The 108671-nt window shown below is 49.0% G+C and overlaps 1 protein-coding gene across 8 annotated transcripts; it reads left to right on the top strand.

Annotated features, from left to right (window-relative positions):
* Nucleotides 1–34201: 34201 nt before the first annotated feature.
* On the top strand, nucleotides 34202–108442 carry SH3BP4 (SH3 domain binding protein 4). 8 transcript variants are annotated; one of them, XM_075934102.2, is made up of 7 exons: nucleotides 34202–34346; nucleotides 38873–38952; nucleotides 76554–76696; nucleotides 88503–88764; nucleotides 91164–93526; nucleotides 102989–103177; nucleotides 104678–108442. In XM_075934102.2, exons 4-7 carry the CDS (start codon nucleotides 88647–88649, stop codon nucleotides 104900–104902), a joined length of 2895 nt encoding a protein of 964 aa, XP_075790217.1. In that variant the 5' UTR covers nucleotides 34202–34346; nucleotides 38873–38952; nucleotides 76554–76696; nucleotides 88503–88646; the 3' UTR covers nucleotides 104903–108442. The 8 variants fall into 8 exon arrangements, with proteins under 8 accessions (XP_075790217.1, XP_075790215.1, XP_089636105.1 ...); XM_075934100.2 differs by lacking the exon at nucleotides 76554–76696; XM_089779978.1 differs by lacking the exon at nucleotides 38873–38952 and having other exon boundaries at nucleotides 34283–34346.
* Nucleotides 108443–108671: the final 229 nt, after the last annotated feature.

Genomic DNA, 108671 nt, shown 5'->3' with positions numbered 1-108671 from the left:
AATGCCTTCTCAAGATGCCCTCAGTCTGAGGGGATGACGGTGTCCTGAGAGAAGAGCTGGTGGGCTGGGCGGAGGGACTGTTCCATTCTTCAACAGCACTTGTGCGCTTAGAGATGTCACCATCCCAAGGCCGAGAAGACGTGGCAAGAGTGAGCGGTTGTAAGTTTTTGCAGTTACTGGGCCCAACTGGGTAGCGTGGATGCGAACCACTGGCCTCTTCTGGGTGAACCGAGAACTGTTCAATTGCATGCCAAACCCTGGGCTGTCAATAGCAATTTTCCATGCAGTTCCAAGCAGCCACAGTGTGGGTTACATGCTCAGTGCCCGTGGTACATTTCTGTATCTTTATCTCATCCTTATGTAGGGGCACATTCTGCTCTGTAACCAAACTCTTTCAGCTGTCTGTGTGGATCTCTTCCCTTGCTCATGCTGGGTGATATGCCTTCAATATGCTCCTCTAAAGGTTGTATGCAAAGTTACATACAAGGCTACAGTGGACAGATCTGTTTGTGCCTTGTTAATTGAGGCATCTGGGAGACACCTGAGCTGTGCCAGGCTGATGACAAAGCAAAGGTGCTGCCCTCATGGACGGCCACACAGAACAGCCATTAAACCAAACACGACATCCTGCAGGCAGGCCTGGAATGTGCCTCTGGGAAGGAAACCTATGACAAACCCACAGCAAATCTAAGCCAGAGAGAAAATTACAAGGCACAAGATCATCCTCTGGGCCCAACTCCCATTGAACATCACAGGGCGCTGGGTGCTTGTCTCCCATTTGTGTGTTGGGAAATCTCTCCCATCCCTATGCTCCGATTTGAGCAGCGGTGCTTAATACAAGAGCGAGGGCAGGACCCTGCGCTGTCTCTCAGCTTTTATCTCCTTTGCTGTCGTGATTTATAAGAGCGATTGGCTAGCAACGGCTTTCTGCAGGCTGTTAGAGGAGCCAGCACCTGCATTATTATTTGAATAAAAATGCTAGCCTGCATCTCATTATACAGCTCTGGGGAGAGTCTGCTGTTTGTTGATCAGCAATCTTAGTGCTGCTTCCTCCTTGACAGATAAGCTTGCTAATAAAGAAGACCGATTCATCCCAGCATCTCAGAGCTCTGACAACGGGTTTCTAATTCGGGCCCTCAGAAATTGCAAGCAGCTCCTGGAAAACACGCATCATTCTCCTAAGCACTTCCCAAATGATGCCTATCTGGGGGAGGGGTCACGCTGTAATCAAAATCGGGCTTGCAGAGCTGATTGTCCATTGGTTTGCCACCCTCGGGGACGCCAGAGGAGATCAGAGCCAACTAAAGAGCATCCCAACTGCGTAGGGGCCAGGGATTAATGAGCTTTCTGATATCAGCTCCCAGCTTCAATTTCTCACATTCCACAGAACAATGGACATCTCTGGCTTTTGAGATGATGGCGGCATTGAATGTGTGTTTGCAAACTAAAGTGGACCATTAAAATGGGTTTCCCCAGCCATCTTAAGTGGGAGAAATGAAAACTGACTGTGGTCTCCGTGGAGACTGCTTGTGAAACAGAAACAGAATCAGTGGTTCCGATTCAGAGTCAGTGGCAGCGATAAGCTAACTGCTGAAAAACAGAGAATGTGCATCCATTTGTGTTGCTCGGTTTGGTAGTTAACTCAAGTCTGCTGCACAAACTGTAACAAATGCACCAGATCGGAGGTTAAAGATAACAGGTTGAAAATGAATCATGAGCGGAGGTGCCAGAAATGCAAAGGTTCAGAGGAGGTATGGCTGCTCCATGAATTGGGTTTACTGCTCTATATGGTATATTATAAACTCACATTAAAAATTGAAAAGTTTTTATCTCATTGTATTGCAAAGTTCTCTCTCTCTCTCTCTCTCTCTCTCTCTCTCACACACACACACACACAAAGTCTATATTATCACCATGTTGGCTTTGGAAATCTTCCAGCCAATTAACCCTTTCATTGTCCACCATTGCACTTTGGACTAACATTCTTCGGATCTGAATTCTGTTCCCACCTTTGCCACCAACACCTGAGCAAGTCACTAATGGCTTGTCTACAACAAGGCTAGGTTTTCTCACTTACTGACATTGATTTCAGCGGCAGTTAGGAGCCTAAATACCTTTGGACTTGGACCTAAGTGACTTGCCCAAGGTTACACGGGAAGTCAGTGGCAGGTTTCTATGTCCCATGCTGGCACTTTCACCATGGAGTCATCTTTCCTCCAGCTTTGCACTCACAGGGCAGCTAATCATCTCCAAAGCAAATTGTTGGCTTTAATTAGTCTGGAAGATTAGAATGCTTTGTAACCCTTATCTCTGTTTACCCTTCCGTGAGATACGGCTGTGCTGGTTGGGAAGCACTTCCTTCCCGCTTTGCATTCTGATCACATCCCCAGGAGCACGGCTCCTGCTAAATTAACCTCCGAGGAGTTCCTGGGGCTGGTTGGCTCATTAGGCTTAACAAGGACTCCTGTAATGGATTGCTTTGAGCTATGCAGTGTCCTCCTCTGGCAGGGAGCGGGGATGCCCTGCGTGATCTCCGCACTGGCAAAGGGGAGTCTTTCTCCAGTCTGCCTCCCCCTCGCCAGTTAGAAGGAAAGCTGGTGTGTACAGTGCACAGGAACCGGGATGTGGCACATGATGCAATGGGGAATTTTGTCAAGAGGATGCCCAGGTAGGCCCAGTCCTGCAAACCGACTCATGCAGCTTCACTGGACACAGGGGTCTCAGGATTGGGACCCAAAGCCCATGTTCCACCCAGCAGCCCAGTTCATAAAAAAGAAGTCTGCAGAATGTAGCCAATAGAAAATCCCCAGTAGCCCTGCCAGCCAGAAACCCACCTTGCGGACTCCTGGGCAGTACCAGCCCAGTGCCAGCCTCTTGGGTTGGGAGATCTAGAATCTGCAGGCCAGGAAACGCAGTCTATGGAGGCTGATTAGCCATTTAGCTATGGTCAGGCGCACTTTGGTGAGAGCAGCACACTAGCCAGGGCTTGTTCTTACCCAGAAGAGTTCTTTCCCACTGCCCCGTAGCACATGCAATGGGGCAGGGAGAGATGGCTAATGAAGGGGGCAGGGCAGGGGGGCAGTTTCTCCAGTGGGGAGAGCTGCATGGATGGAAGAGGGGATGGGGAAGCCCTAGAATGACCTGCTCCATGAGATGTAATGATGCTGACATGGCATGCAGCAGTCAGACGCTCGCAGAATGGTTTTGGTTAACCAATGGTTTGGTTATTGAGCTGCTTGTGAATGATTTGGTGACTGGCCACATTGGCCAGTCTGAGCATCACTGTGATTGGCAGTGAAAGTTACTAGATTTGTCCCTGGCAACTTGGACCCTTATTTCCTCACTAGGGAAACCAGAAAGTCACTCTGTGTAGTGACAAAGTAACTATTCGTTCCATGCATTAATTACCAAAGGTGCCTCTTCCAAAGTCTGTTAAAACACCGCCAGTGTTGTAGAGATATCACCACTTCTCATGGCTTCCGCCATTTGACACAGGGCTGGAATAGGCAGTTGCTATTGGCAGAACAAACGCTCTCAGTGATCCTGCTGTATGTTTCAAAACCGTCTTCAAGCAGCTGCTCTCTGCACTTTTCCATGCATTGTTACAATTCACTAGTCACAAATATGGACCTTCCTGTCACAAGCTGCTTTTCATTTTACCACCCAGCCTGATCACAGGTAGCTACTTACACAGGCAACATCTCACCCCGCAATCTAGAGTCATGAGCGTGATGTTCATTCCGTTTAATAATGAAGACTGCAAGTAGGATGGCCTTGGTAAAGTGAAATTAAAATGGAGAGATTAGATCTAGATGCATGAGTACTGTTGTTCCTTTCAACTGGATGGCTGGCCAGAAGTCAGGGCCTTGCAGATAATATGAGTCAAGTATTTCTTTGGCACAGTCCTGTGTGCTTACAGAAAATGTGCACAAAATCCAGTCTGCCAGAAGGCGGCAGGAACAAAGAACTGCAGATAGAACCCGTAAGCAGCCATCTCCAAGCCTGCCTCTCCAGTGAGCTCTGTGCCCAAGAAGCTCTGTCTCTCCCTTTCTGCTCAGGGTCACTCTCCTAGCTGCTTCTCTGGCTTTCTGCTTGTAACACCTACTTAGGGCAGTCGTAGAGTAAAAGGTTAGGTCAGTGAAAAATCCATGCCCCTGAGAAATGTAGTTCGTCTCATCTCACCCCCGATATAGACAGTGCTAAGTCCACAGAAGAATTCCTCCTTTGACCTAGCTTGGTTCTAGGGCTGGAATGACAGGAATACAATACTTGGAATACAATGACAGGAAAACCCCGCCTGTCGCTATAGCATGTGTCCACACTGAAGCACGTAGCCAGATGCCCAAATGCAAGCTCTTAGCCTCTGCCTTTGCAACTAGGGATACATCTGACAATCGACTTGGCTTAGTTTTAATTCAGACCTTGCCATGCTGCCCGCTTCCTTGGGTGGTGGCTTCTATGCAAGTCAGCTATCTTGCTACATGAAGGGGCTTAATTGCTCCTTCCAGTAAGTCCGAAGAAAGGGTGCTTAGCACATCCAACAGCTACAGCCAGGTCTGTGAGTTTCTTCTGATCAGGCTCATTTGATGGTATCCATTCACACCTACCAGCATAGCAGTATGAAAAGATGATGCATGGAGAGGAAACCAGCGCGCTGCTTTCTGCTCTGTAACCCGGCCTAGTGTGGCTGCAGTTATGCCTCTGCATGAGTCTCCCATTTGACTTCACAATAAAGGGGAAAGAGGCACAGTCAAGAGAGGCACCGTCCTGCCCCTTGCTTAGCTTCTCAGAAATTTGCTGCTTCTGTTTGTAAATACTCTCCAATAAAGCCACCAGCCGTAATCCTCCTTGACAGCCCTGTGTTCTGAGGGGGTTCGCGGCACGACAGGTTGCCAATGCTCATCCAGTACAGCACATCTGCTGGGCCCAATAGGACAAGACACCCAGGAGAGCCGTGATTTTACAGGCTCAGCCTCTGCAGACGGCCCTGCCTGCAGATCAAGCTACGCCCAGGGAGGCTGCAGCCCGGTGGTGCAAACCTTGGGAGTCCCATTGCAGGCTGCAGCAGATGGGTCAGCCTTGTGAGCGGAGGCGCTGGGAGAGAAAGGCAGGAAGCCTAGTGCCCTGGGGATGCGAAGTGCCCAAGAAGTAGCCAAGAAACAAGCAGCTCATTTCCATCCTTGAGCAATGGGCTCAAGCACAAAGAGCTTGTCCCTTCACGGGGCATGTGCGCTCTAATCTCTCCTCACTTTCATGTCCTTTCTGTGGGGTGGGAAAGCAGACTGTCAGTCTGATGGCCGCCTGGCAGCCTGCGGCAGCTGGCAGAAAAACACCACGGTGACGGCAGGCGAATGAGCCTCAGGTGTTACCAGTGACAGGCAGAGGACTCACTGGGGAGATACACCAGTGAACTGTTGTCATGACAGGTAGCAGCCGAGCTAATCGGGTGTGCGGCCTGGGGAAGAGCAGAAGGTCGGTGTGCCTTAAAGCACCTGCAAGGCCAGGGAGTTCGGAAGGACAAATAGCACTTGGCCTAGGTTGGGTTGCCAGAAGCCGCGCTCTAGTAAAGCGTAAGCCCCCCGCTGAGATCAGGGCCCTCTTGCATGAGGTGTTGCACACACACAGGAGACAGACCCTTCCCCAAAGCACTTGTAACTAAAGCTACAGGACAGGACATGTCCAGAGTCACACAGCTCTCCTGACGCCTGGCCTGGTGTCTGACCACTGGACCATGCTGCCTCTCCGGCAGGCCACTCCTTGTGCACTAAGGTTGGAGCACAGTCCAGGACCCTGTTCTGCACCGTGTGCCCACCTCACATTTAAATCTTGTCCTCAAGACTGTGCATGCGGCTGGCTGAACCCTGGCAGAGCTTCTGCGGCTGTGCACGTACTAGGAGAGCCGCTGAGAATCAGGAGAGCTGCTCCTCCGCCTCCCTACCACGAGAAAGTAGCCACTCGGTTGTGTCTCAGCGACTTGCTGTGTTCTCACTGCCTATTCGCTCTCTCTGGTTGGAGATGCTTAAGCCAGTGTTATGGGACCAGTGGAGAATGTTTAAGCTTATCCCAGCAACTGCAGTGAAAGGAGGAAGAATGAACTGAATTGCTCCTGACTGTGCTTCCGAGGGAACGTCATTGCCCGCGAAGCTGTCAGTCAGAGCAGTGCGAATGGAGCAGCAAATAAATTTGTTGGTGTCGGCTCGTGTGGCTGAACATCCTGGTGGACAATCGGAGGGGGAACGTGAGGAAGCCAGAGAGGAATGAATGAATACAGTGCTTACTGCTGGGGATATGAAAAATAATTTGTCCCGGGGGAGCAAATGAATGAAACCGCACTCTGGCAGCCTGCTTTAAAAACAAATAGACATTAAGAGTAAACATGCAAGATCATGGCCTCTCACAAGGGAGTCTGCAACATTAATTCCTTGCAATCCCACTTGGCCCCAAGGTTGGTTCCCATCCATCTCTGCATGGGCTGCAGGGTATGTCCCCACCCTAGCAGCCGTAGCCGGGTCCCAAACACCGCCTGAGAGGAACAGTCTTTAACAACGGCAGGGGCTGCACCAGCCTCTTCTCAGCGGGGGGAGCTGAAGTGGATTTTATTCCCCCCTCCCTTTGCCATGAAACCCTGATCCCTTGCTCCTCTTCCCTCCCAAGCCCTTCTGTAGAGTCCTAATAACACTGTCTTGATTATTTGTCCGTACGAGTCTGCGGGCAGTTCTCACCGTGTGACGACTCACTCTTAAACATTCCGCTCCCGTGGTTCCGTTTCATCTCTTTGATTTAGAGGAAGTCAGAGCTGACTTTTAATAGAGCGTTAAGATTATGTAAAAAAGGGAAACCTGCCATCAATCCATACACAAATTGGCAGGTTTCCTATTTTACAATGATCTACCGAGAGCTCCATTTATTTGACTCTGTGGATTTATAGACAACAAATTACGAATAACTCATTTGGCTTGAAAGTAAGGGGGAAAGAAGTAGCTTTTTGTACCCTTCATTATTTTTCTATAAGATTTATATTTTCCTTGCCTTTCATTATCGGGGACATGACTCTTTATTGCCTGCAAATGCTGTTTTCATCCCAAATTGAAGATAGGATTGAAATCTTTGCTGTGATAATTTATTTGCTGCTCCAGATGCCACATCAGCTTTGCTACCGACACAGCCCAGCTACCTGTCTTCAACAAATCAGTCAGTCCCACCTACAGTACTTCACTTTCCGACAAGCGGAGGTGCACTGAAATGTCAGACATAGCCCGGCTGTCTGCAGGGGAAATTGGAAGCATGAACCTTCATTTTAATTCTTGAAGGTATCTGCTGATAAATAATGAATGCATACACTTCACAGAAGTGATGTAGTGGGGGTACCTTGCTGGTTTCTATGCCGGGGCTGTGGTAACCCCCACTGGCTGCTGTCTGTACCACGGCCCAGCAGGACAGGGGATGAGTCATTATGCAAAAAGGGTCTCTCAACCTGTCTGACCAGCTACCCCCCAAGGAGAGAAACAAAGGAAGGTGGAATGCCGCCCCTGGCTGGGGGGTAGGGCTGGAAGTGAGTTAGTTAGTTTCTGTCGGGGGATCATGGAGGAAGCAGCCTAGGCAACAGGCTGGACTTTAGGGGCCCAGTCTCACCCATCTCAAGGGGGGCTGAGGCATCCTAGGCCTGCCCTGTAACCAGATTACATCTGTGCTGTGCTGTATCCTGGAGAGGCAATAAACTCCCTCTGTTCTACTGGCTGGTGGAGTCTGTTTGTGCCATTTCGGGGGTGCAGGAGACGGGAAAAACCCGACGCACTGTCACACGTGCTCACAAGCTTCTTTCTTCCAGAGTTGTAATAATCCCATGAAGCTAAACTACACAGTTTGTCTTTACACTTAAAGCCCCCCAGCAATGACACAGAAAATAGGAACTGTGCATAGACCAGGTATTGTGATATGACGGTGTGCACTTCTTGTTATTTTAAACCTATTTTTTATTCCTATGGAATTTCTAGGACTTTTGGAGTTGAGGGATTCACATGAATTTTTGGATCGGGAAAAAGGAATTTTGGCTTGTCACAAAAAAATCAGTTCAGCTCAAGATTAAACAAGGACCGCAATTTTCAGAACATGGTTTAGGCTCCTCACTCCATAGCTAGGATCCTAGAAGCAATTTAGCTGTTTAGCTGTGGATTTAGGAGCCATATGTTAGGCACGAAGATTTTGACATTTTTTATCTGGAAGGGAGTAAAACATAAGTGTCTAAGTGACTTAGGAGCCAAGTGCCATGTTTTGAAGAAGTGTAAGTAACTAACTCCTATTGATGAGGCGTTAGGCAATGCCTATGTTCACCTTTGGCCATAGGTGCCTCCATCACTTTTAACAATGGGAGAGAGACTCGTAAGGAATGTGTACACTTTCAGAAATGTCGCCCACACTGGCTCCTCCACCAGGGGCCAGCTTTTCAGTTGGCCAAGGCTGAAGGACAAAGTCCCTGTACACGTGCAGACCCTGGTTAGCCCACTTGTGACTTTATTTACTTCTCACGCCCTCCCCCCCCCGGTGGGTACAAGAGTCCAACCCGCACCAAGTCTCCTCATATCAGTCCCCTCTATTGCCTTCCGCTCAGTGGGTCAGCCTGCCCTGAATGTGCTCAGGGCTTCTCGCACCGCCTCCGACACTGGGGAGAGGGGGGTCCGGGCCCGCCCTCACTCATGGACCCCAGCCCAGGGCCCTAAGGACGTGGACCTGTTTTGGTCCAGTCCAGCTGGCGGGGATTTCTGCCGTAACGCGCCAGCTCCCGGACAATAATGCCCTGCCCTGGGCTGCTTCCTCTCCCCTCACCTGGTCCACCGACCAGTCAGTGCCGGGATGTCTCTCTCGCCTCTGTCCCTTCCACCTCTCGCCCGTGATGCCTTGGGGGTCCTTCTGGAGGTGTGACCCGGTTGTGCCTCCACCCCTCGGTTGTGCCACCCCCCTTTGCTGTGAGTGCCGGCTCCCTTTGAATCCTGGCGCCCTGGCATTGTGTCACGCCCAGGCGCCTCTCCCCCCGGCTGTCTTGCGGCATGAGAGCACACCATGCATGCTCCGTCCGCGTTCCGCTCCCTCCCCCTGCTTGGCCGGGGCTTTTAAAGGGCGGAGCAGCTGTGGCACGTCAGGCGCGGGGCGCAGGTGTGCCGCACCTACTCTTCCTGCGTCCTGCCGCGCCCCATACATGGCCGGTCCTGGGGGACGTAAAGTGCGGGGCTGCGGCGCCCCATCACAGTCCCCAAATAAAGTGCACGAAAAGGAGGAATGCGGGAAATGTGACCTGTAAGGGTGGCCTACAGAAGAGAAGGAGGCACCTGAACTACTGTTGGTCTGACCCAGTATGGCCGTTCGTATGTTCTTATTGATGCTTGCAATAAGTATGCCTACAAATCAACCATCTCAGTTGGGACACCTAGATGCTAGTGTGCTACAAATAATCGTCAGCCAGATGCACAGCACCGGCGAGCTGTCAAAGGGTTGGCTTGGTAGTGAGTCTGCGCTGAACTGAGTAGTAAATAAAAACATGTACATTTATCACACACAAGTCTGCAGCCACCCTGGCCCTGAGAATAGCCCAGGGCCACAGGAGAGCTGTTGGCTGAAGGGGAATGCTCCAGTTTATATCAAGCCATAAACAGCTCCGAATGGTTGAGTTTGGGGCCTGTTCCTGAGCTGGGGGACAGCCCACAGCATCCTATTGGTCAAGCCAGCTTGGCTCTGGTAGGGGCGTGAGATCTGGCGGGATCTGTTCAGGCCATGCGGAATAGGACCCTTATTTACTCGGCGAGCGCAGGGCATGCCTCACTTCGCACTGTGGCGGCCAGACAATTTGTGCCCTATAGAAAGCCTACTGGTTTTATTGCTTACACAGAGCACCTCTCACTGTGGGTGCGGGAGGAAAAAAGGCTACGCCTCTTCGTGCATCTGACCCTGGTCATGGAAGGAAGGGGAGAGCAAGAAAGGGTGTGGAAGACTGAGGAGCCTATGAAAAGGCTGAAGAGAAAAGGAATGGAATGCCAGGACCTTTAATCCATGGACCAGGAGTGTCTAAGTATCACAGTGTGACTTCTGACCATGTGTAAATGGGAATAGGAGTCCAGAAGCGAGGCGAGGGCTGCATCTGGGTCTCACTTTGCAGCCGTGAGCGCCAGGTATAATTCCATTGATTTCAATGGCGTGCAAATGCTCAAGGGGGATTCTAGCCGAGGCTGGGAAGCACGGAGAGCAAAACCGGGTTGTTCTTCGGAAGGCAAATCCTTCCTGTGCTGTCTGGCGCCACTTAGGGCACTAACGAGGCTCTGGCCTGGGCCGCTTTGTGCATGCCCGTGAGGTCTTGTCCCTATGGCAAGACTGTGGTTCCCTTTGGCAGGCGGCGTTCTGAGCAGGAGAACAGCTCTGGCAAACCTCGAATGAGGGACTAGAAGGAAGCACTATGAGCTCCTGGCAACACCCCGTCTTTTCCCAGCCTGAGAGCTCTGTTTAATGTTCTCTCCAGCTGTGGGAAATGCCCACCAATGAATGACTCTCTGTTTGCCTGGGTAAACACTCACCTGACTTCACTGTGGGCTGGAATACAATGCCCGCGCCTGCTCAGCTGGGAGAGACAGACAGAACAAAGCTTTCTCAGGGCGCCAAGAGACGACTGGCACCACCGCCCAATTAATCATTTGCTGGGCTCAGCTACAGACCCACGTGGCTAATGGCAACCCGGACAGGACAGATGCTTTTTGCATCTGCTGCATGAATCCACGATTCATACAATGGGCCTGACCCTCCACTCCCTGGTGCTGGGATGGCACCACTGAAGTCAGGAGGCGCAGGGGATGGGAGTGAGGCACGCAGCTGGTTTCTCAGTGGAGCCTGTCCCACACTGGCACACGCAGGAGGCGGATGACCTGGCCAAAGGGGGAAGTGCGGAAGCTCAGGTAGGACCGATAACAGGTAATGGTCTCGGCGCCTCTCAAGGGCAATATTAGCTGAACTCAATGGTCAAATGATGACAGACCCTGTGAGCCGTACCTCAGCAACCTCCACTGTGGCGAGACTGCGGGTGGGGCGCACCACAGCCACATGCCCCAGGACAGACGGGACCACAGCTGAGCCACACTGCACGTCATGCGTGTTGGGAGCAGGCCAGGCTTGGGGGTGTAATTTTGTAAAAGCAAGTGATGCTCTTTACGCCGGGCACCTTGGATGAGGCCCCTCCAAAGCCCAGAGAGTGTGACGTGTGTGTAGGGGGGTGGGCCCTTGGTTGGTGCAGGAGTCAGGCCCAGTGGTCAGAACTGGAGTCAGAAGTCAGGATCCTTCTAGCTGCTTAGGCTCTGTAGCTGCCAGGCAGCTTGCTACAGGCCTGCCGCACTGAAGAGCGGCTTTATGTGACAATTGTGGAACAAGGCAAGACAACCGTAGAGGCCCCCAGACAGTAAATTCCTTGGGGTAGGGACTGTCACTTACCTTGTGTTCGTACAGCACCTAACGCAGCGGGGCCCTGATCTCAGCTGGCGCCTCTGAGCTTTACGGGAATGTGCAGAAGTATTGCAGGAGAGAGGCCAAGGCATTGGACTGAGCTCAGTCCTGGGGCAGGGCAGGTGCAGGGCAAGGCAAAGAGAAAAGGCACCGTGGAGGGAAGTGAGAACAGAGCAAAGAGGAGGGCAGTGAATGGACAATAAAGTGGAGTACAGGTCAGAGTTAAGGGGGAAAGTCTGGACGAGCAGCACAGTAATTCTGAACCGGAGAAGAACCGAACGTGGGGGGACGGGGACGGACGTGATTCTGCCTCCTGGATTCTGAGGACCGTCTTGCTGTCACACCAGGAATCCCCTGAGGGACACAAACATTTGTAGACGTGGTCTCTAACTTGAGTGCTTCAGTTGCCGTATTAGGCCTGATTTTTACAGGTGCTGAGCTCCCCTGCCCTGTGGCTGGAGGGTCGGACGTTCAGCCCTTTGAACAGATAGAAAATCCTCAGACGTTTCAGGTTTCTTTCCACACCATAAAACAGCGAATAAAACACGAGGCCAGTTTTTGTCAAAATCCTTTGCCGCTCATCTTGCTGGACCAAGCCAAGAGGTTAGGGACGGACCACGAGGGTGTGCGTGTGAGCTAGTGATTAAGCTTTCTTCCTCTCTCCTGTTAACAAAATGGTCCCACATTTTCTCCCAGTGGCTTCAAGCCATGATCCATCAGGTCAGCTCCCGAAACGCGGGCTTTGCTGAAGTGCACGGCTAAACCAAAGGCACCGCTTGTCACTGGTTGAAAACTAAACGTTCCGCCCCACCCCCTTAGGCTTGGGAATGGAGAATCAATGCTCTCCTGTTTGTCAGAAGGAATCAGGGCAGGAGGAGAGTTGGTAACATGCCCTCAGGGAGGCGAGCACTCTTTAAAAGACAGAGCAGTCAGAAATGATTATAGCTCTGGCATTGATTTACACGGCTGGCAGGGGAAAAAGCCCAAGAGAAGGAAGATAAAAATAAATGTGTGTTGTACAGAAACAAAGCTAGCTAATGGGGAATGCCAGTCAGCTACACAGAGATCTTAGAGCCAGTTCTTTGGGGGATCCCTCATCTCAGTTTCCTCTTTGAGGTGTAATAGAGGTGTAGCCGTGTTAGTCTGGTCTTGCTGAAACAAAAGACAGGATTATGCAGCACTTTAAAGACTAACAAGATGGTTTATTAGGTGATGAGCCAGACCCATTTCCTCAGATCAAATTGTGGCAGAAATTGGCATGGTGGGCACCATCTTTTTGGTGTGTGTGTCCAGCACTTAGCACACTGGGCCTGCTCCATGAGTGGGTCCTCTAGACACTGCCGCAACACAACAGCATGCTTTGCTATTTCTTCATTTCTTTGAAAGTGTGCCTCCTGTTTGAAAAGTGACTGGAGATGGTGTGGCCGGGGGGGGGCAGGGCTAATTCTTGGGAGAGGCTTGATCAGGAAGGACATTGACGAATTGAAGAGGGCTCTGAGAAGAGCTGTGGGAATGTTAAAGAGTCAGGAGACCTGCCACAGCGCAATGGACGCATGGAGCTCAAACTCTTTAGCTTCACAAAGAGAACAATAAGGGGAGACTTGATCACAAGTCCCTACATGGGGAACAAATGTTTGACACTGTTCCTTTCAGTCTGCCAGGGGGAGACCTGACTCCATCCAGGAGCTGGAAGCTGAAGCTAGGCAAGTTTGGACTGGAAATAAGGCCTATACTTGGGACAGTCAGAGCCCTTATCCCTGGGAGCGGTGTGGGGGATTCTCAGACAGACAATGTATACATCGAGGCAGGATGTTTTTCAAAAGCTTTGCTCTAGGTCTAGGGATTATTGTGGGCTGTCCAGGGGTCAGTTTAGATGGTCACTGATGTTCCTCTGGCCTTGGAATTTACGAACTGCTGATCCCAGGCCCATGTGAGTCTGTGGAACAAATAGGGAGGGTGCCAAGAATCTGCAGACAGGGGGTTGATTTTCTTGGCCTGCCCCACTCCTGCAAATTACTCTGTTCCAAGAACCTGGCTCTGCTCTCTTGTTTCCCTGTGTTCAAAGAGAGTGGGGGTAGGGGGGCTCCAAAGTCCCTGTTGCCGGCTGTTGGTTACTCATTAAACCCGAGAGGAGAGCTGCCGATGCCTGTGGCAGGAGAGCAGCACTTCTGTTAGGCTGTGTCCAGACTCAGGGGTTTTTTCGAAAAAAGTAGCCTTTTTTTGAAAATACTTCACCTGCGTCTAGACTGCAGCCGCGTTCTTTCGAAATTAAATCGAAAGAACGCGGCTTTTCTTTCGACGGCGGTAAACCTCATTTTACGAGGAAGAACGCCTTTTTTCGAAAGTGCTCTTTCGAAAAAAGGTGTTCTTGAAAGCAAACAGGGCTTTTTAGAAAGAGAGCATCCAGACTCACTTGCTGCTTTCTTTCGAAAAAGCGGCTTGCTTTTTCAAAAGTTCCGCGTGCAGTCTAGACACTCTCTTTCGAAAGAGGCTTTTTCGAAAGTATCTTTCGAAAAAGCCTCTTTCAAAAGAGGCTTGCAGTCTAGACATAGCTTTATTGTAGGCCAGCTCTGCACTGGGAATTTGCCAGTAGGGTACCATCAGCTTTTCCTTGCTGCTCCGTGGTGGGCCAGACAGAGCCCCACGCTGGGCTACTGTGGGCGCTAGGGGCCCCTTTGGGAGGGGTCAGAATTGGAGGAAGGCTCTTAAGAGGGAGAAACCCAGCAACAGCGCTGGCAGACCAGTGAGCAGAGCCGGCCTTGAGCCTTCCGCTCCCGGGCAGGGGCTGGCTGAAGGCAAAACTCTGCTGCTGGCCCCGACAGGAAAGGAGGAGGCGGTGTGGAGCCTGTCAGGGAGCCCACGGGATGATTCACGCGGGCTTAGTCCTTTGTCAGCCCCTGGCTGAGGTGTGCTATCTAGGGCTCGGGGACAAAGTGGAGCTGCTTTGGACTGGACTGGCACAACGGCGGCCAGGGTGTGTGTGGGGCAGGGCCAGGGCCTAGCGGAGCCCTGGCCTAGAGCCGCGGGGGCCACACTTCGATGGAAGCCCAAGTGAGGTACAGTCATGCTGGTAGCAAAGCGCTTTTGCCTTGGTAGCTCGACACCCCGAGCCTGGTATAAACTGTACTGACCCTCCCTAGTGCAGCCCCAGACACCTCTGCAGCAGCCTCTGAAAGCTCACAGGAAGTCTTCCCGCAGCAAACGCTTCGAAGAATGTGTCCCCCGCTCTCTCTGGCCGGATGAGTTTTGCCAGTGACTTCAAGGGTGACATTTTCAAAAGCACCTACATGGCTGGGGGTTTGACACCCCATTTGCGAAAGGGATGTAGGCACTTCGGAAACTTTTCCCCAGCGCCCAGACAGTGGCATGACAGCGCTCCTCCTGCTGTGCCGGTGATTGCCGGATTGCCCCCCGGGGCCACTGCCTCTTCCCCGGCTTAGTTCAGTCAGTGGGACTGCTGTACACACCAGTGCAGACAGAGGCAGGCTGGTCCCCGAGGGAGCTCCGCTGACCCTGGCAGGCATGACTTTGGCCTCCCGTTACCATCATAAAGCCACCAGAAGCAATTTCCTCTGACAAGCGTCTCTATGGGGAGGGGTCACTTCCTGCCTGATGCAGACAAGTGGAGAACAAGCCGCTGAGGCAGGGGCTGGCTGGAGATGGTGAGCCTGCCCTCGGACGCACTGCTCTCTAGCTTAGACCTCTGATTCTAGTCACCTCTCGTGGCAGCCATGCAGGAGCACGGCGCGGGCACACTGCAGTCACCGAGTCATCAATGGCCCTGCTCCTCGGTGATAATGAGCTCATGGACACAGGAGACAGACCCTCTCCACTCGGATGTGCTTTCCCAAAGCATCAGAGATTGTCTCCTACCCAATCAGGTGGAGCAGGCTTTCTAAGCAAAGGCCTCCAATCATAATGCAATTCCTAGATTTGCTGGCCAGCTGTGGCCAGTGGCGCAGGTCTCTTGGCTGCGTGTGACTCTATGGAAGGGTGACTGGACGTTGACTGGGAATCTCCAGTGAATGAGCTCGTCTGTCTGGCTTTTGGCAATGATACTCAGTGTTGTTTCAGACGCGACCGAGAGAGGCTGGAGCCAGGTTCTCTCAGGTAGCCTGCTGCACATGCGGAGCCTGGCAGTAATGGAGCTACTCTTGTGCAAAACTGGTGTAAGTACGATCCACATCAGGATCCTCCCCTCTGCTTTTGAACTGCAAGTTGTTGTTGTTCTTATTCTGTGTATCAGAATAGCACTCTGAGGCCCAAACCGAGACAGGGCACCAGGGTGCACGGGGCTGCACCAACACACAGTAAGACACCTCCCCGGAAAGAAGACAAAGAGCAATACTGGAAACTAGCGAGGGGAAGCAATAAAGCAATGTAGCAGCAAAATCAGAAATAAGACCAAGCTCTCCTGACTCCCAGCTGGTGCCCCCCTGGAGGGAATGCTGCTGTCACATAACACGTTTTGCTGTGGGGTAATTCACCTGGCCTTGAAGAAAATGTGAGGGTGAAGTGGTTTATTTTTGAGCACGTGGCAATAAAAGTGAAATCTCATTATGTGGGGAGATGGTGATGAATCATTCATGAACTGGTAATGGTGTAATGGGCATCTAAGCAGGGCGGAAAGAGAGCAGTATGTTGTTGATGGGGGGCGTTGTTGCTTACAGAGATGTTTGTGCTGATGAATGTTTCCGGACGTGAATGTGCTTGCTTTAGTATATCCGATTAGAAGCGTTTTCTGATACATTATTTAAGGCCTGAAAATAAATATTGGATGCTGAGGATGTGCATGTGAAAGCTCAGATCAGCGCGTCTTCTCACTCAGTTACTGACTAGGCTTTCCACTGACTTTGAGATGCACTCAGGTGCAAGGGGGAGATTCTTGGGTTGTTCCATTGTCCATAGTCTACCACACGCCTCATCCCCACATGGATTTGGGGCTCTTAGCACAGAAGGAAGCAGAGAATTTCCTTAGGGCTTAGCCACCATCAATAACCTGTGCGCTGCAGAAGGGGTGTCTGAAAGCGCTGGCAAGGGGATGCAATAGTTTAGCTGCAGCTTTGTTTTTAATTGGCAGTGCAAACTGTTTTCCAACACAAGCACAAAGGTGCAGTGCTGGCGCTATGCCCTAGGGGAGCAGAACAGTGAAGGCATTAGAGCGTCTGGGCTAGATGACAGCACGCAGGCTGTTATTACAACAGTGATACCAGTTATTTGTTAACCAGATCATCCCACTCTGTTTACAAAGCCTGTCTCAAAGCAGCCGGTTCAGTGGTCTCGTTCTGATTCAATAAAAAGCAATTCCCAGACGCCCTCGCACAGTGGTCACCCCAGAATTCATTCAGAGCCGTTCTCTTGCCTGCCGTATACACATATGCTTAACTTGTGATGAGAGAGACGCCAGGGCTCAAACAAATTTTTTTAGTTTCTGAACTGACGCGGCCATCCCAGAAGCGCTGGGGCTATGAACTACCAAGCCTGTGGGTGGCTATAAATTAAGCTTTTTAGCCGATATCAGTTGTCTCAGGGCCACTGGAATCCATGATGCCATACTTTGTACACGGAAAGTCAAAGAATTCTCTAGGTACCTACCCTACCTAAGGGTTAGAGTCTTCATTTATCGGCTGGAATAAATGAACATACATTGTTCAGTCAGTTGCTGGCACAGCAGAGGGCCCATTTTGAAACTTTAACGTGATGGATTTCACACCCTTTCAATCGGAGTCATTTGCTGGCCAGAGACACTGTGCTAGAAAGTGGACAATGGTTAATGGGCACAAAAATCTATTGAGCAACCCGAATAATGTCTGAAAGGGGCCCCATCCAAAAGTACAGGCCCCAAATGTGTCCTTGGCTTCCCGCTGTTGTAAGCAGATTGGTAAAGTCCTTTGGATTCTACAAGTGCCATCCCAACCCTATTGAAGTTAGTAGGAGTTTTGCCACTGGCTTTACAAGAGCCAGGGTTTCCCCTATGGGCTTGATTCCGTTCTTGCGTTAGTGTCACTCTCGTGAAGTCACTAGAAATTCACCAGGATAAAATTGGTAAAGGCAGAAGTTGCTCAGTGCCCGAAGAGCTGTTCTTTCTTTTTTATTGCTCAAACTATTGTATTACCAAGAAACACACTTGTTTCCAGGAGCCAAAGTGCTTGATTTTGTGCTGCTTCCATTTTTTCCTTCTGCTGCATTTACCTATCTTTACAACTCTGGGTTAATCTCAGCTCTTGTTTACACTGCTCTAAGTCAAGAACAACTCTTTTCATTTCAGTGGAATTACATTGGAAGTAGATTAGTATGACAGCTCAGAATTTTGCCTGGCGTTATCAGATCTAAGCAGACATCACGGAAGGCAAATAATCTTGAAACCAAGGGGAGAGCTCAGTGTTTGGGATAAAATTGTGTTAGGGAGCCAACATTTTATTGTTGAGCTTCCAGGAAGGCATTCCGAAGAATGGGCAGTCCGAAATAAATCTATTGAAATAAAACCCTCTTTATCCTCTGCATAACTTGTCAATCAGAAAATAAAATCACATTTTGACTTGGCACAAGCGCACGTTGCACATATTTTCCCCATTTAGTTCCTTTCCTGAGCACCGAGCCAAAGTGCTTGATTTACTATGACCTTGAAACACAGCAGAGCACGGCAAAGCAAGCCCACGGATACAGCAAGGCAGCATGTTTCAGCATGCTAGACGAGCTCTGCCCGTCCCAGCGAGGACTAGCCAAGTGGCTATCTTGAACGGCTTAACACTCATCCACCTGGTGCTCGCTTGTACAAGGCCCCCTTTGTTGAGAAGGTCACAAAGAGCCCAATCGGTGGCAGTTGACGTGGCTGCTCTGTGGAATAGCTCCTGGGTTTACTACGGCAGCACTAGGGTCATGTCATTTCATAGCGAGATACTTGACTTCCAGGGCACTCGACTCTTCAGAGTTCGACAGTCCCTGACACAGCCGGGCTGGTGTGCTTTGGTGTCATGCTCCTGAGACGCCTGACATGCTGCTCCCTAGCATTGCAGGAGCGCTCTGCAAGCTTGCCCCGCACGGTGCTGCTCCTGTGTGGTGCCTTCTGTCTGGATGTGCACACCCGTCATGCTCTAAGGCAGGTGCTGCTCGGTGGCATCACACCACACTTCTGGGGAGGCAGAGCTGCTCACTACGCTGCAGTCCTCTTTCGAGAGAGGGATGCAAATGCAGATGAACGAAATTGCAAGTGAAGTGCGGATTTGAATTTCCCGCACTTCATTTGCATAATAGCATCCAGGCGCTATTTCAAAAAAAGAAACACTGTCTAGATGCGGTTATTTCGAAAGAAAACCCTTCTCCCAAGAATGCAGTGTAGACATACCCTCAGGCCAGACTCACCCTCTTGTGGAGCCTGCAGTGGCTGAGCACTGCCGCCTGGCCAGAAACCTTCCTGCTGCCTCACCATGTTACTTGCTCCCTTGGCTCCCAGCCTGGCCTGAGTCCTACCTCTGCCTCCTGACCTCCAGGTCTTTGGCCTGCATCTGGACTCTGGCTGCGCTCCTGACCAGGTTTGCGTATGGACTCTGAGCTTGGTTCTGACCCACAGTCTGTCCTTGGGTCCCAGTTCCAGCCCTGCCCTTGGCCTGATCCCAGTCCTATGTCCGGCTTTGCCCTGTGCTCCAACCACCAGGCCTGACTGCCTGGAGCCAGTGCCTGACCAATCTGTGCAGGACCCCACATGCTGCCCACCTGAGAAGCCCAAATTAGCTGCTGCTCTCAGGTGTTCCATGCCGAGCCTGTGGAGTCAGCTGGGCTCCTGAGGTGCGGCTGCTCCCTTGGCTGCAGGCCAGTAGACATGTAGTATACAATAAACAGGAGTCCCCTAGAGTGTGTGAGACAGCATCAGGGGCTTGGCCGGCGCGTCGGTGTGTCCAGCCTTCCGGTGGGAGCACAACAAGCTTGAAAACGGGACCGTTGCATAACTGACACAGCAATGCCTGCCTGAGTCTGCATGCGGGTTCCTGGAGCAGCCGTGACAGGCACTGAATTCAGCGGCGTAGTGGAAATGGGCCAAAGCCATCCCCCAAAACCTTACAATGATTCACTTGTTTGAAGCTGGGACAGGATCCCAGGGACCCCTGGATTTGTTTCAGCTCTGGCACATGATGAACGACTTCAGTTGCCTTTTTCCCTTTACCCTTGAAACAAGCACGAGACCCGGAGGAGTGTCTTCCCCGGAGCTTATCGGGCGAAATATCCACGGCAATGCTTCGGAATGTGCTGTGTCCTATCCTGTCAAAGCCCCAGTTCTGTTTCCATGGTGGCTGTAGGAGAGGGGCCGAAAGCTCTTCCAGAGATGCTTGACATTGGCTCCCTTGCCAGGAAGGGCTGGCTTGCACCTCTAGCAATCCAGAGCACAGGCTTGAATACTCCCGACAGACAGCTGAATGATTTGCTCTGTTGCCACTCCGAGCTCAGGGGGTGAAATCCTCTGGCCCGTGTGTGACGTAGTGGGGGTACCTGGCTGGTTTCTATGCTGCTGGCTCTGGGGTAACCCCCACTGCTGCCGTGGGTACCAGGACCCAGCAAAACAAGATGAGTCACTATGCAAACCAGTATAGCCAGACACCCCCCATGGAGAGGAACAAAGGAAGGTGGAATGCTGCCCTGGCTGGGGGGCAGGGCTGGAAGAGAGTTAGTGAGTTCCTGTCTGGAAAGCAGGGGAGAAGGAGCTGGGGAGGGGGGCTGGGACTCCCCTATCTCAAGGGGAGCACTGAGGCCTCTTAGCCCCAGTTCCTGTAACCAGATTACATCTGTGCTATGCTGTATCCTGGAGGAGCAATAAACCACCCTCAATTCCACTGGCTGGTGGAGTCTGTTTGTGCCATTTTGGGGTGCAGGAGATGGGGGACCCCCAACGCGCCGTCACACCGTGCTACACGGGAGGTTTGACTTGCAGCTAGCCAGGTAGCTTTTGACAAAATGATTTTTCATTGGACATTGACCCAGAAATGTAGCGGTTCTAACCCAGCGTCCTCTGGGAAGGTTGATCAAGTCTGTGGTGGAATTTCTGGTCCCAGAAACTCACCCCAGACTTGACAATGGGTTGAGATGTGCCAGGGAAGTGATACAGTCAGAGTCAGGTCCCTGTGCTGGCTGATTTGGATTAGGGGCTTGAACCAGGGTCTCCCAGTGAGCAGATGTAGGGTGAGGCTCTCTCTCTTTCTCAGGAACGGGCTTGAAAGGGCTCTTTCCCGCCTGGTGTTGAACGGAGACAAACACTGAAACAAAAACATTTGTCCCAGAATGGAATTCTTGTTTTCCAGCCAGACTCAGGGATCATCAGGATCCTTCCTGGCCTTAAAATATATGACCCAAATCAGCCCCAACCAAAGGAAAAGCACTTCTGTGGTATGGCTGCATTTCGGCTGACAAGCTCAGCTGGCTGCAGGGAGCTGCTGTCTGTCTGGGAAGACTGGCCCTTCATACCGACGTGCCAGGGTGCAACACTCTCTGGAACCATTCTGTGGCTGTGCGCAGCTAACATTTGTCATGCTAGCCTGCAGGCAGCAATATTAAGCTGACATGTTCTTCAATACTCACATAGCCGCCCCCGAATTAATAGGCGCTGTCAGACAGTCTTGCTCAGTTTATTAGAAGGAAATCATGACATGGTGTTTTGAACTTCAATTTTCCCATTATAGGGCCTGTTGCTGCTGGTGCTGGATGCATACTGAGCACCTTTGACTGTTTTTAGTCACTGGGAGTGGTGGGCACTCAGCATCTTGAAGGACGGGGCCCATGCAAAGCTATTGCTGGGTTTTTAAAGGTCTTGCACGTTTCAGGAGAGAGTTCAGATTGAGGCTCTGACCACATCTGCCCATGACATTTCCCCAAAGAATAGGATAGTCTTGGCTCAAATCCAACTAAGGTCATTACCTCCTGCCCACCTAGAATTCTTCCTGTGCTTCAGCTACATTGATCTGTATCTGAGAGGGGGAAACCTGCAATAACTCTGAAAGACACTATGGCAAAGCAGATGTTTCATCTAAAATTACTGTCTCTGGAGATGCCGGTTCTGTTCTCAAATGCTCTCAGATTATGGGCCTTTAGTCAGGCAGCGATTTTTGAATAGTTTAGGGTTCCCTGTAAAGGCATCTCTAACAAAGTGTATGTCCTCTCAAACTTTCACCGCTTGTTCTTCTAGTAACAGAGAGCTAGGGACTCCTTTGGCAGTAGGGTTGCCAGTTTGGGTCGTTCCCAAAAAACCTAGAAAGAGCCATTCCTTCGGCGATTGCTCATGGCTGTTCTTTGTGGATGGAACTTACAAGGTTCACTGGCATGGTAAAAACCAAGCAGCCAAAAGAAAGGACTAGCTTTTGCTAGGGTCATTGTGGCAGACTCTTAGCAGGAGCTGTGATGTCTCCTAATGGAGCTCAGAGACATCTAGTAAACCGCTCTGGAGGTGCATTTCATAATGTCCTCCCCACCACAGGCTCTGAAAGCCGCTGCCTCTCTGGGACTAAACAGCTTCTTGGCTCTCCTCAGCCCAGCCCAATCAAGACACAGGTTTTCTTTACAGCAACTAATTAGAGTTGCACTGAGCAGCATGCGGGAGCAGGTGCTGTTGCCCAGGCCTGTGTGACGCCACCACATTCTCTTTCTTACAAGCAAAGAATCAGGCAGTAAAACTAAGCCCTCGGCGTAGGGTTGAAGCCAAGAGAGCCGTGTGTTGTCCAAAAGGGAGCTGTTTCTTCAGGCTGCCAGCAGAGACGATTTGGCTGACAATGGTCTCTGAAGCTGTTCCTGGTTTCTATGAGGAGACCCAGGGTCACCATCAGAGACTTCTGCATCGCTGGCCAGAAGGGGATGAAGATGGAGGGATGTGAGTCCGCCTCTGGTACAGAAGTGCCTTCCACTGAAGGGTGTGTCTCCTCCCAGCTGGTTGCACGTGTTAATACAGTTGTGTAGGCACAGTGCTTAGACCATGCAAAAATGCTATCAAAATGCTCAGTTCTCTTGGAAAAATCAGGCCCGGGAGAGGGGCGGGGAGTGTCTCAAGCATGGAGGCACCCAAAATTAGCAGGCACATTTGCAAAGTCTGGCACTAATCTCTGTGTGCGTCAGTCCCCTGCCTGCTCCTTGGGGGCCCTACGTTCCTCTCCTCCAGGGTAGTACGTGGAAAAGTTCATTAATCCATGCCCCAGGTCCAAAGGACCTAGCTGACCTGCAGAGACTGGCTGTGCAGGCAAACCTAGTGTTGCAGGTCTGCAAGAAATGGCCCCTTTCTAGGACTGGCCACAAGTCATGAGAGAGCTTGGGACACATGGCCAGGGCTGGTTAGAAGCTCACCGCCACAGTTTGGTTCCCTCTTGACTCCTTGGATAGCAGCTCTAGAGCTGCATCTGCTGCGAGCTGAGGGTACTTCAGCTGTGTATTGTGGGAAACGGGGCTGCAGCCTCACCCAGAAACACTCACTGATGGATGTCCCAGCACATCCAAGATGGCTGCTCCCAAGGAGGATGCTGGCAAAGGAGATGCGCCAGCAGAGCTGGTCACTACATGCTGTAAACACGCATGTTACTCATGTGAGACCTTTGGGTTCACCAGGCTGGCTGCATCTCAGTTCCAGCCCATCCTCCGGCAGAGGGCTGACCCCCAAAGTCAAGCGTGAGCAGCTGTTCTCTGGTGCTTGGCCAAGAGCAGCGGAGTGGCATGAAATGCCCATCCCCTTCCAGCGCCTGCACACGTCAGCCTGCTATTGCGCCGCTTCTTGCCTGGCCCTGATGTGACCCGTCCATTTATTTTTGCCCTTGTACATGCTGAGAACGACCACGGTGGTATAACGATACCTTCCTCATGACACGTGTGGCCCCAGGGCTCAAAAGGAAGCAAAATTTCCTGGAACAGAAGCCCGCGTACTGATGCCAGTGGAGGGCATGTCTGTTTTAAGCTGCTGGTTCAAGTGTAGCAGTCGCAAAGTGAAAATAAGAGTTCTGTAAGAAAATTCCATTACAAAAACATTTTATGATTTAACATTTTTTTTGTACACATTAAATGTGATTTTTGTTTTTAAATATGTGCAATTAAACTAAATGTTGATCTCATGACCTTGTTTAGCATTTGTTTATTATGTTATCCTTACTTATTTGTGGTCTACTTTTTCAGCTCCATATATAAGACCCGAATCAGGGGTTCCACAAAATTCTTTCGAGTTTAAAAGGGTTCCATGGCCAAATAAAATTGGGAAATACTGACTTAAGCAGTAGCATAGTTAAGCCCCAGATCTCCTAATGCAGTTCAGTATCACAATATAGCATGGAGCCCAATTCATGTACATTTTGGAATGTTTCTGTTCTGATGTCTAATTTCAGAGTTAACAATAAAGTGGAGTTTCGATAGGACAGACATTGTTAAATACCAGCGATTTTCCCTTTAGCTTTCTTCCTAACGCCTATTAAATGGCGTAATCTCAGCATTTAGTTTCAGACAGAAATGTCATTGAGCCATGGCAATTTTGCAGCTTCAGTCATTCTGCTGTCAGGGGAATATCTGTCATGCACAGAACCTATTTCCATTTGTGCCACTGAGGCTTCGGGAGGAAAACCACATCTGTCTGGAAGGCAATGCCATTAACTCACATATTGCAATCATTCCCTTCCAGTCAACACGCCCAGCTGGCTAGCACGGCTGGGATTTATGATCTGATCACTGACTTCAGATCAGAAGAGGGGAAAGAAGATCTCAGATTGCTACTTAGTTCAAAGACTTCATTTAAATATTACCGTTCCACGTCAATATCATGTCCTTGTGGGCAAAGCCCCATTAGAGACCTCCAATGCCAAAGCAGAAGGCTTTCATGCACAATTTCAGAACAAAACCCTTCTCTCCACAGGCTGCTCTCGCTCTGGGCAGAGGCCAGGTGCTGGTCACATGGCTTAACGTGCAGCTCAAAAGACTCAAGCACTCTGAGGGGCTAAGGGCGATGTAAGAACAGAGCTACAACAGAACAGGGCTGGGAAGGGAGCCGTCATCTTTGCACTGCAAGGGTAAGTTACAATGTAAGCCAAGGCTATAACATCCCTGAGGGTGCCACTGTCAAGCTGGGCACGCCTCCAGCATCTCGATCCCACCCGGGACAAGCTCTCCCCGCTGGCTCCCTTGCTGGGTGAGGCAGAGAACACGTCTTCAGAGCTCCGTCTCCGGCCTCCACAGACTGCATTTCTCTGCCTGAATATTGCCTGGCTTTATGCACCTTAGTTACAATTTGGATCCATCTTTATCTGTCTCTGGGTGCATGCTTTGAGGATGATCCTACCAAGGCTGGGGTAGGCAATAAAATGGTGGCTGTTTTCCAGGATTAACCTGTAGTGGGCCGCTGCCTCTATATATACCTGCACCTCCAAGGGTACCGGCGATCGCAGCTCTGTTGGCCGGGGAGCGCTGTTCCGAGCCATGGGAGTGTCAGGGAGTGGCACGGAACAGCACGTTGCTTCCCACTGCTCCCATTAGCCAGGAACGGCAACCTGTGGCCTATGGGAGCTGTGATGGCCTGTGCCTGCCGAAGCGCAGGTAAATAAAGCGGCAAAGGCCCTCCGGGGTTACTCCTGGCAGACCGGATCTGGCCCCGGGCCAGTGCGTGTCCCCACACCTCTGTACTAATGTGAGCTTTATTATCCAGGCTCTCTGGAGCCAGTGTTCAGGGCACTCCATGTTTGCACTGAGTGTGGGGCAGTCACTGCGCTCTCGCTGATGCACTCAGCCAAAGGGGTTCAGATGCTCGCCGCTCTTCAGCTGTCCCTTGGTTCAGCACCGCGCTCAGCTAATTCATAGCCACTCCCCCACTTGCTGGGCTGTCCCAGTTGGACATGGCAGCATTGTGCTTTCAGCTTTGCCTCGAGAGGGCTTTACGTTCCTGAACTGCACCTGCCTGAAGGAGCCAGCGTAAGGGACTGGCGAGGCCAAGGGATTAGTTCTGGCCTAGGGAGCCTTTTCTCTCTGGACAGACAGCTGAAATCCAGGTCCCTAGGGATGCTCAGCCATGGACTCTCAGCAGCCTCGGGGAAAGGTGCGTGGCCGTCTCTCTCTCCAGTTGCTAGGCAAGAGGTAGGCATCTCCCGGCCACGGCAGCCAGGAGGTGGGAGGTCTGTGTGGACAGGCCACAGGTCTGGGGTGTGAATGGAGCCTATTGTAACACCTGCAATTAGCCCCCCGTGTTCTGGCGTGCAGTGGCGGCGGCGGCAGGACTGGGACTCCCCCATCATGTGGGCAGGATGAGGCAGCAGCTCGTGTGAGGTTGGAGGTCACACCCCAAACAGCACCAATGGCTTTATTACTTTATTAGAGGGAAGGCTGCAGGGCCAATCACCTCCAATCTCCCATGGTGGGAGGCTTTGTGGGATTCGAGCTGCCCAGTGCAGCTCCCTCGGTGGTGGGGCATTGCATGGAAACTCGGGGGAGGGAGCTAGGTTCTAGTCCTGGCTCTGCCACTGACCTCTTGGGTGACCTTGGGCAAATCTGATTCGTGCTTCAGTTTCCCCCATCTCTACAATGGGGCAATGATACTGCCCTCCTTCGTGCAGTGCTCTGAGGGGCACCGATGAAGAATGTTAGAGCGGAGCTAGGTCTTCTCGTCACCACTCTTCCCCTATGAAGCTGCACAGTACATGAAATCTGGAGGAGACAAGCAACAGCAGAGATTACTGGTGGGGCTTGGAGAGCTGCTATCTGCAGCCTGAGATGACCTTTCCAGCTTAAGTAGCAGGGCAGCTGACCTTCTGTAAATTCACGGACAGGCCGTAAAAAAGAGCTAAATGTACCTGCCTGTAAAATCCATTGAACCATTGAGATACCAGCCTGGCTCGGTTTGCCGGCTGGGCTGGGTTTCACAGGGGCCATGGCTGACCACTCAGCTGAGAAGCAGGAATGTTTGGATGTATGAATAAAAACACTGAATATTGTGAACTTTTGTCCTTTTCGGCCATCTCTCTCTTGTGGCAGAATGGGTCTGTAAAGAAATTTGGTTGTCTGATTTTTTTCTGTGCTGTCCATAAAAGTAATTTTCAACCATTGGCAACCCTGTTAGTCAGCCCTCATGGAGACAGATGCTCTAGGCATTTTGTTGGCTCTCGCATTAGCACAGCCATCATCAACATGCAGCAGAAGGAATGAAACCAAGTCAAGAACCCTTTCATTGGCTTTGCTGGTTTCTGCATCTATCTAAAGAAATTTGCTTTCCACATTGGTAGTGGACTGGCTCCTCCATCCTGTTGCCATTAAAAGCCCAGGGGACCTTTGCCACGGCTCTGTCCCCATGGGGTCGGTAAGGCAGCAAATTTCACCGTGTGCCACAGTGTTGAGCAGGGCAATCACTGATCCACGTGGACACGTAATGAATTTCCACGAAGAGGATTAGCCTCTTCCTCGGGGGTCACTAGGTGGATTTGCTGCACACATGAAGTCCTAGCAAAGGAGCTGTTCTAGAGAAGTGTTCAGTGTCTCTGTTTCGGAAAGCAAATTGCATGACGACTTACTGAGATTCACTGGCGTGAGACCAACATTTGAAACTGGGGCAAAACAGGCACGTACAGCACATTCCGACACACGCCAACAACCTTAAGTGAAGTCAATGGGAGTGTTCACTAATGTCAACAGGTCTCATCATAGCTATACATTTGTGACTATCGGACACCCACTGGTGTGTGTATGGTTTTCGGAACTCGGTGCCGATGATGCACAGCTGCTGAGCCATTAATGCAAACCAGGGAGCATCTTTCTGCACGCCACTGTGCAGGGTTTGGATGGAATTTTCAAAAGTGTGAGGGTGGAATTTTCAAAACCTCTTGGGTGGTATTTTCAAAAGCACTCAGCATTGGCCTAATGGGGCTGCCCTGAAATCAACGGGAACAGAGGCATGTCACCCATAGAAGCTTTTAAGTCCTGCCGTATGATGCTGTATTTATCCCTAACCAAACTTAATGTCTCTGCAGTCCTCCATTCCATTGGTCAGCAGCACCTTGAATCAGGATAACAAAGTGGGAAGTGTGCTCTTATGAATTCCAGGTGTATCTTAGTGGGCCTGGCCTCTTCCTAATTAACAATTAGGGAAAATGAAGCCAATGTAATTGATTCAGGCTGCTTTCAATTCAGTTTATTAAGTTTATTAAGAAGTTCTGTTTAAATAATTGATAGGCCCTGCAGGGAACTAGTGCTATAGAAAGTCCTGAGTGAACTTTAGCTTGGCATTCTGCTGAGCTTATTTGCTGTTCCTTATAAACACGAGCGCTTGTTAGAACATCCTGCCGGAGCCTCGTTGCTCCAAAGTATCATTTCCTGAAGTGTTCCCGACAAGGGAAATATGAATGACATGGTTCCAAAGGTGAAATGGTTCTAAAAGTGGGAGGCAGAGGACGGAAATTGAACTATTCCAGGGCGCGCTGCCTTTTGGATTCCAGAACTGAAACTCCTGTTTCCTGATGCTACTGCTCAGTCACGTGGCTACTGTTGCTCCATGCCTCCCGGGAAAGGTTAAGCACCCCTGAAACGTGGCCTCATACCGGAAGGACACAAAGTTGGAAGCCAGGCAAAGCAGACTGGCTATTGCTAGCTCACAATTCTGAGCTGGCTAACAAGGAATTGGGTGGGAAGGGCTCCACTACTGTGCCCAGGGGAATATGTGGAGCTTGGAAGGAAGGGCTCATCTGGAGTGACTGCTTTCCATGTCAGGGTAGCCCACGCTCGCAGACTGATCCAAAGCCCATTGACATCAGGGGGAGCTTCTCACTTGGCTTCAGGGGTTTGGAGCAGGCCATAAGAGAGTGTGGCTCTTTGTTCCCTCCAGTGGCTGCACCACAGAAGACAAGAGTCTACTACCGCTGTATGCGACAGGAGTTGCTTTCTTACCTCAAGCAAGTGATGCTCAAGTTAGTAGTATGAAAGGTTGCCACTTCTAACCCTTGGCCCATGCCTCAAAGCCTGGGTTTGCCAATGCTGCCCATAGGAACCGTGCTGTCCACAAGTGGTAACACATCACATCAGCCCTTCACACCCAACAGAATAACGGCTAGTGCATATTCATTCAGCATGCGCTGACAGTCCCGTGGTGATAAGGTGAGTCATGACATGGACCAGCTCCTGCCCCAGACACTGGCTCCTTGCTCAGCAGGAGGGAGGGAGATGGAATCTGCCCCTAATGGAACTTGGCCTAAGTTCCACACATCTAGCTCCAGGGCTGGGGAGGCCTTGAACAGACAGGTCTCACTAGCGCTTGCTAATTCTGGGCCTGGGGTTTTGGACCCAGAACCTTACAGAACCAGAACTTACAACCTGAGGAAGTTGGTACCTGAAGTTCAACGGTATTGAGGCCCTACCTGGAAAATCTGGGTCAAGGTGGAGTCTCGTGTCACGTACAAAGTTAGGATCTGATCAAACATCTACTGGAGCCAATGAGAATTTTTCCACTGACTTCAGTGGCTTTGAATCAGCTCCAGGTGAATGCTTTTGGCCCGGGTACACACCTTGGCATGTGGCTGTATCCACTATATCACAGAATCTTAGAAGATAGGGCTGGAAGAGACCTCAAGAGGCCATCTAGTCCTATCCTCTGCTCGAAGCATGACCAGATCCAACTAAATCATCCCCAAAACAACAAATAGTCTGATAGCTCTGTAAAGACGAACAAACATATGGATGGGATCATGAGCTTTCGTGGGCACAGCCCACTTCTTCAGATGACCTTTTAAACTTAAAACTTTTTAAAGTTTTTCCTGTTACAGACTAACTTGGCTACCCCTCTGAAACGTTTAAATCATCCCAGCCAGGGCTTTGTCAAGCCAGGACTTAAAAACCTCTAAGGATGGAGATTCCACCCCCTCCCTAGGGAAATAGTTTTTCCTAATATCCAACCTAGAACCCCTCTCCCACTGTAACTTGAGACCATTGCTCCTTGTTCTGTCATCTGCCCCCACTGAGAACAGCCTCTCTCCATCCTCTTTGGAACCCTCCTTCAGGGAATTGAAGGCTGCAATCAAATCCCCCCTCGCTCTTCTCTCCTGCAGACTAAATAAGCCCAAATCCCTCAGCCTCTCCTCATAAGTCATGCGCCCCAGCATCTTAATCATTTTGGTTTCCCTCCACAGGAAAGAAGCATTCTTTTAGTAGAGTAAGGCAAACAACCCTGAATCTCTCCCATTTGACAGGGTCCTATTTCTTCCCCAACAGAGCTGTGATTTCCTACCTCAGTAGCAACCTTTGGGAGTCATGGTTGACATCTCCGAAGCTACAGCTGGTCTGGAGCTTGTCTTTGCAATTCTCATTTCTGTCCTTTGGGCAGCACCTTCCTGCTCCTGTTGACAGAGTTTGCTTATTTATTTTTCTATTTCTAGGATCCTTCTGTTTTTCTTTTCCTAAGTATCCTCTGTCTTTTTGGTATGCAAGCTTCTCCCTCGTATTCATCATCATGGTGTTGTATATTTTGGTGACAGATCCATTGCACCAGAAAGAAGGCTTTCATGAGCTTGGACATACTGTTTCTTTTAGCTCTTCTGCCATACAGGGGTAGCTAATTTGGAGCAGTTAATTACAGCCTAGGTAGCTCTATTTGGTTCTCAGCCTCAGCCAAGCATGGTTACATTTTCCATGCTGCCTTCATGGGTCTATACATTTCTAATTTGCTCTTAGTCATTAGCTGAATTGAAGCCTCTTGAAGGAACCAAAATCATCTCGGCATTGTATAAAACATGTCTAGTATCTAATTTTCATTTGCCTTTGTAGTTTTAACTATGGGAGAGATTTTTCTCTCAGCTACCTACTAAAACGCTTCTAGGATAGGATCTTGCAAAGTACTGAGCATTTTGGCCCTGATCCTGTAGAGCACCGAGGATCATGCTTTAGAGTATAAGTACACGACTAGTCCTGGTGACTTTACAAGTTCTTAAAGTTAAGCATGGGCTTAAAGGCTTTGCTGGGTCATGGCCAAAGGACTCAAGAGCAAACTTTTGCTCCCCAATGATAGTTTATTCTAGAAAAGTTTCAAGGAACGGCAGGTACTTTGAAGGCAATCTGCAATAGAAAAGGGAGACTTATGCCCACATTTCATTAGGAAGGATAAAGACACGATTGTGTGTGTTTATCACGGTGCCTATGAGCCCAACCACGGACCCAGACCCCATGGTGCCAGTGCAGTACTAGCACAGCGCAGAAAGACAGTCTCTGCCCTAAGGAACTTACCATCTAAGTATAAGAGAAGAGACTCCAGACAGATACAACTGGATGGGGGAGAACAAGGAAACAATAAGAGAATATTGGTCATCGTCGCAGACCATGGGCTTAGCACACGTCATAGAAGTGAAACCTGATTAATTTAAAGGGAAAGTGATTCTTGTGCTAAGTATTTGAAACTGACTGGGTCTGGCTCGGATTTGTACCGAGGCCTTTCCACCCCGTGCTGTTATGCCCCACCATTCAAAAATTGTGAGTCTCACTCAAAAAAAATCATGAGACTGCCTTTAAAAATCACGAGGCTTAAAAGCCAAATCAAACTGTACATTTGGGTTTTTTTTAATTATGATTTGCCGGCGGGTGTTGAAGCACACAGGGTTTATGTTTTCTAGCTTTTCTCTGCAACCATGAAGGTGAGAAACTTTCTTTGTGAATGAAAGCCGCGAATCTCCCATAAATACGGAATGACAGGAGTTGAAGCTTTTAAGAAAACCCCCAAGCTGGCAATGCTGCCGCTGCCAGGACAAAAAGGGCCTTAAAGTGGGAATTTGTTGCATGTACACCTGCTCTCAATCCCCATTAACCAGTCAGTGCTCTGTAAAGAAGCCTGATTGTAAAGGAGACTGTCATTGTATTTGTTTATAATGCAAGTGCCTTGAAAATACCTGGAGGAAATGCTGTGTCTCTGCAATCTTCCGGCTGAATCTTTTCACGATCATTTCAGGTGTTAATCTTTGCCTCCCCAAACAAGGTGACCACAGAATCCTCCGTGGGATCCCCTTTGAATCTGGCTAAATCTGGCTAAATCTGACTTAGTCTCTGACTAAATCTGAAAGAATGGGAGCAGATCGGAAAGGCAGGAACTCGGCTGCCAGCTCTCATGTTTTCACCATGATCTCATATTGGGTGTTTTCTTTAAAGCTCTGCTGGAAGTGATTACGAGAAAACACCCACCTGTCACTGATTTAAAACACACACGTTTTGAGCCCCCACGGTAGCAGAGGAATGCTTGAAAAGTGACCCACCTGCCCAGGACTCGAACAGCTCAGAAAACAGAAGGCAGATAAACAAACCCAAATGTATTATTTCTAGACATCTCATGGTATTTGAGCCGATCCCGTGATTTTTATAATTTATCATGACTGTGTGGGTTTGGGAGTCCTGTGAGGGCAGATTGAGGCAGCTGTGTTACCAAGGTCAGGCAAGAAGTTACCTGACGTTTAGCCCTGGTAGTAGAGACTGTTTCCAGTGATCCAGTGCTTGTGCAATCCTAACCGAAAGCGTAGCGAGATTGCAGGGACCGAGGGGCGGTACAGGAGCATCAATGTCCAAATCAGTTCCAGCAGCCATCTGTAAGGGAGGGAGGAGAAAGCTACAGCTGTTGAAGAGATGCCTCCAACTCATATGCTTCACCTGGCACTACCTGACTCCCTGGAAAATCCCTGACAAGCACTTTCTGAACAACTCCAGAACTCCAGGCCCTAAAGGGGGAGGGTAAATTCAAAGCAAATGCAGCCCACCTGGTCGTCAGTGCAGATGCAAGATGACATGCATGTCCAAAGAGCAGTTGAATGCCTATATGACAGGGTCAATCAGCCTGATGGAGAGGCAGTGGAGCCTAGTGGACAGGGTGCTGGATTGGCAGTCAGAAGACCTGGCATATGTACCTGTGGCTCTCCTCTCAGCCGTCTCAGTGTCTTTGGACAAAACACTTTCCCCTCCCACTCGTTTCCTGGCTTCTCTATTTAGAGTGTCAACTCCGGGTTATTATGTGTTTCCACAGTGCCTAGCACATGAGCGCCCGGTGTGACTGCAACACAGATAATGACTAATAACAATATGGTCCTGACGGTCACGGTGATTAATCCTCACATCTGACCAGGTTACACCCAGTTCCGCTCTCGCTCAAAGCCACATCTCACCTCTCAGCGATCCGTCCTCCATCTGGCCCACTGAGCATCCTGTTCCGGGCCACAGTGCGAGGTGCTGAGGGTCAGACTAGAAGATCTAATGATCTTCTCCGGCCTTAAAAATCTAGCACTAGCCATGGATCATTCCAGGCAAATAAAAGACAGTGGGTCAGATTCTGCCCTCAGCTCCGCTGGGCGACAGACAGAATAACCCCAGGGACGCATGCTCATGTTTCCTTCCAAGCTCCAGGCAGGAAGTGCCCCAGAGCGGTGGGTACACAACATCAGACAGGGGCACCCACCCTTGCTTTGCAGCACAACAGGAAGCCACTTTCTACATCATAGCTCTCAAACACAAGGGCTTGCGTGTCTCCTGACAACTACTCACCGCAGTCGAGCACTATCCTCACTAGTGAGCCCCACAGATCAGCTGCCCTTATGGGCGGCCTCTCTGAGCACCACAGCCCCCCATGCACTGGTGTCCACCCCTGCCGCTCTAGCTACCGAGCATTCGGAATATCGCTTTTCAAAGGCACGGGTATGCGGACGATGGTGCGGTTTGGAATGCCAGCGTCTGCCAGTCCCTGGTCGGGAAATGCAAGGGCGCGCCATGCTCCTCTCCTCAAGCACAGGCCAGACGGGGAGAGGAAGGAGGCTGGAGATTGTTTTCCCTTGCACGGAAAATGGTGTGCACAGTGCCCAACCCTCTCCCTTGCACGGAGAATCATGTGCACAGTGCCTGACCCTCCCCCTTGCAGGAGAATGTTGTGCACAGTGCCCAACCCTCTCCCTTGCACGGAAAAATGTGCGCACAGTGCCCGATCCTCCCCCTTGCACGGAGAATGGTGCGCACAGTGCCCGATCCTCCCCCTTGCACGGAGAATGGTGCGCACAGTGCCCGATCCTCCCCCTTTCATGGAGAATGGTGCGCACGGTGCCCGATCCTCCCCCTTGCAGGGAGAATGGTGCGCACGGTGCCCGATCCTCCCCCTTGCACGAAGAATGGTGCGCACGGTGCCCGATCCTCCCCCTTGCACGAAGAATGGTGCGCACGGTGCCCGATCCTCCCCCTTGCACGGAGAATGGTGCGCACGGTGCCCGATCCTCCCCCTTGCACGAAGAATGGTGCGCACGGTGCCCGATCCTCCCCCTTGCACGAAGAATGGTGCGCACGGTGCCCGATCTTCCCCCTTGCACGAAGAATGGTGCGCACGGTGCCCGATCCTCCCCCTTGCACGAAGAATGGTGCGCACGGTGCCCGATCCTCCCCCTTGCACGAAGAATGGTGCGCACGGTGCCCGATCCTCCCCCTTGCACGAAGAATGGTGCGCACGGTGCCCGATCCTCCCCCTTGCACGAAGAATGGTGCGCACGGTGCCCGATCCTCCCCCTTGCACGAAGAATGGTGCGCACGGTGCCCGATCTTCCCCCTTGCACGAAGAATGGTGCGCACGGTGCCCGATCTTCCCCCTTGCACGAAGAATGGTGCGCACGGTGCCCGATCCTCCCCCTTGCACGTAGAATCGTGCACCCGCCTCCCTCCCAGAGAGGCGAGCCGGGCTCCAGCGGGGCGGGGGATGTACCCGCCCCTTCCCCCCCGCCCCCGTGCACGTGGGCTCCGTGCCGCCCGCTCCGCCCCGCAGCCGCGCCAGTGGCCGCCGCCGGCCCCGCCCTCGCGTGACATCAGCGCGGCTCCCCGGGCGGGGCCGATTCGGATCGAGCTGCGGGCCGGTGTGAACGGGACGCGCGCCGCTCCGGAGTCAGGGCGGCGGCTGGGCTGTAAGTGGGGCGACTCTTGGCGCGGCTGGGCTGCTGATGGCGCTACCCGGGACTGAAGTGGCTGGAGCCTGGGCTGTAAACGGGCCGGCGTGGGAGCGTTGCTTTGTGCACCCCCGCCGTGTGCACCCGGCCGGCTGGAGCGGGGTCCGGCGCCGCTTTGGGACGCTGGCCCTGTGCGCGGGGGCGCGGTGTCACTGAACCCCCCCCCCTGGCCCAGCTGAGCATCTGCCGGGGCCCTGAAGCAGAGCCCCCCGAATTTCCCCAGCACCCCCCAGTCTTGTGCACTATGGTGCCATGCAGCCCGCCTCATCCCTCACCGGCCCTGACCCCCGTAAATTCGAACCCCCCCCTAATTTCAGTTCCTGGGGGGCTACTGGGTAGTTCCCAAAGGCAGCTGGCTTCGGCGGGGCGACCTTGCGCGGGGGGGCTCTTGAATGCTCAGCTTGGTTTGGTGGGTCACAGCCCGCGTGGTGTACCCCCCCCCCCCCCCCCCCCCGCGCACACAAGTCGTGCGGCAAAACACCGATCCCATGTCCGGTTGCGTGGTAATGAATGGAAACCCGAGCTACCAGGCTGTTCCTGAGGCGCTTCAGTTTGGCCCAAGGAAGCACAGGTTGTCAGCTGCCTCCAGAGCATTCCTGTGCTCTCCTCGCCCACCGAAGCTCATCCGACTGGGTATCTGTTGCTCTGTAAGGTGCCACAGGGCTGCTGCTTGTTGTCAAACTTACAGACTCCCACAGCTGCCCTGCTGAGTCTAAACAGGTTAGTTGGCAGGTAGGGAACAGGGGTTTCTCATCCTTTGCATTTGGCTGGAGCTAAGTTGCAGTAGGTGTACTGGAATCATCACATCCCATCTCCATTGCTTGCCGACACCACACAAGTGCTGCATGTCTCATCTTCTCAGTTAATGTGATGACAGCAGCTGTTGAGAAACTTCATTCTGCTACACTTGTGCCCTGCGTAAAGGGGGAAGCGCTGTCTGCTAGTTCTCCAGCACGCTCGGGCAGTCAGTCCTTCTCAGGCTTTGGTGCGTGGTCTGTCAGAAACTTAGCTTAGTTGTCTAAGAGGACGGCAATGAAGATATGTTGTTGAATGAGGAGAGTTCCGTGTGGTGAGCCCCGTAGTGCTCATCTCCACGTGCCTAGCCACTTGTAGCTAAGGGTGCTGAACACTCCCACCGGAGAGAGGGCGTGGCAGTGGTGCCCTGGCCGAGGCCTGGCTTGCCTGTTTATACTGGAAGGTGGTTGGAGCAGGCACCCACAGTGCCTGTTGCTCCCTCGTGCAGTGGAGTTTTGAGGTGCTGCAGCTAGACCAACAGCAGTGAAAAGCTGGCCTGTAGTGAAGGTCCTAAAACGGCCCAGGTTATTTCTGCCCTTTGCCTCTCTGAACAGACAACACAAGTCCATCCGATAGAGTCTGGCTCTTAAAAATTGGCCCTGTGCTCCCCACGATAGTCCATCCGCTAAACCCAACTGCCGGTCAAGACTGAACTTGCTGTGACTGAGCTTGCTGGCTACTTCGGCTCTGGGCTTTGGGCAGGGGTGGCTAGGATGCACCATGGTGAGACAGGAGGCTTTGGTGGTTCTGTATCTAGCAGCCAGGCCAGTATTAGCTGCTTTGCAGATAAGTAAAGTAGACACCAGGCCTGTACCAGAGCCCGCCTGAGTCAGCTGAAATTCTTAACTCGCTTCCTAATTACGGACCTGAACCAACAAACCTCCCTGGACAGAATGGGCTGCAGTAATGTGGCTGTGGGGCTCTTTATTCCTATTTCTTAGACCGGGGTGGGGAACCTTTCTTGGGTTGGGGGCCACAGACCCACAGAAAAATCAGTGGGGGGCACACAATGGAGAGAGATCCTCCCCTCGCGCTCCAGAGCCTTGGGGAGGGCACCAAGGCTAGTAGATTCTGTGTGCTCTGTCCCCACAGGAGGAAGGTGGAAGGATGGGGGGAGGAGGGGCGGAGCATTCGCGCAGGCTTCCCAATGCTAGAAGGGGAGCCCCAAGACTCAGGAGGCCAGATCCAGGCAAACTGGGGGTCACAGGTTCCTTACTCCTGTCTTAGAGACTCTTATTAACACTTAAATATGGTACATGCCCTTTGCCATCTGACCCACGTCATTGGAGCTGTTCTGCTTCTGTCTGAGTTCTTCACAGACTCTGACCATCCCGTGGATGACCACGGTAGTGCGGGATGGGCAGGGATGACTCTTCCCCTAACAAAGGGTATGTCTACACTACCCCGCTAGTTCGAACTAGCGGGGTAATGTAGGCATACCGCACTTGCAAATGAAGCCCGGGATTTGAATTTCCTGGGCTTTATTTGCATAAGCCGGGCGCCGCCATTTTTAAATCCCGGCTAGTTCGAACCCTGTGCCGCGCGGCTACACGCGGCCCGGAGTAGCTAGTTCGGATTAGGTTTCCTAATCCGAACTAGCTGTACTCCTCATTCCACGAGGAATACAGCTAGTTCGGATTAGGAAGCCTAATCCGAACTAGCTACTCCGTGCCGCGTGTAGCCGCGCGGCACAGGGTTCGAACTAGCCGGGATTTAAAAATGGCGGCGCTCAGCTTATGCAAATGAAGCCCAGGACATTCAAATCCCGGGCTTCATTTGCAAGTGCGGTATGCCTACATTACCCTCCTAGTTCGAATTAGGAGGGTAGTGTAGACATACCCAAAGAAGGAGTTTGTATAAGGCCACACAGGTTGTGGTGCTCCCGGTACTGGCACACAGAGCTCAATTTTCCGCGTGACACAGTGAGCCTGTCTGCGTTGGCTTGGCTGTTGCTGTTTCTGTGTGGCAGGGTGTTGTGGTGTGTGGTAGTGTGTGAACAACACTCCTGGCGTTGCTTGAAATAAAACTTGCTTGCTAAAAGCGCCAGCAAAATGAGAGCCCAGCTCTGCAGAAGTCTGGCACGTTTCCTCCTCCTTTCCTCCAGAAGAACAGAACTACCCTGGAATCCAACCCCCCAGCCGAAGGCTGGGAGACTAGGTTGCCCGGTGAAACTGAAACTCTGGTCTAGGGGATGGGCCTTGCACAATCCCTGAAGGGTGATCACACACAGGTTCTGTCTGAGGGAGTTGCTGCCAGCAGGCTGAGGCGTACCTGTTGTGGGTTATAATCATCTGCTAAAATAAACATCTTTCCAGAGCGCCAATCTGAAAGATACAAGTCAGTGTTTATCTCTTGCCCTGGGCTGCAGCGGCTGGACTGTTGCTTAGATTTCAGAGATTTCATTTTCTCCTTCGCCCTTTTGGTTTGCATTGTGACCATTAGGTCATGCGTGTTGAGGTGAGAACACACCCTTCTGGCATAATGCAGGCTTTGCCTTGTGATTGTATTTGTCGTTCTTTGCCCAGGCCTGGTACCCATCTGTGCAGCTTGCACTGCTGCTGTGAATCCAGTCCTGTGCATGAGACCCAAGTCCTCTGGATGCTTGAATCCAAGTGGGGGAGCAGCCGCTTGGCTGAAATCCTGGTCTTGCTGAAGTAAATGGCAAACCAGTCCTTGGTTGCTCAGGGTCAGGATTTGGCCCGGTGGGACTGCTTGCTTGCTTGCAGCTGCGTGTGTCCGAGGATCTCGCTTGAGGGTTTGCAGGGCCACGTCCATTGGTGTGAGCTACACTCGCTCTGACGTCCATGAGGCTGGGCTAGTTGAAAGACCGGCCCGAGTTGGAGTCCTCTCTCTGAGGGATGCTGGAGGCTGCATTGTCTTCCCAAAGACACTTGGCTCCCAGCTAAACTACTTGGGAGGCAAACCAGTGTCTTGGCTCCTTGGTAAGCTGGACGGTAGCAGCGGTGTTCACCTCACCCAGCTTGTCTCCATAATCTCTCCATGTGCCACTACAGCTCCGGCATCCCGGAGAGGGTTTAATTTGGGGAATGTTTGGTTGTTGCTAGCTTTAAAATCTTTTTTGTTTGTAGCGCCCCCACAGCTCCCATTGGCCGGGAACATGAAAGCATGGCCAGTGGGAGTTGGGGGGGTGGTGCCTGCAAATCAGGGTAGCACGAGGAGACCCCCTGCACCACCTCCCCCTGGGGCCATAGCAGTGTGCAGCCGCTTCCAGGAATGGTGCAGGGCCAGGACAGGGGGAGCCTGCCTTAGCACTACTGAGCTGCCGGACGGTTAGCCCTGATCTCCCTTTTGGCTGCAAGGGCTTCCAGGAGATGGAGCCCAATGCCAGGAGACTCCCGGCTGGTTTTCCTCTCCACTTTTTCCATCCATGTGCAGACTGAATTTTGTTGTGAATTTTCTTATCGAGGTAATGGGAAGATGTGCACCACCAATGGGAACAAAACCCCACAGAGAATGCATTTTTTTTTATCATTACTCCAGCCAGGACAGGGTAGTGTGTTCTAAACAATGGATAAGAATTAGCTGAATGACCAAAACTATGAAGGGTGAGATGAGGAGTTTAAAAAGAGCAGAGTTACTTGAGACCTTAGGTGGAAGAATAATGACGTTCAGTTGACATGTAGCTTGCTGATTGCAGAGCGATCAGATTCCAACACTTGTGTTTTCAGGAAAGAAGAAAGAGAAAGCAGGAAGAAGAGGACAGAGCTGGCTACCCGAGATTCCTCTGGGTACCAGCCAGTCTGGTGAGGTGAGTAGATGTTTTGCAATTCTGTCCCATCAGCTGAAGATGGAGGGGGTAGTGGATGGTACGGGGAGTGCGAGTGTGTGGGAGCCACTGACACAGCCTGGGATTTTTCAAGAAGAGCTTGGTTAGGATGCACCTTTAAAACATTGGTGTTTAACTTTTTCTGTGCCAGGATCTAGCCGTAGGGGATGAATGGGAGAGGGGAGGGGCCCTTTGCTGTAGATCGCTCACAGCTGTGCAGATGATTAGAAAATGAGGATGCACAGCTGCAGACCTCAAAGCACTCTACAAAAGAGTTCAGAATCACTATCCCCACTTACAAATGGGGATACTGAGGCACACAGAGAAGCTGTGATTTGCTTGGCATCACTCAGCTGGCCAATAGCAGAGGTGAGTCTTGGAAGGTCTCCCAAGTGCTATAAGCACACAGCCTCTGACTGGTTCAAGGAGAAGTCTAGCCTTGCTGTTAGCGGCATAATCTTCTTGCTCACAAGGTGCAGGGAGTGATTTGTTCCTGTCTCGTGGCTTTCTGTAACCAGAGAGGTGTACGTATTGGAACACGTTGCTGTTACTTTCCATCAAATGCAAATCAGGATAGTACATGATGGAGTAATTACACTCAGTCCTTCACTCAGGGCTCAACAAAGTAATTATATTTTCCGTTCAGCAGAAATGGGTTTGTGAAACAGAGCATTTATGAACCTGCTGGGATTATTCTGATGAGACCGTTTAATCTAATTCTTTAATAATAGCATATTCTGTTTAAATGCATTTCTTTTTTTAAATAACAAGAAGCTTTTCATTAGTTGCACGGTAGCGTGTAAGCCTTTCTGTGCGGAGGCAATTGGTTTATGCATTGAGGATCATTGGCGGTCAGGAAAAATAAGAACAAACGTGTATCTAAAAAAAGAGCATATTCATAGGGTTTTTTTCCCCCAAGCAGGTGTTGCAAGTTGCGTGGCATTCAGACTTGGGAGGAAGGCTAGGAGTTCTGAAAGGTAGATGCCTTTGAAATAAACAGAACCTCCCCTCCCCAACCCTGTGTGCTGTTACTGGCTCCCTCCTTTCTCTCTCCCCGAGGCTTTCTGCCTGCGCTTTGCAAACAGCCGGTCCGCTGGATACGGAGCTACCTCCAGGCAGAGCCTTGCAGCACTTTATTGCTAAGGGGATCCTGCCCAGCAGCATCGAGGAGAGAGCTTGGAGGGGGGGTGGTTCTTGAATAAACACTGGAAGGTTGGGCAAGTGCTTCAGAACCCTGGCCCATCTAGACAGTGGCAGGAGACGCTCTTTGCTTGTGGTTCTCTATCCACAGTGATAGGAGGGTACAAATGCTTGCCTGCCGCTGCAGCTCATAGGTGAATGGATGATCCAGGTCCCGCTCTGTGTCCAGTCCACAGAGGCAGTGTTGACGCTGGCGTGTTTTGTTGCCAGAAACTGCCTTTTGTTGACTAAACAGTAAGAGCGTTTACACCGCAGTGCAATTTTTGTTGGGAAAAATACCCAGTTTTGGCGAGACACTTCCACCTCTGTGAGAGATGTTTGTCTTTTCCCCTCTCTCTATTGTCAACAAAGAACCAGTGTGGACTCTGCTGTTTTTGTCGAAGAACTGGCTTCCACCAGTCTTGCACAGTACCTGCCCTGATGGCTCTGCTCAGTGTTTGGTGATCTCTGCAGGCATGTGCCCCTCCCTTTTCACAGCTCTGGGGTGTCTGACAGCTGAGTGAGCTGCTCCATTCAGGGAACAAATCATTGGAGTGCTCCTGTTCTGCCCTGCTAGGAACCCAGCGGCAGGCAGGCTGCTGCTGTAGGGGGAGGCTGGAGACCTTCCTTTTCATTTTTGGCTGTGCTGTTTTGACCTTCCTGAGCATGGAGAGCTCACAGAACTCTGAGGGAATCCCACGAAATGCAGGGACCAGCTCTGCCTTCCCACAACACCACACCGTGGGGTGCCTACCCACAATGCTTTGCTCTTTCTGTCGACAAGAGAGTGAGCCATGTGGCCATGAAATGTCGACAATGGGAGGCAGAAAAACCAGTTTGACTGATTTTCATTTTTGGCAACTTTTGCATGTCGATGACACTTTTGTGGCCAAACCTTCCCAAGGTAGCCACCGCCTATCACAGTTTCAACTCTAGGGATCCTTTTTCTTTCAGCTCAAACTGCATCAGCTCTTACAGCTCTGGAGATGCTCAGTTCAGTTCCTGGAATCTTGGCTCCAGTAGGGCCATCAGAGTGTCATTGTGGGGTAAACATTGGTTTCTTGGTGATGAACATGGGTGCTGGTTTAGAGCAGGAGGGTCCATCTCCACAGCCAACTTGTGGTTATTCCAGGAAAGGTGTCATTCACTGTAGCTTAGATCTGGTGGGCTTCTCAGTCTCATTCAGTTTCATTAGGGGACAGTCTGGATTCAACATCTTCCTATCGTCCCACCTCTTAACATAGTGACGTCCTTGGGGCCTTACTGATTGGCACCCACGAAGAGCCTGGCCCTGAGTAACACCATGTTGCCTGTGTGCTTTTGTAGGGGGACCTGGCACCAGGCAGAGTGAAATGTGGATGGTGCAAGTCTAGGTCACTTTACTGTGCAGCATTTCCCTTTGCAAAGTGTGTTTGTGTGGTTGCCACTAGCATTGTTTGTTGCATGGCAACTATATTTGAGGCAGAGTTACACACCAGATGTTAGTTTATTAATGGGGGAGAGGGTTGGGGCAGGTGAGAAGGGCTGTGGAACAGACGTGCACATATCACAAGCATGTGACTGGCTGATGTTTATATTACAGTACTGCACAGTCATGGTCAGAATCTCTATTGTATGAGGTCTGTACGTGCAATGGGAGAGACCGCCCCTGCCCTGAAAAGTGGGCAGTCAGCATAGCCCATGGAGACAATGGATGGGTAGGGACACGATACACAGAAGGGTCAAGTGGCTTATCTAAAGTCTCACAAGAGCAATGGAAGAACCAGAATCCAAATTCAAGTGTTCTGGCTTGACAGCCCACTGCTCTCTCCAATAGGCCATGCTTCCCCCCACATTGAGCCTGTATGAATGTTTGGCATTGCCCCCGCACAACTTAGAGATACTTGAACAGTAAGTGGGTGATCGATCAGTTGGTAACAGTGTCTGCCTGTTACCAAGCATATGTCCAATGAGATTTCTTTAAATTACAAACAGCGTTTTGTTTTGCTCCATTATGAGCGTCTGTATTTATGAAGAGCAGATGTTGTTGCCTGGTTTTACCCGCAGGGACTGGCATTTCTAGTTACCACTTTCTCACAGCATGTGAGCAAAGCATGACTACAACAGCTGTATTAACCCCGCCCATACCTCAGCATTCAGGCCCTGGGGCATCATTGTGCGGGGAAAGTAGCATTTGTAATCCATGGAAGGGATGAAGAACATGGTCATGGGAGCTGATGCGAGACTCTTCCCCTACCAAATCCCCCTAGATGTTCTGGTTCTGGGTGTCTCTTGTAGCATTCACCACTAAGGGCATGAATCTCATGTATGTACCTGCCGTACCCAGGGGGTTCATATATTGACACAAATGACATTCCTGTGTCTAGTTAACAAGCTGCGTACCTCTCAGAAATACAAATTACCGCCCTTGCTCTGAGGCAATAAATAATCGACATAAGTGCCTTTCGGGGGGTGGAAATGGCTTCTTTTGCTAGGGCTAGTAGATGATTTGAAATACATTTTTCCTTTAATATTTTGCCCATCTCCCATTTTCTCTGTAAGTGCCCTTCTTCCCTTGCCTGAATGCCTGGCTTTCCAGATACAAGGTGGGAGATTTGTTCTCAGCAGCGTAGACAGCCGAACTCGCCGGAAGTGGGGTTTTTCCTTGCTTGTGTTGCGCCTTGGCATTTCACCAAGGAGTCTGACAATGCTGCAGCCTTTGGGCCCTCCGGCAGTAGGCAAAGCCAGCCTGGCCTATTTGAGCCTGTTTCATTGAGGGGAGACTTTGGGGGTACACTCGTTGGGGTAACCTTGGTATCTTCAGAGTGTCCTGAGACTGTTAACTTCCATCTGTGGGCACCAAGGAGAACTCATTGGCTCTCTCCCCAGCTGGCCAGCCTGAGCAGCACTGATCCTAGCATGGGACTTAAAACTCACTACCCTTTGGTGCTACCTATCCAGACCTGCTCCCACAAAGCATGCCCACCACCAAGCCTGCGCTAAAGGTTGAATTAAGATACGCAACTCCAGCTATGGTCGTTACATTCTACATCTCTGAAAAAATTTAGGAGAAGTATCTGTGTGACTGGAAGGGGGGTTAGCTGGATTCTATTGGGAAATGGTTTTCGGCCTTAGCTTTTGCGGTGATGCTTTCTTGTGACATGATTGAGGATGGAGGCTGTTGAAGAGGCATTAAGGTGGTGGTTGTATAGAATGATTTTTGGTGCTGGGTGTTCATCACTTACCACTGGGCAGCCAGTGAATTGGTAAGGTCCCTAGAGTGGCTTTATTGTTTAAAGAAATCAGCTTGGGATCCAGTGCTAAGACGTCTAAGCTCGTTTTCGAGGTTATTTCAAATTTTCTTTGTTGCACGTGATGCTGCTGTTCCTGAATCCTGATGAACATACTGCTTGAGCACAACTGGCCAAAAGGAAAAATGTGTTTCAGGGGTGGCAGATAAATAGGGAGGGTGAGTGAATATCTTTTGTTGGATTGACTTCTGTTGGGGAAAGAGAGCAGCTTTCCTCGTCTGCAGATCTGGGCAAATATAGTTATGTATTGCTGTTGTCTTTCATGTGATTCCGACAGGTGGGTACAGATGGCTGATGAGAAAATAAAGTTATTAGCTATATTGTCTATATATTTTCAAAATACAGGTTTGAGGCTTAGTTATTTTCCTGTCTGTATACGTGTGTAACTTTTCTAGTTTCTGTAGGCACTTGTGTGGATTTTAAGGCCAGTGATATCGGCCCATTAGAAACCATCTTAAAGTCCAAATGAAACTTGCAGTAGGAGAATTCTCTGGGCGACATAATTTCCTTCAGCCTTTTAAAAATGATTTCCTTTTCTTCCTCTCTCCGATTTCAGGCCACCGTTGCTCTATTGAATATAAATCTGGGTATGCTTCAGAGTGTTGTGGGGTTGGGGTTTTGTGTTTTTGTTTGTTTTTTTGGGGATCGGGCATCTTTACCACAAAATTAAACCATATGTTCTAGCTGATTCAAAATATTTTCAGATAGCAAGCATTTCCAGTTACAGTGCTATGCATTCATTACGTTGGGTTGGTTCCCTTCAGTAATGTCATGTAGTCTGCCTGCATATTGCAGAGTGTAAATCTGCCAGATCACTGCTTGTACTTGGTCAGGTTCTCCGCCTAGTCAAATTGGTTTGGCTCAAAACAAGATCCAAGAGGCCTTGATGGGGGGAGACGTTTGGAAGGCAGTGGTTGTGTGGCCTTCAATGAAGAGCTGTGGCAGTCTCTGCATAGATAGGATTTATTAGGTAATAACGTTGGTGCTGTCACTTGACTGACACAGCAAACATCTTTGTTCATGGCTCGTTCAGCTGGAAGGCAATTCAGAAAACATTTAAGATTTGCTACGCTAGTATTTTTAGTCACGCGAAGGCCTCTTCAGTGGAGCGATGCAATTCTTCTAGTTCACCTACTTCACTCTCTTCTCTGAGCAAGTCCCACAGACTTTAGCCAGTTTATGATTAGGTTTAATTTTTGATATTGTTACTGAAATGGGCATTGTCTCTGTATCGCTCATCCCTGCCACCAGAACAGGATGTGTTCAGCCAGTGCTCTTAAGAGTCCCATGCTGGGCAGTTGACAGCATGAGGGACCTCCTAGGTTGAAAATGCAATATTTGAAGAGAGCTCAGCTTTTATTTATAAACTTCAGGATCCTTTAATACCCATGCTGGTTGGTTGCTTAATGTTGTAAGATCATCCTTTCAGACTCTAATGCAAAATCAGTTTCAAGGTTTTGCTGCCACGTGTAAAAATCAATGCTTTTCTTTCAAGTTCTTTTTTATCCAGGCTTATTTTAAAGGAAAAAAGTCTCAAATAAGACAGTCTGTGAAGGTCCAATCTTACTATAATTGAAACTACCTAATAAAAAATAAACAGAGTGCATCTCTCTTTAGAAAATAACTAAAGTATGAATAGAAAAGTTGATTAAAATCCAGTGACTTTAAATTGAGGGCTTCCACTTGGTGACTTAAATTGCCTGGATTTATCATTGCTGGATTTAAAAGGCTGTAGTTACGTTTTGGGTGTAGATCTCAATTGAAGTGATCAACCATCATGCAGTGGTTCTCATATTCTTGTCTTCGAATTTGTGGTAATTTTTGTTGCTGTTTCCGAATATACCTTGAGAAACAGGACTGAGGAAACTCACTGCTAGGTGCTGTGGCATGAAGTCTGTTGTGCTGTTATGCTGAATTTTGGTGGTTTGGAGTGGCTGGATATTTGCAAGTTAGCCAAGCACATCAAAACAGTATTTCAATTATGAGCCCTGTGTTAATGGGGGAAGTTAAAGTTTAACATTTGCACTGTTCTGTGGTTCACAGAAAGCAGGGGTGAAGAACTGCAGGCCTGGGGGCCGGATGTGGCCCCTGAGGCTCAGGGCTGCCCCACCTAGCATTGGGGAGCCTGCGCCTACCGTGGGACTGGAGCAGACAGAATCTACTATCTTGGGCCCCATTAGGCTCTGGTGTGCAGGGGAATGTGAGGAGTGTCTTTCTCCTTCTCAGTCAGGGGCCATGTCAATGAGGTTAGTTTTTTTGGAGGCTTCTCCTTTGTGCACAGCCCTTGACTGATTTTTTTTTTCTGTGGGTCAGCAGCCCCCAACCCAAAAAAGATTTCCCTCCTCTCCCCCGACATAAAGCCAGGAGAAGGCTGTGAACTAGCTCCTGTGGATGGAGAATTCCAAGAGCTGTAATTAAAATCAAATTTCATTCCTGCGATTGCTCCCACTTCTAAACATCAGCAACTAGCTTGAGGGAAAACCAGGCAGAAGTCAGCCCTGCCAAAACTCTTCCTCACATTCATGGCATTTCCTCGCTTTCTCTTTCCTCTCACCACCCTCTTTCCCCAGTCAAGAGCATCCTGACTGCAGCGTTTAAAAATAGCCCTCCGGTCAGTTGTACCGAGGGTGGGAACCGCCTTTGCAATGAATGCGCAGGGTTCTCTGGCTGCAAGTGTGGGTCGGCTCTGAACTGTGGAAGCTAGCGAGGCGTTCTCCTTACCTCCGGCCATAAAAACCCAATAAGTTGCCTTCTCACAATCCCCAATTTTCTGTGCGTGGTGTCACTGGCGGAAGTCAAGCTGGAAGCTAACTAGAAGTGCGATGGGACAGGCACTGTCTGGAGGCGCTCCTCTGTTTTCTGTTTGCTGGAGCTTCTTCTGGTCCAGAAGGGCTGGGCCTCTTCCTGTTTGGCCGTGTTTAGAATGTGCCCTTCCCTGGTGACGTGCGTGTCTTGGGCAGGGGGTGAGTCGGAGTAGGCTGATCTTTCTGTGTCCAAAGGGAAAATCTTCTACCGGTCTCCTTAAGGTCCCTACCTTCAAGCCTTCAGAGCCTGCCTCCATTGCCCTCCAACCAGCTAGACAAGCACTTGTGAGCATCTGGCCTCTCCTCCCACTGGCTGTGACTGGGCATGTGGTGTGTGATAAATCTAGACCGAGCCCACTGTCAGTATATTCTGGCCCTTGAAATCGACTGTACTGTAAACAAGTCGGCAGCTTTCCAGTGGAAACCCTGAACTCCCTCCAAGTGTGCATTGTCAGCCAGTTGAGTAATAACTGCACAGCCGCACTACCAGCCTCTGCCCAGAATAGTTGCGATTGATATGTTAACCGTGTCCGCCTGCTGTGGGAGTGACTGACCTGAACTCTGGCTTTGCTAAGCAGCGCTGGCGGTGCCTTGTCGAACGCCCTGTCGGTACCTCGCCCTGCCGGCCTCTGAAACTGACCAGCTCCAAAGTCGCCCGCGCCATCCGTGTCTCAGCCAGAAATCAGTGGGTGCCTGGGTTTTCCTCCAGGGGCTGGTGCGACGCTGGGAGGAGGAGGTTTGGCTCCTGGGGAGAGAGGAACTTTACATGTCGCTTGCAACGGTGGGAGTGGAATGGTACTTTCTATACATGCAGTGTCGGTGCAATGAAAGGGACGTGGCCTTCGCATCTTACCTCCATCCCCACCTGCGGACAGTTCCAAGGGGGGCTGGAATGTCTGGGGGGGTCACTTTGTCCAGGGAGAGCTGCACTTGGTATCCTGCCAGGTAGGAAGAGAACGTCAGTGTGGAAAAATGGACCGAGGCGTTAGAAGGGTCGCCTCTTCCTGCTTACGGGAGGAGCCCTTCTCCCGGCAAGGGGGCTGAATGTGCTCTTGGTTAGCTGAGCTAAGTATTTAATTATAGACTGTCAGCTCGTTGGGGCAGAGTGTGTCTCGGACTGTTTCTGCAGCAAGCGGGGTGGTGGGGCGGGGTGAGTTCTGTGCACCAAAGGCACTGCTGTAATGTGGAGGGTAAATAGATGAGAGTTCAAAAAACCTTCAGCTATGGACTGCCAGGAGGCTGTTTGAAAAGACCTGTGTGTGTGTGTGTGTGTGTGTGTGTGTGTGTGTGTGTGTGTGTGTGTGTGTGTGTGTGTGTGTGTGTGTGTGTGTGTGTGTGTGTGTGTGTGTTGGGGAGGTGTCACGACTAAGGTCTTAGGGCAGCCCCTGGCTCAAACCTCCCCCCACTCTGTTGGTACGGTGCTCAAGCACAGCCACTCCCCTGGAGGTCAAAACTTCACCCAGTGGGCATCTGGGAGCCCCACTGTGCTGTAAAAACAAGTATTTTGTCCATGCCAGCTAGTATTAGAGGTACAGCTCTTCTTACAGAGTCTCTGTTGTCATCAACCGGTCAGAGCTGTGTGGGTGTGGGAGAACCCATAGTAGGTGGTGTGCTTCTCAGGCCTTTTGTAGAGTTGTGGGGTGGTAATTAGCATAACTGCTAAGTGGTATTGGCATCAGTGGGGCTCAAAGCACTTAACAAAGCAGAAGCCTGTCTTATCTCCCATTTCACAGATGGGGAAACTGAGGCATGGGACAGGCACATGACTTTCCCAGCTGCAGAGTCAGGAATAGAGCCCCAGTTCCAGTCACGCAGTCTGCAGTGAGAGTCAGGTGTCTGAGTCAGTGTTTCAGGTGAGAACTCAAGACTTACTACTGCCAGCTTTTAATCGCACTGAGTTGTACATGCTCCTCAGATTGCAGACAGCTCCCACTCGGTTGGGGACAAAGTAAAGGTACAGCTTAATCTGAGTTAATGGTAGGGATGTTAAATATCGGTTAATTGAATAGTCGAGGAAGCTCATGAATTTTTATTGGTTAGTTGACTAGTCTATAGTCCCCGGGGGCGGGGCCAGCAGCCACTGTATTAGAGGCAGCAGTTCAGAGTGTCAGCTCTGCCTTGTGGACCAGCTCTGCCTTTAAAAAAACCAGCTCCCCTTGTGGACCAGCTGACTGTTGTCTAGTGCTGCTGCCTCTGATAAAGAGGCAGTAGCATGGATTGGCAGCAGGGTCTGAGCTCCTGGACCTGGCGCGAGCCGGAACTGATCCGGGCTGCCTGCCCACCTGGCTTCTAATACACTTTAAATGCAGAACTGCAGCAGGGGGAGGTTCTGGACACTGCGCAAGCAGAACTGAGCCGGGCTGCTGGACAACCTGCTAAAAAATTTATTGGCAAAAGCCGGGGGGGGGGGGGGGGGAATGCATGCAGTCTATAGCATTAACCGATAAGCTTTTACTTATTGGTAAATCGGTTAATCGACTGCTCTGTTACATCCCTAGTTAATGGGACGGAGTGCCCTTCCAAGTGGAAACGGTGTGGTAGCCAAACATCTGCTTTCAGCTCACCAGTGCTGGTGATTAGAACTCATGCTAAGGAGGTGCTGTCTGGGGAGGGGTGAAACTCCTGGCTTTTAAGTCTTCTGATGCATTTTAGTCCTTCATTTTTAGCACCTCTTATAATGGCAGAAGGAAAAAAAATCAGAGAAAATCCCTACCTAGCTGGAATGTCTTCTCTCCTCGCTATTGTCACTTAGCAAGATACATATGTATGAGCTCTCCAGGGTGTAAGTAGAACTGGGCTTGTGCGCACCCAGGAGACCTCTCTTGTGTACTCTTAGCTTCATCTCTAGGGGATCTCCAGATCACACCTTGCAGGACTCCATCTGATGCATTGGCTCCCATCTCTCTGGTCTCAATATGTTTGCTTCCCACCCTTGGGGAAAAAAGTGGGAGATGAGAGGGAATTAGAAAACAACCCTTTCTGTAGAGTAAATAAGAAGGGTTGTGTGTGTGTGTCATGGCTGCTTTGGCCAATGATCTTGCTACTCACTTAGTGCTGCAAACCTTGAGCCCCTGTTTAGCTACTGGCATATCATGGTAGGGAGTGACTCTCCTGGCCGGGGGGGCTGTTATCCTACTCGAATAACTTTGGGTGTCACTTCTCTCGAACGGGGCTGCTCTGTGTCCATCAAAACCAATTCTATGGGTGCGTCCCCATGAGCTCTCTTGGCTAATACATGGATGCAGGATTCCTCCTGGCTGAGGCCCAGGCTTTACAGCTGAAAGGGCTAGGAAGGGGGCTGTTCAGGCTTCCAGAAGGTCTCTTCCTGTCTCTGCCACTCCCTTTCCATTGGGCCTTGTGCAAGTCATTTGACTGCTTTGTGCTGCTGTGACATTGAGGCTAATGGCAATTGGGACAAATTACAACATGGCTTTACAAAAGGTAGATCGTGCCAAACCAACCTGATCTCCTTTTTTGAGAAAGTAACAGATTTTTTTTTAGATAAAGGAAATGCAGTGGATCTAATCTACCTCAACTTTAGTAAGGCATTTGATACAGAACCACATGAGGAATTATTGGTTAAATTGGAAAATATAGGGATTAATATGAAAGTTGAGAGGTGGATAAGCAACTAGTTAAAGGGGAGATTACAGCGGGTCATATTGAAAGGTGAACTGTCAGGTTGGAGGAAGGTTGCTAGCGGAGTTCCTCAGGGATCAGTTTTGGGGCCAATTTTATTTAATCTTTATATCACTGACCTTGGCACCAAAAATGGAAGTGTCCTGATAAAATTTGCGGATGACACAAAGTTGGGAGGTATTGCCAATTCAGAAAAGGATCGGGATATCATACAGGAAGATCTGGATGACCTTGTAAATTGGAGTGATAGCAATAGGATGAAATTTAATAGTGAGAAGTGTAAGGTTATACATTTAGGGATTAATAACAAGAATTTTAGTTACATCAGTTGGAAGTATCCCCAGCTTATAACGGAGGTGGAGAAGGACTTTGGAGTCCTGGTTGATTATAGGATGACTTTGAGCTGCCATTGTGACATGGCCGTGAAAAAGGGTCAGACTAGATGATCATAATGGTCCCTTCTGACTTTAAAGTCTATGACTGCTCTGTGCTGCTGTGTCCCTTCAGCCCCGTGTCTGTTTGGCTCATAAACTCTTTGGACCTGGGCCTGTCACTTTGTACCTCGCATAACACAGCCTCGCCTCTGGCTGCCGCCTGGAGGCGTAACCTAAACAACCGGTGCATGGTTTGATCTCTCAGGGGGAGAGCTTTGATTTTTGTCCAAGTGTAGGGCGCCTTGACTCCATGTCATGGGCACACCCTAGAGGCTTGTGGCATGAAGCCGAGAGCTCTGTGCTTGGACCCAGCGTGCACGCAGCTTGGGGAAGTTGTGCTGGCCAAAGCAGATGAAAAGGCACCTGGGGGGCTTTGTAGTTAGCTGCAGAGGGAAGCTGCAAAACAATCCCTTTTGGAATCTGAAAGGAGGGCCCAGCGTGGCTGTCTCTCTTGCAGACAGATGGCTGGCTCCCTGGGGGTGCCTGTTCCCCAAGGTGAGCAGAGGAGACAGCACCTGCCCCGCCACCCCGTGCATAGTTTCTGTGCGTTGTACCATCCAGCCATACAAAGGAAACGGGACTTTGGCAATGCACCAGCACCGCCTTCCCGTGGTTTTGTTTCGTACATGTTGGGAGCGAATCGCCGCTAATCTGTCACAACTCTGCTCCCAGTGCCCCGCTGCCCATCAAAGGGGAATGGTGGGGAGTGGAGGAGGCTGGACTGGACATGAGCATCCTGGAGAGACACCCCTGGTCCGGATTCCCCACACAACATTTGGTGTTCAAGAAGCTTATTGCTTAAGATGGTTTTGTGGGGTGGGGAGTGAAGACCCCCCTGCCTTTCTGTATGGGGAAGAGGAGAGGCTGGCTCTCAACTTCGGGTGCCCAAACGAATGGAATTTAGGCTTGGAAAAATGCCCCAGGGTCCGTTAGCCTGTGGAGGCCTAATGTTGCACTTGCCGTGTGCCTGCGCGCAGCAGACGGGGCTGGCTCATCTGCCTGGGTCTGGGGATGGAGTCTGGAGAAGACCTGTCCCAACAAAGACCTGAGCCTGGACCTTCTAACCAGGCGTTTGTGAGTTGGTTCCTCTGAGACCTTCTGGAACTCTGATCCCGTAACTAACTCACTGCAGCCCCCGGACTTAGGCTGCTCCTGCTGGAGGGCACGTGCTGCGCCGGATACCTTGCCAGCTGCACGCAGGTAGTCCCTTAGAACAGTCCTGTTGGCTCAAGTGGAACCGTGCGGATTGGTACCAGCCGAGCGGCTGGCCTGCTTTCTTCTCACTCATGGGCCCTTCGCCCTGCTGCTGCCGCCAGGATCCAGCATTTAGGGTGGAGATTTGCATCTGGGACACCCAATTTCCATTTGCTATAACGGGCATTGGGAGACCACGTCCCTTGGGCAGGGACTTCAGAGCTGCTGTATATATTTTATTTTTGTTTACTTTTAAAAATCGTGCAGCTCACCATGGACTAGGGCCCAGGAAAACCATTTGGGGCATGTCCGTAGCCATTCAGCCCGGCATCGCGCAGGCCGATGGTGAGAAAAGAAGCAGCATGATGCCCTAGAGCAGGGGTCTCCAAACTACGGCCCGGGGGCCGGATGCGGCCCGCGAGGCCCTCTCATGCGGCCCGTGGAGACCTTTTTGGATTCAAAGGCAGAAGAAGTGAGATTGTTTCAAAACCCATTTGAAGCAGATGTGGCCAGTTGCCCAGACGAACTGCAGCTGGAAGTCATTGAGTTGCAAGCAAATGACCTCCTTAGGGACAAGTTCAAAATAGGACTGGTGGGTTTTTACCAGTTTTTGCCCAAGGAAGACTTTCCTAATGTCAAAACTTTTGCATCAAGGTACCTTTCAATCTTTGGAACAACATACCTGTGTGAACAAACATTTTCAAGAATGAAATACGTGAAGAACAATTTGAGAACAAACTTGTCCGATGATAATCTCAGGTCACTGTTGATGTTAGGGACAACAAATCTAAAGCCAGAAATGTCTGCTATTTTGGCATCCAGGAAACAATTTCACCATTCACACTAATACAGGTGTTCATGTGTAGTGTATCAATGTGTTATTAAATAATAACTGAATAAAATAATATTAAATAAATAATTAAAAACAACATCCATGTTTTGATTGTTTTTTATTTGGACCTCAAGTGTGTAGTCGGCCCCCGCACTGCTGTTTGATAGTTAATGCAGCCCTCGGGCTGAAAAGTTTGGAGACCCCTGCCCTAGAGCATTTATGCAGGCCTTATTTCCCCACCGCCCGTTGGCCTCTAGTGAGGCATGAGCCCCTGGCACATCTCCCCGGCACCCGTCCTGGTGCCTGCAGCAGGCCTGTGCCTGCGAGCTGAGCCCTTTCGATGGACAGCGCCAATAGCATTCTAGGGGCGCCAGCCTTGCCCAGCCAGCGGGGCACTGTGCAGCCTGATCAGGCTCTTCCTTTCAACTTCCCATGTGGCGCGATGCCAGGCTGGAGTAGCGGATTATGTGGGGTTGCTTCTGTTGCTGCTAGAGCTAGATGAGTGGCCTGCGGGAGACCCTCGCAATTTGTGGAATTGCTATTTGTAGTTTACTGATTTGCGGGTATCTCCCAGCCTGGCAAGCTCGCCACGGGGGCCGGGAACCGCGGCTCCCAGTATTCGCAAATTTTGCCATTCACAGTGCTGCCAGGAATGCATCCATTGCACATGGCAAGGGTTTCCTGTAGGCAAGAAGCCTCTTTGGGGAGAATTGGAGGGAGGTGATGCACCTAACATTTGCTCTTATGAAACTTTTCCTCTCAGCATTAAGTAGGAATAAAACTCTGAGATCTCCCAAGACTCATGGCGGGGGAAGGGGGGAAGAAGGTAGGCGGGAACCCCCCCCATTGTACTTCCACTGAAGTAAATTTGTGCGCTGACCTCAGTACGAGTTGGGTTGTCTTATAGGGTCTGGTTAGTCTGTTCCTTTTTAGCTTTCTCAGACAAGGCCCCAAGAAGCAAGTGCAGGGTGTGAGTAGTGGTGCTTGGGGACAAGGCCTGCTGCCTTTCTGCCAGTTGCCAGTGATCACCAGTGTGGACGTATCTTGCAGCCCTCTGCAGACTTTGGAGGAGTGACGTGAATGTCTTGCCTTGGCCAACCCCCATGCTCTTGGGTTAGTGCAGCATGAGAAGATCTACCCTGCCTGGTGGGTGTTGAAACCCGATGTGCTTGAACTCTGACCCGGTATTTTGGTCTGAGACACTTCTGGGCCAGACCAGTTGTGAGCATTGCATCTCCTGGGCACTTTGGCTCCTGCTGGGATTTTTGGCCTGTGTGGCTTGCAGTGGAGGGAGGATCAGCTGTGAAACCAGAAACAAATGTTGAGAAACCTAACATGCAGCAGCCCTTGATCAGGTCTTGCAGTAGGCTTGTGTGCGTGTAGAGGCGTTTCTCTCTGTCCCTGTTCATCTCCTGGTTCACGTTCAGCCTCCCTTTAGGGCGCTTGCTGAGTGGTCAGTCCTCGCCCTGTGAAGCTAGTCAAGATAGGAAGAGCCATGATGGATTTGCAGTGTCTGGAAAGGGTGGTGCACGCTGACCGCAGCACTGAGGGGTTTGGTTTTAAAGCTTTATTACTAAGGTAGTACCTGAAATGGTTGGGATATATGTGTTATGTTGATGATACACTTACGGGAAAAGGTCTCCTTACCAGCTGCAGTGCTTTGTACCTTTATAGTAGCAGAAGTTACTAATTGCTTCTCTGAATGCGCTAAATTCCCCATCTGGTTTTTAAATTAGAGACAGTGATTTATTTTCTGCAGAAAGGGGATTGCTGCTTTGAGATTAGGGTAAGCACCATGGAACATTAGGGTTCACTATGAAAGGGTTTGGCTTGTGATCCTAGAGTTCTTCTTTCCCTCAAATGAATAACACAGAAGAAAATGTGAAAAACACATTTCGGGGAAGATTTTTAAGTTCTTCATATTCTGCTTTACACCTCTTTGACGTAGTAAAACTCCAGCTTATAAAAACTTGCATTTTGGCGCTTTTTTCCCCCTGATCATCACAGTATGTTTACTCTGCATAAGTGCATTGGAACTGACTGTGATTCTGCTAAGTTACCCATTAAAAAAATCTGGGGTCTGCTGTGAAATTGTCTTGCCTTTTAGGATGATTTCTTGGTGCAGATGTCATGTTGGTTTGCTGATAGTGTGTGTGCCGAAATCCTGCTGAATTCCTTTATCTACTGAACTTCCTTTGAATCCTCCGTTCTCGGTTCTATCTGCAGAAGCCCAGTCCAACAAAATCCAGCCGAGACTCTCTGTAGTTTGGGAATACAGGCAGTCCCCGACTTACGCAGATCCGACTTGTATCGGATCCGCACTTACGAACGGGGCTTTTCTCGCCCCGGAGCTCACGGGCGGCAAGTTGCCACCCGTGTCCTCCGGGGCGAGAAAAGGTTCTCCTGGTCTCCCTGGCCTGCTGGGGGGGGGGAGGGTCCAGCAAAGCCGCTGGACACCCCCCCCAGCAGACCAGGGGGACAGGAGCAAAGCCGCCCAGGCGGCGGGGGTCCCGCCGCCTGGGCGGCTTTGCTCCCTGGCAAACGAGCAAAGCCGCCCAGGCGGCGGCTTTGCTCGGGTGTCCCTGGTCTGCTGGGGGGGTCCAGTGGCTTTGCTGGACCCCCCCAGCAGACCAGGGAGACAGGAGCAAAGCCACATGGGTGACGGGGTCCCTCGGCATGTGCGGCTTTGCTCGGGTCTCCCTGGTCTGCTGGGGGGGGAGGGTGCGCAGCTAGTGCGCCCCCCCCCCCCCCCAGCAGACCAGGCTTTTGTTGCAGGACGCCTCGGGTAGAGCAGCTGGGGTGCTGCTGGGTTGGTCCTGTGGGAACCTACCGGGCAGTGCCCCAGCTGTTCTGTCCCAGGCTCCAGATTCAGCAGGTGTTGAAACTGATTAGGCTGATTCCAGAAAGCTGGGGGCAGAGCAACTCTGCCTCAGGCTTCCTGTAGTCAGCCCCTGGTCAGTTTCAGTGGCAGCAGCTGAATCTGGAGCCAGTTCCGACTTACATACAAATTCAACTTAAGAACAAACCTATAGTCCCTATCTTGTACGTAACCTGGGGACTGCCTGTAGTTTGTCAGTACAGCTGTGCCAATCAGTCTACCTGAGTGGGCATGGCTTGTACTGGCAAGTACAGCTTAATTTCTTTGCACTGCCATAGTGACCACAAGCCTAATTAAGAATCTGGACCCTGTTCTGCAAGGAGCTGTACAGTCAGAACAGAGCGATGGTCCCTGCCTCAAGCAGCTTCCAATCCAAGTAGCAGTTCAGCGGGTGAAATAAGCAGCATGGTCACATGTCCTTGTCCACTGGTAAAACAGCTAAGCTAGGAGTTCAGCTGGTAGAGGTGTCCTTACAAGTCCTCTTAACTGACCTGGCCATACCCACAAATGTTTCTAGCACAGCCCCCTGCGAGGCAACCTCCAAAAGATTTCAAAATAATTTTGGAAACAATAGACTTGGTACTTGCGGGCTTCCCCTCTGAGAAGCGGGGTGGAATAACAATGGTGCAGTGTTGCTGGCCCCAAGGAGTCCAAACCCAGTGAGTTACAACAATAATAAACATTTGGAGGCTTTTATCTGCCTTCCAACTCTGGAACTGCTAGAGGTCACGTTTTCCAGCTTTCCTCTGCAAGCCTGAGGGCTAGAAACATAGTTAAATGACAGGCGCTGAGATGTTCATGTGGTATGCAAGAACCCAGGGTTTTGAGAGAGACCCCCAGGAACGTAAGACTCGTATTGGTGGTTTGCAGCCTTGGGAGGGGATGGCAGTGGTGGTGGTTCCGTTTTGATATTTATTTAAGCAAACTTAAAATGTTCCCCTCCCGCAATGACAAGCGTCCTACTGTAGTTTAGTTTCTAGGCGTAGAACTCTCCTGTGCTCCAACACTTCTCTCTCTTGAGTGCGCCACTGACAACAATTGTAAAAAGTGACATGTGTTGCCATCTGTTGGTACTTCATGCATACACAGGTCCCGTATAATTCTGGCTGCTAGAGCACTTCAGCTCTGACCCACAGGCACTGGTGTCTGCCCCAACAGGCTCTCGCTGAGTTGTACCAGTGGAGGGGATCCTAGTCTAGATGCAGCTACACTGGTAAAAGGTACCATTTTATACTGGTGTAATCACATCTACACTATGGGATGTGAAGTCATTGCACTCCTCATTGGTATACTTATGGCAACACAAAAAAACATGTGTAGACCAGACTTTATGCTCCTACTGTGTTTAACTGGTAACCAATTAAATGTGATTTTACATCCCTACTGGGGATACATCAACTTGAGAGATGCAGAACTCCAGGTGGGATGGGGGAGATGACTCCCACAACCCGACTTCTGCTTGCTTGTCAGGATGAAAGGGTAGAAACTTGCACTGCTTACAAAGGCAGGTATTTGGTGTGTAGCGTTTTTACTCTAAGCATACACGACTATAAATGGACTCCGTTGACTTCAGTGGGACTTAAGCACGTATTTAATTGCTTTGGTTGATTAGAGATGGAATGTAAGACGTGCACCTGTAAGACGTGCACCTAACACTGATCCTCTCTCATTGCCATTAACTTACCAGCTCTGGTTGAGTTGACACAATTTACCTTTCATTCGTGCTTATCAAACTTGCCCTCAGCTCTCCATGTAGGCTTCCCGTAGAGCAGGGAATCAAGGTCTCAATCCTCCAAGGCGTGCTGGGCCCACAGCATCTAAAAGCTCCCCGTAACCTGCTCTGAGGCCAGCCCCTCTTTGGGAGCATCAGCGTTTCCCTTCCATGGTAGCTGGGAGTTAAGCTGCTGTCTAAACCCCCATGGTGCGGCCGCTCTTTGGGCGACGGCTCAGCTGGAGGGAGGCTGTGTGGGGCCGTCGGACAGACCCTGCTAGTACATGGTGCTGCTGTGTTGATTTTTGTTAAGCTTGAGAAATGCTGACTGAGTCCCTGGCACTCCCAGCCATTCAGACCAAAGGTCCATCTAGCCCAGTGTCCTGTCTGCCCACAGTGGCCAATGCCAGATGCCCCAGAGGGAGGGGACACAACAGGTAATCCTCACGTGACCCCTCCCGTCACCAACCTCCCTTGGAATATCTTCCATCCTGCCGTGGGACTGTCTGGGGTGAACTGTGTTTGTGATGTTTGAGGGGGAGGGGCATTGATTGGCTTTTGGTGGCTACATGGCATCGACAGACTCATTGAAGATGGACAGGGTGGTACAGAGCAATTGCCTGGGGGGAAAGGGGTCTCTCTCACCGATGAAATGCCTCTTCCTTTTCTTTCTGGGGGGCAGGATAAATCGCATGCCTGCCCATCCTCCCCAGCTTGGTTTCCTGTATGACCTCATTGTGACTGAACGTGGCTCCTTGGAATGAAGTGAGTGAATTACTCAGGCTTTTCTCTGTCTCCACCTATTCTCCAGCCTGCCCGGATTGATCAGGGCCTCCGTTTGGCATGCCAGGCATGCGGTTGGAGAGCTCCCTCGCGCTCTCTCCTGCATACTTCCCCTTTCTCTCCCACCACAGGGGTTAGTTTCCCTGCATTCCTGATGGGAACGGGATAGCGAGTGGCTGCCTCCAGTGTGACCGCGATTGGTCACGGTTCAGCCTGGCTTGCTGCTTTGTACCAGGATGCAGAATGTGCCTGGGGAGACAGAGCTCTGAAACGCTGTTCTTGCCGGAGAGAAACCCGCCCTGTTCCGGGGAGCCCAGCACTTCAGGGGCTGGCCATCTGTGTGTAGACAAGAAAACAGTGCCCAAGAGCTAGTGAGAGAGAAGGCTGTGGAGGTCTTTCAGGAGCAAACAGGATTCCTTACCCTGGTCCCCAGGAAAGGTGTTTACTGGGCTGTGTGTTTTTAGCCTTTGTTTGCTTATCGCTGCTCATTATACACCTGACTCAGCTGTATTTTGAGGGATGGAAGGGTACCAAGCCAGTTTTGGAAGTGCTCAGATCAGATCTCTCTGGCCGCCTTTAAACGTGTAGGGGCTGACAGCGTAGAAGCAAGGTGTAGGGGCGTGTGTCTGACCCAGAAGGGGGTTCTGGGCTATTGTAGGGGGCTGTGAGAAGCGATGGTATTGCCACCCTTCTGCGCTGCTGCTGGAGGTGCTGGGCAGGCACCCAGCACAGAAGGCAGCATCACCCCGCAGCAGTAGAGAAATAAGAATGGCATGCAACGCGTGCTCTAATGTTTTGTCTGTGTGGAATAAATGTTATGGCCACCAAGATGTGCGTAAGTGCACACCACCAGTAGAAACACCTGCTGCTGGCAGCGGGCACTCTGCTAATTATCTGGGTGGCACCTGGAACTTTCCTGGGCCGCCTCCCGAGTGCTCAGCCTACAGGGAGGACTGAACTGGCATGGTGTGGTGCTATGGTAAACGCCATCCCCACCAGAACTTGAATTCTTCACGCTTTCAGAAAGCGTGGGTGCCACTGAGTGGAGGGATGACGATTACCCGCCTCTTTCAGTGCTCCTATCAGCACAGTACAGTGTTTGGGGGAGGATCGCCAAAGCCTGAAATATTTCAGGGGGGGCCTAGCAGGAAAAGCTGGAGAACCCCTGCTGTAGAGAGAGTTTCGCTCTAGGTGAGCTGTACCAAGGCTATTAACCTTCTCTGGAACCATCCTTATCACTTGACCAGGTCCCAGCCCAGCTGCTTGCGGAACATGGCTTGGGAATGGCACGCTTAGACGGAGTAGAGGAGCAGGCGTCTTGGTGGGGAGTTTTGCCGGGCACAGGGCTGGTTCCAAATACCCTGGCAGCATGGAGAGGCTCCAAAGGGGAGAGCATGGGTGGCCAATTGTGCCGAGTCTTCTCTCCTTTTTGGCAAAGCAAGTCCAGGCCTAGCTCTCGGTGTCTGCAGGACTCGCTCAGGAGAGTCTCCACTAGCCAGATTGTTAGTGAAGACACAGGGATAATTGCTTGCTGCTTAGTGGCTGTGTGGGGTGTGTTTTTCCTACCAACCCAGTGACCCCGCTATGGGAGTGCAGCAGGAGGTCTGGGCTTGATTCCTGCTCCCTAGTGGCTTCGTGACTGAAGTGGGGATGCTGCAGCCGTGCCTTTCCGTGCTGCCATCCTGTCAGAGCACCTGTGCTAATCCAGACTGAGCCTCGGGTGGCCGACTCTCCAAGAGAAAGGATGGATGAGAGGTGCACTTGGCATGAGCACTTCGGTGCAGCTGTTTTAGCCTTCATGTGAAGGCTTTTCTGTTGCACTCCTCCCTGTGGCCAGTGAGCCGCTCAGAGGTGCTGATAAACCTGTTCTCCTACCCCTAGGAGGTAAGGTAAGGAAAGGTTTCTACATCCTTTAGAGACGCAGCACTTAAGGCTGGCCAGTACTGAACGCTTAGCTACAGGGGGGAGGAAAACTCTGCCCTCCTCAATTCAGTGGGTGAATACTTCCTTAGCCCGACCTACTGCCACGTGGGGAGGTGGCATTGCTGTGGTCATAGGAGAGCCACTTGTCTCAAAACTGAGAGAGAACCATTGTCGGCTCCTCTCCTCTGACTGCTCTGAGCCTGGGTCTCCAAGCACTCGGGCTAATAGGGGAATAATAAGTGTTCCTCACGTACAAGACAGAAAATGCTCTGTGGCAGAGCTGCCTCCCCTGTTCCGCCTTCTTGGCGTCAGTGCTCAGTCGCCGTGGCCCCAGGGTAGAGTTATAAAGGGTGCAGGGCGTGGAAGCGTGATTAGGAACAACCTGTGGCTGGCTTCCAAGTGCTGCCTGTTCCCGGTGAGTATAACTCGTCTTCTGGTGCATCCTGGCGGGTGTGAGCATGGGTGAGAAGATGATTTGCGCAACCATTGCTAATTTATGCCTCGCAGCCGCAGATCTGGGCCAGGTGCCCCTGCTCTTCTGGTTCCTTTCCTGTTAGCTGCTGATTGCACGTTGGCAGGCGCGAGGCCCCATTTGCACACCGTGTCAGGAGGGGAGGGTGTGCCAGAATTGCTCCGGAGTCCTTGGAGCAAGGTGTCTATTCACCTGGCATGGGCATAAGGAAGATTCTCTCTTTTTCTCCCCCGCCTCCTTCTGCCCCTCCTCCACTGTTTGCTTTCTTGGGTCTTTGTCCCAGTTTCTGTGACTTTCCTCTTCACCAGACCAGTTTTGGGAGCTCAATATTTGTTGGAACTTCTGTGGATTCGTTTTTCTCCCACTGTGGGGTCATTTAGAAAGAACAGTGCTCCGTAGACATTCTCTCCCTTCCTAGTCTGCTACCCCATCCCCAGGGTGCTACAGACTCTTAAGGGGCCCTGCTCCCCAGGGGTCTGGTGTAATGTTCTCTCCGATGCAGCAGGAGTCCTTAACGTCTCTTCAGGCCTTTGATGCTGATGCAGGAGTCTGCCTGGTTGTGAATATCCCTGCAGGTAGGAAGAGAGTCTGTCTCAATCAATGCCCTAACCCCTCCCCTCTCTCCATTCACAAACATCAATACGGCCCATTCATTGGTCCTGACTAGTAACTTCATGAATCAAAAAAGAGGACTATGTAGCACTTTAAAGACTAACAAGATGGTTTAGTAGGTGATGAGCTTTCGTGGGCCAGACCCACTTCCTCAGATCAAATGTTAGTCTTTAAAGTGCTACATAGTCCTGTTTTCGTTTCAGCTACAACAGACTAACACGGCTACATTTCTATCACTATTCATGAATCAAGTGCCATTTGTGAGTTGAAAGCTCTCAAAACTGTTCCAGGGCACCCCTGTCACCCCTGCTGGGGCTCGCCACTATCAGAATGAGGTAGCACATTGGGGCCAAAGCGGAATGGGCGTATGGCCCTGGGGCCGTGTCAGTGTTGTCAGAGCAGCCACTGCACTTGGAGTTCCCTGCTCTGAGTGTGTGTTTGATCTCACTATCTTAATGCTGCCTTAATGCTAGGATTGTATGTGTGCTTTTTTAGGCCTTGAGGGAGAACTGAACCCTATAATTTCGAAGTAATAGGCTCGTAAACCTTAAAGGCTCATCTGCCTTTCCTAGCACAGCTGGTAAATTCCTCAGCAGCTATGCACTTTGCCGGCAAATGCAGTGAGCGTGTCCTAGAATGTGTGATGCTGCCGGCATAGTCCCTTACTTTCAGACATGCCTGATTTGTATGAGAGAGCTAGATTATTTCAAACTCTGCACATCATACAATGCCTATTTGTGTGACAAGTGTAACCTATTTGTGTGCATTACCATAGCTACTACGAGTCCCAGTCCTGGCTTAGAACTCTGGTGTGCTAGGCATTGTACAAACCACAAAAAAGTCACTATAATATATATATCTTTTGAACTGGAAACCATGAATTTGTCCTCCCAAAATTCAAACTAAAAAGATTTTACTCAAATGACACCCGCCTCCAGCTCCTCCCCAACCTCTAATAGGTCAAAGCTAGGGATGTTAAATTTAGATTAACTAATTGAATAGTCGATAGAATTTCCATCGACTATTCAATTAGTCTATAAGGGCGCCCCTGCTTTTGAACTGTAGCAAGGGCTCTACGGTCTCTTGCTACAGTGCAGAAGCGGAAGGCCCACAGAGAGCATGGGGCTTCCTTTCCACGCACACAAGCTTGCCCCGCGCTCCCTGCGGCACTTCAGCCTTCTAAATGTACAAGAGGCCCACTGGGGATCTGCACATTCCAAAAGGAAGCCCCGCAGGGAGTTGGGGACCCGTCTGGCGTCTCCCGGCCAGAGCTCTTGTACATTTCAAAAGCAGAAGCAGCAAGAGCAGAGACGGCTCCTGTCTCTGCTCCATTTCCACTGTGCCTCTACCTCCCCTGCCCCCCGCAGAGATGGTGTCGGGGGGAACCACCTTTTAAGCCCGTTCTCCCCCACCCACTCCCCAGCACTAGCTCCTGCTCCCCCCCCCCTTGCTTCCTCTCTTTGAAAGAGGCAGAAGGGGTGGGGGGGGCAACGAATTGCATCACTAGTCAACTAGTCTTACACCCCTAGTCAAAGGCCAGGCTGAAGAAACTGTCATCCCAAAGTTAAACTGGACAGTAGCCATTCTGAACCCATTTTCACTTGGACTCAGCCTCCCTTCCAGTCCTGTAGTGCCCATGTGGCTGCTATCACCCCCCTCTTTAGCAAACAGACTTGAGGAACAGAGGGCTACAGGAGCCAAGAGGCATTGGAAAGTCTGTGCCCCCTGTCCTCTGCTCTAACCATCGACCTTTGCTAAAGGAGAAGTCCCCAATGGAATGCAACTGCAGTCTTTGTGATGTGCCAGCCACAGTCGCGTGGATGGGCAGCCCTGGTTGCAGTCCATGTCAAAAGGAGGAAGCGGTGTCTCTGTGGGATGGACAGGAAGAAACAGTCTATGGGCGAGTAGCAGTGTCTGTAGATCCCAGGGTCTGACAGCACATTCGTACTCATGGCTGGGAACAGAACCAGCGCTCCTGTTCTCTGGTCTAGTGAAGCAAACTTTGCTTCTCATATGAGCATGTGGCTCTGAGCATCTGCCTTTGAAGTCTCTCTCTCTCTCTCTCTCCATTGAATTCTTTGAATGTCAGCTGCTGTGATCTGCTGTTAATGAGGGAGAGAAGGGAAAAGAAACGTGTTTGAGATCATCACTTGACAGGGGTTTGCCAAGCTATGCTACAGCTCAGTTGCAAGGTGTCGGTCTAGGTGCAGGACTAGCTGGGTGGTGGTCTCTGGCCTTTTTTATCGGAAATCAGATGAGATGGGTTTAATAATTGGTTGCGTCTGTGTACGAGACACCGATTTCTGTTCCATTTGCCAAGTGGCCAGTGACTTGCATGCATATATTGTTTTATTATTGGTTCTGTTGCTGTAAATTGTAGGACTCGTGCCGGTTAGCCAGAGAGGAATCTTGTCTTATGACACTAGAAACTCTACAAAAGACGTTGACATGGCTATACATTGTATATTGCTCGAGATTTAACCTTTTGTGATCCTGAGCAGTTCTGTTCATTTCATAGAAGATTAAGGCGGGGGGAGATCTCAGGAGGTCTCAGGATTTGTCTCTGAAGCTCTTGGTTTAGGGTTCTCTGGTGTCATACTTGCTAATCTGCCTCCCCTGGCAGGGCAGCTGTGTTGCAGCGAGCTGTGCCATGCAGTGCCCAGTGAAGTGTGTTTGCACTGGCAGTGGAGTGGAGGGCTTGTGGGGATGATAGCTCTCTTTGCACAGTCTGAAAGATGGAGCTTAATTTGCAATAGTCTGGTCCAATAAAGATCAATGTGATAGAAACTAAGGTGCATGCGATGGCTCCCGCGTCTGCCTTGGACTAGGGCAGGTGCTTAATTTCAAGGGCATGTTTGAGTTACATTAATTTGGTCAGATGAAAGCATGTGCTAAAAAGCTTTTAACAGTGATGGGACTCCCGTTGTGCTTCAGGTGAAACAAATGCTTACTGAATCAAGGCCTGATATCAAAATGGGTGTGGCCTGACTGTTTAAAAAAACCTCTCTCTCCCAATCAGTCATTTCTATGTAGGAACCAAACTTAAAGCCCCCAGGTTTGAAAGATTTGGTGCTGGTGTTCAAAGCCTTGAAATCTATGGCAGGCTGTCCAGCCATCTTCTCTTGGTGGAAGGAAACAAAAGGAAGTTTTTCTTAGCGCACAGTCAGCCTGTGGAACTCCTTGCCAGAGGATGCAGTGAAGGCTAGGACTTTAAGAGGGTTCAAAAAAGAGCTAGATAGATTCATGGAGGTTAGGTCCATCAATGGCTATTAGCCAGGATGGGTAGGAATCGTGTCCCTGGCCTCTGTTTCTCTGGAAATGGGTGACAGAGGAGGGGTCACGTGAGGATTACCTGTTGTTTCTCCTCTCTCTGGGGCATCTGGTATTGGCCACTGTTGGCAGACAGGATACTGGGCTAATGGACTGTTGGTCTGACCCAGTCTGGTGGTTCTTATGTTGTTATGAATGAACAAAAAGCGTTTGGGGGTTTCCCTGGTTGATTCTGAAAGCCAATGCAGTGAGTGAGGTAGGGTGTGTGTGTGTGTGTGTGTGTGGTAGTGTTTCACAAGTGTTGCTACCTGGCCCAAAACAAGGCTCTGAACCTTCAGTTTCTTGGGTTTGCTAACTGGTTTGTGTCGTGGTGGCCCATGGGAGCTTTCGCTGTGACCTGTACCCCAGTAGATGCTGCTCAACACAGACCAAGAAGGGAGCTGTGCTGCTAGGTGCTTTGCGGGATTGTGATCCAAGTTTGATGCGTTGTCTGTGACTGGTGCGCATGTATACCGGTGTTCTGATCAGGTGGTGTAGCTCAACCAAAGAGCCTGCCTCGTGCTTAGACAAACTACAGCCACTCCTCGACTTACAAACACACCGACTTACGACCATCCGTACTTATGACCAACCTCCCATTAACCCCATTATAATTTCGAGTTGAGAGCCATGTACGTCAAGTTTTTCAAACAGTGCGGGCAGCACGTTTAAGGATATTTCCGACTTACGACCAAATCGAGTTACAACTAGGTGTTTGGAACGTAACCCGTTCATAAGTCAGGGACTGCCTGTATTGCTTATCTCCTGCTGTGCCCTGTGGAGAACGAGTTTGGATTGGCCCTTTTTAGCATCAGCCAAGGCAAAGAGCTTGAAACCCTGCATGGAATTGGAGCCCACACGGCCAGGTTTTCAGACCTGCTCAGCGCCCACTGAGCAGCTCAGGAGCTGCAGGGTGCTATGGAGGATGTGGCCTGTGTAGATGTCTAAAGAGTCGAGGAGAACTGAGTTGCACTGAGTTGCACTAGAGGCAGGGCCTGTGCTATGTGGCACTTGACTCACTGCTCTGGGGCAAGAATTTTCACAGACGCCTCCTCCCGGCAGTTTCCCATGTCCAGCCTTTGCTCGCAGAATGACTTCTCTATTTCTGCCAGTCAACTTGCTTCTCGGCTTCCTCATGGTTCTTGTTTCTTCTGAGGGTTTCAACTCTTATCTCCATCTTCAGACTCCTCATTCCACTTCCAGCTTGTTGCAGGGTACCTGGTGTGGCGTGATTCTGCTTACCTGTGTGTTTTGTTTGGAGGAGTCGGGCTGCACCTATTGGGAGCACGCTGTTGATGCCAGGCGACTAAGCTGAATTGCAACAGGGAAGGAGAGTCTGATGAGGAATCCTGTACTTCATTCTGTTAGTTCCTCTTCTGGCAATTCAAGCTTTTTTAAATGAGCAAATTGGATAAAAATACCCTCCTTTGTTCTATCTCACCAGCCGCTCCCAAAAACTTATCACTGCATGCATGGGAGTTCGCATTAGCGTGTTTTTAGATCTACCAAGAGCCTGCATTTAACACCCTATTCTAAGAAAAGAGTCTTTTATATCCATGAAGGAGAAAATATTTGTTTCTGCTTTATAAATCTGAGAACTGAGGCGGCAGTATCAAATGTCACTCTCCCTCCTCCTTGAGTCACTATTCCATTGCTGCTGTCGAGGTGGGAATTTACAATCTAAAACCAGCAGCTGTTGTTCCTGTGTGTTGGCTGTGGGCGTGGAGGCAGGGTGTCCAGGATTCATTGGGGGCAGGCTTCCCAGCCCTAAGCATAGGTCATCAATCCCCAAGTCCATCTCACGAAATTAGGCTCAGGAAATAATGAGGCTCGCTTGAAAAGGGTGAGATTTTTAAAAAGTTCTGATGTTGGGGTCATTCTAGTTTTTTTTAAACCCTTAGCAGGGTGCACTTGAGTCTCACTTTCAAACATTTCTCTGCAGCAGTGTTGTGTGAACTTTTAGCTTTTGGTGAAAATAAACCGTTCCCTGAACCAGACAAGAACTCTGTGCAAGTTTGAAAGCTGGTCTCTTTCCTCAGCAGAAGTTGGTCCAATAAAAGATGTTTCCTCACTCGCCATGTCTCATCGTCATCTGCTTTCCGGAGCTGGGCGTTTAGGTGGAACCTCAAATATCGCAAGGGTTAGCAACTCTGGGTGGAATTAAAGTGCTGGAACCTGGGCTGGTGTAAAACAAGGAGGTGCTATTGAAGTCTGTGAAGCTATGCTGATTTACACCAGAGTTCTAGAGTTCCGGGCCAGAACTGACCACCAGTTCATCTGGTCTGACCCCCCTTTGTAGCACCAGCCACCACCAGCACCCCTCTGTCAAGAAACTGGTGGAGGACAGGTAAAATCAGGAGTTAATGTGGTACAGATGTTTCCCCTCCTGGCTCAGATGAAGGCTGTGCATGAATTGTTAAATCGAGTAGCAGCTGCCGAGTGTTCCAGGCGTGTAATTTAAGGTTATGAGACTAAAGATCTGGAGTTTGCCAGAGACAATTGAAGGATGTACCCAACAGCAAGTCTACAACTTCAGATGCTGCAGCTTTGGTGGGCACACCACCTACGCTGACAGGAGGGATGGTACTCCACCTCCCTAAGAGGTGGCAGTTATGTCTTAGTGTTACCTACTTGGAGTTCAGTTGGTTTCACTGTGTTGGGAGAAGGGATTTTTCCTAGTAGAGACCTGGCAGCAATCCTCAAATCAGGAGATCCAGGCTAGTCTCCTTCCCACAAAGACAGGATCTCTCCCATTTCCATTGAAGATTAGCATTGCTAGGTTGGCCAATTCACATACCCCAACTGATTCTTTGGGGGCAGAGGAGAATGTAAATAAAAGGCAAACCTCTTAACACTTTCAGGTCTTCATAAACTGTGTTTGAAGCCTTTGGCTAGTAAAAAACAAAAACAACAAAAAAAAAACCCGTTATAGCTTAGAGCAGCAGTTTTGTGATCTGGAGCATGTTCTAATGTTGGCTTCCACACTCTGCCCTTTTCATGAATCCCTGGCTTCAGTTTCCACGCTCCTCGGGTAAATACAGAATTCGTGGTTCACAAGGGCCTTGCAGTTCACGAAGGGCCTTCCTACCGTAGGGAACACTGGCACGACATCGATATGTGTTAGGCTGGGTGCAAACCCCTCCTGCAGACACACAGCACTAGTGCAAAGTGAAGTTAGCACTAGTGTAATGCACCAGGGGGTAAGCTACAATGTAACTCTAACAAGCACCAATGCAGTTAAACTGGTGCCGTGGAACCTCATTGTAGATGAAGCCTGCATCTTCATTGGAAAGTGACTTGGAGGTGACCGAATGCTTACTGGTATCTTCCTCGGTGCAGAAAATGAGTGTTTTTGTGTTTGCTTGAAAATTTTGTGGACTAAGGTAGAATGTCAAGAAGTCTAGCCTTTACACAATAAACTCTTGAGATGAAGTATGATGACCTGCTTATCACAGGTAGTTCTGTAAGAATGGTGCTGACAGTTGAAGCTTCTCTATCTAGGGAATTTAGGGCCTTTATCAACTTAACCTGAAGTTCAGTGAAAAACACTTTCTGTGACTAGCCGTATTACCTTGAGTTAGAATTTTTGTAACTGAAAACTGAAGTAAAAATGCAACTGTCTTCAAGTGAAATATTGATGAGAATGTATGCTCTGAGATGAAGTCAGAAGTCATTATGTTATTTCAGAAAATTAATTCCAACTAAAATGTTCACACTTTTGCTGTACATTGCCTACATTTTGAAGCTTATCTACATTCTTGCTTAACATGTATTATGTTTTTACCATTGCGTTTGCATCTTCCCATCCTTCAGGCCAGCTTTTAAGGGATTTTTAAGCAAGAGAAAAGATTAATAGAGAAGCAGCCTTGCAAAGGGTTCACATTGAGTGAAAAAGTTAAGAATTGCTTAAATAAGGCACTAACTGTGGATATGGCATCATCACGTCTGTAGCTGAACAGTGCATTTTGAGTTTAAAAGGTACCCCCCCCCCTCCTTATATCTAGGGCAGCAAAGCAAACAGGCTTTCTGTGTTCCCACGTGAGTCACTTAGAGCCAACAGAAGATGGACTAGTGTTTGATATGTAAAATTGGAGAGACTGATCTAGCACTTAAGTTCTGACAGATGCCTGGCCCCATCTGTCTGTCTTGGCTCGTAGGCTACACAGCTTCAAAAACCAAATGATTCCATATGTGAGGAGACCAGGGGGAGGCCATAGCACTTTGCTAAGCTGTAATTCTGGTGTCTTAGTGTGGATCCACTGCTCTGGAAAAAGCATATTTTACTGGAAAGCTTCTTCCACTGACACGCTGGAACCAACCAAAAAATAAACACACTCATCCCCTCCTTTCTCCTCCCCCCCAAGATGAACTCTATTCCACTGGCGCAGAAAGAAGTAGCTATGATGTTAGGATCCTTGTCTGTAGTAGATCATCCATTACAAGAATTGCATGTTATGAACAAAGGATGAAAAAATGAACTGCTTGTGGTTTTCCCCCCATTCACTTGTATCATGTAGGTTTTGTCTTCACTGCCCAAAAAAGATGTGGTCTTACCAAGAGCTCACTAACTTGAGAGAGAATCTGGGGGGGAGACGAGGCAGTTGGTAGCTTTCCCAGAAGTTGAAGTAACCCTTTGAGTCTGGTAATCTTTAATTCAACTTGCTAACCTGTGTGAAAACCAGGGGTGTGAAAGTGCAGTGCAGGGAGTAGGCAGGAGCTGTCTCCTGCCCTTAGTGTAACCGTGAAAATTTCAGTGGTTACATGTTTACTTGGATAAGTGCATTTTAATATCCCTCGTGAAAATTCAATGGCCTTAACTTCTACAACTAGTTCTCATCTTTCCCACTCCCACTATCACTTTTATTCATAGACTGAAACAGAAATACGAGTGTCCCTGCTCTTTCGACACCCGGCTGATTTCTTGCCTTTGAGTGAGTAATACTAAACGATGACAATATTCTCTCTGTGCCTGAAGAGGAAGTTGCTGCCATGAAAAGTTGGCTTAGCCTCTGAAGGACTCTGTTTCAAAGTGCCTGGGTAATGATTTCCACCAATTCAGGGGAGCGACTTTGTTCAAAACATCATCAGTAAACACGTACTAATTGTGGTCTTGCTCCAGCCCTGAAATTCATTATGGCTGGCATCATGGAGTAGTGATTTGTAGATGCCCACACCAGCATTTTCTTCAGAAGTTAGGCATCTACCTGTACATCTGAGCTACCTCCTCCATGCATTGTCTGAGCTACTTTCCCTTTTTTCCTATTATTGAATTGTCTGATCAATGTGTTTCCTGCCTGCCATGGTGGGGTTGAGATCCTGAGTTTTGCTGGGTTCGGTGACTAGCCGTGCTGTGCTATCTTGGGCACGTCACTTCATCTCACTGTTCCGCAATTCCCCATCTGCAACCAGGAACTGGTGCTGCTTTTCCTCCTGCCCTTTTGGCTGCCCAACCTATGCAGACTGTAAAATCCTCAGGGGACGGCATTCTCTTCCTGGATGTATCCACGGCATTTGCAACGGCAGTCTCCTGATCTTGGCTTTGTTATCCAAGCATCACTGAATATTAATGAGCTTCACTAGTGTGAGGTTTCCAATCAGTTATGAAGAATGTGAAACTTGTGCGTATCTTCTTAGCTTCTAGGGGTGATCATCCTCACCAAAGCTACTTGTTTAAAGCCATAGAATATCTGACCTTTTATACCTTGGGGGGTGAGCGCCTTGTAACCCCCATATTCCTCCATTTTATATCATTGCAATCTCACAGATAAAGCGTGCCATGTCAAGGAATCGGGAAAGGTTGTGGTCTGGTGAAAGACTTCTCTTTCTCCATATACATGTCATTAATGCATACGAAGTTATGAGAACTCTGTTGTGTGGTTGTCACTAAAACATCAGCCAGCTGTTTGCTTCCCGGAGACAACAGCCAACACCTGGGCAGGGTCTAAGTAGCCATTGTCCAGCAAGAGAGCTACAATGCAATGACTCACCTACCTCTGGCCACACCAGGGGAACTGCTCAACTTCCCCTGAAACTCAGCAGTGCCCCAGACATGTCAGGACTTGGCCTTCCCAAGCTCATGGGATTGAAGGTATAAAACCCAAACGCAGACCTATGTTTGGCCTTTCTCCTGCCCCACCATGCTGCAAGGAAGCAGGACACTCTGAAGACTCCAGCAGAAGGAATTGGCCCACGTTTCAAGGCAGAACTCTGTGTACTATGGACTGCAGTAGCCAGTGAGGTGAGAAAAACAGCTTGGGATAGTTGTTGCCCAGTGTAGTAGGGTTGAGAGTTTAGATTTTCTTTTGGTAGCAGCTCTGACTTCTGCTTAACACTGTTAATAAAATTCCATCTCTGTAGTCAAACTTACTTGTTTTTCTTTACCAGTGAATTTGTAAGAAGAGTGGCAAATCAGCTCAGGTTTGACAAAAGCTGGTGAGTCCACTTGCCACTGATTAAGAGGTGAACCAGTTAATACATTAATATAGTTTATTCCTGAGGTCTAGTGCTTGGAGCTGGAAGGGGGGTGGGATTTGTCTGGTGCCTTTCTCTGTGTGGTTCATGAGTGGTTCTAGGAACATTCCTGCAGTCTGGCTGGGTGTGGGCTGTGATAGATCCACACCAAGAGGGTTTGCTGCTGGTTGCTAGCAAGATGATGTGAGAGCCCAGGCTGGAAAGTTGAGAGGACATACAGATTCCACAAGGAGGTGGGAATCCCATCATAGAATAACGTCCATCCGCACTCCCTTTCTAACCCTATCCTTGTACATACCTTGGTGACGTGTTTCCCTGCTCTCAGGCAAACTGAATTCCCATCTGCCTGTGAAAATTAGCAGTATCGATCAATCTGGGAGGGATGAAACTCCTGTCCAGCAGTCTGGGTTATGTACTAGGTCACCTGAGGTGTTGAGAGCACACACAACTCTTAGATGTGGTATCTGCAGGCTGTACAGAGCAAACAAACTACATTGTAGAAGCTTCGATGATGAATGGTGAATGCAGGTTTCTTTCATGAACTTACAGAATCCAGTTGGTGATGTCATATAGATAAATGGCCCTTGTGGCTCCTTGAGGTCTAAGAAGGGAGGAGGAAATTAAAAGATTGACTTCTCAGAGGCTTGAGTATACATTAGCCTATTTCTAGAGCATGTGATAGGTCTGTGTAACATTGTAAAAGTGCCTTAGGTGAAATCCATTGAAGTCAGGGGCAGCGTGAGGAAAGATTAATCCCTTCTGGCAATTTAGAGTGAGAGATTTTTGGGAGATGAGAAGTCGGGTAAAACTTTCCAAAGGGCCTATGTCCCATTTCCAAACTGACATGGCCTGAGGTCTCAGTGAATGGCTTGTGCAAATGGGACTTGGATTCCTTTCTCAGTCAAACATCTCTGAAACATTTCATTCCTTATCTGTTTGGCTTGGGAATGCAGAACTGAGTAGGTGTTTCTCACTTGCACTTGGTCGCAAGGAGCCCTGTAATTCACACATCCTGGCTGCGTCTCAATTTAAACCTTTGAACTAGCTTCAGAGTGGCCTGCCAGAGATTAATTTAATTGGTGATTCCTGGACACATGGAAGGGTCCGGTACAATTTGGTGTGGAATCTCCTAAAACCAGAGGTTCAAGGAAGGGGAAATCAAATGACTTGGACAAGAATGCAATTCACAACTCTCAGGTTACAGTAATAAAATATGTGCTACTGGAGATGGGGGAGCTCTTACCTTTCCTTTGGGAATGTTAAGGTACGTCTACACTTTATTGCTATTTTAGGATACTTCCAGTATCCCTAAATAGCTATTTCGTGTCTTTTTGAAACAAGCCCATTATTTCAAAATAAAACAGGCTCACTATTCCAACGTCCCTGTAAACCTTGTTCCGTGAGGATTAAGGGACGTTTTGGAATAGCAATTTTTCAAAATTAACTCGAAATAAGCTACGCAATTTGCATAACTCAAATTGTGTAGCTTATTTGGAGCTCAGGGTGCAGTGTAGATGTACCCTTAATGAATAGAAGGCTCAGAAACGGGTGAGTAGGGCAGCTGGCTGCATTTTTGCAGGGGTGAGTAGGGCAACTGCATTCGAGCCAGAGTTTAACCGGTTAGACAAACTGTTTAACTGGCTGACGATTGTAGGCGGCTTTTACATCCCCCTGCTTTCCCCAGAACATAGTCATTGTTTTGACCTGTGCTCCCAGGCAGGCAGATGGTGTCTAAAAACAAATGGCTCCTGGTGGCTAATAGTGGGAAAGACGTTTTGCTGATTTTGTTGATAGAACTAAAGAGTTGGGATTACTGAATGGCCTCTAAAGCCTCAGAAGGGCAGGGGAGTAAGGCTCCAGTTTCGTCTCCCCCTAAAGATGAGGCTGACACTGGTGAGGGCTGTGACAGAGGCTCAGTTCCTTGCGCGTGGCTGTGAAGCCGACCTGAGCCCCCATGGGGACGTGGCTCAGTCGCTGACAGAATAAAATTTGTGAGTGGAGACTAGCTTCACCCCCAGGGTGAGATCCCCGCTCCTTTCCTGGCTCCCTAGCGCTGCCTCATCCCTTTTGTGGGATGCAGGGGTCCTGAAAGGCCCGTATCTGGGGGATTCCCTGGCACAGGTGCTGCAGATTATTTCTATAAGGTGGGTGCTCCCTTTGCATGTGTATAACCCCCCCAATTCCAGCCAAAGTGGCGTGTTGAAGAAGAGGGGTGTGTGGGGAATCTGCCCAGAGGTGGCCATCATAACATAGGCCTTTCAGCTGGCAAAATACACCAGAGGCCTGTCCGGCCCTGAGCCAGCTTAAAACGCTGGTTAGCCCTCTCCTCTGGGGCCGCGTGGTCTGTGTGGTGAGCTGCAGAGGTCTGGGCAGCATGTCTGTGCTGTTAGAAATGGGCCTGACCTGTGAAAAGGGAGTCTCTGAAGGAAAGGAAATCAGTGTTCTCTGACCTGCTGAGATCTGTGGCTCAGGCTGGCCTTTGTTCAGTGCACTGGGTTACAATGCCCATCCGCTGTTTGTTTTCACTCCGCAGAACAGCTTGTTCTTACAAATACATCTCCCAGCCATGCGCTGGCTTGGCTCCTGCAGTGTAAGTCTGCTGCCCAATCAAGCTAAAATGTAGACACCCATGTTTTATACAGAAATAGTTCTGTTTCTTGCTTGGGTCGTTCAGGACCAAATTCTGCCCCCTTGCTTTTATTGTTCTGCTCTTCTTTATGCATTGCTTTAACTTCCCACGCGGCCTGTACATCTCTTTATCCTTCATAGTCACACATGCAAGGTGGATCCGAGCAGCAGCTAAACTGACGAGAATGTAATGGTGCATATTTCATCTAGAAATCATGGTTCGATGTTCTCAAACTCAGGGCTTCCTCACTTCTGGTATGTGGGACGTTTTGGGAATAAAATGCCCTCAGGTTGCAGCAGGTGGTACTTTGTGTGTATTTCTTAGAAGGAAACAGGGCTGCGCAGTAAATACATCATTCTATTTCAGGGCATAAGCCAACAACCACTGCCTATTTGGGGGGGGTCAGAAGGAAACTTTCCCTCAGGGCAGGTTATCTGGTAATTGCCCACTGCAGTGTGTGTTGTGCCTTCCTCTGGAGCAGCTGGGGCTGACAGCTTTTGGGGATGGGGTCCTGGACTACACAAATCCTGGTCTGATCCTGTGTAGCTATTCCATTTTTTTTATAATGGATGGGGGCTTGACCCCAGCTGACATGCGTCGGGTCCCCGCCCCCCCCGGTCCAGAGGATACAACACTGTGTAACAACAAATTGCACTGTCATCAAGAGAAAATGTTGCTGTGGCATGTGAGTTTCTTTTGGTTACTCTTGCTTTTATCTCATGGGGCCCTGAGGCTTAATTAGTCTATAAAAGAGATTTGTCCTCCAAAGCTGCAAAGAACTGTGATGATTGGCCATCTCTCTCCTCCAATTAGGCAGTTTGCTTCCTTAATGTCCCTCTGCCCTGCCTCATTGCAGCTGTTGGTGCTCTCCCTGTAGTGGTGTGGAAAGAAATTAGTTGAGCTATAGCACCATGGGGGAGAAGGTTTCTTGCTCTTCTGCTGCCTTTAACACCAGTCGCTCCAGCTGTGCTCTTTAAGTGCAGTGTGGCTAATGATTAGAGCACCAAACTGGTATCTGGGACACCTGCCTTCTCCCCCCAACTGGTGGACTGTCTGCCATTCCCCTCTTTTGCTTGCAGTAAAACAAAGCTCGTGATAATGACTTCTTTTGTAGAGTAAAACTTCTGTGGGAGCTAGGGCCAGTCCTGTAAAAACTGGGCTTTGCTGTATCATGAACACCTCACATCCTAACTCCCCTAATTTTCCTGTGATAACCCCCCCCCCCAAATCTCTGACTTTAAACCCCTTCCCCAAAATTAACATTTTTCCATGATTAAAATGAAACAGCGAACTTTGTCCCTAGTCACAATATATCTTGGTATTTGTTGACCGCCATGTTTTATTGTTAGATTTACAGGTTTTGAACTGGTAGCGCGAGCCCCGTTCTCCTGATGATCTGAGTTTTTGATTGTTTGAGCTGGCCTTGATCCTGGTTAGGTGGGGTCGTGGAGGCTCCGCTGCAAAATGCTTGTTTTTTCAGAACACGTGAAAATGAAGAGTTCTCTGTAAAAATGTGAATGTTGTTTGCCACAGAAAAACACGGCTTTCTGGGATCCCTTATGCTGATCACTAGCAGAATGCTCTCAGCCAGCAGCATGTGTTTCTACGGGTGGTGCACATCTTACATGCCTCAGTGCACAGAATAAAACTTATTCCCCACACAGAAAAATGAGAGAACTCTGACATGGAGGCCCTGGGAGTTTTTACCCAGTAAACACAATGTTTTAGAGCCAGATCTGCAGCTGCCCTTGTGGGAGTCTTTTTAAAGCAGCATTGATATCTTATCCAAAGCCTGACTAAACTGGCTGATTTCACACCAGGCCGAAGCAGGCTTTTTTCTCACTAGGTGTCTTCAGCAAGCTGATACCTGCCCTGAATTCTGACTTTGAGAGAGACAAACTCCACTCTTGGATATATTTGCTTTTCACCACCAACTCTCTCTAAAACTTTTACCCCAAAACTTGATTACTAATATCCAAACAGATAAACCAAAGAAAAGATCTGTTTGATACATTGCTCATCCGTTTCCTTGGAAATCTGTAGTCACAAGTTGTTGGGGTAGACCCTCCTTGATGGAAGCCAGAGTTATGCTGATTTACAGTAGAGCTGTCGATTCGCAGTGGTGGAACATGTAACCCTGCAAATCCAAGGCCTGTGTGGGTGCATCTCAAAGCACAGTGTGGCTGTTTACACAATAGTTTTAGCTGTCTTTGGGCTTTCCTTTCTGTAATCTGCTTTCTCCAAAGCCCTGTATTTTTGGGAACGCAAATGTGTTCTGTGACAGCTGTTCTAGTTGAAGACAGAGATCTCTTTGAGAAGCATTGTCACTCTCAGGTTACTTAAAGAGCACTGATTGTTTTTCCTCTGTGTTGGTTTTAGACCGCACAAACTGGTGCCAAACTGTAACTATCTTGTAAGTTACTTTTAAAATTAATTTAAGGCTGATTTCTACCAGGGTGCAGACTCTTGGCGAAAACAAAGAATCTAACACAAGCAAACTGTGGGGGAGGGGCAAAACATTTTTGTGAGTCACTTACATCGAGGTGTGTGAATTTGAATAGTACAACTAAGTATCTCACCTCTGCACTTTTAATTTGTTTGGGCTGTGTACTGACTAGCGTTTATTCAGGTGCTAGCTCAGTATTAAGAAAACCTTTAAAGTGTGCAGGTAGTTCTCATGGTCCCTTGAGAACATCACCAACTCCCGCTATAATCTGATTACTGATTTTTTTTTTTTCCAGGTTGTTAATCCAGTCCTTGTTTGTGTGTCCTTCTGTGTAAAATTGTTTATTTGCAGTGTACTGTTCAACCACTAGAGGTCTCTGTTCTGCGTAACGTTCAGGATAAAGCACAGCCCTTGGTAAACAGACTGACCAAGCTGGAGCTAGAATTGCTGTTGGAAACCGGAAAAACTTAAACAACAAATAGACTAGTACTAGCACCTTAAAGACTAACAAAACATGTAGATGGTATCTGAAACAAAAAACAGGACTATGTAACACTTTAAAGACTAACAAGATGGTTTATTAGGTGATGAGCTTTCGTGGGTCTGGCCCATGAAAGCTCATCACCTAATAAACCATCTTGTTAGTCTTTAAAGTGCTACATAGTCTTGTTTTTTGTTTCAGCTACACCAGACTAACACGGCAACATTTCTATCACTAATGTAGATGGTATCGTGAGCTTTCCTGAGCATAACCCACTTCTTCAGATGACAGCTGTTGGAAACCGGTATGCTTTATTTGTAGAACAGGACTGTTTTTTTTAATTGGGCTTCATCTACTGCAGAAGTACTGTGGCATCATGTAGTATATTCTTGGGTGTGATGAATGAAATGTGCTGTCCATGAAACCAGCCGTTAAATTTGAGAAGATGGATCAGATCCCTGTAGCTAATGCGTTTCCCTCTCCTTTCACCCTACAGTTTCCTTTCTCTCCAGGGAGGATGATACTGTTTCAGGTGTTTCTGAACTGGCCCCAGTCTCATGTCCATGTGCCTCTCTGCAGTCTGAGTTACCGCTATTCTGCCACCTCTTGTCTCCCATTGGCAATGGTCAGACATGCTCTGTGAGTAGATCGGGTTTCTTATGTAGCATCCATTGTTTCCCACATCCATTCAGGATGCTGTTTTTCACTCTGGGTAAACAAATGGGGTTGCTTTTCCTGTTCTATTTTAACCTCTTTTGAAGTCCCACACGCACAATTGTTTACAAGCCCACCTGTGAAACTGGTTTCCCCCACTGGCTTCCCCCGCTCCCAGGCTGTCGGCTTTTTGTTCTTGCACGTTGATTGTTCTGGCTGGAGTTCTAAAACCTGATTCTAGAGTGGTTTGCTTTCATTGGTGTTTAGAAACATCGAGCTGATCTCAGTTTCACAACATTGCCATTCACAAACCTTTGGAGTTCGTGGGCCAAGTCCCCTGCCCCAAACATGACATGGGCTTAAGGATTGATTCTTAAATGGGTTTGCCGCCTTTATCGTGTCTTTTGGGTGCCAGTGGAACACATTTTTGGGCTTTTTCCCGCTCCATGCTATTACGATGGCTAGAAATTTGTTGACAAAAGCAGAGATTCCCATGTGCTTACGTATGTTGTCTAGAAGCTGGGAAACAAATGAATTGACATTGTGAAATTTGATCTAAGCAGAAGGGTTATTAATGAGTTATTTATATTGAATAGGAGCAACTGAATGAAACTGATCTGCAAGGCTGCTTACAGACTGTGACTGGAGGGATTTGGGGTTTTGTGCAAGTCTTTTAACCCTGAGATCACAGCGAGGTACTTTGCATTGAGGAAGGGTGTTAGACTCAAGACAGAAGCTGCATTTGACTTGATGTGGCATGTGTGAGCTTTAAATTCACACTCCCATTCAGAAGAATTTACATGCCCATCTTCACAGCTTAAACATTTTTTTTTTCTAGGAAGCATTTTTTTGGGAGATGCAAGAATGTGCATGAAGGTTCTAACTTTGGGAAGCCTGCAACTGCTGGACTGTGGAAGATATAGCTAACACGTTCCCCTAATGAGGAAACGTGTCACTGTTTCAGACCTCCATGCATTAACAGGACATTTTATCTGGGTGCTAAAGAATGGCCCCTTTATTTTTGTTGCTTATTCGTCTCTGTGGGGCAAAGCAGTAGCTTGTAAGTCAGGGGTCAGCAACGTTTCCGAAGTGGCATGCCAAGATTAAACTTATTCACTTCTATTTATGGGTCAGCATGCTGGTGATACTTTGTCAAGTCAATAATAGTCCTACTCACAGAAGCTTCATTAATAAATAAATTAAGATGCAGAACTTACCGCTTAGTGTGATCCTTGGCCTTGCTTTTTTTCCTTGCTGAGTTCTCTGATCTTGGCCTCGTAGTTTGATGCTTTAAGCAGAACACAAGCCACTGAGTCAAAGTTCCGCAACCTACGGCATGCCAGAGCAGCCGCCCCCCAATGTGGCTGCGGGCCCATCCCTGGCTCTAACCCACCCGCAGCTCCAACTTGCTCGCCTTTGTCTTCAAGCCTCCCCCCTCCCCCCCCCCCCGCAGCAACCCATCTGCTGTGGCTTCAACCCACCCTCCGTGGCAGCAACCCACCTGCCCACCACGTATTCTTGGCCCAAAATGCCGGCAGCAGCTGCCCCACACTGCATCCTCAGCCCCCATTGCAGCTGGCCTCCGATGCGGCCCTGGCCGAGCTACCATCCCCATCACAGCCCTGGACTGTTCTCATCCCCCCCAGTGGAAGCAGCCGTGACAGTCGCCTTCCAGGAGCAGGCAGAAAGGGAGTGCAGGGGCAGAGGTGGGCGGGCTTAGATTAGAATTTTTTGTGCATTGCTGCGTAGGCGCACACGTTAAGGGAACAGTGGTGCAGGCTCCTAGGTGCCCTGGGGAGGAGAGGTGGGACTGAGCTCCTGCCTTGCGTGCCAGTGAAAATCGGCTCTGGCAAGCGTGCAGTAGGTTGCTGACCCCTGCTGTAAGTGATCACCTGAAGGCAATGGCTGCCAACCTTTCCAAACTCCAGTACCCCATTCAAGAGTTTGATTTGTCTTGTGTACCTCTAAGTTTCACCTCACTTCAGCTACTTACTTACAAAATCAGACACAATACACGGGTGTTACAGCACCCTCTACTGAGAAATTGCTGACTTCCTTTTACCATGTAACCAAAATACATCAATTGGAATATAAATGTTGTAGTTGTATTAAAGCAAGATAAACAAGTCATTGTCTGAAATTTGAATAGTGATAGAAATGCAGCCGTGTTAGTCTGGGGTAGTTGAAGCAAAATGCAGGACAATGTAGCACTTTAAAGACTGGTTTATTAGATGATGAGCTTTCGTGGACAGACCCACTTCCTCAGATCAAATAGTGGAAGAAAGTAGTCACAACCATATATACCAAAGGATACAATTAAAAAAATGAACAAATATGAAAAGGACAAATCACATTGCAGAACAGAAGGGGGATGCGGGGGGGGGGGGGGGGGAAGGGGGAGGAAGGAAGGTAAGTGTCTGTGAATTGATGATATTAAAGGTAGGGAGAGTGGGATGTTTGTGAGTTAATGGTATTACAGGTGATAATTGGGGAAACTGTCTTGGTAATGGGTGAGAGAGTTCAAATTCTTGTTAAGTCCTTGTTGGCAAGTGTCGAATTTTAACATGAATGACAGTTCAGAGGATTCCCTTTCAAGTGCAGATGTGAAAGGTCTTTGTAGCAGAATGCAGGTGGCTAAGTCATTTAGAGAGTGTCCTTTCTGGTTAAAGTGGCAAGAAACTGTTTTCTCTTTGTGATCTTGTCTGATATCTGTTTTGTGGGCATTAATCCTTTGGCGAAGTGTCTGAGATGTTTGTCCAATGTACATAGCAGACGGACACTTTCGGCACATGATAGCATAGATTATATTTCTGGATGTGCAGGAATATGTGTTCTTGATCTTATAACTCACTTGGTTAGGTCCAATAATGGTATCAGCAGGATGAATATGTGGACAAAGCTGGCAACGGGGTTTGTTGCAAGGGAAGGTACCAGGGTTGGTATTAGTGTGGTATGTCCTGTGGTGGTTGGTAAGAATCCTCTTGAGGTTAGGTGGTTGTCTATAGGAGACTATGGGTCTGTCTCCTAGAGCCTCTTTGAGTATGGTATCTTGTTCCAATATAGGCTGTAGTTTATTGATAATGTGTTGGACAGGTTTAAGTTGGGGGTTGTAGGTGATCTGTTCTGCAATGTGATTTGTCCTTTTCATATTTGTTCATTTTTTTAATTGTATCCTTTGGTATATATGGTTGTGACTACTTTCTTCCACTATTTGATCTGAGGAAGTGGGTCTGGCCCACGAAAGCTCATCATCTAATAAACCATCTTGTTAGTCTTTAAAGTGCTACATTGTCCTGCATTTTTCTGAAATTTGAGTTACTACTGACTTTGCTAGTGTTTTTTATGTTGCCTGTTGTAAACTAGGCAGAATGCTAGATGAGTTGATGCACCTGCTAGAAGAGCTCTGTGTACCCCACTGGGTATGTTGAGTCATTGTCCTAAGGTGCTAGTATTTATGTGGCCCTTTATCCGTAGCTCTCCAAAGCACTTTACAAAGGAAGTCAGTATCTTCCCCGTTTTATAGATGGGGAAACAGAGGCATGATGACTTAGCAATGTGATTGACCCCGTCTCCTGATTCCAGTCCAGTGCTGTGGCCTCTACACCAAACTTCTCCCTCCTTCCTTTTTTCATCAGCATCTGCTACACAGAGGTAAAAATGCTCTATACAGCTATAATTATAGCCCGTGGGGGAAGGGATCCTTTCCTGAATTGAAAACTGGCTTCAGCTCTTGTTGAGGAAAAATTGATAGCTGTATTGTCTCCCTCCCTGTACTTAAATCAGGAGCAGTGTCTTTGAGTAACCGTAACAAAATACAGGACTATGTAGCACTTTAAAGACTAACAAGATGGTTTATTAGATGATGAGCTTTCGTGGGCCAGACCCACTTCCTCAGATCAAGTAGTGGAAGAAAATAGTCACAACCATATATACCAAAGGATACAATTAAAAAAAAAAAGTGAACACATATGAAAAGGACAAATCACATTTCAGAACAGAAGGGGGATGCGGGGGTGGAGGGGAAGGAAGGTAAATGTCTGTGAGCTAATGGTATTAGAGGTGATAATTGGGGAAGCTATCTTTGTAATGGGTAAGATGGTTATTGTCTTTGTTGAGACCGACACGTAGAGTGTCGAATTTTAGCATGAATGACAATTCAGAGGATTCCCTTTCAAGTGCAGATTTAAAAGGCTTTTGGAGCAGGATGCAGGTAATTAAATCGTTGTGACAGTGTCCTTTCTGGTTGAAATGGCAAGAAACTGCTTTTTCTTTGTGATCCTGTCTAATATCTGTTTTGTGGGCATTGATCTTTTGGCGAAGTGTCTGAGATGTTTGTCCAATGTACATAGCAGACGGACACTTTTGGCACATGATAGCATAAATTATATTTCTGGATGCGCAGGAATATGTATTCTTGATCTTATAACTCACTTGGTTAGGCCCAATAATGGTATCAGCAGAGTGAATATGTGGACAAAGCTGGCAACGGGGTTTGTTGCAAGGGAAGGTACCAGGGTTGGTATTAGTGTGGTATGTCCTGTGGTTGTTGGTAAGAATCATCTTGAGGTTAGGTGGTTGTCTATAGGAGACGATGGGTCTGTCTCCCAGAGTTTCTTGGAATTTAGTATCCTGTTCCAGTATAGGCTGTAGTTTATTGATAATGTGTTGGACAGGTTTAAGTTGGGGGCTGTAGGTGATGACAAGTGGTGTTCTATTGTTGGTTTTCTTGGGTCTGTCTTGTAGTAGATGGTTTCTAGGTATTTGTCTGGCTCTTTCAATTTGCTTTCTTATTTCTCCAGGTGGGTAGTTGAGGTTCATAAATGCTTGGTAGAGATCCTGAAGTTTCTGGTCTCTGTCAGTGGGATTAGAGCAGATGCGGTTGTATCGAAGGGCTTGGCTATAGATGATGGATCGTATGGTGTATGCTGGATGGGAGCTGGAAGCATGTAGGTAACTGTATGAGTCAGTGGGTTTCCTGTTGAGGGTGGTGTCTAATTTTCCATTGTTTTGTACTGTGGTGTCCAGGAAATGGATCTCTCGTGTAGAATGGTCCAGGCTGAGGTTAATGGTGGGGTGTAGGTTGTTGAAATCTCTGTGGAATGTCTCCAGTGTTTCTTGGCCATGCATCCAGATCATAAAGATGTCATCAATGTAGCGTAAGTAGAGAAGGGGTAAAAGGGGACGGGAGTTGAGGAAACGTTGTTCTAGGTCAGCCATAAATATATTAGCATACTGTGGGGCCATGTGTGTACCTATGACTGTGCCGCTGATCTGGAGGTATAAGTTCTCAAACTGGAAATAATTGTGGGTGAGAACAAAGTTACATAGGTCTGCTATCAGGTTGGCAGTGGTGTCCTCTGGGATAGTGTTTCTAATTGCTTGTAATCCGTCTTCATGTGGGATGTTGGTGTATAGTGCTTCTACATCCATGGTGGCAAGGATGGTGTTATTAGGGAGGTTATCGATGTTTTGTAGTTTCCTTAGGAAGTCAGTAGTGTCTCAGAGATAGCGGGGGGTGTTGGTTGCGTAGGGTTTGAGGAGAGAGTCTACATAGCTGGATAGACCAGTAGTGAGCGTGCCAATACCAGAGATGAGGCGTCCGGGGTGTCCAGGTTTATGGATCTTGGGAAGCAGATAGAACAATCTTGGTCGGAGGTCAGAAGGTGTTTGTGTGGATTTGTTCCCGAGATTTGTTTCCCGGGAGGCTTTTAAGGAGACAGTGTAATTTCTTTTGGTATTCTGAGGTGGGATCAGAGGACAGAGGTTTGTAAAATGTGGTGTTGGAGAGTTGTCTGGTTGCCTCCTGGTTATAGTCGGCCTCATTCATAATGACCACAGCACCACCTTTGTCAACTGGTTTGATTATAATGTCCAGGTTGTTTTTGAGACTCTGGATGGCATGGTGTTCAGCGTGGCTGAGATTGTGTGTCGCTTGTTGTTGTTTGTGAATGTCAGTCTGTGCGTTGTTGCGGAAGGTTGTTGAGTAACCGTGTAGAGCATGAAGTGTATGTAAACTGGGCTTCCGTTTGGGTCTGGTAGTCTTCCGTTCTATGCTGGGTTTTAGTGTTCCAGATCATGTGTCCATGAAAGTAAAGGGTTGTCTTTTTTCCTGGCTCGGAGGCTAATGTGTGCTGGTGGAGAACATTGGTGAATGGAAGAGTCCAACTGACTGAATGTAAAGTATGTTTGTAAATTACCCTTCCCCTTTTGGAAAATCTTTATGCTTCTCTAGGTTGCTACTTAAATGGGTGCTAGTTGAATAATTGATCTCAAGCTTGTCATGATACCCAGGATGTGGTTAGTACAGGGACATAAAGCTGTTGGAAGATGTTTCTCTTTCTCCTTTTATATGCGAGATCCATGAACAAGAGAGTTCTACAACAATTGTTTTTGTTCACTGAAGGGTCTCACTGCTGGACTATTAATTCAGCTTTCTGTAGTATTGCTTGCTGTGAAACACTAACCCCTCTGCTTGTATTTAATTATTGGAGGTGATACAAGGACCGTTTGGATTAATTGCACATCCCAAACATTAGCAGTGTGTTAAATTTACTCTTCTAAAGGAATAGGTTCCCCCCAGTTCTTTTCCCCAGCAACCTCCATCTTTTCTTCTTGTCAATGGAGTTACTTTTCTGTCTTGTTGCCTGACCCAAACCTTTGGATCAATACAGTCTGTTGTTCCCACTCAAGCCCAGTTTATTTGCAAATCTCAAAAGTCCTATCTGGAATGTGGGTGACATGGCCAGAAACAGTGTCTTTAAACCAAAAATTAAACACAACTTCGGGGTAATCTTCTGTCCAAACCTAATGCATCTCTTCCTCCCCTTTTGATAACCGCATTCCAGACATGCTGGGATGGGAAGGATGGTGAGGAGATGCACTGAATACAAGTATTTTATGTTTCAAAACTAAGATTCCCTTCCTTGCATTCCAGCCAAAGCATGGGGTCCTCCGCCTGCACACACCACCTTCCCTCTGGGACACGCTGACAGGTTAACAGCACCCTGAGCCAGCTTATCTTCATGTTTCCTGTTCTCTCTCTCTCTCTCTTCCCCCTCCGCCCCCATCAAAGCCCTGCCCCATCTAAGGAGTTCTGATTTGTGTGTGTTTCCTATAAGTTACAAGATGCTTCGCTTCTCTTCTTCCCCTCCCTCCCCGCTCTGTGAGCAGAAAGTTTAAAAGTATTGGAAGCAGCTTTAGCTTTGGGCTGCTGATTCCCCGCATGTCAAACTGTTCTCATGTTCGTGCTGGTGGAAGAGGAGAGGAAGGGTAGTCCGGTCTATAGGGCTCTCGCCTAGGTCCTGGGAGACCAGGGATGAATTCCCTGTTCCTCCACAGACTTCTTGTGTTAATTGGGCAAATAGCTTTACCAATGCTTAAATGTTATGGCTGCTCAGACCTATTGGTGGGGGTGGAGGGGAAAAATCACCCCCCAACTGACGTAACAATGCAGACACCTCTGCATTACAACAATACACACCTCTGTCAACAGAGGAGTACTTCTGCAGTGGCCCTCTGACGGAACATCTCCTTTGTAAGCATAGTCTGCGTCTACCCGTGCGGGCTGTGTCCACATGGCTAGGCCCACATAAGCTTCATGGTGTACTGTAGACAGACTCTTAACCGCTCCATGCCTCAGTTGCCCTTCTGTACAGTGGAGAGAATCTCACTGCCCTGCTCCACAAAAGTGTTGAGAACAAATATGTGAAAGGTGCCCAGATGCTAGGGTGACGGGCACCATAGAATTACCTTCGGCAGCTATTTGCACGGCAGCGTTGTCTAGTCGACTGGGCCTCAGAAAAGAAGAGCTCTGCTCCCAGCTTTGCTCAGTGACCTGGGGCAAGACACTGAAGCCCCCCTTCCCATCATGTGCCTTCCTTGCTTCGTTACAGCATATGTCCTTCAGGGCCAGGACTGTCCTTTCCTAGATGTTTGTGCAGCACCCACAACAGAGGGCTGCAGCCTTGGGTAAGGATGCCTCTGCATTTCCAGGGTACCGGTGTAATAACGAAGACATCTGGCTGCAAAGAGACAGCATTTAATGGGAGTGGTGGGGGATAGTCTAGCGTTTCTGGGGTCCCAAGTGAAATCACTAAGTCAAGTCGCATCTGCAATGGGCAGGTGAAATGTACCATAAGCAGAACTGATTTGTGTGGTGCTAGGCAGGGCAGGGGATGAATATATGCACGGTGGCTGCCTGGGGCAAGTGAGGAAAATCTATTTCATACGCTGCCAATGCTGCAGCTGGCCATCCCTCTTCCAAACCTAAATATTTATGAAGCTCTTCCCCTCTCCCCCCGCTGGTTGCTCTACATCCCAAATTAGGCTAGTTGAGGCCGGCCAGTTGCTCGGCCCTCTAAGGGCTAGTCTACCCTGGGAATGTGCATTGGAAGTAGTTCATCTCGCAGAGGTGTGAAAAATCCACACCCTGAGAAATGTTGCTCTGATGACCTGGCTCAGTGTAGGCAGTGCCAGACTGATGGCCGTACCACCAGGAGGGGGAGTAGCCACCTGTCATCTCTGGGAGATGAGCACAAGCATGATGAAGCAGATGTAGAACGGAGAGGCTGGGTTTTGCGTTATCCTTTTCAGGACACCACTGGTATCTGCCTTTGAATTCCCTCAGAGGGAATCCAGAAATGCCTGGGGCGGAGTGGGGGGGGAACTGTTTACTGCCTCCTTTAGATTAGTCCTTGGGAGATAAGAAATGCGCTGCTTCCCATTAAGAGTTGGTGTTGCTCAATCCCCTCCCATCCCCAAAAAGCCGCAGAAAGGCTGAAACTAAGGCAATTACTGGGGGTGGGAGGGAGAGGGGGAAACGTCCTTTGGGTGGTGGGGTTGTGCTTGTAATGAACCGAATCCAGTGTAGCTGTTGCTGGGTCAATCCCAGGATACTAGGGGCCCAGGTGCACGGGGTAATCTTGAGTTGGGGGAGGCCACCCAGATCTCTGCGTTAGGTTGGGCCACTGCTGCTCAGGTGAGCTGTGAAAAGCAGTTTCTCATTGTGCCAGGGCCAGTGCTGTTCAGTGGGCATCTTGCCAACACCTCTCTGGCCTGCTGGGTGAGGTGGGGAGCAATGGCATTAAAGTCAGTTAGCAGCCAGGGGATGTGCACTTAGGAAGGGGCTGAATTGCTCCACCTGCTTTGATTGCAGCCTCCCAGTGAAGGGAGGGGGAGAAAAGGAAGCATGAGGCTACTCCGCCCAAACAGAAGCCAAGCAGGCGCTCTCCAGTAAGCCTTTTCCCTTCCCTGGCAGCACCCGGAGGGCTGTAAGTCTGAACTCTTACCCTTTGTTTCAGTTCTGCGGTCTCTTTGGAGAGCGCTCAGAATGTGTGCTGGATTCTGCTCTCTGCGTTTCCCGCTCTGTGCTCAAGGGCAGTGTGCGCAGCAGTGGTGTGAGCCTGGGGGGTTGGCAGAGTGCTTGGGCTGTCTTGCCAGCCAGTCCTGGATGGCTGTGGCATTTGGGGGAGATGTCTGGACCTGATAGTCTGCTTTTCGGTGAGCCTTATGAAAGGGACTGTATTTGGGGGTGAGGTTTGGGGTTTTCTTCCCAGCTTTGCCATTAACACCTTTTGTCTTTGGGCAGGTGGTAAAAGATCTGTGTCTCGGTTTACGTATCTGTACAATGGGCATTAAATGTTAGAAACCCAACCATTATCTGCCTGTTCGAAGGGGGACATTGCAGACATTTTTATCAGATTGTTGTCTCTGAACCCTGCTGGAAAATGAATGATTCTTACTGCTTTTCAAAGGGTTTGGTATAGAGCAGTGAAACTGACCAGACTCTTGTGTTAATTTCACTCTGTGACACCTATGAGCTTTGGCAGAAGTTCTGGCTCTAAGCAGCGAGCGGGGCAATTGGGAGGGAGATTCTTTATAATCCCAAGGGTTAGACCTTAAGCTCTGTTGCATTAGAGTTTAAACCTTGTAAAAAATGGGGTCTGAGGCTCCAGTACTTGCTATGGAAGCGTCTGGAGTAGGTTTGGATTTTTTAAGCCCAGGACAGATATTCGTGCTTAGCATAGATAAGCAGGTAATAATGTCAGCTGCAGCAAACATTAGCGCTCTACGATTAAAGAAGTAACTATTGACTGTTTGCTTCAGTATCTCTTTCTGGGGGCAGATTTAGATTGTATTAAATTGGTAGACAATGAAAACTTGATGGTTCTGCATTTTTCCCTTCCCTTAGGTGTGCATCCCCCCCCCCCCCCCCCAAACAGAAACAGGAGTTTTCAAGTATTGAATTGTAACAAACTCCTTTTGAGAGAAGGAAAAACAAGACTGTTTGTAGCTGTCCTGCCAGAAAAGGGTTTGAAGTCTTCTGTGCTGCAGCCTTAAGGGAAGTGGGCAGAGTCACTTATTTCCCTTGTTTGCTCTGGGAACAATGCACCCTAATCTGGGACCTCCAGGCATGTTTAGTTACAGGAGTGCTGGACATTTTCATGCGAAATACCTGGAAATCTTTGTTTGTCCAATGCTCTGAGGACATCAGAATTTTAGCCTAAAGGAAATTAAAGAATTAACCAAGCTCTGGAGTTAAAGGTTGAGTGCAGAGAAACTTTCTGCCTCTGCGCAAGTCAGAAAGTGGAGATCTGTGGAGTCACACTCCCGCCCAGGGCAGAATGGTCACAGGTTTGTGTTGGAAAGAATGCTTGATAGCGTCTTTGCAAACCTGGAGTGATCAGGTGGGAGATGAGGGAGGTAGTTCTTATCTGTCGTGGGCACAAGCACAGAACTTGCCAAAAATCTGTGGGCATTATGTGCAACAAGTTGTCTTGAGTCGACCGCAGACCTGAGTGCATACTAATCCCTCTTCCGACTGATCTAGCTGATGCTGTGAAACGTGCCAGTGTGTGTGGTGCCAATGGCTGGTATTTACCTACATGGCAGCTTTAACTCCTGCCTGTTGGGTTTGCAGAGGGTTACTAACTGATTATTAAAGTGCAGTGCAGCTGCACCACTGACAGGCAGTCTCTAGGGTCAGCTGTTTCCATGTCCTCTCATGAGCTGGCTGATGAAGACCTGTGACACTTAGCCATTATCTGGCCTGCGGGGCACACAAGATTATATGCACTCCGGCACCTGTATTAAAATAGGTTCTAAAGCCCTGGGACTCTTGGTAATGAAATCTTAATGAGAAATGCCAAGGAAATCCGGGTACTTCAATAGGAGGCAGGAACAGGCAAGTTTAACTCGCAGCAGATGACCCTAGTATCCCCCTCCGTGAGTTGACTCTTAACAATTTGGCATTTCAGGGACCCACAGCTGAAGATCAGAGGCACCAATGTGTACGATGGGATTGTAATGTACCTCCTGCACAGTGCCTCTGAGTGAGCAGAAAGAGCCCGGAGCTGACAGCCTGCACTGGTGCTTAGAGGAAGTAGCTCTGGTTGCCATGCGGGCGGGGGGGGGGGGGGGAAGGGGGGAGACTCCGTAATTAGCAGCAAGAGAAGAGGCCCAAACTCAGGTTGTCCTTGGTCACAAAGCTTTTAGATCCTCGGGATGGGTAGCTTGCACTAGCAGTGGTATAGGAGTTGGTTCTCGATGCCCAAGGAGAATTCAGGAACCATTTTTGTTGGCAAATGTTATGGGTAGCACCTTTGAGCCGAGCTCTGTTGTGCTAGACACATGGAGAGAGACATCCCTATCCATGAGAACTTAAACCAAAATCTCGTGAGTTGCAGCTCAGTGCTGTAACCAGACACTCCTTCTTTCTACAGTCACCTGATCATTTCTGCAAGCGAGCCATGACTCCCCCACGCTAATCCTCTCTCTCTTACTCTCCCTTCAGGTTGGCCGAGCTGTAAAAGTTGCATCTGGGCGCAGCCCTCGTGGAAGCTGGAATTTCCCACGCTGGACAGTCTAATGCCTGTAGCAAGACCTTGGGAGGAAACATGACCCTCTAGCCTTTCCAAGGCCAGGGCAAGCTTTTGGGATGGCAGCCCAGAGGATTCGTGCTGCCAACTCCAGTGGCCTCCCACGGTGCAAGTCCGAGGGGACGCTGATCGACCTCAGCGAAGGGTTTTCGGAAACCAGCTTTAGCGATGTCAAAGGTGCGGGGGGTTCTGCAGCATTTGATAGTTGTAGTGTGGCAGCAGGTGGAGGCCCTGACTGAAATCAGTAGCTCTGAACATAAGCCTGTGTATACGCATATAAGACAGTATGGGACAAGACGTATAAAGGGGGCAGAAGGAGAAAGGAATGGTAGTAATTGACTTTTCAGGTGGGAAGTGAAGGGGTGAAGTGACATGTCCAAGGTCACACAGGGTATCTCTGGCAGAGCCGGGAATTGAATCTTGCTCTTGTGAGTCCAGTCTGGGAACTTCCCTTGCAGTTTGGTTTCCATAATTTTCGAGTTTAAAATGTCACCACCTTGTGGGGTACAAGTTCTGAGGAGGGTTTGTAAGTGCTTAGAAATGGCCTGATCTGACTGGAGTACTCTGTGTCAAGTCAGTTTGGGTTCAAGGGCTGTGTGGCACAGACCCTAACTGGTATGGTGGAAGCAAATGAGAACAGGCTAGGGTCCCTGACTGATTTCCATGGTCATCTTCTGCAAGGGCTGGACAAACATGTACAGTTCAAACTTGTTCCTGTGTTACTTCAGGGAATGTCCGATCAGTCTATAATGTCGATTACTGTCTTTGCCAAGAAGTTTACAGACCCATTGGGGCTTTACTTTTTGAATTCTTTGCTGCTCTAACAGTGTCATGTAACATACGGCTTATCAAAATAGCCTCTGAAGTGACTTCCCTGTCCTTGAGCCATTCTATTCAGGCGGCATAGACTTACACTGGGCTAGTGACTTTATACACACACCCATCCTTGGCAGTCACGGTTATGACCCTTTTGGGGGTGGAATCTTGATTCTACCTCAGCCTTGATAATAGGATAATCCAATTTGAACAATCTATATCTTTTTTAAAAATAGATATTAGTAGCCCCTGTTTTGGGGCTGTGTTTGTGTACTTATGAAAACAGACTTTTTTTCCCTCTTCGGCACGATCTCTTCGGTTTATCATCTAGCAAGATGACAAATATTTGAACACTGCTGAGAGAGCCAGATTTTACTCAAGCATCTCTTGCAGCAAACACGGTTTATCCGTGGGTGCGACACAGCTGAAGTCTGACGGGCCATCTGTGTGTTGTATTGGATTGCTTTCAGTTTATCTGGAGAATAACACCCAGTTTGGCTTGCAGCTGAGTGCTCCAATGGCAAATGAGTTTTGAATCTCTGGCTAATTGTTGATGGTACAGCAGTGGGCAAGGTGCAGAGTTTATTTTGGGAGCTCGCACTGCATCCACTGCTCTTTGGACATGGAGTTAATTTGCGTTAAATAGCCTTGAAAAGCAAAAGCTGGGGAAGTAGAGGGAAAAGCACACAATATGCTGATTTTAGTTCGAGCACGAAACTCTGTAGCAGGTGACTAGTGCTTTAAGAAAAGCACTCTGAAGGCAGTGAGGACTTAAGCACACGTTTGGAGACACATTAATTGGTTTTGCTGGATCAGAGGCCTAGCTGAAGGACTGATTTTTTTTTTTTCATCTGTAGATATGTATCCTTGAAAATAAATCCTAAAATCTTTTGTTAAACAAGAACTCTCCTTCCGCACTGGCAGTTCGAGGGGACAGGAATTTTAGAAGGCTGGTGTTTTGTTTACATCACTCTTGATGATCAGAGACATGCAGCTCAAAAGCTTCTCCCTGTCAGATTTTTCTCCTCCACCCTGACTTTCTCCCTTCGGGATACTATTTAATGGAGGCTTGGGAGCAATCTGTAGTTACAAGGAATGATCAGCCAGAGCATTTGAGGAGTTTGCTGAGCCTCTGCAGCAGAGTGCAGACTATAAGGCTTGTTTGTTTTTAGCCAGATTAAGAAATAGCAGATTAAGAAATCGACTGGACAGGCCAATTCTGCTTGTCAAAGACATCCCCAGTGTCTGAATCCTTTAAAACTTTGAAAGCCCCATTCAGTCCTGTCCTTTGTGCCATTCCCCAGAGCCCTTTTCTTCTTTTTACACACTAAATTGAGAGCGCAGAGTGGCCAAATTCTCCCTTGGAGGAGCTTGTTGGGACCCTGGTTGAAAAGGGAGGTGGTGAGGTCTAGGAGGTAAGATCCTGGATGTGGAGTCTGGAGTCCCTGGTTCTCATCCGGATGAGTGGGCTGCTTGATGAGGTTGGCCCAATCACATCTCCTGTTTCTTTCCAGTCCTTTGACTGTTTTGTCTTTGTAAGACCTGCAGGGCAGAAGCACTTTCACTAAATATCAAAGCATCCAAACTACTAGGTGAGTGGTTTTTAAAGATATTAGAAGAAAAAAAAATTATCCGAGGGTAAAAATGATAAAACATGCTGGTCAAAGTAATTGGATAGTTATTCACTAAACCTTCATCTTGGAAAAACAGTTACGACTTTTGCAGGTTGCTTGTGACACTTGTTTCTTTTCATTTTGCAGTGCCTTCTCCTAGTGCCTTGCTGGTAGACAATCCCACACCTTTTGGAAATGCCAAGGAAGTTGTAGCAATCAAAGACTACTGCCCAACTAACTTCACCACCTTAAAGTTCTCCAAGGGTGACCACCTCTATGTCTTGGATACCTCGGGAGGCGAGTGGTGGTATGCTCACAATACGACGGAAATGGGTTACATACCTTCCTCCTACGTCCAGCCTGTAAACTACCGCAACTCTTCCTTCACTGACAGCGGCATGATAGACAATCTGCTCGAAAGCCCTGATGAAGGAGTCCGAGAACTGGATCTCCTTGGAGAGTGGACTGATGTCAAGAGAAACTCTTCCAATGCCTACAGTAACAACCCTTTCTTCAATGGGGTCCAAACAAACCCGTTTCTGAATGGGAACTTGCAAACTGCACCCAGCTTAGACAAAGAGTGCACCCCCCAAACCACTGTGGACTTACTGCTGTTTGAGACGGCAGCTCCTCTATTTACGGGGGCCAGTTCCACAACGAACACCAGTGTAGGCAACATCTTGGATGAACTTTCATCCACAAATGGATTGGTGTTCGAGCCACCTGTTCGGCGAGACAACCCCTTCTTCAGAAGCAAACGCTCGTACAGTTTGTCAGAGCTGTCAGTTCTTCAAGCTAAATCAGAAATGCCAGCCTCGTCGGGGTTTTTTACCGGGCTCAAGTCCCCTACCCCGGAGCAGTTCCAGAGCAGAGAAGATTTTAGAACTGCCTGGCTGAGCCACAGGAAGCTGGCACGGTCGTGCCACGACTTGGACTTGCTTGGCCAGAGCCCGGGCTGGGGTCAGACGCAACCTGTGGAGACCAACATTGTCTGCAAGCTGGATAGCTCTGGTGGAGCAGTTCAGCTCCCAGATACCAACATCAGCATCCACGTGCCAGAGGGACATGTCTCACCTGGGGAAACGCAGCAGATCGCCATGAAAGCCCTGTTAGACCCTCCCCTGGAGCTCAACAGTGACAAATGCAGCACCATAAGCCCCGTGCTAGAGATTAAACTGAGCAACATGGAGGTGAAAACGTCCATCATGTTGGAGGTGAAAGTGTCAGCAGAGGTCAAGAATGACCTGGTGAGCAAGAGCCTGGTGGGATTACAGTGCCTGCGGAGCGACACCAAGGAAGGACCCTATACACCAATGAAACTCAGCTATTCCTATGGAGACACGATTCAGGTGCAGTTGGATAACCTGGAACCTTGTATGTACGTGGCTGTTGTAGCCCAAGGACAGAATGTCGTCTACCCGTGCACTGTCTGGGACTATATCAGTAAAAAGATCACCGTGGGGGTCTATGGCCCCAAACACATCCATCCTTCTTTTAAAACCATTGTGGCTATTTTCGGACATGAGTGTGCGCCAAAGACTCTCCTAGTGACCGAGGTGACGCGGCAAATCCATGGTGTGGCGCCTGTGGCCTTGCAGCTGTGGGGCAAGCACCAGTTCTCTCTGTCCCGACCGCAGGACCTGAAACTCTGCATGTTTTCCAATATGTCTAATTATGAGGTGAAAGCCAGCGAGCAAGCCAAAATCGTCCGAGGCTTCCAGATGAAGCTGGGGAAGGTCAGCCGCCTCATCTTCCCCATCGTGTCCCATGACTTCAACGAGCTCTCAGATTTCACATTAAGGATACAGGTCAAGGATGACGAGGATGCCATACTGACCCAGTTCTGCGTGCAAACGCCACAGCCACCTCCAAAAAGTGCCATCAAGTCCACTGGGCAAAGAAGGTTCCTCAAGAAGAATGAGGTTGGGAAGATCATTCTGTCCTCCCTGGCTGCCACTAGCAAATATCCTGTCTTTCAGGAGCGGCCGGTGGCAAGCCTGAAGTATGGCAAACTGCTTAAAACCGTGGTGCGCCAAAGCAAGAACCATTACTTGCTGGAGTACAAGAAAGGAGATGTCATTGCGCTGCTCAGTGAAGAGAAGATCAAACTGAAAGGCCAGTTGTGGACAAAGGAATGGTACATTGGCTACTACCAAGGGAAAATTGGCCTTGTTCATGCCAAAAACGTGCTAGTGGTTGGGAAGGTCAGGCCTAGCTATTTTTCTGGACCTGATCTCACCACCAGCACATTGCTTGAGCAAATCCTGAGGCCGTGCAAGTTTCTGACCTACATCTATGCCTCGGTTAGGACTCTGCTTATGGAGAACATCAGCAGCTGGCGCTCGTTCGCAGACGCTTTAGGATATGCGAACTTGCCACTCACTTTCTTCTGTCGAGCAGAGCTGGACAGTGAGTCGGAACGGGTTGCCTCAGTGCTGGAGAAGCTGAAGGAAGACTGCAATAATACGGAAAACAAGGAGAGGAAATCTTTCCAGAAGGAGCTCATGGCGGTAAGAACAGAACAGTCCATACAAATAAGTGTCTGGTTGGTTTTTTTTCCAGCAATGTTTGAATGGGAAACTGGCCATCCTTCACTATATTCATATTACAGCATGCCTAGAAATCCCCCAGTGGCATCAGGGGCCCAATATGCATATGCAGTGCCTAGCACATATGCCCTGAAGAGCTAATGTGGCCTGGAAGCACAGAGAGGTGGAATGATGTGTCCAAGTCACACCTAGGTCAGGGGCTGACCTGGGAATACAACCAGGCATTCTATCCAGTGCATCATCCAATAGAAAACTTTGCCTCCTTGTGGGCTCCAGTGAAAAGGACTTAAGTGTGAGGGTAGCCTAGGGAATTACTGTGATCAGTAAAGCATAGGGGAGGACTGCCCCATGGTGGCAATGAAAACATCCTCCACAGGCTCTTTCCCACCGTTATATCATTAACGAAAATGCAAAGGAAGCGTCACCTCCCGGTTGGAGGGAGGAGCATTGGTTACAAAGTCATAGACACCCTTCATGAGCCTTCTCTCATTGAGTGGTGGGAGCGTGTAGAGCCTCTGCAGGGTTTTAGGAAGGTCCATGGGCATGTGTGTTTTTTTTAAAGGTATCTGATCCAAAGCCCGCTGAAGAAATTGGCAGTTCCACTAGCTTCAGTAGTTTCTGGCTTTAAAGTGGCCATTAGTGCTAAAATGGGGAGTTTAATTATACCCTCAGGGCAAGAATAAATATGTACTTAAGAAAGAACATGAGTTCCTAGCCATGGAGGGTAAGCAACTCAAAGCAAACAGTTTTAAAAGCTTGTTAGGCATCAAGCGTTTTGGGGTGGGTGTGCGTGTGTGTGTGGGGGGGAGGGGGTTATGCAAAAGTTTGTAAAAAGACGACAAACTGACATAGCAAGAAATGTAAAAATGATTTTTGTCTTGTTTTAATTGACTGTTAACCAATGTATACCATCTCTTGCAAGGGAGGGTATAGCAAAGATTTTGCTGTAAAGATTGCTACTGGGAAAAGAGAATTCTGCATCTTTGCTTATGGGACAAAAAACAGACTTTAAAAAAATAACCAGCAGGAAAATCCTTAATGTTGTTTTTGGCTTCCCTTTCCCTGATCATCATCAAACGCAACCGCTGAATCGTGTTTGGAGCAGCTTGAATTTAGGCAGCTCATCCTGAAGAATGGGTTGCTCCTACAGAACATCTGGAAATGACTCAATCAGTAGTGTTTGAATAAATTTCTGTTTGTATTCTGGGGAACCTTGAATCCTGTGCTTCTTGCTTAGGAAAAAAATGCCACTGACAATTTGCTGTTGCAGAGTGGATCTCGGTGTGATTCTGGGGATACAAGCCACAGACATTCAGTACTTGTTTATTAGACAAGCGCTGTGGCATTTTTTGTCCTTTAAATGGTGCCTTTCAGAAAAGCAAATAACTGGGCAACATCAAATCACGTTTTTAAAATGGCAGCTTCATTACTGAATAGCAAAATCTTTTCTTGGTTGTTTCAGGCCAAAATGTGTAGAAAGGAGGCAGCACCATGTGTAATATCTCACATCTTTGTAAAAGCAAGGAGTCCTGTGGCACCTTAAAGACTAAAAGATGCATCTGACAAAGTGGTTTTTACCCACAAAAGTTTATACACAAATACATCTCGTTAGCCTTCAAGGTACCACTGGAATCCTTGTCCGTTATTTGTTGCATCTAGATCAGGTGCTACTTTATATTTAAATCCTAGAACCATAGGACAGGAAGGGACCTTGAGTAGGCGTCTAGTCCAGTCCCCTGAACCCAAGGAAGGGCTAAGTATTGTCTAGACCATGGGTTCCCAAACTGGGGGAAGGGGGCGTGAAGAAGTTCGGGGGGGGGGGAGGGGGGGGAGGAGGCGCAAGGCGATTTTTTTTTTCCCCCTCAAGTTTTGCTGCTATTATGGGGGATGAGGGGGCGTGAGGGTTTCTCAAAAAATCAAAAAGGGGGCGGGATGCCGAAAAGTTTGGGAACCACTGGCATCCCTCACAGGTGCTTGTCTCACAGGCTCTTTAACATCTCCACTGACTGACTGCTCTGTCATTTTCATCACTGTCTGTTTGGACAACAGTTTAAATTGCCAGCCACTGGAGAAAGGATCCTTTTAATGTCTGCTTGTGGCATTCCTCCATTTGTGTCTTTAAATGCAGGCAGCAGTCTTGCTAGAGCCTGTAGAAATGGGCCTGTGACCAGGACATGAAGATCCGGACATGAAGATCCGGTCATGTTTGTGCAGAAGCGCAGTGCTAGGAATGGAAAATGGCAACCCAAATGCTGATGTGTCTCCAGAGATCATGAAAATGGTCAATAGACAGGCCCTTACTCAGAGAGGAAGCAACCTTTCCAAAGGGTTCTTGCTGAGAAGGGCTCTGCTCAAAAGCAGAGGGTATGGAAGCATTTTAAAAAAATCCTGGTGTCTCCTAAAAGAAAAAAGCCTGAATTCTACTTTAAGGCAGGGACAGGTAGAAAGGAATTCAGACAGAACCCTTTCTGGGGAGTGCAAAATGGGGCAGGCTGTTAAAGGGCCATGAGCTATTCTTATAGCTGAAAAGAGAAATGTGGTGATGTCGTGGGGCAGTACTGAGAGAGAGAGACCGACCCACTAATTCAAAGGGAACAGATGTTGGAGGGAAGGGTGACCCTGGGTTTCCCGGATACAGGCCTGTTGAACCCATCCATAATTTCAGTGCTGTCTGGCAGTCATGACTGTTCCCCAGAGTCTCTTCTGCTTCAAAAGCAAGCCTGTTTTTTGGGGGGTTCCCCCTCCTTCCTGCTGAAAGAACTCTTCAATTGAAATTGGGGGTGGCGTTTTCAGGCAAATGAGCATCTAAAAATGGAAGAGGGAAAAATCCATGGGCTGCCCTCTTCCTGTGGTCTTACAGGGAAGCACTTGTACGTGGGGTCTTTCGTTTGGGCCAGATGTTGTTGTTCCTCAGTGTGGGCCCTCGCAGATGTTCAGCAGCTGTATTTTCCCCTTTCCTTCTACCCGGGGGGCACCAGAATCCCCTGACTCCTGATGAATTATTGTGGGGAGTTCTCTGACCTGTACTATGCAGAAGATCAGAATAGATTGACCCCCGATGTGTGGTATGGCAAGCCGGCTGGACTGGCGCGCCTTCTCCCCCTGCCTGGGCCACGAGTTAACCTGTAGCTGGTAAGCATCACCCATTAACCATTCACATCCCTAGTCAGAGCCATGAGCAGGACACTGGGCCTCAGCAAGCACGTGTGGGTCAGCTGTGTGGCAAACTTCACACCATGTGCAACTTCTCACTTGCTAGTCGGGATGCCAGCCGCTTCGCTGACCACATGAGCCGAGGCAAAGAATTGGGCCCGTGGCTTTCCACCATCTGCAATCAGCATTGTTCCCTTTGGGGATACTGATGGATTTTCTATAAACTGAAGTGAGACTTGCGTGTGAAGGAGAATCAGTAAGTTAATGGGGGGGGCGAGGGGTAAGGAGGGGTGAGATGTCTGATTCTGCAGACAGCTTGGTGTTTGCTATTGTCACTCCATAGCAGCCAAAGCTTTGGCCCGAGTTCTCCTCCCCTTTTGCTCAGATGCTATTTTCCTCCCAGCGAGGATTGGAAATGGGATTCTCTGCCTTTCTGAGGTGGGATGCAAATCCCAGGTCTCTAGCTGGATTTTCAATGGGTTTGCCTTGGCAAGACTTTGAAATAGCAGCATTTGAATACAAAGCGGGCGCTGGGCGGTGCCCAAGCTAGCTAGTCTCTTGGCTGGCTGGAAGTGTCTCCGAGGTTAATGAATACTTGGAAGGCCATTTTCAAGATAGTGCTTTCAAGCAGTGGTAAGAATAGTACCTCCATGGCCAGGCTTCAGAGCAACATGCCCCGATGTGAGTGGAAATGGGACTGCTGAATGGGAGTGTTAGTTATGAGGCGACTCAACGTGATTTTGCTGCCTTGCATTGGGTGGAGGGGAGGTAGTGAGCATCACTACAGAAGCCGAATGCAGGATTAAGGGCCATTGTGACCCTACTAATCCCGGCAGGGGCGGCAGCCAGTGTCTGTGGGATTGAATTGTTTGGATGAGTTGTGCAAAGGCCAGAGAAGATCCAGAGCACTTGCAGTTAGTACTGTGGCTGCGCTAGCTGCCCTGAGCAGCCCCTGCCGCACTGTGGGCGCTGCCTGAGGCATGTGCGTTGTTGCTAATGGACTCTCAGATGTAGGTGCATGAGGATGAACCATTCAGCTGCTGTGAACGTGTCTGGTGCCAGCAAATCTTCCTGTTCATCTCCTATTTCTCACCTGTCCGTCTAGTCTCTCTCACATGGCTGGCCAGTGTGGTGGCCTCTGTGATGCTCCGTTAAGCTCTTGTTGACGCTCTTCTCCATCCTTTTCCTTTGCTCGTTCATGCCCATCTTGTCTGCAGACCACCTGCTTCGCAGGCCCTCGCTGTTCCTCAGGAGTCGACAGGCTTGCGTCGTGCTAGGGACTGAAGGCGAAGGAGGCTGGCTGCAGCACAAGGGCTAGCTCTGAGCTGGAGGTGTGATTCCCTGCTCCCTTGCAGCGTGCCCAAGTATAATGGGTGTAAAACTCGTCCCTTCTCTGCTGGGAGCATCGTGCGTCCCCTGCAGTCCCCCCGCTCCCGTGTGATGGCCATGGAGAATGGGTGCTTATGTAGAGAGCCCGTTGCCATTCGCACTTGGGATTCACCCCAAGGGTTGGAGTTGCCTTCGTTGGCTCTGGATTCCCAGCCGTATGGCCTGAAGCAGTGCTCAGGCACAGCCCCCATGGGACGTGGCCTGGTTTTAGTACCAGTCCCACTCTGGGCATCAGAGGTTTTTGTTCTGTTCATCTTTTTAAACTAGCAACTTCTTTTGCTTATTGCTTCATTCCCTTCAGTGTTCTGCAGAATGGGCGGGGTGGGGACCAGCCTGGCTTGCTGGGAGCAGAAGCAGAGTGGCTTGCTGCAGGGTTGGCAAAGGCCTGTGTAGTTCCTGTGTTTGTACCTATCAAATTAACCCCAGTCGGCGAGGGAGCACAGCAGAAACTTGTGTTCAAGCACAATTAGGGACTCAGTTGTGCTACTCAACGCCAGGCCTCCTTTCTTCCCAGCTGAGTCGCAGCAGAGAGGATCAGGGAGTCAGAGCCCTCAGCATCTTTTCAGCCTTTGGGCCCTGAAAAGGTGAAGAGAACCTGCCTGTGTTGGGGTGAAACACAGAAATCCCCTTTGGGTTTTCTCCCCAGCATGCTGCTCATGCCGCTGACACCGGCCTTCCTGCCCTCTGGGGCTTCCCGTCACCCTGCCCTGCTGGGTCAGGGTCTCTCCCAGTCACAGCGCAGAGCTGGGGTCACCACCCCCCTGCAGAGCAGCAGACACTGAACCAGCTCAGCTCTGGGAAGGCTCAGCACCCAGGAAACCAAAACCCCAAATCCTCCTTCCTCTGTATGCAAGTTCTACACAGCAAGATCATAAAGATGTTCACCAACTTTAACAATGAAAGAGATGCAGAGTGGTTCTACCCCCGCCCCTCTAAAAAAAATTTACACTGGGCTTGATAATAAACAAAGGTGTTTTTAAGTATAAAAAAGTAGGATGTAAGTGATTGCAAGTGAGAACAGTCAGATCAAAGTATGTTACTAAGTTAAAATAAGCAAGCGTTCTGCTCCACTAAGAAACATGTTACATGCACATTCTTACCCTAAACAGTTGCTCCTATCTCAGATAAAATGCCTCAAGTCAGAGTTGTTGATCTTCACTCTGGCCTGTGTCTGCAGCTTTTTTCAAGATTCTTTAGAGTCCTTTCAGGTTTCTTCATGTGTATCCTCCTAGGGTGGGCGAGGCAGTTTCAAAGGCCAGCTGAAAACAAAGACCTGACTGCTTTCCATTCCTTAGACATTCCAAGGCAGGAACCCTTTGTTCAATCACTCCATCCCCGTGGGAAAGTACTAGACTGAAGATGGATTCCACTACCAGGAGGCATGGGCACATGTCCTCCGGGGACCAACCCCAGTTTGGGCTCACAGGAAGACTAAAACCATTCATGGGTTGTTGGCTTGAGTACTGAGCCATTAAGTTCCTAATACATCATAAATGGCCCTCATTAGCACATTGAGAATTAAAACCAGATCCATATGTCTAACTTCACACACAAGAATGATACATGCACAAAAATGGGATACGCAGATTACATGACCAGCTTTGTGGAAAGCATTTTCAAGTTATGCATATTCATAAGCCAATTTCATAAAGCATGCCCTCCTACACCAGGTACCTTGGGCTCTGTCACCCCCTAGTGCTGTGACAAGCACAGTGTGCCTGTGGAGGGGCTGGGCTGCAAGAGGGGATAGATTGCTCTTGCTTCTGATGCTGTGGTCTGTGTTTGCTGGGTGCAGCTGGCCTGTCCAAGGGTCGCTGCACAGAGGAGACTGTGTAGAGAGCAGTCACGGCTGAGATTGGGGGGAGGAGGGAGTGAGTGAACTTCTCACGTTCACACCTGTTCAGTGCACTGTCTTTGTGCTTGAACCATTTTGTTTGCCTCGTGCCTCCCATCCCGTTTTTGGAAACTGTCAAAAACACTGGTTCCAGTTCCTGTTGCACTGGCCTTGAATTTTCTTCTTAGGAAACGATGGCACTGACCAATATTCTTAATACAGCATTGTCACTCCAGACCTTGGGCTAGGCCATTGACGGCAGGACACACCAGTGTTTTCCTGTGGTTCATTCCTCTCCTATCTGAGCCTTTTTATAACCCTTCTAAAGTTTTACATCCCTTAATCTCTTACTGTGTTTGCTTATCGGCAGCGTTGATTGCTTCTCTTGTTGATCCAGGAACACAGCATCAGCTCTGGTGTGATTCCATAGACACAGCTGGATTGCTCCTGCCTCTGCCGGCTACAGGGCATGACAATGCTGGCATTCCCAAGCTGCTTTCTAGAGTCAAAGGGCAGGCGCAGGAGCCTTTTAAGTGATAAATGTATGTGTGGGTCTCTGGAAACTTCGCCCTGAGAGAGGTGGGAGTTTAAGATTAGGAACTAGACATTGCTCTTCTCTCTTTGTAGGGTGCTGGATGGAGTTACAGGGGTTGACTATGTAAAGGAAACAAATCTTTTGGGAAGTATTTTATGAATTGTAACACATGCACATACCTGACTATTAAAGTTAAAATGCTGCTGCGGGTTGCTACCACTTCACCTCTCAGCCTGTCTGTCGCATTTCGGTATTCACAGTAATGTTGAGTTGAGAGCCCTGTGAAAATTCTTTGCCATGTGTCTGTGGGGAGCTCTGAAACCACAACCTTCACCCTGCCTGTCTGGAAACATCTGCCTTTTATCCCAAGGACGCAGAGCACCCAATGAATCTGAAAGGCAGCAAACATTAAAACCGAGCAAAGGAAATTAATATTTATGCAACCTTGGGGACTCATTGCCACAAGAGGTTCCTGAGGTCAGAGGAGAGGAGTAATTACATGCTGGTGGATGTTCTCATCTGAAGTTGTTTTTTTAATTGTGTAAATAAGGGGTAAAACTCGCTCCTACTTCAGAACACACACCTGTCACTAACTTCCTGAGTCTCTGATGAAATATTCCCCATAGGTAGGTAATTGTCCATGAATGGGTTATTGCAAAAATCTCTGAAACATCTCATATTGGCCAGCATGCTGGACTAGATGGAGCACAGACTTGGTTTGGGCTGGTATTTCTTTGTTCCATAAGAACCAATGCAAAGTACTCCATTTAGCAAGGAACAATCAGTTGAAACGAGTGCCTAGGAAGTACTGTGGAAAGGGATCTGGGGGTCCACAAGCCAAATGAGTCAGCAGTGTGACACTTACAAAACATCATTCTGGGATGTATTCACAGGGGTGTTGTAAGCAACATGTGAAGTAATTCTTCCCCTCTACTCTGCTGATTGGGCCTCAACTGGAGTATTGTGGGAAGACTGAAAATATTTGGTTTGTTTAGTTTGGAGAAGAGGGGACTTAGAGCGGACATAAGATTTTTCAAGTACATAAGTTTATGAGGAGAGTGATAAATTGTTCTCAGCCTCTGAGGAGAGCACAAGAAACAATGGGCTGAAACTGCATCAAGGGAGTTTTAGTTTAGACATTAGGAAAAAGTTCCTGCCTGTCAGGGTGGTGAAGCACTGCAATACATTGCCCAGGGAGTTTGTGGAATCTCTATCACTGGAGATTTTTAAGAGTAGGTTAAACAGATGCTTGATATGGGTGAGGCTGATAATACTTAGTCCTGCCATGAATGCAGGGGACTGGACTAGATGTGCCCTCGAGGTCCTGTTCAAACCTGTGATTCTGTGTTCTGATCATTACTGTGTAAGCCCTTAATTTCTTAGGCCAGCTGGAAACTCTTGCTTGACACTTGTAGGTCTGTTTCTGCGGGTTGCATCCCTTTTTGCTCAGTCCTGTGCAGTATCAGGTTATGGGTACATGCTGCTGAGTCTTTCACTGGAATTCTGGATTCCTTCAGTATTTGGTTCCATACTGGTTAAAGTATGGCGAGGTAGCTGAGGCAGAAAACTTCCCACTCCAGGGGGCCCTAACTGCAGTGCCCCCAGAGAAGGGTTTCAGGAATGGCAGGTCTTAAATCCGTGAACTCTCCTCTTTCCAGGGATTAGAGGCTGTCTGAAGAACTGAAAGGTGGGGTGTGCAGAAGGAAAGCAGCATGACTGCTTCCATCACACCACCTATGTCTCTGACCTGCCCATACAGCTGGCTGGCACTGGCATCAGATCTGTGCTTGCTTTTCCCCATGCTGGCATGCGGCTCTTGGCTGGCAGATGTTCTAGTTATTAACAAGTGCCTGGGTGCATTGATTCTGTGTGTCCCCTTTTCTCTGTAGCAAAAGCCCTGTTCTGTTCTTCTCTGGTTGTTATCCCTCCCAAGGTATATTGACCATCTTGAGTTAATTGTGTTTATCATGGGCTGCTGTTTTTCTCAGTTCCTATAGGCTTACACTGCAGCATGGAGCAAAATATTTCATGTGTGTGCCTGGCAGGTCTGGCTGGGACTCCCAGGCCTGCCTCTGAAGTGGAGGCAGGGTGCTTTATCCGCTTAAGGATATAATTCTTCCTGCTGGTCCAGTGACCCTGTTTCACCACCTGTCATATGGGGGAGGGGAGCTAATGCTGCACTGAAGAGATTTTCCTGCATACTCAGACAGGGCTGTGTGGCTAGAAAGGGACATGTCAGTTTACATTGCTGAGGGGGTTTGAATGACGGGCTCAGAGATGGGGCAGCTGAGTTGGGTTTTGGTAGGGAAGGTCTTGGCTTCCTTCTTTCATAGGCTTTATCACTGCCACGATTGAGAGCAAAGAATGAAGCCTGGCCATCGCTGTAATGAGTTGTCACTGGTCTCAGCGGTCTGGCCTGGCAACAGCTCAGGAGTACGCTGTTGATGGCTGTGGGGGGGGAAACCTGTGAGTGTGCTCTGACCTTGGCCTGGTTTGCTCTGTCATCTGTCAGGCCCTGCTGAAAATGGACTGCCAGGGGCTGGTGGTGAGGCTCATTCAGGACTTTGTGCTCCTGACCACAGCGGTGGAAGTGGCGCAGCGCTGGAGGGAGCTGGCAGAGAAACTAGCCAAGGTCTCCAAGCAGCAGATGGATGCCTATGAAGCCCCCCACCGAGACAAGACTGGAGTGGTGGACAGTGAGGTGAGACTAGATTGGACATGACCTTAAAGTCCTGCTGTGTGCCTGGCTGTGTCCCATGGCCTGGAAGCCAGTGCTGAGGGCTGGTTGATCCGCCTGTGTGGACGTCTTGGCTGAGGTGTCCGCAAATGATGCCCCTTTGGTGATGGGAGCCTTAGTCACATTCCCTTCAATTACGAGATGGAGCTGCCTGAAAGCAGCCTCTGCAGGAGAACCTCCATTGAGCCTCGAGTCTGAGCAACTGTGCTGCAGGGGGAGTGAGGATTTCCTTGTCTTCACAGCTGTCTAACGGCCCCTTTCCGAAAGGGGAGCAGAGCACAGTATGTTTCTGCTGACCGCTTGTGATGATTGACACTTTGTGTGTGACAGACACACATGCACAGTGTCAGTCATCACAAGTGGAAACCTTGGGTGTGTGGTTGAGTGACTCCCTCTCTGTCTCCTCTCTAGGAGTGGAGCAGTGAGCCTGCCAGGGTAGGCTTGGTAGCTATATTTCTTGGGGTGGGCCAGAGGACGGTCAGTTTCAATCACCTCTCTGCTGCTGTTCTAAAAATAAATAGCATGTCCATGACCGACGGAAATCCTGGGGCCCTTCCGGTTTGAGTAACTGTTTCTCCAGCCCTCTGATCTTTACTGGAGTTGAATTTTCCCCAAACCAGTGGCCTTTGTGGGGATCACTGTTCACATTCTGTCGGGGTAAATCAAGACCCATGTTCTGGGGTGGGCGCTGAGCACTGCAGGGCTCCGACAGTTGTCCTCCTCTTTCCCCCGGCTCAGCTCTGCACAACCTGGCTGAGTGTGCGGCTGGGAAGCCTTGCTACTCGAGTATCGGGAGCTGGTGAGCAAACAGCCTGAATCTGGACTTGGGTCCTGATTCAGCAAAAGGCCTGCTGAGCCTCATTGAAGTTGATGGCATTTACCTCTTGCAAGTCCCTTGCTGATTAGTTAGGGCCCTGCCAAATTCACAGCCATAAAAATGCATCTCTGACTCTGAAATCTGGCCTGTCCTCGTGAGAGCTGCTAGTTTGTGTGGTTTTTCCCCTCTCCTTATACTGATTTCATGGGGAAGAGCAGCATCTCTCAAATTGGGGGGTCCTGGAGCAGCAGGGTTATTTTAAGGGGGGTTGCAATATTGCTATCCTTACTTCTGCACTTCATACCTGGGGGAGCCAGAGAGTGGCATCTGCTGACTGGGAACCCAGCTGTGAAGGCAGCGCCACCCCCAGTGGCAGCCAAGAAGTAAGGGTAGCAATATGTCTTCCCCATTCCTTTTTGCATCAGGACCCCTAAAATTATAACACTGTGAAATTTCATATGTGAATAGCTGAAATCATGACATTGACAACTTTTAAAATCCAAAATGGAGGGTGAATTTGGTAGGGCCCTAGGAATAGGGATGGAGATAAGCGCTTTACAGAGGTAGGGCCTGAATGGGCAACTATCACGACCCAGTAACAGTTCTGCTTGGCTTTGCTTTCTCTTTCTCTCTGGCACGGAATGCAGGCCATGTGGAAACCGGCGTATGACTTCCTGCTAACCTGGAGCAGCCAGATTGGAGACAGCTACCGGGATGTCATCCAGGAGCTGCACACAGGGCTGGATAAGATGAAGAGCCCCATCACCAAGCGCTGGAAGCATCTAACCGGGACCCTGATCCTAGTCAATTCCTTGGACATTCTCCGGGCAGCTGCCTTCAGCCCTCCAGAGCATGAAGATTTTGCCATCTGATGGCAGGAATTCCTGGCAGGTTTTAACTCTTCCTGATTTTTAGCAGAGGACAAGAAGTGGGAGGGAGCTGACAGTTTTGGAAGACCAAAGTTTGAAGGTTCGCACTGGGACTGGAATCGCACACTGAAGTGGATCCTCTTTCGAACATTCTCCCTCGTGTTGAAAGAATCAAAGCTGGCTTTCTCTGCTGGGGGCTGATACGAGTTCTACAGCTTTCTATTTGTGAATTTTAACCATTGGGGAGGGAGACCTCGCACATTTTTAGGCATTTGCAAATAAATATTTACTTTTTTAATGAGAAGCGAAGGTTGAAACCACTTTGGAAGAGTTGTTGAATTTTTAAGTTGCGGAGAAACTTTTTTTAAAAATGATCACTTCTAAAATTTACCATGAGTCATGTAAATATGTATTTAAAACAAAGCACAGTGTGAATCTCTCCTTTCCCTTCTCTCAACCTCCCCTACCCCTTGAGGCTTTTGACTGTCTATAGCGAGACTCTAAGATCACTGTTTTATATTCACCATTGCAGAAACTCTGAACCTCCTAGTGCCCTGAGAAAGTGTTACAAAGAGAAGCGGTTGTACTGTTTTTGTTCCAATAGCTTTCTGTGATCTGGATTTTTATATATACACCTTTTCTAATGTCTAGATCTGGCAATACACAATGTACCACTTCAGTTTTGAACCTGACGTGTCAGTGCTGCCTTTAGTATTCGAGCAAAGGGAGGCATCCCTCCTGCCTGCTGTTACATTTAGCATTCTGGAAGAAGCTGAAAAGATTTCTGCTTCCATGGTGTTCCCTCCGGCTCTTCCTTCTCTTGCTTCTGAGGGACATTAACCAGATAGGTGCCAGGTTCCTGGAAGGTAACCTTCCCCTCTCTTGACTGCCAAGATTTGCTTGTTACAGTTCAGAGCAATCTCGGCTGGGGACCTGCATGCTCCAGAAATGGTCAAGAGAGAACTGCGTTAAAAGTCCTTTTCCACGGGATCATGCCCAAAGCTCACTGGAGTCAGTGGGAGTTATTACTGTCTTAGGTGCCCTTTCAGTCAAGCCCTGAACATTTTAGAGCTCTGGGCCAAAGCCCATTAAAGTTGGTGGTGAAACTGCCTGTGACTTTCCTGAGCTTTGGGTTGGGTTGTTGATGCCACTGAGTTCCAGTCCACCACGTAAATACCTGTTGGTCCGAGGAACCACCAAGCTGAAATCTTGTCCTGTCTGGGGTTCCTTCACATGCGATGTCTGCGACCCTTTTTAGCAGCTGCACCCCTTTTGAGTGATCCCCTCTCCCTCTCTTTGAAATATTCTACATGGCAGAAAAGGTATCTTTGCACAGAATGAAGACGTTACTTTTAAGTGGGAAGTCAAGCTGCCACACGCATGGAAAACTGATGAAAACATTACCTATGAAAGACATTTCCGCTGGGTTGATCACCGAGAAGGGAAGTATATTTTTACTCCTTTATCTGTATATTGAGAGAGGTTGGTGAGACCTTGCTAGAAGCATTATGGTGCTGTAGTGACTGATCCGTGATCACAGGTTGCCAGGAGAAAGTGGCACGATTATTTTTTTAACTCCATTATCTAGTTCCCAGCAGGCACGGAGGCCTACAACTGGCGTTAGTCATCAATCCAGTGGGATTGCTCTGAACGGTTGAGCTGGCTTGAGTCACAGGGCTCGTCCTGCATCTGAAATAAAACTGCTCAAAGAAGTCCGCCTGGGCCCCAAGAGGTGGACATGTAAAGTATTTGTGACCCCAAGTGACTCGTGTATCAGGAAAGGCCCTGCCGGAGTCTAGCAAGAGTAGAGTGACAAGTTAGATGCATATAGTAGAAGGAAACCCCACTTCTCCAAAGAATGGAGACACAGTTTAATGGACCTTGTGCCTCTAATTTCACCTTGAAAGAATTCCCCTTAGAAACAAGTCTCACTAATGAAAAGTAGCACCTTTCACATTCTGCATTTTCTCCTCAGGGGCTTTAAGGTGTTTCCTATGCAACTCATCATAGCACAGACTCAAAACCTGGCAAGCAGTCATGCTCACCTGTGGGGTCCTCATTCTGAAAGGAACAAATCACCTTAAATAGGGTTGTTTTTTTCCTTGTGTACCAACCTGAGCGCTAGGTGGAAATGCTGGAATACCTTACGTCGCCGAAGTCTGGTGCCTTCCGACAGCATTCAGCATGCCAAAGAGAACGGGCCTGCTAATGGGTTTACACTGCCAAATGACACCATGTGCACCAGCAGAGGGCTTGCAAATGGCTGGTCAAAACACAGACTTCCGTTTTTCACTAAGCTATTGGCTTTAGCTGTTGAAAAGCCTTCTGCTGTACAAGGCCCTGACCCGGCCAGTGGATCTGAAGAGGTCTGGCCAGAGCTTGCTGAAATAAGGGCTTTCCCTAGAGATGTAGTTGGCGAGTGAGGGTCTAACACACTGCAAATGAAGACTGTGGGGAGGCTGTGTGGCTGTATCACTCTTGTAGCAAAGTTTCAGCTACAGAGCAGATGCTTTAGCCCTCTGGGAGTCTTACAAGATGGGAAATGACCAGCTAGTTTGTGTGTCCAGTTTTTCTCACTACCTCAGGTCCTGCATGCCCAGCTGAACACTTCCACAGAAACCGAAACCTGCCATTCCACACCAGCCTTGTCTGTTCTTTCCCCTACCTTGAGAATCATTTGAGCCCAAGCAGCTGCCATGTCAGCGTAATCACTGCATAATCACTGTGTTTTCCCTCCCTCTCCCCTCCTTTAACTTAAAAATCAGCCTCCTTTCACATGTTGAGTCCAGGTGTCCATTCAAATGCCTTTCACCCACCACTGGAACATGGGAGTGGACACTGCATTACTTGGGTGTGTGCAGGAATCACTTATTGTACTAACAGCTAATGTTTAAAAAAAATCATTGGGAAAAATATTACAATTAAAGCTGCTGTTTGAACACTCCTGCGAGGTCTCGATATGCTCTGTTTCCTGGGAAGTTGCTTGAGTCATAGGACTATTTTAGTACATGGAAATATCTCTCTAGGTTTCCACTAAATGATCTTATCCCCCCAGTGACTGGTTGACCCATAACCCCCCCCCCCCCCCCCCCCCGGGGCTTGCCTTACAGACACAAAATCAATGGCTAGAAAACTGCCCTTGAAGCTTTGTGCTTTCGTCAAATTCTCAGATAAATTCTACTTCCCTCTTCAAAAACAACTCCTCACAATCAAAGCAGGGCTACAACTTTACAGGCAAATATCTGCATAGGTTTAATTTTTTTTCCCAAGCTTTAAAATCATTTGCACTTCTCCAGCCCCAAGATGGTATTTGCATTTAAATACTAGGCAAGTCTAAAACATTTTACTTTTAAAAAATGAAAGGTAGTTTGTCTGGCTGAGAAATGACCGTATGTGTTGCAGTATTTTGTCAGACGTTTTTATTACTTGGCTGCTTCTCTTGCATTTTTCTGGCTGGAGAAAATGAGCAGGTAATTAATCATTGGTTGGAATATTCCTAAAAAGCGCCCAAGAGGACTGCACATGTTTTAACTAACTAACTAACTAAATAAATAAATAAAATCAAAACAGAGCAATTCCTCAAGGTTCACCTTCGTTAGTGTTAACTTATCCAGGATCATTGGTTGTGACATCAAGGATAGAACAGCTTCCCATTTCCGACCTTCGTGTTGTAAGATGGTTAATATAAGAAAGCTGGTGAGCTCATCATCTGGCCAAATTTGAGCCTGGTGTAAGCATTTGCAGAACTTTTTGGATATAGGAAGTGACCTTG

This window comes from Pelodiscus sinensis, chromosome 7 (genome assembly GCF_052426305.1).
Source record: "Pelodiscus sinensis isolate ZL-2025 chromosome 7, ASM5242630v1, whole genome shotgun sequence".
NCBI lineage: Eukaryota > Metazoa > Chordata > Testudines > Trionychidae > Pelodiscus > Pelodiscus sinensis.
This window is presented reverse-complemented; position numbering and strand designations above follow the sequence as displayed.

Excerpts from the sequence above, each read along its gene's own strand:
- SH3BP4 (XM_075934100.2), top strand. The coding sequence starts at position 88,647 with ATGGCAGCCCAGAGGATTCGTGCTGCCAACTCCAGTGGCCTCCCACGG. Across the intron at positions 93,527-102,988 it reads TCCAGAAGGAGCTCATGGCG|GCCCTGCTGAAAATGGACTG; the intron begins GTAAGAACAGAA and ends GTCATCTGTCAG. Across the intron at positions 103,178-104,677 it reads CTGGAGTGGTGGACAGTGAG|GCCATGTGGAAACCGGCGTA; the intron begins GTGAGACTAGAT and ends CACGGAATGCAG.